The following is a 140215-nucleotide window of genomic DNA, read 5'->3' as shown; positions in this document are numbered from 1 at the left end:
ACCGCCACCACATGTACTGAAAAACCCAGAAGTGCCACTCACTGCTGCACTATACCAATCCAGATAATAATTGAAGAACCTATAGCAGTATCCAGTAGAGTAGTACCAGTAGGCATCACATCGATAAGGAGCAGACAGGGTAACACCTGTGGAGAAAAGTAGATGGGAAGTGCAGTCAGAAAGTGCTGGCATGGAATTACTGTGGTGAAAGAGGAAGAGGGGAGACACCCCGTGGCTCGTAAGCTAAACAAAGGGATGGGATATGAGGAAAGGGAGGAGGGGGTGGGAGACGGATGCTGCGGAAAGGACTAAGAATCCAGCTTTCAGGAGAGCTAGGGAAGTAAATTCAGGGTATTTCCGGAACAAAGAGTTGTTCTGGGTTCAGTGTTTGTGCCCAAAGGTATCTTTTTGGAATAGTTCCTTCATAGATAAGACGGACATATGGGGGACCTCTACATTTGATTCGTCAACAAGGCAGGGCTTGTTTATTTATAAAAGGTCTATGCTGCCTCTCCACAGACCTGTTTGAGGAGGTTCTCAAAGTAAAAGCAATGCAATAAAAACACAAAAATAACAATGTAATAATTATCAATATTTTTAAAAGCTGTTTTTAAAAAGCCAGGGGTGTTAAAACAGCATAAAGCATTTAGTAGGCTACTGTCTGCAAATCTTCTTGTGAGTAGAAGGAAATGTGGGACGCATTTTCCTAGGAAGGTTGTTCTGTCCAGGCCTCTTTGCGAAGAGGGGCTTCAGATTTTGGGGGCCTTCAGAAACTCACCTTTTGGGACAGGCCCAGCAATCAGGAAGACAAAGAAGGCCAGAGTGAAGGAGGAGAAAAGGCCCATCGTCTTCCTCTGCCCTGAAGAAAACAAGAGAGTAAATTTGAGTCGTTCGGGGACGCGAGACAAAGATGCTGAGCTCCTGGACTGACCATACCAGCAATTCTCTCATTCATAAGAAGAGCAGGTTCAGTTTTTCTCTTGGATGATTTTTCTATGATTAGAGAAACTGCCAGATCTTCCATTTTGCATATCTGGTATAGACAACAAGTCCTATTTACTTACTTATATCCTGCTTTATGATCATGAGGTCTTAAAAGCTGCTTGCTGTAGTTCTGAATGGAAACAGTAGCTATTTCTTCCCCTCCTACCCATTCCCAATATGGTGGTGGTGATGGTGGGCAAGGAAAGTGCTGTCAAGTCGCATACAACTTACGGAGAGTCTTCGGGGTTTTCAAGACCAGAGACTAACAGTATGTAGCAGCCTTGGACTTTCTGGGTAGTCACCCATACAAAGGCTAACCAGGGGGTGACCCTGCTTAGCTTCCAAGATCTGATGAGGTCGGGCTTGCATGGACCATTCAGGTCAGGGCGTTCCCAATGCATTAGTCACTATTTGAGAGCTCAGAATGGCAGCTGTTCAGTTGTTGCGTACGACAGCCCTTTCCCCAAAACGAAGAGATTTTTAATGGGGCAAGCCAGGAGCTGCTCTGCCTCAGATGTTCTTCTGTTGCTGGTTTCAGAACGGCAGAGGCTTTATGCCGTCCCAGCAGAGGGACCTGGCAGTCTTACCCAACGAGTATATACCCAGCAAATATATATATATTTATAAAACACAGATAGCATACAATAAAAGGCCCTTGTCTCATTGCCTATTAGAAATATAGTCAATATGTAATGCCTCATCATAGACATTCTTCAAGATAGTAAAGAGTCCAGTAGCACCTTTAAGACTAACCAACTTTATTGTAGTATAAGCTTTCGAGAACCACATCTCTCTTCATCAGATGCATCGTCAGCTTTCGAGAACCACAGCTCTCTTCGTCAGATGCATCATTAGAAGGGACCATGAAGGGACCAGAAGAGACACCAACTCTCCCACTTTCTTTGCAGGAGAAGAATTGTGTCCTCTTCTATGGAGTTTTTCCCTTTGTTCAACCCTCCATTGATGTTGAACTGTCCCTCACCTCTGTATTTGTTACCCTGATCTTTTCTTCTGGGTCTGCTGGCCTTAATTATATCTAAGACCACCATGGTATCCACCAGACCAAAGGGATGCCTCCTGGGACAGGGGGACCGTACATCTGTGCAAGGCCATGGCAAGAAACTCGGATTCTATGGAAGCCGCTGCTGTAAAGTCCCCGTCTAAGTTGAGTTGTGCAGGTACTCACCTTTCTGTCTGTCCTGCTGGGTGGCTGATGGAATGTGATGGCAGGTCACACTCCTGCACCTGTCCAAAGGCCAGTGGAGGGGTAGCATTTATAGACAAGGCCATGGAGTGTTTTTGTGGGTGTGTTTAGTCAAGGCCTCTCCACTGATGTTGTTCAAAAACAAACTTGTTTGGGCCCAGTAATGAGGAGGCATTTTGCTTGTACACAGATGACTGAAAGAATTTTACTTGAGACAAACACATGAAATATTTGTGGAGGCACAGAGAAGGTTAGCTTGGCCTTGAAGTTTGCAGTGGCGAAAGAGGTCGTCACACGGAGGGAGGCAGTAGAAATGGATGAGAACGCAGCCTGGTGCTGGAAAACGATGGGATGGCATGGGGTGGGGTGGTCGACAAGACAAGGTTGGTCAGGGACCAACCTACTTCCATTCAGCTTTATAACTTGCCTTTCCTGAAGGTTTGGGTTGGGTAACAAGTGTTTAAAAACAGCTACAGCAACCCAATATTCTACCCAAATTAGTTACGAGAGAACAAAAACCCCTACCTCCACAGCCACTTCTCTTAGCGCCAAGTACCAGTGCAGATAGAAGGATCTTACAGTGCTCCAAAGATGCACATAGCATAGAGCTGGAACAAGGGAGCTCGGACTCTTGGAAGCTTACACCCTGCAAAATCTAGTTGGTCTCTCAGGTGCCACTGGACTCAAATCCTCCTGTTCTATTGCAGACCAACATGAGTGCCAACCCAAAACATATCATAGAGTTGGAAGGGACCTTACAGGCCATCTTAGTCCTGGATAGTTATGAGGATAGACTAGGGGACGAAAGATGGATGTATCAGCCCTAACTTCCTGGGAGAAACGGTGGAATAAAAATGTTACAGATAAGGCGAACAACAACAAAAATCTGACTGGCAGCTCCTCTCCGAGACAGAGGGCATGTCAGTCCCTGAGAGTTAGGTCCCTCAAGCTCTCCACACAGGTGTTCCAGTTGAAGCAACTTTATTGAGATCCATGCAGTTCAGGATGTTCACACAAAGGTAGCAATTGGCCAAAGTGACAATTCAAACAAAGGCATTACTAATTATAGGGAACCTTCCCGCCCTTTGGGTCCATTGACATTCTGATGCGAAACCCCAAAGCAGTTACACGGGAACTGATTAGTTTAGACTACATGAAGTACAAAGTGAAAATATCCCAGTCTCTGGGAAAGGATACAACATTCACTGCTAGCAGCTCTCGGATGACAGTATACAAAACATAACTTTGGCAAACAGTTATGATCAGCACTAAATGCACAACACAGTGATGACAGGTATGCTGGCACACATGACAGGGCATTTCCAGTCCGGCCATGCTGGGGGGGGGGGTCTCTGATTAAACTTGGGGCTTTCTGAGGCTTGCATCTGGGAGGCCCCAGGTTAAAGCTCCACACGAGCATGGTAGCTCACTGCATGACCTCAGGCCATTCACTCTCTCAGTCTTACCTACCACACAGGGTTGTTGAAAAAATAGAACGGAGGAGAGGTGCTTGAGATTGTAAGCTACTTTGGTACAAATTGGGGAGAAAAGTGGGGTATAAGCATCAAAAATAAATAAATCTGCCGCTGGGTCTTCCTCAATGCTCCATTTGTCAGTTGTGCACCCTCCATGTAGCCTTAACCCAGCTGGATCACTCCAAGGCAGTGCTGGTCCAAAGCCCACCTCATGTCAAACACACTGGAGTAGGAGAGAGGGACACGCACAAAAAGACTTTGTTTGAATCAGACCATTGGCCTGTCTCCTCTGTCAGCTGCTCACCAGGGTCTCAGGCAAAGGAAAGTCACGTCACTCACGGCCTGAACCGTTTCAGTCAGAGGTGAAGATGGGGCTTTCTCCATGCCCAGCAGATGCTCCAGAACTGGGTCAGTGGTGGGGCTTGGCCCTGCCTGAAAGACCCACACTCTGCTTTAGGAGCCCTTCACCTTCATTCTGGCAGCAGCGAGGCTAAGAATGAGGGGAGGCACTCTGCACACGTTCAAAAACCCTTTGCTTTGATTCCTCTGATTCCACAGGGAAATTGGAAGCAGACTGACCTGGGACCTGCATATCCGTCTCTCTCTGTATGTTCCCCGGAGGGCATTATGCTCTGCAGGCCAACATCTGCAGGTGGGCCCTGGCCCCAAGGACATTCGCTTGGCCTCAAGCAGGGCCAGAGCCTTTTGGGCTCTGGCTCAGGCCTGGTGGAACGGTCTCCCAGCTGAGTCCCGGGCCCTGCGGGACTTATTACAGTTCCACCGGGCCTGTAAAATGAAGATGTTCCGCCAGGGCTCTGAGAGTGGTTGAGGAGCTGGCAAACTATCCTGCCGGTCCCTGGCCTGCTTTGCTTTGTACTGCTTTATGCTTTTAACCATTACTGTATTTTAAATTGTGTTTTTTATGGTTTTATGATGTGATCCGCCCTGAGCCCGCTTGCAGGGAGGGCGGGATATAAATACAACAAAATAAATAAATAAAGGAGAACCACTGTGCTGAGTCAGTGGTAAGCAGCTTTGTTTTGAAAGAGCTCTGCATCCCTTTCTCTTAAGAGAAACTGTTTCCCTCATTAAGGCAAAGAGCAACAAGTGCGTATCTGTAGTACTTGCACACTTCATGAATTATGACAACAGGAGATGGGTGTGCGACAAAGGAGTTTCACCTGAACTCTGGGGTAGCCTTCCAAAGTCCTGGGAACTGCGTCAGGAAAAGCAGACCCTATTGTCTGCCGAAGACTCGAACTAGCTGACCAAACTGTTTACCTGATTCCAAGAGAGCCATTGTTCTCTCTAATAGCTGGTAGAATTAGTTGAGGGCTTGAGAGCTTTCCTGGCACAAGAAAGCACAAACAGTGAAGCGTGCCATGAATAAGTTGAATCAGGACAGAATTTTCTTGGAAAGATGTTTCTAAACTTTTGGACGGCGTACTGGATTAGCTAAAGATGCTAAAGAAGAGGCGCGTGTCAAGGGTGTCCGGGTTCTGAGCCCCAGCCCCCAGACTTGACAAGAGGGAACAGCAGGGGACAAAAGGGTGGCAGCAACTCCACCCCCCAAGCCGGCAACCAGGGCCAGAACCTACCTACTCCATGGGGAAGGGGCAAAAGGCCAGGACCTCAGAGGGGTGGAGGGGGCAAGGAGAGACCAGCCAGCCCCACCTTCCAGGGGGAAGAGAGGGGGCTAAGCAGGCTGGAGGGAAAGGGCCACAGCAGGGGGAAGGTGGGTCCAGCAGCAGCCCAAGCAGAGCCCTTACCTGGCAGGGAGAGGACGCCGCTGCTGCAGCCCAGAGCCACACCATGGCTAGAAGACAGCAGCCTGGCTCAGGAGTTGCTAGAAGCCAAGCCTCTCCAGGGGGGGCTGCCACAGGCATTCTGGGGGAAGAGATGGGTAACCACGCCCAGCATTGCTGAGCAGGCAGCGCAGGAGCTGGCTAAGGCAGCTCCTCGTGAGCAGGGCCAGGCAAGCTCAGTAGCTCAGAGGCTGGCTGGGGCAGCTCCTCGTGAGCAAGGCCAGGCAAGCCCAATAGCACAGAGGCTGGCTGGGGCAGCTCCTCGTGAGCAAGGCCAAGGAGCCCTCAGCTGGGGATGGCTCGCACTCAACCCCACCCTGCCAGCAAGGCAAAAGAGCCCAGGAGGGATTAGTGGTTGGAGGGAAACACCTGGAGGAATGCACAGCTGGGCCCAGTCAGGAGAGGGAACAAGCCTGGAAGGAGGGCGGGGTGGAGAAAGGAAACCCTATAAAGGGTGGCTGGGAAGAGCTCTGGGGTGGTGGGTGTGAGTGAGGAGTGATGATGTGGAGTGAGAGCAGTAAGATGCAAGGGTGGAGGCTTGGAGGAGAGTCCTGGAAGGAGGAGATGAAGGAGGACGCAGAGGGTAAGCAGGCCAGGTTGAGCAGGCCAGCGAGTGGACTGAGAGGGAGTCTGGGTGAGGTATACCGCCCCTCCTTCCACAGAGCAGGGTTCTGCAGAATCCCTGGCCCCCCTGTGACGTCAGGAGCAGACTGCCCAGTGCCACGCCCAGCGGCAGCGGCAGCAAGCCCTGACAAAGGGGCCCTGCTCCAGCAGTCCCCGGAGCCGCAGGTGTACCCCATGCTCAATCTTGGCAGGAGGGCGGGCCTGGAGTGTGGCTAGCTGCCTGTCTGGCATGTTCACATCCTGCATGGGAGCTGGCATGTGAGGGAGGCCACCTCCACCCAAGCCTGCCTCACCCCAGCCTGGTCCAGGCCCGGGAGAGGTGGTCATGGGTGAGGAAGGTTTGCCAACCTCCAGGTGTGGCCTGGAGATCTCCCAAAATTATAACTGATCTCCAGCAGACTGAGACCTGTTCCCCTGGAGAAAATGGCTGCTTTGGAGGGTGGACTGCATGACATTATACCCTAATGAGGTTCCTCCTCCTCCCAAACCCTTCCCTTCCCAGAATCCATCCCTAAATCTCCAGGAATTTCCCAATACAGAGCTGACATATTTATTTATTTATTTATTCAATTTATATACCGCCCATCCCAGGGGCTCTGGGCGGTGTGGAGCCCGGGGTGGAGCCCGGGGTGAGGCATGTGGAGCCCGGGGTGAGGTGACCATTGTCTCTGCCGCAGGGGCCCTGCTGAGCTCATGCCTGAATGTGATACTAACTAAGAGCCAAGCTACAAGTGACGAATTACACTGGCAAGTGAACAGACTCACGTGTATTCCTCCCTGGTCACTTGCCATTCACTTGCTCTCCACCTGATCACATATTACATTGTTGATTGAAATATCTTTGAAATTGACTATGTTGACTCACACTGTGTAATCCACCTTGAGTCTTAGTGAGAAAAGCAGTCTCTAAATAAATAAATAATAGTAATAATTTTTAACAGCTGTAAACAAAGTTATGACTGATTCAATGTCTGAAGAAGCTGCCGATTGTTTTAAATATTGTTGGAGAATTATCTTAGAATGTGGTGCTGTATTATTGTGTAACATCTTCTTACTACATAACTGAGTAAGCATGTTCCAGACGACTCACCCTGATTCCACTCCGAAGGCACGCTCTCGGATGCCCCTAGTGGGGATAAGAGGTGAGTCCTTGGAACCAGCTTGCTCAGGAAACCAGTGCAGCAGCTTGCCACACTGCCTGCTCCCCTTCCGCCCCCTCCAGGTGTGTGATTCAGCCTGTAGGGGCCAAACCCAGTGGCTGGCAGGCAGGAGCACGTCCTGCTGCCAGTTCCCTTCTCCAACCCCCGCCACCTTCCCTGCACCTCCGGCCGCTCAGCGAGCCCCACTGCTGTCTCCCCTCTCCCACCCCCGCTGCCTTTCCCTGAACCTCCAGCCACCCAGCACACCATGCTACTGTCTCCCCTCTCTCACACCCGCTGCGCTTCCCACTGCCTTCCAACCCCCATCATGCTCCCCCACTGTGTTCAAGGTGAACTAGGCTGCCCTGCCCTTTCTAGAGCCTGTTGTATTGTCTCTCCACAATGGGCTTTGTTACTAGTAATTAATAAACTGAATTACATTGTGCTAAAATTGGGTGACTCTGGACATGCCAAACTTAACATGGCAAAGCTGCATGGCTCTGAACACATCTCCAACATACTTCTTCAACACACATTTGATACGTTTCTGTATATAATCACTTTCAAGGCATAAGATACCAGAGCGCAAGTGTTTAAAAAAAATAATAACTTTCAAGCTTATCAGGATTAACTTCCAGGTGACAATTTCCTGGATGGATTTCCGTTCCTGTAAACTCAAACCAATTCATAAATCTTTCTCCTATTGAGAAAAAGAATGGGAGAGAAAGAAGAGATTGGCTGTAGGTGTAAACTGTGGCCCTTCTGTTACTCATCTTACTCCAATGATAAGCTTGGAGGCAAAATAGTAAAGCGTCCAGTAGCACCTTTAAGATTAACCAACTTTATTGTAGCATAAGCTTTCGAGAACCACAGCTCTCTTCGTCAGATGCACGGAGGGTATGAAGAAACTGGCCAGAGATATACTGGACTCTTTACTATTTTGCGACTATAGACTAACACGACTAACTCCTTTGTATCTATGACCTTGGAGGCAAAGGCTCACATCCTGATCATGTTACCTACCGAATAGTCGGGGCTGAAGCCCCAGCAGAGAATATTGTCCCGGGTGGACAGCTGGGCTGAAATGGCAGAGGCTGAACCAGTGGGAACTTAATCCTGAAAGGACAGAGGGGGTGCTGCTTGGGCAGGAGGGGGTCTCGAAGGATGCTGTGCTCCCCACCTCTGCTGGGGTCCAGCTGATACTCACTGACTTGGTCAAGAGGGCAAGGGGCTATAGAGGACCCAGCATTATTACCGGAGAAGCAAGTGAATGCAGCTGCAAAACCCACAATTATTCCAGCTTCATTTAGCCCAGAAGATGGCTCCCTACCTTGATTCTGCCAATCCGGCCACATGGATCCACGATATTCTTACCTCAAGACCAGGCTACTGCAATGCACCCTACATGGGTCTGCCCTTGAAGTCACCTTGAAAACTCCAATTGGTCCAGAACCCTGCAGCCCGGTTATTACCAGGAGCTAGGCAGAGCCCTTCTCAGCCTTGGACCCACATACATACGAGACTGCCTCTCTCCCTGTGCTCTGCCCCAACAGCTTCACTTATCAAAGTAAAGCCTTCCAAGGGTGCCCCGCTGCAAATGGGTAAGATTAGAAGCATCTCTGTTGTGGCTCCTACCTTAAGGAATAGCCTGCAGACCGAATGTGCAACACAGGATCATGCAGTATAATGGGACGGTATAATGGGACAGTTGGGGAGGGAGCTTCTTTAAGGGCACAGGACTGTAGCCTATTGTGATGTTTGCTGTATTGTCATCTGGCTGTTACTGTTCTGTCTTGGGTCTTTGTAAGGCAGTCTTGGCATCATTTATGGCACGTCGTGCATCCCTTAGCCAGTTTTCTCTTGCATTGTTTCCTAATTTCTGTCCTGTTGCATTATTACTGGATGTCTTTGCTGTCCGGTTGAATTGTTTTCTGTATTGTGTATGTAGTCTTCAGGAAGCAATCCAAAGAATTATTTCCCGAGAGTAAGCCTCACTGAACAGAACTCTGTAGGATTCTGAGTAGACCTGCTTGGGATCGCTCTCTCAGTCACTTAGTGGAACATTGTTGGTGAAGGTATATCATAATGAGACCATGGTGCACACGCACATGTGCACACGGATCTTTTGTGTGTGTGTGTGTGTGCTCTTAAGCAAAATAATCCATCATGGTATGAACCAGAGGATATGTGAAATTTCCTTTTCCTCACGCTAGGAAAGGAAGACTTGTAAAGGAGTTACAAGACACTTTTCTCTAACTCTGAACAGGATTTACATTCTGTTAAAGGTACAGAACCTTTTATCTGATCAAAAGATTATACCCTATCCAATCAAAGATCAGAAATCAGCTCCTGCCGATGTTAAAGATGTCAGGCAGCATATTAAAATAATCTGGAATTAGTAAGGATTTTCAGAGTCCAGAAATGGGGACGTATAGACTCTACACATTAAATAGCCATCCCATTTCTGGCCAGTACACCCTTGTGTCAGAGATACGTTGAGTTATCAAACAGGCGCAGCAGTTACATAAAAACGTAAGGGGCATCCTGCCGTTCTGACTGACGCTTTGTAGGTGGCTCTGCCTCTTGTGGCAGCCATTTTGTGGTTGCAGCCACCAACCTGTGTCAGAATTCCAAAGGTGCCGGCGGGCTCAAAAAGGCTGGGGGTCCCCAAGTTATGGAAAGCTGGAGACGAGCTCCTCTGCTACGAGTGCAATGAGATGTTAGGCAGGAGGAGATGTCACACCACACTAGGAAAAGCTATGTGCCAGAGAAGAGAAGTCAAAGGTATTCTGGAGGCCAAAGAAGGCAGCCGAATCCAAGGAAGGAGGAAGCGGGGTCATGTGATCTTGGCGAATGGGGTTAAAGTTAGACCACCAAGAAGAACTGAGCTGAATTTCGTCCAAAATGTTGGCCACAGAACCCTTAAATTGTGCTATAATTCCAGATGGTCCCATTTGCCTTGGATTATAGATCAAATGCAGCAATGAATGGATATCATGGCTGAGTTGTAATAAAGCCATGAGAACTTCATCATTGACGTAAATGGGAACAGTACTAACTTCTGAAGGTTCGGCAGCCATTAGAGTTCCCGGGTCCCTATACCCTCCCAGCGGGAAGGGATCCGGGACATACCTGATTTAGTCTCCTTGTGACATGCAAAGCACGCACGTGCTTCCAGAGAGTCATGATGACATCACTTCTGGGAAGGGACAGGAAGTGACATCATCTCACTAACTACAGACGTGCTCCTGCACTTTGCATGAGGCTAATTCTGGCCCATTTGGGGCCAAAATTGGCCCCGCGGAAGCACGGGAGCATACCTGCAGCTGGCATGATGATGTCGCTTCAGGAAGTGATGAGGTCATGCCCCGTTGGGAGCATATCTGGTGCGCTGTTTCCTGAGTTGCCTGCCACTGGCAGGCAATCACGGGGGAATCTCTACCTCCCACCATTCGCCAGCAAACCCCTGGGAGACTGCCCACCACTGGTGGGCAGCTGGTAAGCTTAATAGCCATAGTTCAATAATTAGGCTTGTTTCATTAAAACACTCCTTTTAATTAATACCAAGTAACAAAAAGTACTAAATACCCTTTTGTAATTTGTTTTGGGGAAAAGAAATGGGTTAAAAGTAGGGCAAAACACATTTACTTTTTGTTTTAAGAGATCAATTGCAAAATAAAAATAAAAATTAGTAACTGTTTGGTAGAAATAACATCTGATAGGCCCTGATAGACCTGAAGAATTATTAGGGTTGCCAGTCCCCCGCTGGGGGAGGGGGATCCCCTGTTCCCACCGTCCACCCCCCACCCCCACTTATGTGGCCAGCAGGGGAGGCACGGGCCTCCCAGGCATGCTCCTGGATGGCTCCCAGGCAGCACGGCATGCTCCCACAGGCCAGAAACGGCCCAGATTGGGCCCAAATCAGCCTGGATCAGGCCAAATCAGACCTGATCCATTGCCGTTTTATGCCTGATTTGTCCCAATTCAGGCCTGAAACGGCCTGGATTGGGCTGCTGCCAGGCAGCGGAGTGCTCCCCCGCATGGCAGTGGCCCATTCCAGGGCAATTCAGGCCTGAATTGGGACAAATTTGGCTGAATTTGGGCCCAAATAGGGTCCCCCATAGAACGCGGGAGTGATCCTGGGGCAGCCATGGCCTGCACTATAATAATCATTATAATAACATTGATTTATATACCGCCCTTCAGGACAAATTAACACCCACGCAGAGCGGTTTACAAAGTATGCCATTCTTACCACAACAAGAATCACCCTGTGAGGTGGGTGGGGCTGAGAGAGCTCTGAGAGAGCTGTGACTGACCCAAGGTCATCCAGCTGGCTTCAAGTAGCGGAGTGGGAAATCAAACCCAGCTCTCCAGATTAGAGTCCCGCACTCTCAACCACTGCACCAAACTTCCTGGAAGGAGACAGCCAGAAGGTAGGTGCTGGGGCCCCACCTCCCATCAGGAGTACAGGGGGACCTGGCAACCCTAAGAACGATCCTTGCACTTCTTTGGCTCTCTCTGGCTTCCTCTGGAGATGAGTGTTCCTGAGATGGGCAGGACGTATGTCTTTCTGTTGTCTTGGGAGACGAGGTTCATTGCATATACATGAGCTATGGCCTGTGGTCTTGAGCAGCTTCCAAGTGATAAGGATCATAGCAGAAAAACCCCTTTGCTAGAGCTCCCCTATGCCTTCAGCCAGTTGGAGGTGGATTCCTTTCCCTGCAGCCCCAACACCTTCCAGAGGGCCCCCTTCACCTCCTTGTTGCGGAGGCTGTAGATGAGGGGGTTCAGCATGGGGGTGATGATGCAATACAGCGTGGAGATCAGGGTGTCGATTTCCAAGGAGTAGCCTGCGCTGGGGCGGTTGTAGTTCACGTTTGCCATCCCAAAATAAACAGTGACAACAATCATGTGAGAAGCACAGGTGGAGAAGGCCTTGCGCCGGCCCGTGTTGGAGCGAATTCGCAAGATGGCGGCCAGGATGTAGACGTACGACAGGAGGATGAACAAGAAAGGGCTCAAGCCCATGAAGATGCTGGCCAGGTGGAGAGTCATCTCGTTGATGTAGGTGTCGCTGCAGGCAATTTTCAGGAGCGGTGGGACATCACAGAATATGTGGTCAATCTGGTTGGCCCCACAGAATGACAGATTAGTGGCCAGGGTGGTATGAAGTGTTGAGTCCAGGAAGCCCCAGAGCCATGAAAAAATGGCCAGAGGGACACGGACCTGATGGCTCATAAGATTACCGTAGTGCAGTGGTTGGCAAATGGCGGCATAGCGGTCATAGGCCATGACGGCCAGCAAGGCACACTCCGATCCTGCAAACGTCATCAGGAAGAACATCTGTGCCATGCACTGGTTGTACGAAATGGTTGGCTTCTGGCGAAGGAAATTGGTCAGGATCTTGGGGACGGTGACGGATGAGTAGCAGACATCCAGGCAGGACAAGTGGCTGAGGAAAAAGTACATGGGGCTGTGCAGGCGGGAATCCAGTTGGATCAGGGTGACTATTGTGGTGTTCCCAATTAGGGTAACCAAGTAGATTGTGAGGAACACGAGGAAGAGATACATCTGGCCGTTGGGAACACCTGAGAACCCCAGGAAGACAAACTCTGCCACCCGTGTCTGATTCTGGACATTCATGGGTCCTACAGAGTTTATCTAAGTACAGGAGAAAAAAAGGAAAATACAAGAGTTAAAACATTGAGACGTGTTGTTTCTTATGAGGATCAAGCACCGCCTCTGATACTTGATGCTCTCCCTTGCTTGACTGCACAAAGAGACACTAAGGAAATTTCATGCCCCAACCAGTCTTCCCCCTGGATCTTTGGTATGTTGGGTTGATTTATGAACAGCCTCTGACAGGTCCCCCTTTCTGGGGATGTTTCTTGATGTGGAGAAAGCTTTTGACAATCTTAACTGGCAATTTATGTTTAAACAATTAGGAGAGATGCAATGTGGAGAAAATTTTTTTAGAATAATCCAAAAAATCTATGATAAACAAAAAACCAGAATCTTAGTTAATGGCCAATTAACAGAATGAATAAAAATCGAAAAAGGAACGAGACAAGGCTGTCCACTATCACCTCTTCTGTTCATACTAACATTGGAAACACTTATGGATAAGATACGAAATTCAGATGAAATTAGAGGAGTTAGAATCAAGAAGCAAGAATATAAGGTACAAGCATTTGCAGACGATCTAGTCTTCATTTTAGAAGAACCTTTAACATCAATCCAGGAGCTCCTGCAAGAAATTAAGGAATGTGGTGCCTTGGCAGGCCTAAAAATAAACACTCAAAAGACAAAGCTCATTACAAAAAACATGCAGAAACAACAGAGGGAAGAACTAACCCAAAAATCACAGCTTTTAATTGAAAAGAGGATAAAATCTGGATGACTGATAGATGTAGTTCTCCGTATGACGATAATTATATGACATTAATAAAAGCAATTTAAAAAGATCTGGAAAGATGGAAAGACCTGCAGATATCATTGCTGGGAAGAACTGCGGTGATAAAAATGAATGTTCTACCAAAAGTTCTATTCTTGTTCCAAAGCATACCAGTAGGGGTACCCCAAGCTTTTTTCAAGGAACTTAACCAGGCCGTACAGTCTTTTACTTGGCAGAATAAAAGACCACGAATTAAACTGAAAGCGTTACAAGACACAAAGGAAAAAGCAGGTTTTGCCCTACCGGATTGGGGGTTATACTATAAGGCCTGTGCGTTGACTTGGTTGAGAGAATGGATTACCCTGGAAAACGAAAGACTTTTAAATCTGGAAGGACATGACTTATTGATGGGCTGGCATGCATTTCTCTGGTATAAAAAATGGGAATACCATAAATACTTCAAAAATCATTGGATAAGGAAGGCATTAGTGATGGTTTGGGAAAGAATAAGACTCGTCTTTTATGAGAAAATCCCTTTGTGGACCACCCCAATCGAAGCATTTACACAACCTAATGAAAAAAGAGGGGAAAGCCCCTGCCTACAAGGTACTGTTGAAACCAGGTGGTCTATTAAAAAACCCAAAAGAAATGACAGATTTAGACATTGAGTTGGGATGGTGGGGCCAGGCACAATTGGAATCTAGATATAAAAAAGACAAGGTAATGGGCTTCTACGAAAAGGATGAGAATATCAACATGATAATGTGTGGTGCCAACGTTAAAACAATAAAGAAACTATATAGTATGTTTTTAAATGCAAAATTACAGGGGGAGGAAATTAAAGATACCATGATAAAATGGGCAGAGAACGTGGGACACACAATTGACTTAGAGCAACGGTCGCAAATGTGGAAGGGCAATTTAAGGATGACAACAGCAGCCTCTTTGAAAGAAAATATTTACAAAATGTTGTATAGATGGCATCTAACTCCTATTAGGATAGCCAAAATGTCTTTAAATATGTCAAATAAATGTTGGAAATGTGAGAGTAACCCGGGCTCATATTATCATATGTGGTGGACATGTAAAAAAGCAGCAGAGCTCTGGAAGATGGTCCACAAAACGACTCAACAGATACTTAAGATTTCATTGCCTTTGAAACCAGAACTCTTTTTATTAAACCACATGGTGGTTCCAGTTAATAAAAACCAAAAACATTTGATTTGGAATATAATCACAACAGCCAGGATACTATATGCGAATCTTTGGAAAACGACAGTCACCCCAAGGCAAGAAAATCTGATTGAAAGGATTCTTGAGACAGCTGAAACGGATAAATTGTCGAGTGTATTGAAAGAGATGGACAATACAATATATAATGACATTTGGGACCCATTTTATAGCTGGATACAGAGGACATCTGAAGAAACCTAGCTTTTAGTTAGGATGAAGACTTTCATGGACATTATTTAAAATGAATGGAAAAATTTGCAAATAAGTGGCTGATCTGCAGAACACATTGAAGAAATATAATAGATTGTACGGTGCGATGTATTAGCGATATATAATATGAATTTCTTTTTCCCATCCCCTATATTCTGTACCCCTTATCTTTTAGTAAAAAATAAAAAATTATTAAAAAAAAAAAAAAGCTCCTGCCCTGAAATCTGCTGGGTCTTTAAGGTGCTACAGGACTCAAATCTTGCTCTTCTTGAGGCAGTAGTAACATACATCCTCCACCTTCTTGAAAGTGTATCTAACATCAAGCATATAAAGTCACACCCTTATACTTAACACTGAATATAGCTGGAAAGGTGGCCATTCTCTAGTAGGGAATTCCAACCTCAGCCATACGCAGGTACTGAACAGACAGAAAGCCATCCGGGTCGTGCACCAATGCATAGCCGGCGTCTGACAACTCATCTGCGTGAATTATCAGGAGTCAGGACTAGAGGTGGGCACAAACCGAAATACGAACCGAAATTTGTCATGAACAAGGCTGGTTCGTGGTTCGCAAACTGATGGTTTGTCAGAGCCGATTTCTGACGCACTGCCACGAACTTTCCCCAGCACCCTTCACACTCCACCTTCTTATTCAAATAGTTACCCCAGCCTTTCCTTTTGGCTCAAAGCAGCTAGCAAGTAATAATTAAAACATTACAAATGCAAATCCCTTCCCCAAGTACACTATCAAAAAAGGTCTTGGTATAACTTAACATATGACAAATATTTTTTTTTAAAAAAAATTATGGATAATATTTGGGGGGGATGGTAAGATGCAGTATTGCAGCCCAAGCTCTGCTCATGACCTGAGTTCAATCCTGGCGGAAGCCAGGTTCAAGTAGCCGGCTCAAGGATGACTCAGCCTTCCATCCTTCCTAGGTTGGTAAAATGAGTACCCAGTTTCCTGGGGGTAAAGTGTAGATGACTGGGGAAGGCAATGGCAAACCACCCCATAACAAAAAGTCTGCCAAGAAAATGTCGTGATGCGACGTCCCCCCATGGGTCAGTAACGACTCGGTGCTTGCACAGGGGACTACCTTTACCTTTACCTATTTGGGGGATTATCATTCATTCAGAGCCAACTTCCTTTTGAGTAAATGTGGTAAAACCAAATAAAAAGGAAAACACACACTCACACACACATATACCAAACACCCTCCCCCAGATTCCTGCTCTTCATACCCCCTCCAAAGACCCGTTCTGGCAAACAAATGAGCCTTGCTGAAGATCTCCGGTGTGGGTGATCCCCCTCACCTCTCCAGGAAGCCCATGCCACAGAATGGAGGCCACAATGCACAACTCCTGGGCTGGGGTCAGTGTCCCAGGCCAAGACAACTGGAGGGACAGCCCACAGGTGGCCACTTTTCAAAATGGGGGAGACATGTTCCCATCAGTTACCACTGACAATAATGGAACTGCCACATTCTGAACCAGCTGCAGTTTCTGGGTTGTCTTCAAGGGCAGCCCCATGCAGAGTGTAATCCAGCCTTGAGGTTACAGAAGCATGGACTAGCAAGGCCAGATTGGCCAGGTCTAAGAAAGGAGAGAGATGCCGCTTCAGGGCAAGAAGGATATTCCCTGGGCAGCTCTGCTGAATGAAACTGGTTCCCCGATCCAGAGCGCATTCCCTCAGAGCAATAGATGCCAGAAGCTTATGAATCTGGGAGGACTTTGTCACAGAGAGAAGCCCCCCAGCGAAAAAAACATATGGTGACCTCCACAAGAGGCCCCTGATTCATGGAACTGCACTTGGTAATAAAAGTATCAAACTGATGAAGGAGGGGAAGACTGTCCCCCCCCCCACCCGCCCCCCGGACTGTATAACATCTAAGAGCTCACCACCCGCCCGATTGGGTTTTGGTTGTTGAGGACTGCAATATGAATGTTGCTGAGTTTTATGAGATTGATAAGTTTTATTTATTCTGCTACCTTGTTTTCATATTCTGATGTGATCCACTCTGAGCTCAGTGATCTACAACCCATCCTGGAAAAGGATACCTCTCTCTCTGAAGCCCTGGGTGGAAGACCTCTCCTTGCCTACAGACAGCCCCCCAACCTGAAACGACTTCTCACTTACAACCATGAATCGGCCAGCAGAGTCACCAGCACAGGTACCAGGCCCTGCAACAGACCCAGATGCCAGCTCTGCCCCTATATCTACTCAGGGAATACAATTACAGGACCCAATGGCATCAACTACACTGTCTCTGGCTCTTACAGCTGCTCATCCTCCAATCTGATATACGTCCTCATGTGCCAACAATGCCCCTCTGCTCTGTACATTGGACAAACCGGCCAACCTCTACGCAAAAGAATAAATGGACACAAATCTGACATTAAAAATGGCAACGTCCAGAAACCAGTGGGAGAACATTTCAATCTACCAGGACATTCCATCAAGGACTTAAAGGTCGCTGTAGCTCAACAGAAACCTTTCAAAAACAAAATCCAACCGGAAGCTGCTGAATAGTAATTCATATGTAAATTTGACTCAGGCTGGAATTGAATAGAGACTATGAATGGTTATCTCATTATCAGAAGTAACTGACTTCCTTAACAGAAGCAAACTGATCTCCATATCAGAAGCTACTGTTTGCATCTACTCCTCCCTCCCCTCTCCTCCTCTATATCTGACCAGTTTCTTCTTGCCCTCCATGCATCTGATGAAGAGAGCTGTGGTTCTCGAAAGCTTATGCTACAATAAACTTTGTTAGTCTTAAAGGTGCTACTGGACTCTTTTTGATTTTGCTCTGAGCTTGCTTGCAGGGAGAGCGGAATATAAGTGTAATAATAAATAAATTAAATAAATGAGAAACGGGGGGGGCAGCTTTTCTTGGTTGCAAAAATTTTTGACACCAGGACAAGTTTCTTTCTGCCTTTCTGAAAAATTGGGGAAATGACAAAGCACTTCCTAGATGAAGAATGCTGAAGAAATGAGTTGACAGTATTGAGGACGGGGGAAATGGCACATGGGGGCGGGGAATTGGTTATTTCTTCACAATAGCTCTGTGCTAGAGGCAATCATTTTCTGGCAATCTTATCACTTAACAGCCTTGGAACATTTCAAACCAGCCACTGCAAAAGTACTAAATGCTGTTTGTTCTTAAACAAGAAGGGGGGAAATGTTTCATTCTATATGTTGCCAGATTCCACAGCTAAATCCTGCCAAACAAAATATTCTGCTTGGAAGTCATTCCATACAATTCTTTGGCCCGAGGCTCAGAAAAGACAGAAGGAATTCCTTCTGCACGCAATGCGTGAAATCTGCAGCTGGTGGAATCTGCAGCTGCGTGACATGCTGGGGGCACTGGTATATATGGGAGCAAAAGGAGTATTAAGCAACTTCCTTGAGGATAGATCCTGGGGGAGTGGAAAGGGACCTTTGTTTTCAGGGCAGTGGACTCCTGAAAATGCTACAGAAAACTGTGCAGTGGGTTGTTACTCTTTGACACTCCGCTGGCTATTTGAGGAGGGGGCTGGATACTAGACTTGATGGAACTTTGGGTCTGAACACACAAGCTTCTACTGATGTTCTTAAAGATTACATCAGTGGTGAGGGGCATCTTTGCTGTGAAAAGAAACCTCCAAGTGAGGAGGCCGGATACTTCTGAAGTTCAGATGCTGGGGACAAATACCAGGAAGTCTAAAGGAAACACAATGCTGAACAGAGTGGAAATTGGTTCTTGGCACTTGACAGGGAGATCCTGAGCAGAATAGACAGGGTCCTCTGGTTACAATGCCTCTCTTCCATCCTTCAACTCCCTCCCTGCCCTGTGGCCCCTCCGTTTAGCAAAGGGGCACAAGAGGAGGTCCCGCCTTCCCCAGCCAGTAGCAAGCTCCCCACAAGACCCCCAAGAAGTTCACCTTGACAATCTCTCTGGCCAGCCCCTCCTCAGCCTACCTCATCAGGAACAAGATCCTCCGCTCCCTCCATTCTGAGACAGGTAAGAGTGCCTTCAGTCTGCAGCCAAGGCACTTAAGCTCTGCCAGACCCCGAGGGACTCGCTCTCGTTGCCAGAGTTGATGCAACTGTGGCAAGAAATCCAGCCAAACAAGCGCAGCCCAAAGGATGCGGCAGGGGAGCCCATTAAAAGAAGACGGAAGTTCTCCAGAAGATCCGTCCGTAACCTCAGAGCAGAATCACTCTGGAAGGACCCCCCCCCAGTCCCACCCATGGTTCTCCTCGACCTTGGCTTCCTTTGTTTCCATTGAGCCTGTTGTGTTGGGGGCCTGGAGAATGAGCCATGGGGGGGGGGGTCCAGATTAGAGATGGGCACAAAGAGGAAAAAAAATGAACATGATGTTCGTTGTTCATTCCCATCCACGAACATGGCCCTGTTCACAAACCTGTTCGTGGTTGGCTGTTTGTGGGGGCCAGCAGGCTCTCCTCCAGCCATCATCCAAGTCAAGATCCCTACTGCACCACTCTTAGAAACCTGACCTGAACAGGCACCAGGAAAGGTACCAATAATAAATAATAGCTTGGCCCCAGAGCCTGGCAGCAGCCTTGGAACCTGAAGGGGTAGATCCCTATCCCACCACACACAAAGAAAATTCAAGCTCCAATGCACTCTATCAAAATGCCAACAGCAACTGTCTCTCCACTGTCTGCAAAGCAAGAGCTGGGAGCCCCCCTCTCCCCTGGTCTTTGCTCCCTTGTAACAAATTTGGAGCTCCACACTTGAAAGGAAGACCTGCCTATCAAGCTCAATTGGGCTTAGATTGGGGTTTCCAGGGCAACAGCAGGAGTTCAGACAGAGTTCAGGCAGTCCCTGCCTCCGATTGCCAAGGGAATTGATTGCAGGTGCCAGACTGGCTGGCTTGACGAACAGCAACGAACGAGGCTTGCAACGACCTCCTGTTCATTTAGAATGGGGCCTCACAAACAGCTTGTTCTCGAACAGCAGATTGGGCTGTTTGTGGCTTTTTTTTCGTATTGCTGTTCGTGCCCATCTCTAGTCCAGATATGATATGGGAGAATCTGAGGAGAATCTGTGGTCAACTATCCCTTTTATTTATTTATTTATTTATTTATTTATTTATTTATTTATTTATTTATTTATTTATTTATTTATTTACTTACTTGCTTACTTACTTACTTACTTACTTACTTACTTACTTACTTACTTACTTACTTAAATTTATAGTCTGCCCTCCCCAAACAGGTGGGCTCAGGGTGGATCACAACAACTTAAAACACACCACACAATTTATCAACAGTAACCATTAAAAATATAAATAATGCATATCATTTATTTAAAAACATATGCTACCACTATATAAATACAGCTATAACAATAAAAATAAAAATAGCCATGGAGGAGTACAGTCACTCCACTGTCTACCTATCAGTCACCGTACTCAGTTCAAGGTATTGGTTATTACATGCAAAGCTCTTCACGGCTTTGGTCCGGCATACCTCTGGACTGCCTCCCTCCCTATGTTCCTCCATGGCAATTTTGTTCATCTGAACAGGGTCTCCTGCAGGTGTCAGGCTGCACATGGGCAAAATCAACAGCAGTCCGTATACGGGCTTTCTCTGTAGTGGCCCCTACCCTGTGGACTGACCTGCCTGAGGATGTCAGGAGAGCCCCCACTCTCCTGGCTTTCCACAAACGATGCAAAACCAAACTATTCAAAAAGGTTTTTTACTCAGATGGGAGAGCTGTATTGTAGGGAAGGGGTCTCAAATGCTTTGCTAATGAGTTAGGGACCATAGACTTCACCACTATGTTGCCTTACATATTATCTGCTGCTTTAAAGATGTACTCCTATGTAATACCTGTGCTTTAAATTGTCTAATCTCAATCCTATAAGTAATTACACTCTGTTTCAGTATTTTCTTCTATGTTGTATTGGATTCTTGCTAACACTATGTCTTTTAAAACTTGTATCTCTTTACCCTATGGCATTGTTTATGAAAATGTCCTTGCTACAGATTGTACTAATCTCACACTGTGTAATCCACCTTGAGTCTCAGTGAGAAAGGCGGGCCATAAATGACATAAACAAACAAACAAACAAATGTCACTGTGGGAGGGGGATGCTAACTCTTTCTCCGTTGTGGCTGGATTACTGTCGTGCACTGCTTGTTGGACTGCCTTTGAAAACAGCCCAGAAACCACAACTGGGTCAGAACGCAACAGGCCAGTTTTGGGGGGTGCTACTCAACAGGAATACATCTTACCCATTTTAAAACTTCTTCATCGGCTGCTGGTTTGTTTCCAAATTCAGATCAAACTGCTGGTAATGACATTAAAGCTCTTCACTGTTACCCAAAATGGGGGTCTCTTTGTGAGTTGGGGGACTTAGCATGCAAGGAGACGCAGCAAGAGGGGGAGGGGTAACTGGGATCTTCTCCACCAACTTATACCAGGTCCCTCCCCTCAGACGACTCTGAAAACAACCAAGCGGGTGTTTAAAGAAAGGGCGTTACCTGAGGTTTTCTTCTAGTTAAAAATCTGAAATTGTAAGCTACTTTGAACCACAAAGTTGCCATCACCTTTGGGGAAAAGGTTTCCCAAGCCCATTTCTGCCCACCTGGGAGCTTGGAATTCTGCTATATTTCCCAGCAGTATCCCGTATCCTCTCCTTTCCAGCTATTTCTTCCAAGGCTTCTCTTCCACCTCCTATATCCAATGTCATAGATCCAGAGGAGTTAGCCATGTTAGTCTGTCGTAGCAAAATAGAAAAGAGTCCAGTAGCACCTTTAAGACTGACCAACTTTATTGTAGCATAAGCTTTCGAGAACCACAGCTCTCTTCGTCAGATGCATTGTCAGATGCATCTGACGAAGAGAGCTGTGGTTCTTGAAAGCTTATGCTACAATACAGTTGGTTAGTCTTAAAGGTGCTACTGGACTCTTTTCTATATCCAGTGTGAGACCCAACTACGAACCTCCCTGTATCTCATTTAGTTTCATTTTTTTTTCCTCACAGAGAGAATCCAAATTTCTGGAGACATTTTTATAAAGAAGTAACATCTGGTCGGTACTTTCCAAAGATTTATATTGCTTGTGTGAAAAGGGCCCAATTTTTTATAGCAATGGGATACTTTGGGGTTTGATGCAGCAAAATGTTAGGCTTAATTTTCAAAGATATAATTTTGGACCAGATCCCTTCTGGAAAAGGAGATCAAAGAACTTTAAAAAGTACCCAGAGGGAGTACTGTGTGCTGGCAAGGGCAGTTTACTTACTATTTCTGTCTGAAATATTTATATCCCACTTTTCTCTGAAAATCCGACTCAAGGTGGCAGCTGCTGTTATGCCCAACCCGGGCCTTTGTGCCCAATATGTGGTCTTCACCTGAGTAATCTGGCTGGCCACTGCTGGAAACAGAATCAAAGAACCATAGAGTTGGAAGGGGCCATACAGACCATCTAGTCCAACCCCCTGCCCAGTGCAGGATCAGCCTAAAGCAGAATACTGGACTTGATGAACCCATCTTGACCCGATGCTGCCTACATTTCCAAGAACTGAACAACTGCAATAGAAAGCTCCAGAACTGAGTGCCAGAATTTCTAGCATTTGATCAGACCACGGTGATTGTTTTACTTCTTTTAAAAAACGGGGGGCAGGTCGTTTCATAAAGGTTATACACTTTTGCATTATATGAAGCTTGAATGGTTGATTCCCATACCTAGAATGTCCTAAAGGAGTTTCTTCTGTTTGAATATTTTGTGAGCCAGCCTGGGATATTGCCTTCCCCAGGATGTCATCTGACTTGGCTTATTCACTTGAGTCATCAGCTCCTCTTTCTGAGCAGGCACTTTGGATTGACCTTGGCAGCCCTCCTGTTCCCTCCTCGCAGCACATGGCTGAGGTCGACATTGATTCCATACATGGGCGAGGGGCATGTATGCAAGGGTCTCCATTGGGGATTGAAGAAGCTTAGACTGATCCCTTGCAATGAAGATCCGATATTGTACGCCAGGGGTAGACTGCTTTTTCTTTTTTACTGGTAGCTCTGAGATCCACTCACTGATGTGTTCTGAATCTGTAAGGCAAGAATGTGCACTCCCAGGCAAGGCATGGCTCAGAGGAGCCCAAGTCTGCAGCACTCTTGTATAAAATCACGAGTCCTGCCGAACCCTACCGAAGTCCACCGAACTCCAGCATTCCTTCTGAAAATCCCAGCAGTCAGCAAAAGTTCTACCAGAAACTACCAGTGGTCGCTCACTCTCTATCTTCCGTGTGCTCATGCTGTACTGTGAAAGCATCCAATGCTCTCTTGTGATGGGATGGAAGGGACCTGGCTTGGTGGAGCCACGGGATCCCCACAGTAGGATGTGATGGAGGCTTCCTTTTAAAACACAGATGTGGAAACGGAGAGTCTCTTCGCCTCTTTGCGATTCATTCAACACTAAACCACAGGGCTGTATTGAGAAGACCAACTTCTCTGTTAGTCTAGTTCTCTACAGGTTTATTTATTTATTTATTTATTTATTTGTATTTATTTGCAGTTCACCATTCTCACTGAGACTCAAGGTGGGTTACATAGTGTGAGATTAGTACAGTCAGTGGCAAGGACAAGGGCAGGCATTTCCATACAGTGTCAAGAACATTTCCATAAATGATGCCACAGGGTAAATGAATACAAGTTTACAAAAATATTAGCAAGGATCCAATATGGGGTTGAAGAATTGCTGAAACGGAACATAATCAATTCTAGGACTGACATTAGACAACATGAAGCACAGGTAGGATACAGGAGTACATATTTAAAGCAGCAGATGATATGTAGGGCAACATAATGGTGAAATCTATGGTTTCTAACACATTAGCAAAATATCTGGGATCTCTACCTACAATACCGCCCTCTTAGCTGAGAAAAAGGCCTTTTTGAATAATTCAAGTTTTGCATTGTTTGCGGAAAGCCAGGAGCGTGGGGGCTCTCTCAGGCAGGCTGTTCCATAGGGTAGGGGCCACCACAGAGAAAGCCTGTATACGGTTAACAGCTCTCTGACGGAAGAGAGGTCAGAAATTTATTTATTTCAGGTGTCAAGTGAATGAATACCTTGTACCCCTGTCAAAGATCACTCAATGTTCTCGTTTAAGATTTTTTTTAAAATCAATCTAATCACTTTTAAAACTATGAGCTGTAAAAGAATCAATGATACAAAAAACCACTTGTGCATGACAATGAAATCAGAAATAGAAAATCATACATGTACTCTCTTATCTATCTTAAATTTAAAAGTTAAAATACAAGTTTATAGGATTCTCTCCAAAGTACTTCGAAAAAGATTAAATAGTCTCAGGCAACCCAAGCCTGAAAGAGTAAGGGGTGTTTGGAGTCTGGCTACTTTGTATAGGCCTAATAATGTGAAACTCACGTGATTATATTAAAACCATTTAATTTGTTCCTATAGAAGATGTGATGTCAGGCACTTCTGAGCTTAGAATGAATTTCAGCTCATCCGAGATTTTATTCTGGACATTTCCCCATGCATCCTTAGTTATGTCTCTCAAGGGCGCAACAGTGAGAATGTCCCTGAAACAGTTTGCAAATTTGAAAACTAAAACAAATCCCTAACAGACAAAGGTCTGTGACAGAACCATTGATCTCTGTAGGGTTGAGACTACATGAGTTTGTGGCAGAACTGAGATTTGAATGTTTTGGCTTGCAGGACCTGGGGAGGGCATATTAGCCCCCTGCAGGTCTAGAATTGTCTGACAGACAGAGAATAAAATTGCTAAAAAGCACATGAATGCTCTTTGAGTCTGCAGAAGGGCACAAAAATCACCATGGAGCTTTCTGAGAGCATCGTCCCCGGTTCCTCTACTGTGCCCTAATTAGAAAAGAGCAAGAGTCCAGGAGCACCTATAAGACTAACAACATTTGTGGTAGGGTACGAGGTTTTGTGAGTCACAGTCTGAAGAAGTGAGCTGTGACTCACGAAGTCTCATACCCTACCAGAAATTTTGTGAGTCTTCTAGGTGCTCCTGGACTCTTACTCTTTTCTACTGCTTCAGACAGACTCACACGGCGACCCGTCTTGATCCTGCCCCACAATTAGAATGACACGTGGTTTCCTTGTAGTTAATTTTTCCTTAGAGAAAAATGGCATTTTACTTCTGTTCAGGCTCAGGCCGTCTCCTTCTTATTGTCAAGTTACTGTTTTCTATTTGGCTCTTTTTGTATCTATGTCCATAATACAGGACTTGATACAAGAACATCACAGGAGCCCTGTGGGATCAGACCAGTGAGGGTCCACCTAGTCCAGCATCCATTCTTGCATGGCAGACAACCAGTTGCCGTGGAGGGCCAACGAACAGGGCAGAGTTGCAGAGTTGCCTCCCAGGGTAGCCGCCTCCTAGGACCGGAACCCAGAAGCTGACTGCTTTTACATGAGTCCAGTAGCACCTTTAAGACTAACCAACTTTACTGTAGCAAAAGCTTTCAAGAACCACAGCTCTCTTCGTCAGATGCTGTCGATGCATCTGACGAAGAGAACTGCGGTTCTCAAAAGCTGACAATGCATCTGACGAAGAGAGCTGTGGTTCTCGAAAGCTGATGATGTATCTGACGAAGAGAGATGTGGTTCTTGAAAGCTTATGCTACAGTAAAGTTAGTTAGTCTTAAAGGTGCTACTGGACTGTTTTCGATGTTGCTACTACAGACTAACACGGCTAACTCCTCTGCTTTTATATGGAAGTCCCTTCCTCACCTGGGCTACTGATGCTACTGTGAATCTGTTTCATCCCCCTTTGGAAGCCACCTGTGCCCAGGAGTTTTGGAACAGAGCGGACTTTTTCTGTGGAACTGCATGCATTGAGTGGCTCCAGAGTGTGTCATGCTATGCCCTGAAAATTGTTGTGTGATGGGTGAAAACAGCAGGATTTGAGTCCAGTGGCACCTTGGAGACCAATGAGATTTTCAGGGTGGTGGGTGGGAACAGGCAAGCGTTCCGAGCAGGAGACCACCACGTAAGGCAGGTTTCTGCTCAGCCCTGGCGAGGAAACCCTTCCCACACTTCTGCAGCGATGGATCAGAGATGCAGGGAGCAAAGGAGGGGTAAACGCTGCTCCGTGTGGGGCAGGATGATACCCGTGCCTAAGGGTTTGCAGGCACAGCATTATTCAATTACAGCTTTCTGAATGGATGGCTGCATTTGGTGATGGGAAGTGCCGCTACTCAATCTGAATACCGGGGTGTTTTGGGTTCTGGGCTGAGCGATTTCTAGGACTGCTCAATACTTGTGAAGCAGCCATTATGTATTAGCCTTTGCACTAAAGGAAACCAGTTGCATCACCTTGCTACTTCCGCTCTTTGGCAGCCTTTGAAACAGAGGCCAAAACGTCAGAGATGCCATTTTGATCTTAATTAGCTGCTTACTCTAAATAACACTCAATGGCTGAAGTTCAAGAGGAAAGTTTTCCATCTTCAGGGATCCGCTTGGGATCTGTACCCAATAGCCAGACATCGTCCCCCCAGGAGATCGGCTCACAGGAGAGGGAACCTGTTAATGGGGAAGGGAGAGCATCGCTGGGGACTTCGTTAGCCAGAATGTGTGTGTTTTTTTGTAACACCCAAATGAGAGGCAAAGGGAGTTGTTAAAAGTTTGCCTGCCTCTGGCAGAGCCTGGAGCCACAGCGGTGTTTGTGTTCAGTGGTCCAATACTTCTTCTGATAAAGAATACAGTGAATTTCATCATTGTTCTGTAGTCATGTAAACATGCACGAGGGAACTCTTGCACCCAGCAGGTGTCACATGCTTCCAAGTAGGCTCTGAGCCTCCCCTGCATATCTGGAGCACCTTCACTAAGATGCTCTCCACTTGCAGAGAAAAGTTCTCTTGTAGCTGCCCAGTTCTTAAACCCTAAAAGTTGAGGAAGGGTGAGTGAAACATTGGCTGAGAATGCGGACATGTTCCTCGCCATACAATTGAGCATGGCTTTTGGAGAGCAGGGGAGAAAGTGGGCTACAGCACAGGAAACCAAATGCCAGCTTTGTAGCCATTGAATAAATGAATGAATGAATGAAACCATTTGAAACAAAGTTATGACTGATTCAATGTCTGAAGAAGCTGCCTATTATTTTAAATATCATTCTAGAGTTGTATTAGGATCTGGTGCTATATTACTGCATAACACATAATTAACAAACAGAATTACATCTTGCTAAAATTGGTTGAGCCTGAAAATCGTGGCAAAGCTGCATGGCTATGACCACATCTTCAGTGCACATATTCAACACACATTTGATACGTTTCTGTATATAATCACTTTCAAGGCATAAGATACCAGAGTGCAAGTGTTTTTAAAAAAATAACTTCCAAGCTCATCATGATTAACTTCCAGGTGACAATTTCCCAGATGAATTTCCGTTCCTGTAAACTCAAACCAATTCATAAATCTTTCTCCTATTGAGAAAAAGAATGGGAGAGAAAGAAGAGATTGGCTGTAGGTGTCAACTGTGGCCCTTCTGTTACTCATCTTACTCCAATGATAAGCTTGGAGGCAAAATAGTAAAGCGTCCAGTAGCACCTTTAAGATTAACCAACTTTATTGTAGCATAAGCTTTCGAGAACCACAGCTCTCTTCATCAGATGCACGGAGGGTATGAAGAAACTGGCCAGAGATATACTGGACTCTTTACTATTTTGCGACTATAGACTAACACGACTAACTCCTTTGTATCTATGACCTTGGAGGCAAAGGCTCACATCCTGATCATGTTACCTACCGAATAGTCGGGGCTGAAGCCCCAGCAGAGAATATTGTCCCGGGTGGACAGCTGGGCTGAAATGGCAGAGGCTGAACCAGTGGGAACTTAATCCTGAAAGGACAGAGGGGGTGCTGCTTGGGCAGGAGGGGGTCTCGAAGGACGCTGTGCTCCCCACCTCTGCTGGGGTCCGGCTGATACTCACTGACTTGGTCAAGAGGGCAGGGGGCTATAGAGGACCCAGCATTATTACCGGAGAAGCAAGTGAATGCAGCTCACCGACACCCTTCCTGGTGCCTGCAAAGTATTTCTGGAAAGTAGGAGTGGCCAGGAGGGTCTTTTGCCAATCCATGTTTCTGATTGGCTATTGGAGCTCTGATGTATTGTCGAAGGCTTTCACAGCCGGAGAACAATGGTTGTTGTGGGTTTTCCAGGCTGTATAGCCGTGGTCTTGGCATTGTAGTTCCTGACGTTTCGCCAGCAGCTGTGACCGGCATCTTCAGAGGTGTAGCACCAAAAGACAGAGATCTCTCAGTGTCACACATCCCAGAAAATCCACAACAACCATCACTATTGGAGATCTGATTCGCTGTACAGATACAAAAAGAAAAGGCTTTGCCCAAGGATCTTCACGGTGTGACTGAAGGTAAGCTGTGTATGTGCAAGACAATATTTTTAAACAGTATGTTCAATATGTTCTTTTTAAAAGGCATTGTGTAAAATGGAGTTTCTGCTTGACAGGTTGAAGAGTTACAATTAGAGTTGTACACGACCTCGCTCCCTGACACTTGGTAGGTAGCTCTTGTGGCAGCCATTTTGTGGTTTCTCCCACCAACCTGTGCTAGAATTCCAAAGGTGCCTGCAGGCTTAAAAGGGCTGGGGACCCCCGAGTTATGGAAATTTGGAAACAAGCATGTATGCTATGAGTGCAATGAGTGGTTGTGTTGGGGATTTGGGGACTGAGAGGGCACCATCACTGGCAGGCTACAGCCAAAATGGCGGGAGTAGACTTTACACAATAGTAGGAAAGGCCATGTGCCAGACAAAACAAGTCAAAGGTATTCTGGAGGCCAAAGAAGGCAGCAGATACCAATGAAGGAATAAGTGGGGTCATGTGATTTTGGTGAATGGGGTTAAAGTTAGATCACCAAGAAGAACTGTGTGATGATTTTAAGTGTGTGTGGCTTAAAATGCTTGGTGTGGTACAGATGAAGAGTGTGGGTGAAAGAGTGGGATAAGCGAGGGAGATGATTAGTTGATGACTGAGAGGGTGGGCAGAGTGAAGGCAGTTTTCAGTTACTAAGTAGAGAGAAAAGATTCAGTCTGGGCAAAGCAGGCAACCTGTGTGGAACCTGAGGGGATTCTCGTTCTAGTTCAGTCAGGCATCCTGTGTGGAAGCCTGAGGGGATTCTCGTTCTAGTTCAGTCAGGCATCCTGTGTGGAAGCCTGAGGGGATTCTCGTTCTAGTTCAGTCAGGCATCCTGTGTGGAAGCCTGAGGGGATTCTCGTTCTAGTTCAGTCAGGCATCCTGTGTGGAAGCCTGAGGGGATTCTCGTTCTAGTTCAGTCAGGCATCCTGTGTGGAAGCCTGAGGGGATTCTCGTTCTAGTTCAGTCAGGCAACATGTGTGGAAGCCTGAGGGGATTCTTGTTCTAGTTCAGTCAGGGAACCTGTGTGGAAGCCTGAGGGGATTCTCGTTCTAGTTCAGTCAGGCAACCTGTGTGAAAGCCTGAGGGGATTCTTGTTCTAGTTCCATCAAGCAACCTCTGTGGAAGCCTGAACTGTGTGTTTCTGAGAGAAATATTGAGTCTGGTTTTAGAAGGCAAGCTGTGTGCAGCTTGAGCAAGTCTAAGCATTTCTGAGAGAAATATTCAGTCCAGGCGAGAGAGGCAAGCTGTGTGCAGCCTGAGAGTACCTGTGAATTTCTGAGAGAAATATAGACTCCCTGCCAAAAGAGCTCATTTTGGTGGTCTATCTAAGATTTTTTGGTTTTGCAGTTGCAGCTTTTTTATTGTAATTATTGCATACATTACACTACATTAGGATAAGAGTCCAGTAGCACCTTAGAGACCAACAAGAATTTCAAGGTGTAAACGTTCAAGAGTAGGAGCTCTGGCTCTTAAAAGCTTATGCTCTAGAAAGCTTGTTGATCTTTAATGTGCCACTGGAATGGATTCTAATTCTGCTTTTCTACTGCAGACCAAAATGACTATCCAACTACAATTTGTTTTTGGGGAAAGAAATAGGTTAAAAGTAGGGCAATTCACTTTTACTTTTTGTTTTAAGGGATCAGTTACAAAAAACTAGTAATTGTTTGGTAGAAATAACATCTGAATGATTAGGGTTGCCAGTCTCCCACTGGGGACAGGGGATTCCCCACTCCCACCCTCCACCCCTGCTTATTTGGCCAGTGGGGGAGGCACAGGCCTCACGGGCATGCTCCTTGATGGCAGGGTGTGCTCTCGGGCAGCATGGCACACTCCCGCAGGCCGGAAATGGCCCAGATTGGGCCTAAATCAGCCTCAGGCCTAAATCACTCCCGTCGGGAGTACAGGGGGACCTGACAACCCTAAGAACGGTCCTTGCGCTTCTTTGGCTCTCTCTGGCTTCTTCTGGTAGTTATTGTTCCTGAGATGGGCACGACGTATGTCTTTCTGTTGCCTTGGGAGATGAAGTTCATCGCATATACATGAACCATGGCCTGTGGTCTTGAGTAGAGATGGGCACGAACAGCAATACGAACAAAAAAAAGCCACAAACAGCCCAATCTGCTGTTTGTGAACAAGCTGTTGGTGAGGCCCCATTCTAAACGAACAGGTGGTCGTTGCAAGCCTCGTTCATTGCTGTTCATCAAGCCAGACAGTCTGGCACCTGCAATCAATTCCCCTGGCAACTTAGGCAGGGATTGTCTGAACTCTGTCTGAACTCCTGCTGTTGCCCTGGAAACCCCAATCCAAGCCCAATTGAGCTTGATAGGCAGGTCTTGCTTTCAAGTGTGGAGCTCCAAATTGTTACAAGGGAGCAAAGAGCAAGGGGGAGGGGGGCTCCCAGCTCTGGCTTAGTTTGCAGACAGTGGAGAGGGAGAGAGTTGCTGTTGGCATTTTGATAGAGTGCATTGGAGCTTGAATTTTCTTTGTGTGTGGTGGGATAGGGATCTACCCCTTCAAGTTCCAGGGCTGCTGCCAGGCTCTGGGCCAAGCTGTTATTTATTATTGGTACCTTTCCTGGTGCCTGCTCAGCTCAGGTTTCTGGGAGTGGTGCAGTAGGGATCTTGACTTAGATGATGGCTGGAGGAGAGCCTGCTGGCCCCCACAAACAGCCAACCACGAACATGTTGGTGAACAGGGCCATGTTCGTGGTTGTTTGTGTGTCCCTGTTCATGGATGGCAATGAACAATGAATATCATGTTCATTTTTTTTCTGTTTGTGCCCATCTCTAGTCTTGAGCAGCTTCTTAATAATAATGATCAGAGCAGGAAAACTCCTTTGCTAGAGCTCCCCTATGCCTTCAGCCAGTTGGAGGTGGATTCCTTCCCCTGCAGCCCCAACACCTTCCAGAGGGCCCCCTTCACCTCCTTGTTGCGGAGGCTGTAGATGAGGGGGTTCAGCATGGGTGTCATGATACAATACAGCGTGGAGATCAGGGTGTCGATCTCCAAGGAGTAGCCAGCACTGGGGCGGTTGTAGTTCAAGTTTGCCATCCCAAAATAAACAAATACAACAATCATGTGGGAAGCACAGGTGGAGAAGGCCTTGCGCCGGCCCGTGTTGGAGCGAATTCGCAAGATGGCGGCCAGGATGTAGACGTACGACAGGAGGATGAACAAGAAAGGGCTCAAACCTATGAAGATGCTGGCCAGGTGAAGAGTCATCTCGTTGACATAGGTGTCGGTGCAGGCGATTTTCAGGAGTGGTGGGACATCACAGAATATGTGGTCAATCTGGTTGGCCCCACAGAATGACAGATTGGTGGCCAGAGAGGTGTGAAGGGCTGAGTTCAGGAGGCCCCATAGCCATGAAAAAACAGCCAGAGGGACACGGACTTGACTACTCATGAGATTACTGTAGCGCAGTGGTTGGCAAATGGCGGCATAGCGGTCATAGGCCATGATGGCCAGCAAGGCACACTCCGATCCTGCAAACGTCATCAGGAAGAACATCTGCACCATGCACTGGTTGTACGAAATGGTTGGTTTCTGGCGAAGAAAATTGGTCAGGATCTTGGGGACGGTGACGGATGAGTAGCAGACATCCAGGCAGGACAAGTGGCTGAGGAAAAAGTACATGGGGCTGTGCAGACGGGAATCCAGTTGGATCAGGGTGACTATTGTGGTGTTCTCAATTAGGGTAACCAAGTAGATTGTGAGGAACACCAGGAAGAGATACATCTGGCCTTTAGGGACACCTGAGAATCCCAGGAAGACAAACTCTGCCACCCGTGTCTGATTCTGGATGTTCATGGGTCCTACAGAATTTATCTAAGTACGGGGGGGGGGGGGGCGGAAAGAAAAATACAGGAGTTAAAACATTGAGACGTGTTGTTTCTTATGAGGATCAAGCACCACCTCTGATACTTGACGCTCTCCCTAGCTTGACTGCACAAAGAGACACTAAGGAAATTTGGTGCCCCAAACAGTCTTCCCCCTGGATCTTTGGTAGATTGGGTTGGTTTATGAACAGCCTCTGACGGGTCCCCATTTCTGGGGTTAAAAAGATTCCAGCTCAGATTGGCAAGAGGCCTTTGGCTTGGGGCAGGGGATCACCTGTATGGCGCAGTTCCTTTGCCTGCAACCATCCCTTCTTTTTGCATGCAGCAGCTCTCTTGCATGCTCTGGGTTGGCCAGTGGGGGATTGATCTGATGGCCTTCCCCTGAGGCAATGAGTTAGGGAGGGGGCTATTGGGGCCCTTCCCATTTTCATGTTTGTTCAGCGGAGCTCCTGCCTCATATTCTTCCCCTTCCCTGCACCTGTGTGTCTTGCAGCAGGAGCTTTGACTCTCGAAAGCTCCTACCCTGAAAATCTAGTGAGTCTTTAAGGTGCTACTGAACTCAAATCTTGCTCTTCTTGAGGGAGTAGTAACACATATCCTCCATCTTCTTGAAACTGTATCTAACACCAAGCATATAAAGTCACACCCTTGTACTTTACACTGAATATATCTAGAAAGGTGTCCCTCCCCTAGTACGGGTTCCATTCTCATAGAATGAGAATTCCAACCTCAGCCATATGCAGGCATTGAACAGACAGAAAGCCATCCTGGCTGTGCCCAATGCATAGCCGGCATCTGGCAACTCATCTGCATGAATTATCAGGACTAGAGGTGGGCATGAACCGAAATACGAAGCAAAATTTGTCACAAACAGGGCCAGTTCGTGGTTCGTGAACCGGTGGTTTGTCAGAGCCCAATTTTGACAAACTGCCACGAACTTTAGGCCTGTTCATTTGGTTCATTTTTCGGTTCATCATTCCAGACAGCCTGGCACCAATCAATCAGTTTCCTAGGCAATGGGGGGATGATCTTTCTGCAGACCTTCTGCTGACCCGAAAGTGACGTTTTGCTGACCCAGAAGTGATATTTTCATGAACCAAACAAACCAGTTCACGAACTGGAGCAAGTTCATGGAAGTTCATGGTTTGTGGTTCATGAAACACGACGAACCATGAACCACACGGTTCTTTTTCTCCTGGTTCATGCCCATCTCTAATCAGGACCTTTGAGTATCTTGAGATCTGCTGAAGATGCCTAGTTCACACTATTCATGTATTTAATTACTTACTTCATTTATACCACACCTTTCTCCCCAATGGAGGCCCGAAGTGGCTTATCTCATTCTTCTCTCCTCCATTTTATCCTTGCAAGAACATCCCCTGTTCTTTGGAAGTTTTTAAGGAGAGGCTAGATGGCCATCTGACAGCAATGCTGATTCTGTGCACCTAGGCAGATTATGAGAAAAGGGCAGGAAGGGTTACATCAGGGCTTAGTTCTAATGGACCCTTCTTACATGCCATGGGTAAGGCCGATTGCCATTTTGGGGTCAGGTGGCAATTTTCCCCAGGCAACTTGGCTAGGGGTCCTGATGGTGTTTTGACATCTTCTGGGTATGGAGCAGGGGTTACTGGGTGTGTGTGTGTGGGGGGGAGATAACTGAATTTGTTCAGAGTGTTGTTCAGAGACTGTCCCGCTTGGCAAAAGTGCCCTTAATGTGTGGGTCACACATGGTCATCAACATGTACGACTCTTTCTCTGTGAGAGGCTTTAGCCTGGCAGTGATGCCCTGTTGCAGCCTTTTCACGAGCATGCACACTCCTGGAACCAAATCTGCACGTGGTGCGTCTGCGTCCACAAAGAGGGCCATGTGCACCAGAGGAATGACCAGACCCAGGGTGCTCATGTCAGACAAGACTGCCACAGTGAAGTCTTTGAAAGGCTTCAGGACCGCCACTGTCTGGGAGACGGTGAGCCAATCCTCTTGGCTGAACTCACCCTCCTGCCTCCAAACATCACTCTCTGAGAGGCACACCTCGAGGATGGCCTGCTGCTCCACCAAGCGCTCAAGCATGGTACAAGCAGAGTTCCAGCGAGTGACAACATCAGAGATCAGGTGATGCGCCGGCATGGCTGATCTGGCCTGCTTCTGGTGCAGTTTGTGGGTGGACCTCACACTGCACAAGAAGTGACTTACGAGTCTCTGACATTTCTGCAGGAGATACTGGAGCTCACGAGTTCTGGGGTCCTGGGGTTCCCTGGAGGAGCCCAAACCAAGAGCACCCTTCGCCAGGAGATGATGTTCGTGGGCCGCACAGTAAATATGCTCCCAGCCCACCTGCGCCACCGCTGCCCTCATGTTTGCACCACCGTCTGTCACCATGCATCCCATGGCAATGCTACTCGGTCTTCTAACTCCCTCCTCAAGGTGGCTGTGATGTTCTCCGGCATGTACAGCACATCAAGAACCTTGGCATTGAGCAGAGTCTTACAGTAGCCGGCCTGGCGGTCTCCCATCTGTCCCTTCCTAACACTGGGCATCCCCTCCCCTCCCTGAAGGTCTTCGTGTTGCCACCAGTGAGCGGGAAGGGCAGGGTATAAGTTGAATAAAATAAATAAATAATAAATAATAACCTTATTATTGGAGGTCTGGGATAAATATAGAATAAAACTACACCAAACAGGTAGTCGTTGCAAGCCTCGTTCGTTGCTATTCATCAAGCCAGCCAGTCTGGCACCTGCAATCAATTCCCCTGGCAACTTAGGCAAGGACTGTCTGAACTCTGTCTGACCTCCTGCTGTTGCCCTGGAAACCCCAATCTAAGCCCAATTGAGCTTGATAGGCAGGTCTTCCTTTCAAGTGTGGCGCTCCAAATTTGTTACCACCAGGAAGCAAAAAGCAGGGGGGAGGGGGGCTCCCAGCTCTGGTTTTGCAGACAGTGAGGGAGAGACAGTTGCTGTTGGCATTTTGAGAGAGAGAGAGACAGGGATAGTGCATAGGAGCTTGAATTTTCTTTGTGTGTGGTGGGATAGGGATCTACCCCTTCTGCTGCCAGGCTCTGGGCCAAGCTATTATTTATTACTGACACCTTTCCTGCTGCCTGCTCAGGTCAGGTTTCTGGGAGTGGTGCAGCAGGGATCTTGACCAAACTTGGATGATGGCTGGAGGAGAGCCTGCTGGCCCCATGAACATCCAACCACAAACATGTGCATGAACAGGTCATCCTCGTAAGTGTTCGTGAGTCCCTGTTCATGGATGGCAATGAACAACGAACATCATGTTCGGTTTTTTTCTGTTCGTGCCCATCTCTGGTCCTAAACCCTCACAGACATGCACATCCCCTTTTCGCCAGAGAGTTGCTCCTAAACACATGGACATTAACAGGAGGTACACCGATCAAGACATGTACTCCATCGGTCCTGTTAACAGCTGCCAAAGCAGCCGTTGCCACCTGCTGGGAAAATGTAAATGCTCCAGATCCCTCTCTAAGGCGTAAGAAATTATGGGACAATTACACTATGGCTGCTATCATGGACAACCTCTCACACATGGACCCCCAGGTAACATCAAGAGGCTTTATACCTACCTGGTACGCAATCTTAGACTACCTAATGAAACAACTGGTAAAAAGGTAAAGGTAGTCCCCTGTGCAAGCACCAAGATTACTGACCCATGGGGGGATGTCGCATCACAATGTTTTCTTGGCAGGGTGCTTTGCCACTGTCTTCCCCAGTCATCAACACTTTACCCCCAGGAAACTGGGTACTCATTTTACCGACCTCAGAAGGATGGAAGGCTGAGTCAACCTTGAGCCAGCTATTTGAACCCGGCTTCCGCCAGGATCGAACTCAGGTTGTGAGCAGACCTTGGATTGCAGTACTGCAGCTTACCACTCTGCGCCATGGGGCTCTTAATGGAACAACAAGAAATCCCCCCAAAACTTAAAGATCTAAATCTGTGGGAAAATTGCAAATATACGGTATCTCTATATCATCTCAGAATATGACTAGTATCAAAATCCCCAATACTAGATATACACACCCACATTCACACACTCTTGTAACACAGAACATAATAGCTTAGATACTCAGTATAGTAAGATCTAAACCGTTACTATATGATCGAATGTGAGTTGTAAATATATGCTATCTTTGAATGTATAAAACTGTGATTTGGAAAACACATATCGAATGTAACGTGCTTATAGACACTTATTCTTGTAAAAAGTTATTTGTATTGTTGTAATTTTGAAAACAACAAACCAAATTTGAAAAAAAAAAAGATACAGCAGGATGTGACTGACAAAAACTCATACCTTACCACAAATTTTGATAGTCTTATAGGTGCTGCTGGATTCTTTTCTACTCCTAAATTAGAGAACCCCCCCCCCCCCCGGCACCCTTCACAGTCCACCTTCTTATTCAAATAGTTATCCCAATGTTTCCTTTAGGATCAAAGCAGCTTGCAAATAATGAAAACATTACAAGCACAAAATTTTTCCCCAACTACGTCATCAAAAGAAGGTCTTGATATAAATTCCCATATAAATTACAGTTACGTTCAATACTTTAAAAAAAAAACCTTTTTGTGTATAATATTTGGGGGGATCATTGTACATTCAGGGTCGTCTTTCTTTTGAGTAAAAGTGGTAAAACCAAATAAAAAGTAAGAAAAAGAAATCCCCCAGACACATATTGAATACCCAGCCCAAGATGCCTGCTGTTCATCCCCCCCTCCAAAGCCCCGTCCTGGCAAACAAACAAGCCTCATAGCACCAGCTGAAGATCTCCAGTGTGGAAGATCCCCTCACCTCTCCAGGAAGCCCATGCCACAGAATGGAGGCCACAATGCACAACTCCTGGGCTGGGGTCAGTGCCAGTCAGCAGCCAGGCCCCCCAACTGGGGAGACAGCCAGCAGGCAGCCACTTTTCAAAATGGGGGAGACATGTTCCCATCAGTTACCCCTGACAATAGTGGAACTGCCACATTCTGAACCTGTCTTCAAGGGCAGCCCCATGCAGAGTGTAATCCAGCCTTGAGGTTACAGAAGCGTGGACTAGCATGGCCAGATTGGCCGGATCTATTCTAAGAAAGGAGGGAGGTGTAGCTTCAGGGCAAGAAGGATGTTCCCTGGGCAGCTCTGCTGGATGAAACTGGTTCCCCGATCCAGAGCGCATTCCCTCAGAGCAAGCTAATGAATCTGGGAGGACTTTGTCACAGAGAGAAGCCCCCCAGCGAAAAAAACATATGGTGACCTCCACAAGAGGCCCCTGATTCATGGAACTGCACTTGGTAATAAAAGTATCAAACTGATGAAGGAGGGGAAGACTGCCCCCCCCCCCCGCCCCCCGGACTGTATAACATCTAAGAGCTCCATGGGTTTGGTTGTTGAGGACTGTGCAATATGAATGTTGCTGAGTTTTATGAGATCGATACGTTTTATTTATTCTGCTACCTTGTTTTCATATTCTGATGTGATCCGCTCTGAGCTTGCTTGCAGGGAGAGCGGAATATAAGTGTGATAATAAATAAATTAAATAAATGAGAAAGGGGGGGCAGCTTTTCTTGGTTGCAAAATTTTTTGACACCAGGACAAGTCTCTTTCTGCCTTTGTGAAAAAGCGGGGAGATGGCGAAGCACTTCCTAGATGAAGAATGCTGGAGAAACGAGCTGTCGCTATCACCTGGGGGGGGGGCGGGAATTGGCACACAGCTGAACTTGGGGGAGACATTGGTGGTTCCTTCACAAAAAGCTCTATGCTGGAGGCAATCATTTTCTGGCAGTCTTATCACTAACAGCCTTGGAACTTTTCACACCAGCCTTTACATAAGTACTAAACATTGTTCTTAACAGGAAAGTTTCATTCTATATGTCGCCGGATTCCACAGCTAAATCCTGCCGAACAAAATATTCTGCTTGGAAGTCATTCCATGCAATTCTTTGGCCCGAGGCTCAGAAAAGACAGAAGGAATTTCTTCTGCACGCAATGCATGAAATCTGCAGCTCCTGGAATCTGCAGCTGCGTGACATGCTGGGGGCACTGGTATATATGGGAGGAAAAGGAGTATTAAGCAAATTCCTTGAGGATAGCTCCTGGGGGAGTGGAAAGGGACCTTTGTTTTCAGGGCAGTGGACTCCTGAAAATGCTACAGAAAACTGTGCAGTGGGTTGTTACTCTTTGACACTCCGCTGGCTATTTGAGGAGGGGGCTGGATCCTACACTACTACTACTACTACTAACAACAACAACAACAACATTCAATTTATATACCACCCTTCAGGACAACTTAATGCCCATTAGAGCAGTTTACAAAGTATGCTATTACTATCCCCAAAACAAAACACCCTGTGAGGTGGGTGGGGTTGAGAGAGCTCCAGAGAGCTGCCCAAGGTCACCCAGCTGGCTTCAAGTGGAGGAGCGGGGGATCAAACCCAGTTCTCCAGACTAGAGTCCTGCGCTCCTAACCACTACACCAAACTGGCTCTACACCAAACAAGGCGGACCTTTGGGTCTGAACACACAAGCTTCTACTGATGTTCTTAAAGATTACATCAGTGGTGAGGGGCATCTTTGCTGTGAAAAGAAACCTCCAAGTGACGAGGCCGGATACTTCTGAAGTTCAGGTGCTGGGGACAGACAGCAGGCAGTCTAAAGCCAACAGAAGGTTGGACAGAGTGGAAATTGGTTCTGATCCATTAAGGCATTTGACAGGGAGCTCCTGAGCAGAATAGACAGGGTCCTCTGGTTACAATGCCTCTCTTCCATCCTTCAACTCCCTCCCTGCCCTGTGGCCCCTCCGTTTAGCAAAGGGGCACAAGAGGAGGTCCCGCCTTCCCCAGCCAGTAGCAAGCTCCCCACAAGACCCCCAAGAAGTTCACCTTGACAATCTCTCTGGCCAGCCCCTCCTCAGCCTACCTCATCAGGAACAAGATCCTCCGCTCCCTCCATTCTGAGACAGGTAAGAGTGCCTTCAGTCTGCAGCCAAGGCACTTAAGCTCTGCCAGACCCCGAGGGACTCGCTCTCGTTGCCAGAGTTGATGCAACTGTGGCAAGAAATCCAGCCAAACAAGCGCAGCCCAAAGGATGCGGCAGGGGAGCCCATTAAAAGAAGACGGAAGTTCTCCAGAAGATCCGTCCGTAACCTCAGAGCAGAATCACTCTGGAAGGACCCCCCCCCCAGTCCCACCCATGGTTCTCCTCGACCTTGGCTTCGACCATGGAGGAGTCATGGCGCTGTGGGAGGGGGCTGCTAACCCTTTCTCCTAACAGCCCCCAATCCTCAGAATTGCCATTGGCCCTGCTGGGGAAAACATTGGATTCCATAGCTTCGAACGCATGAAGAGCCAGTTTGGTGTAGTGGTTAAGATCAGTGGGTCTCTAATCTGGAGAGCCAGGTTTGATTCCCCACTCCTCCACTTGCAGCCAGCTGGGTGACCTTGGGTCAGTCACAGCTCTCTCAGAGCTCTCTCAGCCCCACCTACCTCATAGGGTGATTGTCACGAGGATAAAAATAACACACTTTCTAAACCGCTCTGCATGGATGTTAAGTTGTCCTGAAGGGCAGTATATAAATCAAATATTATTATTACACTGAGTCAATTCTTTGGCTCAGGAACATCAGCACTTAGGGTTGTCAACTCCAGGTTGGGAAATTCCTGGAGATTTGGAGGGTAGAGCCTAGAAAGGGCAGGGTTAGGGAAGAGGAGGGACCTCAATGAGGTATAATGCTGTAGAGCCCACCTTCCAAAACAGCCCTTTTCCCCAGGGGGACTGTTCTCAGTATTCTGGATATCAGTTGTAATTCCAGGAGATCGCCAGGCCTCACCTGGAGGTTGACAACCCTATTAGCATCATCTGCTCAGACTAGCAGAGGCTGTGCATGGTATTCGGTTGTGGTTTCTCACATGATCTTTTTAAGGGTGGGCTGCATATTTGGAGGAAGGGAAAGGGCTAAGCTCAACTGACCTGGCCATGCTAATCCAAGCCTTTGTGGCTGGATTACTGCAATGCACTGCTCATTGGACTGCCCTTGAAGACAACCCAGAAACCACAACTGGGTCCGAACGCAGCAGCCCAGTTTTTGTTGGGGGCTAGTCAACATAAAGACATTTTAAAACTGATTCATCAGATGCTGGTTTGTTTCCAAATTCAGATCAAACTCCTGGTAATGACATTAAAGCCTTTCACTGTTACCCTAAATGGGGGTCTCCTTGTGAATTGGGGGAATTAGCATGCAAGGAGTGGCAGCAAGAGGGGGAGGGGTAACTGGGATCTTCTCCACTAATGTATACCAGGTCCCTCTGAGGACTCTCGAAATGACCAAGCGGGTGTTTAAAGAATGATTTTCATTAAAGGGATATCAAAAAGAGCTTTGTATGTAATAGCTAATTGACCTGAGCATGGTAACTGATAGGTAGCCAATGGAGTGACTGAAGAATGGGGGTGATGTTCATGCTGCTGCTCCTGCTCACTCCTGATAACAGTCAAGCTGCAGAGTTTTGCACCAATTGGAGTCTCCTAGTTAACTTAGGTACCCTTACCTTTAGTGAACTTAGGTGGGAGACCTATGTGTAGTGCATTACAGTAGTCAAGTTTTGATGTTATCATAGCATGGATCCAGGTGGCCAGGTCGGCCGTGTCGAGATAAGAAGCCCTCTTCCAGGCATGGCAGGACATCCTAATTATAGAGCAAAATGTAATCTGGGGTAAAACTGATGTCTTGCTCCGAAAGACAATAGCTTGATGGCTGTCTCCGAGATGAGACAAAGAGCTGGCAAGGTTTGGTAAAGCCTTCCTAAGTGAAACTAAAGTTATCAGTGATGACTGAGGACCTGCAGTGGCTGGATAGGTGAGGCTATCAGAGCCCTGAATGGCCCAAATGAGAGAATGGGTAAGGAAAAGATGGGCTCCCAGGGGGGCACTTTCAGATGTTTTTAGGAGGCACTACAAAGTCCTTTTATTCAATATGGTTTTTAATTGCACGCAAGCTACCGCTGTTTTCAAGGGAAGGGGGATACCTGGGGTATCCCCCAGGTATTCTATTTCCCAGGCTTTCTCCTCCACTTCTAGTATCCTCTCCTTTCTTTCCAGCTATTCCTTCCAAGGTTCTCGTCTGCCTCCTGTATCCTTTGTGAGACCCAACCACAAACCTCCCTGTATCTCATCTAGTTTGAATTTTTCCCTCACAGCGAGAATCCAAATTTCTGCAGACATTTTTTAAAAGAAGTAACATTTGGTCAGTAGATCAAGAGGGGTAGCCATGTTAGTCTGAAGTAGTAGAACTACTGCAACTCGCTCTACGCAGGGCTTCCCTTGGGCTTGATCCGGAGGCTACAGCTGGTTCAAAATGCAGCTGCGCGCGTGATTGCAAGAGTCCCGATGGGGGAACATATGACACCTATATTACGCCAGCTGCATTGGCTACCAGTTGAGTACCGGGTCTGGTTCAAGGTTTTGGTGCTGACCTATAAAGCCCTATGCGGACTGGGTCCAGCATATCTGCAGGACCGCCTCTCCCTATATATACCCCAGAGGACACTTCGTTCTACACACAAAAAACGTTTGGTGGTCCCCGGTCCTAGGGAGGCTCGCCTGGCCTTGACCAGAGCCGGGGCCTTTTCGGTCCTGGCACCGGCCTGGTGGAACTCTGTCTGATGAAACCAGGGTCCGGCAGGATTTATTATCCTTCCGCTGGGCCTGTAAGACAGAGATGTTCTACCAGGCATATGAGGGAGGCTTATAGGTCAGGGGTGGTCCCCGCCAGCCATACTTGACTTGACTTGAAAAGATCTCTGTCTACCACCCTATATGTACTATAGATATGGATATATGGGCCATGTCTGAAATGAAGTAACTTTTCCATAGCCATCTGAGAGCGGGACCACAAGTGACGCCTGACACAGGTTGGACACTTGCCAGCTTCCCTCAAGTTTTGATGGGAAATGTAGGCAGCTTGGCGGAATGTTGGACAAGTGACAGTTGGAAAGTCCATTGGACAGAGAGAGAGAGAGAGCCAAGCTGCAGGACCGGGATGCCTACATTTCCCATCAAAACTTGAGGGAAGCTGACAAGTGTCCAATCTGTGTCAGGTGAAGTTTTTATTGTATGTAGTGTTTTAAATTTTATTGTAACTTTTTATCTGCTTTTATGTGTTTTTATGTAAATTAAAATGTTGTGTTCTGCCCTGAGCCCGCTCGGCGGGGACGGCGGACTAAAAATCTAATATAATAAATAAATAAATAAAAATAATAGAAAAGAGCAAGAGTCCAGTAGCACCTAAAAGACTAACAAAATTTGTGGTACGGTATGAGCTTTCATGTGTCACAAAATCTCATACCATACTGTGAATTTTGTTCATCTTATAGGTCAGGGGTGGCCAAACTGCTGCTCGGGATCCGCACGTGGCTCTTGTAGACATATGGTGCAGCTCCTGGAGGTGTCTTAGTATCACTGTGGCTGTACAGTTTATTTTAGTTTAGTTTATTTCCCTCCCTTCCCTTCTTTCCTTCTTTCTTTCCATGTCTTTCCCTCCCTCCCTTTTCTTCTTCCTTCCTTTCTTTCCAAGTCTTTCATATTTTTCATATAATATAGGTGCTACTGGAGTCTTGCTCTTTTCATTTGGTCAGTACTTTCCAAAAATGTATATTGCTTGTGTGAAAAGAACCCAATTATCTTACAGCAGTGGGATACTTTGGGGTTCGATGCAGCAAAATGTTAGGCTTAATTTTCAAAGATACAGTTTTGGACCAGATCAAAAAGGAGATCAAAGTACTTTAAAAAGTACCCAGAGGGAGTACTCGGTGCACAAGGGCAGCTTACTTATTATTTCTGTCTGAAATATTTATATCCCACTTTCCCCCCTGAAAATCCGACTCAAGGTGGCAGCTGCCATAATGGGTTCCTCAGGCCCAGCAGCTGAACCCATCTTGGCCTGAGCAACTGCAATAGAAAGCTCAGAAATGAGGGCCAAGCTAGAAGTGAGTGACGCAAGAGAACAGGGAGGAATACATGTGAGTCTGTTCACTTGCCATTCAAGTGTAATTCGTCACTTCTAGTGTGTCAGAATTTCTACCACATGATCAGACTACAGTAATTGATTTGCTTCTTTTTTAAAAAAAAAAAGGAGAGGAGAGGGCGGTTGTTTTGCACAGGTTATATACTCTTGCATTTTGCCCGTTTTTGATGGACACAGTTGCTTAAATGAGGCTTGAATGGCTGATTCCCATACCTGGAATGTCCCAAAGGAGTTTCTTCTGATTGAATATTTTGTGAGCCAGCCTGGGATATTGCCTTCCCCAGGACGTCATCTGACTTGGCTCATTCACTTGAGTCATCAGCTCCTCTTTCTGAGCAGGCACTTTGGATTGGCCCTGGCAGCCCTCCTGTTCCCTCCTTGCAGCACGCGGCTGAGGTCTACATAGATTCCATACTGGGGGGGGGGCATGTACGCAAGGGTCTCCATTGGGGATTGAAGAAGCTTAGACTGATTCCCTTGCAATGAAGATCCGATATTGTACTCCAGGGGTAAACTGCTTTTTCTTTTTTACTGGTAGCTCTGAGATCCACTCACTGATGTGTTCTGAATCTGTAAGGCAAGAAAATGACTGTCATGTCAGTCAAGGCATGACTCATATAAGTCAAAGTATGACCCAGAGGATCCCGAGTCTGCAGCACTCTCGTATAAAATCACGAGTCCTGCCGAACCCTTCCAAAGTCCACCGGACTCCAGCATTCTTTCCAAAAATCCCAGCAGCCAGCAAAACTTCAGTGTTCTACCAGAAACTACCAGTGGTCACTCACTTTCTACCTTCAGTGTGCTCATGCCGTACTGTGAAAGCATCAAATGCTCTCTTGTGGTGGGATGGAAGGCAGAGCCAAGGAATCCCCACAGTAGGATGTAATGAAGGCTCCCTTTTAAAACACAGATGTGGAAACTGAGAGTCTCTTTGCAATGCATTAACCAGCCAGTTTGGTTTAGTGCTTAAGAGCAGCAAGACTCTAATCTGGAGAGGCAGGTTTGATTCCCCACTCCTCTGCTTGAAGCCAGCTGGGTGGCCTTAGCTCAGTCACAGCTCTCTCAGAGCTCTCTCAGAGCTCTCTCAGCCTCACCCACCTCACAGTGTGATTGTTGTGGGGATAATAATAACACATAAAAGAACATGAAAGACACTGCAGACTTGGACAACCTGAAAAATCAGCAGTGGCTGAACATAGCCTAACTCAAACAGGGCACAGTATCTTATTCCAGGACACCAAAATACTGGACAACACTTCCAACTACTTTGTCAGACTGCACAGAGAAGCCATTGAAATTCACAAGCATAAGCAAAACTTCAACAGGAAAGAAGAAACCTTAAGAATGAACAGAGCATGGTTTCCAGTTCTGAAAAACACCAGGCTAACAAAACACTCTACACCCGACAATAGCCCTGCAGAGAAGATTAGCACATCAAGCACCAATCGATATGCAAAAGAACCTCCTCAGGATACAGTGAAGCCTCCCGCCATTAGCATTCCACACCCTGGGAAACTCTTACAGGATGACTCAGCTCAACCCCACCCCTCCTGAGTAGATACAAATGACCTGCCAACATCTTTTCCACACTGTGACACTGAGAGATCTCTGTCTTTTGGTGCTACACCTCTGAAGATGCCAGCCACAGCTGCTGGCGAAACATCAGGAACTACAATGCCAAGACCGTGCCAATACAGCCCGGAAAACCCACAACAACCATCAATAATAACACACTTTGTAAACTGCTCTGAGTGTGCCATTAAGTTGTCCTGAAGGATGGTATATACATCGATGATGATGATGATGATGATGCCCTCAATACAGGGCTGTATTGAGAAGACCAGCCTCTCTGTTAGTCTAGTTCTCTACAGGTTAACAGCTCTCTGACTGAAGACAGGACAGAAGTTTATTTATTTCGGGTGTCAAGGGAATACTTTGTACCCCTGCCAAAGATCTCTCAATGCTCTCTTTTAAGATTTTTATTCAAAAACAATCTAATCACTTTTGGAATTATCCGATATAAAATAATCACAATGATACAAAAACTTGAACATGCCAATGAAACCAGAAATAGAAACTCATACATGTCATCTCTTATCTTTCTTAAATTTAAAAGCCAAAACACAATTTTATAGGATTCTCACCAAAATCGAGAAAGTTTAGAATAAGGAGTGTTTGGGGTGTGGCTAAATTGTATAGGCCTAATTTTATGAAACTCATGTGATTATATTAAAACCATTTAATTTGTTCCTGTGGAAGATGTGATGTCAAGCGCTTCTGACTTTCAGGGTGGTGGGTGGGAACAGGCAAGCGTTCCAAGCAGGAGAGCACCACGTAAGGCAGGTTTCTGCTCAGCCCTGGCGAGGAAACCCTTCCCACACTTCTGCAGCGATGGATCAGAGATGCAGGGAGCAAAGGAGGGGTAAACGCTGCTCCGTGTGGGGCAGGATGATACCCGTGCCTAAGGGTTTGCAGGCACAGCATTATTCAATTACGGCTTTCTGAATGGATGGCTGCATTTGGTGGTGGGAAGTGCCGCTACTCAATCTGAATACCGGGGTGTGTTGGGTTCAGGGCTGAGCAATTTCTAGGACTGCTCAATACTTGTGAAGCAGCCATTATGTATTAGCCTTTGCACTAAAGGAAACCAGTTGCATCACCTTGCTACTTCCGCTCTTTGGCAGCCTTTGAAACAGAGGCCAAAACGTCAGAGATGCCATTTTGATCTTAATTAGCTGCTTACTCTAACACGCAATGGCTGAAGTTCAAGAGGAAAGTTTTCCATCTTCAGGGATCCGCTTGGGATCTGTACCCAATAGCCAGAAATCATGTCCCCCCCCAGGAGATCGGTTCACAGGAGAGGGAACCTGTTAATGGGGAAGGGAGAGCATCGCTGGGGACTTCGTTAGCCAGAATGTGTGTTTTTTTTTGTAACACCCAAATGAGAGGCAAAGGGAGTCGTTAAAAGTTTGCCTGCCTCTGGCAGAGGCTGGAGCCACAGCAGTGTTTGCATTCAGTGGTCCAAAACTTCTTCTGATAAAGAATACAGTGAATTTCATCATTCTTGTTCTGTAGTCGTGTAAAACAAGGGAAACTGAGAAAGGGCCATTGGGAAGGCCAGCAACCTCCACCCGTCTTTTACCTCCAGTTCTTGGTGCAAGAAACCATGCCTAGATCTTCAGCGGGGAACTGATTGCCTCAACCATATCCCACTGAAAACTGCACAACAATTTGAAAATTGTAAACTCGTTTGGGACTTGTGTCCCACTACGATTTGGTAGGGGATTTTCAGGGGTGCAGCCAGAGCCAGTCTCTGAGGCCATCAGTTTGCTTTCAAAGCGTGCATTTCTGTCTGAAGTGGACGCCATCACCATAAGACCATTAAATACAGAGACTAAAATTGCCAAACTGCACCACTGGTCTGGGGGTCGTATTTACGAGCAGAATGTTGGACTAACTAACAAAGAATCCTCAGCACCTTGAGAAAACAGCCTTTCCAAGGAGTTCAACCCTCTCACGGTCAAGTGGAGGTGGGTAAACAAATGGTTGTCTGAATCCAGACAGTAGGGTGGTGGTGCAGGTCAGTAATTTGGAAGGCAGGATGGTCTCTGCTCTGGACCAGGTACACTGATCTGTAGCTGACGGGTTCCTTGGGATACTGGTCTCCTACTACTGGGAAAACAGGAGAGCAGGGTTGTAAGTAGGGAACACAAGAAGCTGCCTTTTACTAAATCAGACCGTTGGTCCATCGAGGTCAGTCTTGTCTACTCAGACTGGCGGTGGCTCTCCAGGGTCTCAGGCAGAGGTCTTTCCCGTCTGCCTGGTCCTTTTAGCTAGAGAGATCCCAGGATTTTCAACCTGGGAGGTCCTGCATGCAAATCTCATGCCCTGTAACTGAGCCTGGCTCCTCCCTAGTGCAGCTGCTTTCTACAGGGGCAGACCGTTGGTCCATCAGGGTCAGTACTGTCTACTCAGACGGTATCCTGGTCTCAGCTGATGCGGCCACACCAATCCATACCATGGCAACTACAAGACTAGACTGCTGTACTGCTCTCTACCTGGGGCTGCCTAAGACAACACGAAATGCAGCACCCCACTTCTTGTTGAGAGCTTCACTGGCTGCCAGTATGCTTTTCAGGGTGATTTGGGTGGTTACTTCCCAAACCCTTCATGAGAGCCAGTTTGGTGTAGTGGTTAAAAGTGGTGGGATTCTAATCTGGCGAGCCAGGTTTGATTCCCCACTCCTTTGCATGAAGCCAGCTGGGTGACCTTGGGCCAGTCACAGCTCTCTCAGAGCTCTCTCAGCCCCACCCACCTCACAGGGTGACTGTCATGAGGATAAGGACTGTTGTGTCTGAGTGGGTGTTAAGTTGTCCTGAAGTGTGGTATATAAATCAAATGTTGTTGTTGTTGCCTGAGTTTTACATACTTGCAGGACAGTCTTTCCTGGTATGGTGCCTTGAGGCAGTGCTGCCCTTCTGATCAGCGTCTCTTTATCACCCCCCCCCCCAGTAGACCACTTGGGATAACTCGGAGCCATTCCTGGGCCTCTGCAGCCCCCCAACATGGACTGGTCTTCCTGGGCTTTGCCAAGTCCGAAGAGCGAGTTGTTCAGGACGGATGATCCCACCCGAGGAATGCAAATGGCTGCGGGAGGTTGACATGATGCTGCTGAGCCCATTTATTTCCTAGGGACCAGTTTACTGCTGGCAAGCAGATTTATGGGGTGGGTGATGTGGTTTTAAGTGGAACGTGGAGTGCAATTTTTTTGTTAACATTGTAAGCCACTGCGACTCCACGTCATGCAAAGGAAAGCAACTAAAACAAAAATGCTGGAAGACCATGAATAAATAAACGTGGCCTTTCTTTTAGGACCTTAAAGACAGACAATTACTTGCACCCAAGCGTTTATGGGCCAGCGTGCACTTGGAGAGGTCAGTCCTAGTCCAGGTATCTCCACATACGAAACCCAAAGAAATGCAGTAAGGCATCCCACCCATTACTTCCCTCTGTGTCCTACATGGGGTGTGCTTTTGTTGACTTTCGCACTGTAGGTGGCCCAGAGCAAGCAATGATTGTGGGTCCAGCGGCAAGTGGCAAGTGGCACCTTTTCACATTGGGCCACAGAACAAAGACCTGCCAGAGGGGCTCATGAAAGGAGCAGGAGTCCCCTCTCCTGGGGTGGAAGGAACGATCACAGAGGACCAGAGGCTTCTGGCAACCTTTATTGGCAAGCAAAGAAGGGCAGGAAAGGGAAGCCCCGTGACGTTCAGGCAGAGCTGAAGGGATCGGCATGCCTGAGGTGGAGACCAAGGCGGCCCCTGGTGAAGAGACGGTGCAGGTGGGGAAAGGTCTCTGTCCAGAAGGTGCAGGAGGGAACTCTTGCAGGTGTCACTTGCTTCCAAGTAGGCGCTGAGTTTCCCCTGCATACCCAGAGCGCCTGGACTAAGATGCTCTCCACTTGCAGAGAAAAGTTCTCCCGTAGCTGCAGGTGGCATCGTCCCAGTTCTTAAACCCTAAAAGGCAAACAAGGGTGAGTGAAACATCGGCTGAGAATGCGGACATGTCCCTCGCCACACAATTCAGCATGGCTTGAGGAAAGCAGGGGGAAGAGTGGGCTACAACACAGGAAACCGAATGCCAGCTTCGCAGCCAACCATGACCGGTGGGCAGCCCCACGCTCCTCAGAGGGATTCCTCCAGCGGCTCGGCCCTCCACAGCACCAGGGGTTGAGCTGTTTGCTCCACCCCCTCCTTTTCCTGCCTCCCCAAGAAGAAAGCAAGGCCCTCCCTTCATCCTGCCCCCATCACTGTAGAAATCCAGTCTCTGTTCCTCATGCCATAGGAGAGAATGTCCTTCCTGACCTGATCCAGGGGTGAGGACAACGCAGTTCTGCCGCCCGCCAATATTGTTGGGGGTTCCACCGAGCCAGTTGGTGTACGAGAACTGGGATCCATCCGTCCACCGCCAGCCACGGTACTGAGGGGCAGAGAAAGGGCATGTCAGTCAGTAGGGAGAGGGTGAGAGGCTATGTGTATTAGTTCTGGCTATTTTAAAAAGTGTAAGAATGGAAATATCTTCAAAGTGGTAAACCTAGCATTGTTAGATTGCATCCCACCTACAGCTTCTGTGCAGAAGGATATCTGTGCATGAATGCATGGCTTCCCAGTCTCCTCCTACGTACTACAGTCTGAGAGCCAAGCTACAGGTGACGCCTGACACAGGGTTGGGCACTTGTCAGCTTCCCTCAAGTTTTGATGGGAAATGTAGGCGTCCTGGTCTTGCAGCTTGGTTCTCCATTTAATTGACATTTACAGAGCGGCAGTCAATGGGAGGGAGAACATGCGGTCGGGAGGGGAGTGCAGGCGTCAGGCTGTTTCCCGGAGCCCCCCCTTCCCCTCGCGGTGTGTGTGTGTGGGGGGGGGGGTCTGTAAACTTCAATTAAGTGGAGAGCCAGGCTGTAACACCTACATTTCCCATCAAAACCTGAGGGAAGCTGACAAGTGTCCAACCTGTGTCAGGCGTCACTTGTAGCTTGGCTCTCAGAGGAAAGCTACCAAGTGACGCCTGAGACGAGGTGGAGACCAGTCACATCCCCAAAAGTTTTGATGGGAAGTGTAGGCGTCTTTTCTGACTACCGCAGTTCAGCTCCTTCCCAGCCACTGGGGGATGGAGCTTACCAAAGTAATTCACATAGTTTTTTAAAATATATATTTATTTAGTTTTTCAAATATAACAGTAACAAACAAAACATTAACAGTAAAACTTGGTTTCCAACAATTCACATAGTTAACAACAGCAGCGCTGGAGGGAGAGTGCCTGCATAGAGATGGCTAGTAGTCACAAAATATGCTTCTTCCAAGCAAAGGCCTGCTTCTGCCGGCCCAAGGGAGCCCCTGGCAGTTGCCGCCACTCCAAGCCCTTTCCACCGTCGTCGGCTGGCAAAGCTGCTGGAAGCTGGGACAGCTGGGAGCACTCCCGCAAGTGGCAGCACAGGAAGCCGTGCACCTACTTCGCCTCTCCCTGCAACTCTGCTGTTGTTAAATATGTGAGTTCCTTTAGTAAACTCCATCCCCCAGTGGCTGGGAAGGAGCTGAACTACAGTAGCCAGAAAAGACGCCTGCATTTCTCCCCCCAAACTTTCAAGGACCTGACTTGTGTCCATCTCATGTCACACATCACTTGTAGCTTGGCTCTGAGATGCCACCTCTCCAAGAGCACCCCTACCCGGGGAGCTGAGAGGAGATCTGTAGCACAAATGCCTGGATCGATCCTTGACAGCCGGTCCCAGGACAGGATCTCGAGGAGCAAGTGCCAGGGAAAGTCTGAGGCCCTGGAGCTGAATTCAGGGGGCTAAGGGCTGGGCTGAGTGCAAGGCCCTTTCCTCTTTGTTCCAGTTTGATCAACTTTTCAGTTCACTCAAAGGCGAGTACTGGTGCGGGACATCCCTCCTGGCAAACGCCTTGAAGGTTCCTCTACTAGCTAAGCAGGATTCTCTGGGGAAGAAAAGAGGGGTCGAGGGGCCGCCTTCTGGCTCTTGAGCAATGCACTCGAGAGGGCACAATAGACGTGGCAGGCTGGTTCTCAGTTCCCTAGAGGATCCTTTGAGGCATAACCCTGTACCACTCGTGCCACACGGCTGCACGGACTGTGGGAAATACCAGCTGCACTGCTCACAAAGGCAAGCAGCTATCCTAAGGGCTGGCTTGGAGGTGTCAGGTTCAGAATGCTTTCATGTATATCCTTGCCTAACCGACTCCATGTTTAATCCTTTCAGTGTTTAAGTGCTTTCTTCACAGGTGCCAAGGTTCCCAGGCAGCTATCTCACAGAGAAGGATTGTTTTGGCTACTGCTGTTCCACCAAGAACCGGCCTTGAAGAACTTTCGCTTTCCTAGCTTCAAAGGGGTTGTTTTGAGAACTATGGGGGGAGGTTGGGCCTGCTGGGCTCTGTTACTTTGTACCTCCTGCTTTGTCTGTCATTGGTAACAATGCATATGTACCATCCTGAATATTGTATTCAGGCCAGTGGACTATAATGAACTAATTCTTCAGTAAAAACCTTTTGGAAACAATGGACTGTTGTCTGATTGCAGAAGGTAGTCTGGAGTAAGGACATTATCTAGCCACAGCTCTGACATTTTGTTACCAATTATCTTTTCCAATGCCTAAGCCGGATCAAACGGACTCCAAAGCTGTCCCGCTCAGGGATCCTTTGTTTGACCCGTATGTCTCCCCTGGCTCCCAAGGATTGGAACCTCAAGGACCTGTACCAAAGGGAAACAGCTCCTCTGTTACTACGCTCTACACTCTCGCTCCCAGCAGTGCAGATACCCGGCCCAGAGCTACAGCCGAACCACTGTTTTCCGTACCCACTCCAGCGCAGTGGGGCGCGAGACCAAGGGAGACAAGGGAACGGAGGGCCAGTACGATGTTCACGCAAACACAGGTAGATAGTCGGCGCAGTTTGGAGTCGATACCCGAGCATGCCAGCAGCCAACCGTGGCTCTACTGGAACAGGACGACCGAACAAACGGAGTGGGAGACGTCCTGCCGTGGCGCCCTAAGATGGGATTATTCGGAGGTCACCCCGTGGTCGGGGCAACAAGAAGTAAGTGAGCACCAGTGGGTGCAGCTTCAAAGCAGAACGATTGCGATTGACTCTGGTATATAAGCAATCACTGGATTGGCGAAAGGGATCTTAGCTGCAAGGTCTCAAGAAGAACAAGAAGTAGAAGTACCCTTGCCTTGGCAACAGACGAAAGCCACGAGACCACATGCCGAAAATGTGCTGACCTCGCAGGCTACTGGGTATACAGAACAGGAGGAGGAAAATCCAGATAGAGTGCAAGTCCTGGAGACCAGACTAGCAAGCATGGAAGAAAGCTTAGCCCACGCAGTCCACCTGCTGTCTGTACTCGTGGTGGGGGATGGTGGATGTGAACCGCCAGCTGGTCTACCAGACATCAGCCAAAGTTTGTCAAATCTGCAAAATCTTTTGCCCCGTCCGGAGGGCCCAATCCAACCGTGGCCGCAACAGCCACCGGAAACGGGGGATTCTGACTCTGTAACTGGGGAAAGACCTTGTCCTGAAGACCCGTGTCCAGAAGAACCCCGTCCTGAACAGCCGATTATACCAGATGACAACGGAGCTGGCGGAGGAGGTGGAGAACCGTGTCCAGAAGACCCCCCTCCCGAATAGCCAATCATTCCTGCTGACAGTGGAACCGGAGGAGGGGGTGGGGAACCAGGACCACCACTGAGGCCCACTTCCCCTATAGTGCCTCCACCCATGACCCAAGTGGATCAGCCACCAAGCCTCCCGAGAGGTGATACACCACGAGTCATCCCTGGGACAAGCAGAATTGGAAGAGGTACTACTCCCAGGCCACACCAAACGCCGGGGCCGCGGGGGGCCATGGTGCCTCTCCAACCTATCTCTCCTCACCCATCCCCGTTCCAACCGGCACCCCAAGGGCCGATTCCCGCTCCTCTTTTACCAGCGCCCAGATTACCGACGCCTCGAGGCCCACCGCCGGTGCAGCCAGCACCCTTACGGCCAGCGCCGCTACAACCCATACCTGGAGGGCCTCCCCAGCCAGTCCCGGGATGGCCTCCCCCACAACAACCTCAACCTTATCCCCAGCAACCTCCGCCGCAGCTACCGCCAACACCGCGACAGCCTCCTTTACAACTCGCCCCGCTCGATGTCTACCCGATGCCAGCACCAGCTCCCAGGCAAGAACTTCCCATGGGTTGGGTTAAGCTGGAAGCTACGTTTGATGGAGATCCTTCCAAAATGGGATTTTTCCTTGTCCAAGCAGTACAGTTTTTCAATCAATGGGGACATTTGGAAGTGAAGCCAGTCAAATCGAACACCTGGGATCGAGACTTCAAGGCAAAGTGGCTGACTGGTATGTAGGACTTTATGATATTGGTGCCCCTGAGTTGAATACACTTCAAGGGCTAGTGGACGCGCTCCGAGCCCAATATGAAGATCCCCTAGAAGAAACTAGGGCCCGGACTGAATTGCAGTCTATTAGGCAAGGCAGCATGTCGGCTAGAGACTATGTTACAAAATTCCGACAGCTCGCTGCCAAATGCCCAAGGTGTGAGGAATCCACCAAAATCATTTTATTCAAACAGGGATTAAATCCTAAATTGTTGGATAGAGCTCTCATGCAAGATAACCCTCCTACGCTGTTAGGATGGATCCAGTTAACTTGCGAAGTAGAAAATCGCATGCTAGAAGTTCGTTTAGTGGAACAACATCAACAGCCCGCGGGCCAAAGGCGCTCCTCAGTTCTCGTTCGAGGAGGCCGAGGGGCTGGATACGCTACTCGCGGAGCGAGAGAAGCTAGATGGCAACAAGGTTTGTGCTTGCAGTGTGGCCAAAGTGGTCACTTTGCAGTGCAATGTCCGTACCCGCCTGTGCAAAGACCTCCGCTCCAACTAAGATGTCCAGCTCCCGCAACCTACTCGGCGCCACCGTGCCCAACACCGGTTCCCAGGTCAGCGAGGGGCAGAGGAGCTCCTCGGAAGAACCTCCCCGAGAGAGGGTTAGAGCTGGAGGAAGTTATGGAATATGATTCAACAGCTCTAACCGGGGAGGAGAATCCTGAGAGTCCCACTTCGGGAAACGAAATGGATCTGTTGTAAAAGGACCCAAACGGCAGATCGAACCTCAGTCCGTTCCTGCTTTGAACAGACCTCCCGGGTCCATACTTTTCATACCTGTAATATTAGTAAATCCAGATAGGAAAATGCACATCCGCGTGCAAGCACTGATAGATTCGGGCTGCTCAAGAGACATTATCGCTCCAGCCTTGGTGAATGGATTAGTGCTTCCTGTACAAGAATTGGAAACGCCCATCATTTTTGAGCAAATGGACGGCACTAATATGAACCCAGTCACTACTGAAACCACTCCGGTCGTAACCGGCATGGGGCATCATTGGGAAGTAAGATCGTTCGTCATTAGTGCCACTGCCAAATACCCCTTGATCCTGGGAAGCCGGTGATTGTGCGACCACAACCCCTATATAAACTGGACAGAAGGAAGCATCACATTCAGCCATAATGCCTGCAAAAGTCACCGTTGGGATAAAAATTGGGGTAACGATCCTACCCACAAAGAATCAGCTCTCCTAACTCAGGAAGAAATTAATCAAATACCCAAACAATATGGAGCCTACCTCCAAGCCTTCACAGAGGAAGAGGCCAATACTCTACCTCCACATAGGAGGACAGACTGTGCTGTAGAAATTTTACCGGGCGCCTCACTGCCTAAGGGCCGCCTGTATCCCATGAGCCCCAACGAAAGAGAAGAACTCCGCAAATTCATTGACACTAATCTCCAAAGAGGATTTATACGACCTGCGAACAGCCCACACGCTGCGCCAGTGCTCTTCGTCAAAAAGAAGGATGGGGGCTTAAGACTGTGCACTGATTTTCGGGGACTTAACGCTGTGTCATCCAGCAACGCATACCCCATCCCGCTCATCAGAGACCTTCTCAACGTCGTGGCTCAAGGTAAGATCTTTACGAAATTAGACTTAAAAGATGCCTACTTCCACGTTCGTATCAAAGCAGGGGATGAATGGAAAACCGTGTTTAATACGCCCCTCGGCCAGTTTGAATATTTAGTTATGCCGTTCGGCTTAGCTGGGGCCCCATCGGTTTTCATGTCCATGATCAATGAAGTATTACATGAATTTTTGTACAAAGGAGTGGTGGTTTACCTAGATGATGTCTTAATATATTCAGAATCTGAGGAGGAACACGTGGACCTTGTAAAAAGGGTTCTGACCACACTAATGTGTAACAAACTGCCCATCAAACTATCAAAATGTGAATTTCACCAAACAGAACTCACTTATTTGGGCTACTGCATCTCCAAAGATGGTTTAAAAATGGATCCGGGCAAAGTACAAGCAATCCAAAGTTGGCAAACTCCTGCTACTCGCAAGGAACTACAATCCTTTTTAGGTTTCGCCAACTTCTATAGGGAATTCATTGCCAACTTTGCTCAACTTACACTCCCCCTAACCGAACTGTTAAAAACTAAAGACAAGGGGGACAATGCCAAAAAGCCCAGTGCCAAATTGCCCTGGACACGAGAATGCCAAGAGGCATTCGATCTCCTCAAAATGCAGTTTGTTTCCGAACCCGCCCTCCAACACCCCGATGAAAATCGCCCCTTTGTAGTGCAAGTCGATGCCAGCAACACCGCGATTGGGGGCGTACTTTTGCAAAAAGGGGAGGATGGAAAACTCAAGCCCTGTGCCTTCCTATCCCGGAAGTTTTCTGAAGCGGAGAGAAATTGGAACGTGTGGGAAAAGGAGGCTTTTGCTGTAAAGGCAGCCCTCACTACCTGGAGGCATTGGTTAGAGGGAGCCCGTCACCCATTCGAGGTTTGGACGGACCATAAGAATTTGGAAGCCCTCCGCAGCCCTCGGAGGCTAAATGCTAAACAGCTGCACTGGGCAGAATACTTTTCCAAATTCAATTTCACTTTAAACTTCTTGCCAGGCAAAACGAACTTTCTTGCTGATGCCCTATCACGCATGCCCCAACACAAAAGCAAAAGGGAGGAGACTATAGACACCGTCTTTTCCCCTACGCAATTAGGGGGTGTGGTAACAACGCGCAGTCGCACTGCTCATCCCCCTCAACCCGATCAGGGATGGAGGTTAAAGCTGAAAGCTGAAGTGGAAAAGGAGGGGGGAAAGGTGCCCAAAGACAAACTGCAACAATCGAAACAAGGAGAATGGCTTTGGGGGGACCGCTTTTATGTTCCCGACAGTTTAAGAAAAGAAGTCTTGCAGCGCTGTCACGATGCCCCTACAGCAGGACACTATGGTTACTTAAAAACACTTCATTTAGTACAACGCCAATTTTGGTGGCCAGGCATGCGTAAGGACATTTCCCAATATGTAGCATCCTGTCCCATTTGCCTCAGTGCCAAATCATGCAAGGGCAAACCTCCCGGATTATTACAACCGCTAGAAACACCAAGCAGACCATGGGAAGTAATATCCATGGACTTTATCACTGATTTACCCCCCTCCAAAGGTCACAACTGTATTCTGGTCGTAGTGGATTTATTCTCCAAGCAAGCACACTTTATACCTTGCACCACTATACCTTCAGCTAGAAAACTGGCGGATATTTTTCTGAAACACATTGTAAAATTACATTCTTTTCCGTCTAAGGTGATCTCGGATCGCGGCAGACAATTCATTGCCAACTTCTGGCGGGAGCTTTTACAAATGCTAGATATTGAACAAGGTCTAAGTTCAAGTCATCATCCGCAAACCGACGGGCAGTTGGAAAAAACTAATCAAATCCTAGAACAGTTTCTTCGCTGCTATATCAATTTCCAACAAGATAATTGGGTCGATTTACTCCCCCTGGCAGAATTCTCTTACAATAACAGCGTGCACGCCTCAACAGGAGAAACTCCATTCAAAGTCGTTTATGGCTTCCACTTCAATCCCTTCCCGTTCAAAGCGCTCCCCCCTCCTACTGCAACTTCCAGAGACGTAACGGAATGGTGGGGGGAAGCTGCTCACCAATGGACTCAAATTAAAAAACATCTCGACAAAGCCAAAGAGGATTACAAACGATACGCCGACCGCCACCGTGCGGCTGATTGGGATTTACAACCCGGCGACCTTGTTTATCTTTCCACGAAAAATCTGAAAGTGACTCAAACCAGCCGTAAGCTTGCGTTAAAATTTCTTGGACCCTTTCCTATTCGTAAAGTAATCAACAAAGTGACTGTTGCTTTGGATTTACCAAAAAATTTGCGCCACGTACACGATACTTTTCATGTTAGTCTGTTAAAAAAAGCTCCTCCTGCAGACCAGTGGCACACCCGTGCCCCTCCCATTCCAACATTGATTGATGATCAAACTCATTACGAAGTACAACAAATTTTGGACTCTAAATTAAAAAGAAATCAGCTATTTTATCTCATCAGGTGGAAAGACTTTGACTCTGGGTTTGATGAGTGGGTGAATTCTGTACATGTTCATGCTCCTAGATTAGTTAATGCGTTCCATTCTCGCTACCCCCATAAGCCTGGGGGGGGCATCTTAGAGGGGGCAGAATGTCAGGTTCAGAATGCTTTCATGTATATCCTTGCCTAACCGACTCCATGTTTAATCCTTTCAGTGTTTAAGTGCTTTCTTCACAGGTGCCAAGGTTCCCAGGCAGCTATATCACAGAGAAGGATTGTTTTGGCTACTGCTGTTCCACCAAGAACCGGCCTTGAAGAACTTTCGCTTTCCTGGTTTCAAAGGGGTTGTTTTGAGAACTGTGGGGGGAGGTTGGGCCTGCTGAGATCTGTTACTTTGTACCTCCTGCTTTGCCTGTCATTGGTAACAATGCATATGTACCATCCTGAATATTGTATTCAGGCCAGTGGATTATAATGAACTAATTCTTCAGTAAAAACCTTTTGGAAACAATGGACTGTTGTCTGATTGCAGAAGGTAGTCTGGAGTAAGGACATTATCTAGCCTCAGCTCTGACAGGAGGAAGGCCTGAGGCTGGGAGTAAGTTCTGGAGAACGAGCAGCAAGTTCTCACCATGTCTGAGTTCTGGCTCCGGCGCAGGCCAATCCACACCTCACTCCTGGCCCGGTTTGCCTGAGACACGTAACCACCAACCTCCCTCATCTGAGTGTCGCTCGTGATGGAGGCCAGGTGACCGCCGTTCCTGTTCTGACATACGGCCTGTTGGAGAGAAACACCTGCTCAGAAGGGTCTTCCTTCATGAAGTTGCCAACCACCTCTAGGGAAATTCCTGGATACTTTGAGAATGGACTTTGGGGATGGTGGGGTCTGGGGAGGGAAAGGACCTCAGCAATGTGTAAAGCCAGATAGCCCCCCCTCCAAAGCAGCCATTTTCTCCAGGGGAGCTGAACTCTGTGGTGTGGAGATCAGTTGTAATTTCATGAGGTCTCCAGCCACCACCTGGAAGCTGGCAACCCTAACAGTCACTAAGTTGTGCGTTCCAGAGATACCACAGGAGGATGTGGAGAAACTGAGCCCAGGCCAACGAACCTGGAACAGACAATGGAGTTACACACTGTGCATACAACTGCCAGTTACCTTCTGAATGGCCAGTTTGGTGTAGGGGTTAAGAGCGGCAGGACTCTAATCTGGAGAGCCAGGTTGGATTCCCCACTTCTCTGCTTGAAGCCAGCTGGATGATCCTGGGTCAGTCACAGCTCTCTCAGAGCTCTCTCAGCCCCACCCACCTCACAGGGTGATTGTCATGAGGATAGAATCACAGAATCATCGGGTTGGAAGGGACCTCCAGGTTCATCTAGTCCAACCCACTGCACAGTGCAGGAAATTCACAACTACCTCCCCTTCCCCTACACACCCCCAGTGACCCTTGCTCCATGCCCAGAAGATAGCAAAACACTGCCAGGATCCCTAGCCAAACCGGGCTGGGGAAAATCGCTACCTGACCCCAAAGTAGTGATTGGCATTACCCTGAGCAAGTAAGAAGGGGGGATAATAATAACACATTTTGTAAAACGCTCTGAGTGGGCACTAAGTTGTCCTGAAGGGCGGTACATAAACTGAATGTTGTTGTTGTTGTTTCGTGCAGGCATGGCAGATGGCCTTTAGGGTGGGATGAATCCTGAACTCACCCACCAGTTCTCCCTCTGAGCAGACTTGCACCACATCGCGATTTGGGGCAGGGCACAAACGTTCACATCCAGTGTACTTGGGCACCTCGCCCTTCCCTAGCAGTGGCCTTGACAACAAGACCAGCTGGTGCCCACAGCGTCTCCATAGGAGTGGAAGGAAAGGAGACGTTCACACAGGCAGAACTGCGGCAGCTGCTGGATCCAAAAACAGCATGAAGAGCAGATGCTGCTTCATGGCGCTGCAGAAATGCTCCAGGTTGTTTTGCATTCAGGGCTACTGGACCCATCCGGGAGGGTAATTGGCCTCCTTCCCGCCCTCTGATCACTCACCACTGACTGCTTTGGCCTCTGGCCATTGCTGTAACTCACCTCGGCATCCTCAAAGAGCATCAGATGCTCATAGAACTCGTAGCAAAACCACCCCCGGCCATCATTGAAGGAGTAAGCGCCTGCGGGACAGCGAGACTTGGGCTCTGTTTGGGCTTGTGAAACTACAAGAAAGGAGAGAGCAACGATGCAGAAAGGAAGCATTGCCTGGCCAAGGGGCTCCTCTTCCGTGAACGCTACGAGATGATTGCTGTCTGCCTGGCCTCACATTCCTGCTGTCCAGAAATGGCGGGTCTTCTGAGAACATTCTTGGCATGAACGGTAACCTGCGGGGTCTGGAAGACACAGCTGAGAGGAAGCAAGCAAGGTACTGCCCACCCTCTGGCCCCTTCTGTGTAAAACAATGCCTGCGGCTGAAGCCACCATCACAGATGGGATCTCCAGCTCCTACTCATCTTCCTGTTGCATCAGGAGCTTTTGGAAGCAGCATTTCCACCCAAACCAGCCTTGGAAAAGCCATTTCCCTGGTGTGTGCTCAGCTCACCTGGCCACCATGTACTCTCCCCATTGTCCGGGTGACTGGAGGGCGAGAATGAGAGCAAACCCAGAATCCCCCTGAAGTTGCATATTGCGGTGGGAAGAAGGCAAGACCGGCAGGCTTTTAGCATCATTTCTCACCGAGAAACCCCGCATAGCTGAGATTCGTGAAAGGTAATATGGAAATGAATGTTTTTAGTCTTTAAGGTGCCCCGGGCTTTTATTTTATTTGGCAACAATAGACTAATATGGCTACCCCTTGGCAAGCCTTCCAAAGAGCCTAAAGAGAATTTCCAAATAACAACAACTTCAGATGAAGGGAGCTTTGGCTCTGGATTGCCAGTTCTGGGTTGGGAAATATCTGAAGATTTGGGGGGTAGAGACTGGGGAGGGTGAGGTCTGGGGAAGGAAAGAGAGGGCCTTCCCGGGGAATAATGCCATAGAGTCCACGCTCCAAAGTAGCCACTTTCTCGTGGGGAACTGAACTCTGTCATCTGGAGATCGTTTGGAATTCTGGGAGATCCCCAGGCCACACCTGGTGGTTGGCAACCCAACAGATGACATTCAATCATGTTAAGTGTGTTATGTGCCGTCAAGTCACCTCCACCCTATGGCGACCCTATGAATGAAAGACCTCCAAAATGTCCTATCATTGACAGACTTGCTCAGATCTGGCAAACTGGAGGACGGGGCTTCTTTTATTGAGTCAAACCAACTTGGTTTAGGTCTTCTTCTTTTCTTACTGCCTTCCACTTTTCCTAGCATTATTGACTTTTCCAGAGAATCTTGGCTTCTCGTGATGTGACCAAAGTATGATAGCCTCAGTTTTGTCATTTTAGCTCCAAGGGAGAATGTAGACTTGATGTTAACTAGTACCCACTTATTTGTTCAGTATCTGATATTTTTAACCTGCCTTTCCTCCAAGAAGTTCAGAGCAGGGTGCCTGGTTCTACTACCTTCCACATTTTACCCTCACATCAGTCCTGTGAGGTAGGTTAGGCTAAGTATGTGTGACTGGCCCAGGGTCACCCAGCAAGCGTCCATGGCAGAGCAGGAATTCGAACCTGGGTCTTCCCGAACACTTTTAACATTATACCACATTGCTAGTTATGGCATTTCACGCTTGAAGCCTGTCCAAATAATTTTAAAAAATCAAAAGATGCCAATAAGTCCAAAAGATCCAATTTTTAGCATTTGAGTTAAAATTCAGAACGTGACTATAGATTTTGTTTTTAAAATTCTCCTTCAAAAATTTGAATGGTGAAATTAGAAAATGTGCCAAACTTAAGCGTACTAGCAAAGATTGGTTCCAACTTTCTCCTGGCTTTTCTTCTCTGGGTTCATTGCTGAAACGCTGTGGCCGCCTCTTCCCTTACTGGTGACCCATCCTCCTGCCAAGAGGCTCCCTCTGCCCAGGGTAGGGTTGCCAGCCTCCAGGTAGTGGCTGGAGATCTCCCGGAATGACAACTGGTCTCCAGGCCACAGAGATCAGTTCACCTGGAGAAAATGGCCACTTTGGGGGGTGGACTGTATGGAATTATGCCATGCCAAGGTCCTTTCCCTCCCCAAACCCCGCTTTCTCCAGGTTTCACCCTTCAGATCTCCAGGAATTTCCCAACTTGGAGCTGGCAACCCTAGCCCAGGGAATCCCACATGCCTCTGGCTAAACATGTCATTTCACCCCCACTGCCGCAATTGTGGCACCTACCTCTGCCCCCCTCTCCCCGCTTCCCATTCTGCATGTGTTTCACCACCTTCTGCTCAGACCGGAGGCACCTTTGTGTGTATGGATGAAGCTATTTATCTTGTGCAAATGGACAAACAGGCTTATGCTGCCGTCACACGGCCTGGGATTGCACTGTGAGATCTCGCACATTCTTTTTAAAAAGGGTTTCCAGAGAGCAGAGCCCTTTTTCTCTGTTTAATTATTATGCTCATAGCATCCCCATGTGTCCAAAGTGTGGACTTCAGGCCCTGACATTGTCTGTTGGTGCAACTCTGCCACAAAGGCACCATTTATAAATCATTAACTACAGACTGAGAGCCAAGCTACAAGTGACACCTGACACAAGTTGGACACTTGTCAGTTGCCCTCAAGTGTTGATTGGAAATGGAGGCATCCTGGTCTTGCAGCTTGGTTTTCCATTTAATTGAAGTTTACAGAGCGGCAGTCTATGAGAGGGAGAACATGCAGTTGGGAGGGGAGTGCAGGCGTCGGGCTCTCACCAGGCGCCCTCCTTCCCCTCCACTGAGTGTGTGTGTGGGTGGGGGGGTCCTCTAAACATCAACTAAATGGAGAGCCGAGCTGTAAGACTAGAACGCCTACATTTCCCATCAAAACTTGAGGGAAGCTGACAAGTGTCCAACTCATAACAATGCAAAAAAGGCTGCCCCCACGTAATTTGCAAATTAAAGGAAAGGAAACTCCACGGGGGTTATAGTCAGTACTATATACAGTACAGCATGTAAACTCTCAAAAAATAATTTAATCACTGTTAAACTTTTACAAATAACCAAAGTTACAACGTTCAATGTATATTTACACAGTTTCACTATCACAGTATTCAGAACAACATTCAAAGTATCCAGAATGAACCTGCAAAGTAAATTAACCCGTGTCCCAGTGACGTATCTTCTTGAAAGTCACACAAGAACCAATGTCCTCTTTGTAGTCAGTTGAAATGGGATGTCACAATGAAATGACTGCGGGGATAAATTATTCCTCCAAACTTGTTCCAACGCAAGTTACTTGTCCTAAACGGAAAAAAAAAAGAGACACGCCCAATCTGGGGCCGGCTGAAGCTCAGATTTCATCAATGCCTCATCAGGAGCGTCAGTCTCCGTGGTGTTCTATTCTTACAACATGCGTTTAAACATCTGTAAACACAAATACCTTTATGTAGCCAAACCTTCTACTCACATTCCATGACTTCAGTATGAAAATAAACGTACTCACTCATGCGTGCACCTCTTAGTGTTCCCAATCGCAGTGAATCTGAGAGCCAAACTAAAAGTGACGTCTTACACAGGTTGGACACTAGTCGGCTTCCCTCAAGTTTTGATGGGAAATGTAGGCATCCTGGTCTTGCAGCTGTAATGGAGAGCCAAGCTGTAAAACCAGGGCGCCTACATTTCCCATCAAAACTTGAGGGAAGCCGACTAGTGTCCAACCTGTATAAGACGTCACTTGTAGTTTGGCTCTTACACTTCCCACTGGTAACGTACGGCGGCCGTATCTTCTCAGGCGTGTCCTTGAGGCTAGTAGTTTTCCTAAAACCACACAGTGGTCGTTGTTCACAGCCCCTAATATCCTGAACCACAGTCCAGTGTCGATCCACTATCTTCTTAATGGGGTTGGCAAGTGGTGTATAGTCTAACGCCCACTTGATGCTGCCCACAGTGTCCCGGGTTTTACTCTGGAACAACCCTGTCCGATCTACTTTCTTGACACGCTGGAACACAGCATCAAGGGTTCTTTGGGGATAATTCCTATTAAGGAAATGACGATACAAGGTCTTTCCATCCCTTAAGAAGTCCTGGAGGTTAGAGGAATTCCTTTTAATACGCAGTAGCTGCCCATATGGGATGTTCTCTTTCAGATGTCTAGGATGAAAGGAATGGAAATGCAGATACGAATTGTGGTCCGTGGGTTTCGTGAACGTTCTCACCTTAACCTTATTGGAGGGGTCCCTATACGTGACCACATCCAGAAAGTCAATGTGTCCTTTAGCAAATCGCCAGGTGTACTGAACCTTAGGGTCCCTATCGTTTAACCACTTACAAAATGGTTCTACCTGATCCTCTCCACAAAATAAGAAATAAAGGTCGTCAATGTACCTCCTGTAAAAGGTGATACATCTCAGTGTTAGAACCTCTGGCCATCCTCTTGGATGTGATTTTGCAACCATCAGTTCGGAAAATTGACGCTTTATTATGTGACACCAAGGATTTCATCAGGCAGGTAGAGGGTTTTCCTTTAGAACAGGATGTTGTTTTTTTAACAATGGATGTGAATTCACTATATATAATTATTCCACATGAGGCAGTGAGAGAGGTGGTAGAGGATTCTCTCAGGGATAATATGGACAGTTGCCCCCTATCCACACCGCTTCTATTACAGATGTTGGATTTAGTATTAGAGAAAAATTATTTTAAATTTCAGGAACAATTCTATTTCCAAAGGAGCGGTGTGGCTATGGGTTGTTCAGCTGCACCGTCCATTGCTAATCTTTTCATGGCATGGTGGGAAAAGACCTTTATTATGAGCGAGACAAACCCTTTTAGGAAATGTATCACTGCATTGAGTGTGATCATGAGAGCAACTCTCTTCGGGTTGCCGTTTTGGAAGTAGTACAAAGGGACCAGGTAGCTCTTTTACGCAGGGAGGCTTTTTGGATCATTCGCTTGCACACTGTGAAACCTCAGGGGTTAAACAATGAGCTGGTGTTGAATTGCTTTCTTTAGTTTTTGTTTAGCAGCAGGAAGCGGCGGTTACTTTAAAGCTTAGGGTATGAGCTAAGTGGGTGGTCTTTAAGAGCATTGGGTTGGATTCACACTGGGCGCGCCTGAGAAGATACGGCCGCCGTACGTTACCAGTGGGAAGTTTAAGATTCACTGCGATTGGGAATACTAAGAGGTGCACGCATGAATGTTTAAACGCATGTTGTAAGAATAGAACACCACGGAGACTGACGCTCCTGATGAGGCATTGATGAAATCTGAGCTTCAGCTGGCCCCAGATTGGGCGTGTCTCTTTCTTTTTTCCGTTTAGGACAAGTAGCTTGCGTTGGAACAAGTTTGGAGGAATAATTTATCCCCGCAGTCATTTCATTGTGGCATCCCATTTCAACTGACTACAAAGAGGACATTGGTTCTTGTGTGACTTTCAAGAAGATACGTCACTGGGACACGGGTTAATTTACTTTGCAGGTTCATTCTGGATACTTTGAATGTTGTTCTGAATACTGTGATAGTGAAACTGTGTAAATATACATTGAACGTTGTAACTTCGGTTATTTGTAAAAGTTTAACAGTGATTAAATTATTTTTTGAGAGTTTACATGCTGTACTGTATAAAGTGTCCAACTCATGTCAGGCGTCACTTGTAGCTTGGCTCTATCTGGAGTCAGGAATCTCAGGGCGGTGCGTTGTGCACAATCAGCCCAGGAACACCCTCCGGCCACCCAACGCTAAAGGAGATGCTGGCATGCCTTACCTTCTGCCCAGGAGCTGGAAAGGAGGCTGCCGAGAAGGCAAAAGAGCAGGCTGGCAAAGCGGGTCATCTTGACTGTACCCTATGGAGAGACAAGGGGGGAGGGTGAAGAGGGTCTTTGGAGTCCCCCTGGCCCAGCTGCCTCTCTACTGCTTTCCTCTACTGGAGGGGGCATTCATCTCTGCAGCCTGGCTTCCTTGCTGCCCACCCCTGCCTTTACACGTGAGCATACTCTTCTTTACCACTGCAGCTGCCCCTTGCTTTGCATTTGGGGGCGGGGGGAGAGGGGTGAGGATTTTTCTCTCTGAATACTAGATAGGCAAGAGCCCCACCTGGCCACAGCCACTTTTTGAAAACACTTGGTTGGCACTGAATAAGGTGTTGGAGGGCACGGCGGCACTCATGGGAACCACGCTTAGAGCCTTTGCTGTACACCAGTAAGCAGATCCTCCAAGCACAGGGTTCTGCTGAGGAAGATAAACAATCTTCAGGAAATGGTGTGTGTAGTTAATAGTGTCCTTTTAAAGCAGTGATCGTCACTCAGGGGCCACCTGTGCCTGTGTTGCCATCTATGGCGTTCCGCACTGTGCCACCTGCCCCATGTTCCAGGAAAGTGTGCAACACCATTGCTTGGTGGTTGGCAGGGAGGGACTGGACAGTGCCTCCCTGAGCCATGACTTGATCTTCTCTTACAAGCCTGTCCTTCTCCGTGGCCTCTGCATTTTTATCCCTGCAACCAGCTGCTGCCAGGCTGCGAGGAGAGTAAAACCAGCCCTGCTGCCAAGGCAGTCACGCAGGAAAGGAGCAAGCGGGCCAACGGTGGGGTGGGGGTGGTTTTACTCCCTAGCGTGGAGCCTCCCTTCAGAACACGCGTGGCCCGACCTGAGCAGGTTTCTGGAGGGGAGTGCCGGAGTGCCCTTTACTGCCACCTCTCTGCCACCTCTCTGCCTCTTGCAGCTGCTGGCCAGATCCACGGGAACGGGCTCTGCAGGGGACAGTCAGGTGCTTCCCCCATCCTTCCCCCTGCAGGGCCTTCTGCACTAGCAGTGTGGCTCTTTGGACTGATGGCGACTGCAAATGTGACTCTTTGCAAGCGATGGAGCGAGTGCTCTTTTGATTCTCAAAACCCAGCGAAAAGAAAGAAATGCAAGAAATGGTCTTACCTAGGAATGGCAGCCTGTTCCAAGGGTGACGTCCTCTGTGCAGTCCATGGGGGAGTTTTATGCTTATAGAAGTGGGAGTGTTGCGGAATATTAACACCTGTGGGGGAAGCATTTCTTTCAAAACACATGTGGAAAACAGCAATATCTTGTTTGTTCAAAAGGAAGTGATTAACCACTAAACCACAGGTGTGTGTTGAGAAACTGTTCTCTTCATTAGCCTTGTACAGGGTAACAGAAGAGTGGACAGAGCTTGATTTATTCCATGTGTCAAGTGAAAACCTTGCACCTCAGCCAAAAATCGCTCAATGCTGTCTTTCAAGACTTGTATTTAAAATCTAATCCAAGAAAACTGGATTTGATTGGCAGAAAGAACATTAACAATAGTGAAGACTTGAAGTTGAAACGATTACGTCTGAATATCAGGAAGACAAAAGTAATGGCCGCTGACGAGAGAAACGCACGAGAAATACCATCCACCAAGAAACGAGATGCCTCCTGCTGTAGGCAATTGTTTCAATGCTCTCCAGCACAGGAGGTAACTGGCATGGCCCTGGGGGCGCTGCTTCCTCCTTCCCTTTGCCCTCTGATTTCAATGGGCTTAGAACTACTTAAGATTTCACTGTAAGAAGGCTCATATGAACCATCATGGGTCATGTCACATCTAAGTTTCTATTCATGTTTTACTTTTCATTGCTAGAAACCAGCTTGATTCATAGATCTAACCCGTAGCACCTCAGTCCCACAAGAGTCCTGAAAAGAATTCTAGAGTGCCGTGAGCTACTCGAAGGGTGAGAAGCAAGGGATCCAGAGGAGTTAGCCGTGTTAGTCTGTAGTTGCAAAATAGTAAAGAGACCAGTAGCACCTTTAAGCCTAACCCACTTTATTGTAGCATCAGCTTTCGAGAACCACAGCTCTCTGCATCAGATGCATCATCAGCCTTCGAGAACCACAGCTCTTTTCGTCAGATGCATCTGATGCAGAAATGTTCTCGAAAGTTGTTGGTGCATCTGATGAAGAGAACTGTGGCTCTGATCTGATAAGAAATGTTCTCGAAAGTTGTTGATGCATCTGACGAAGAGAGCTGTGGCTCTTGAAAGCTAAAAGCAAAGGATGGGAATGAACTTTTTGCCATGGAAGGAGAAGGATAAAGTGGGAGGGGCACACCATATTGCCCCTGTATGGGAGCTACCTAACAGATCTGGAATCTAGTTCAAGATAGATTAGAGCAGACCCCACCCCCACAGCCAGGCATAATCCCCCATCCCTAGAGTTTTTTTTTTTCTGGGGAAAGAGGTGGTGGAACTCTCAAGAGGGAAATCAGGAGGAAACACATGGGATTCTTTGAAATAATATTATTTCCACACACTATTGCTGAGTATTTTCAAGAGGTGCCGGTCAGGAACTCCATTCCACCATGTTCCAGCTGAAAAAAAGCCCTGCCCCTCCCATGTAGTGTGACCTGCCTGCCACATGTTTGCATTTTCAGGGAGTAAAAATCAGGCAGCTTATCCTTGAGGACCTACAGTACACAGCTGGTGTGCTTCATTCAGTTCACTGTGTTGGAAGTTGTGTAGGTCTCGGTTCGATGGATCCTGGTCTGTCCCATCTACGTGGCTGTTTTGACCCCACACCAAGATTGCACCCATTTTCATTTCCACACTTGCTTGTGTTACAGAAAGTAGAGCCACCATTCTCCAAAGAATGCTCCAGCTGCACGTGCTGTTCTTGCCAGTGCAATTTCGGGCTGGCCCCTAGCCCAGTATTTTATCTTTTTCATACCCCTTTCCAAAAAATCTTGGCCTCATTGTCAGACTATGGAATCCCAGTTATCTAGAGTTCGTCTCCCCCCTTCTGCAAGAAGCACAGTTTCTTGATTCCAAAAGGTTTATTGAAAGACAATGCTCAGGATACAAGTGACCATATTCCAAGGACTAGGAAAGCCTTGGCTGAACGAAAGCTTTGTTGAGAATGACACACAAAATGAAAGTAACAACACTTCAAACACCCATTCCCAGCCTCTCCCCTTAGTCCTGTCTAGAAGGCCTGGGAAGGTGAGGTCGTCAAGGTCGGCCAGAACAGGTTGATAAGAGAATTCTTCGCTCCCATGGATATAGGCAGCCTGGGAAGCACCTGGGCCTGGAGGGAGAGAACTAAACAGCTACAGATTATAACATGAGAACATGGCGTAGCTATGGCTCGAGAACTGACACTCTGACACTCATTTTAAGTGAACCCATCAGGATGATGCTGCACACACACATTCTGGCAGGCCACATTAATGCAGGCTAACAGCCACCCACTGCTTCTGGGTGCACAGCTGCACTGGTTACCAGTGGAGTACCGAATCAGGTTCAAGGTTTTGGTATTAACCTATAAAGCCCTGTGCGGACTGGGACCGGCATATCTGTGGGATCGCCTCTCCCCATATGAACCCCAGAGGACTCTTTGCTCCAATGGTAAACATCTGTTGAAGGTCCCTGACCCTAGGGAGGCCCGCCTGGCATCGACTAGGGACAGGGCCTTTTCGGTCCTGGCCCCAGCCTGGTGGAACACTCCGTCGAATGAGACCAGGGCCCGGCAGGACTTGCTATCTTTCTGCCGGGGCTGTAAGACGGAGCTGTTCCGCCAGGCGTATGGTTGATGCTAGGCAGAGCCCCCCACCTAATCTGGTTGAGTATGGGCTGTGCCCTCCCCACTGGTGGCATCCCCATCTGTTGAATACTTCCAAATGCTCTGGTGCTGACTAAAGGGTTGTGCCCTGGGCCTATGTATAGTATATTTTACCGTGCCACTGTGTGATGTTTTTAATTTATGGTTTTAAATGGTATCTGATGTCATTTTAACTTTGCGTGCAAATTGTGATCCGCCCTGAGCCTGCTGGCGTGGGGAGGGTGGAATACAAATCTAATCAATTAAATTAAATTCTCCACCTGTGCACAGTCTCTACGGGCCCAACAAAGGAGGATGGCTGAGTCCTGTAGGTGGATACAGATATCCTAGGGGAGCAGTTCTAGACTTAAAAGCAGCCATAGGTGGGGGAAGTGTGTGAAGATTGCAGCTGTGCAGCTGGAGAAGGCTAACCTTTGTGATAGATTACACACACACGTACCTATTTTTCTGCAGGGGAAGCAGACAGCCGTCAGTCCAAGCCACATAGGTGCAAATTGCTCAGGGGAAGGATTTACATGGGAAAAAGTGAACAGGGTGGGAAGAGTCAGCCCCCTCCCCACCCATTGCCATGGGGCAAATCTAAATCACTGCCCCGGCAGCTGCCTTAAAGCCCCAGTAATCGGCTGTGGGTCCATTTGGAGATTTCCCACTGTCACAAAATGGATTCAATGCTGTGTTCATCCAAATACATGAACTGAAAGTGTAAACGGGGTGCCTGGGGGTGGGGGAAAGGCATGTAGGGACAGCTGACCGAGAATGTCCAGCAGAAGGGACCGACTCACTGCCCAGTTCCTCTGCTTCTATAGGGCAGCCAAGCCCTGTCCCCCAATCCTATCCCAGACTACCTGGAGCCGGACAGTCTGCTGCTCCAGCCCAGGGCCAGGTCAAGGTATTTTGTTGTCACAAGCAAGGTATGCCCGTTCCCTCTGGGAAGGGTTGTCAACAATCTGGAGAAACAATCACAGAATCCCACAGAGTTGGAAGGGGCCATACAGACCTTCTAGTCCAACCCCCTGCCCAATGCAGGAGGAGCCTAAAGCAGCCCTGACAATGTTCTGCCCTGTAACAGAGGCTTAAAGGCATGCCATTTACCAGGAAATGTTATTTACCTCTATGCCATGAAAAGCTTCCGCTGCCCTTTAGCACACACTAAATCTCTGTTAAAGGAGCAAGACATCCCCCCCGCCCAGCAACCCTACCTCCTGGGCCCACACCACCACCAGGCTGGCTGCAAGCAACGTCACAGGGGGCTGGGCTGGGCTTGGACCTAGACAGCAGCAGATCAGGGGTCTCGGAGGGGCAGCCAGTCACCTGACAGTCCACTGGCAGCCAGCTGAGCCCTTGCACAGAGCCCATGTGGAAGGTTTGGCCTGCTCCGGACCCTGGGCCTGCTGCCACTCCCATGCGGTTAGGACCCACCAAGAGCAGAAAAAGGCCCCCATTCCGTTCACCATCTAGAGTCCCAAGTAAAACCTGACCATATATAGGTACTTGGCGAGCAGCCTGGCATAAGGAATAATTGGGGGTGGGGGCCAAGCCGTTGCCATCATCAAGGAACCACACTCCAGGCAGCCCACCTACTGCAACAGACCCACCAACTGAGCAAGGGGGTGCATTCTTGTTTTGATACAAACTGAGAGCCAGTTTTGTGTAGTGGTTAAGAGCGGCAGGAGTCTAATCTGGAGAGACGGGTTTGATTCTCCACTCCACTGTCTGAAGCCAGCTGGGTGACCCTGGGTCACTCACAGCTCTCTCAGAGCTCTCTCAGCCCCACCCACCTCACAGGGTGTTTTGTTGTGAGGATAATAATAACACACTTTGTAAACTGCTCTGAGTGGGAATTACATTGTCCTGAATAGTGATATATAAATTGAATGTTGTTGTTAAATTACAGCTTTCTGAATGGATGGTTGTATTTGGTGGTGGGAAGTGCCATTACTCAATCGGAATACCGGGGTGTTTTGGGTTCTGGGCTGAGCGATTTCCAGGACTGCTCAATACTTGTGAAGCAGCCATTGTGTATTAGCCTTTGCACTAAGGGAAACCAGTTGCATCACCTTGCTACTTCCGCTCTTTGGCAGCCTTTGAAACAGAGGCCAAAACGTCAGAGATGCCATTTTGAGCCTTAATTAACTGCATACTCTAAATAACGCTAAGTGGCTGAGGTTTAAGAGGAAAGTTTTCTACCTTCAGGGCTCCACTTGGTATCTGTATCAATAGCCAGAAATCATACCCTCTGGAGATCAGCTCACAGGAGAGGGAGCCTGCTAATGAGGAAGAAAATTGAGAGGTAAAGAGACTCATTAAAAGTTTGCCTGCCTCTGGCAGAGCCTGGAGCCACGGCCGTGTTTGTGTTCAGTGGTCCAAAACTTCTTCTGATAAAGAATACAGTGAATTTCATCATTCTTGTTCTGTAGTCATGTAAAACAAGGGAAGTTGAGAAAGGGCCATTGGGAAGGCCAGCAACCTCCACCCGTCTTTTAGCTTCAGTTCCCACAAAGAAGAATTGATGCCCAGAGCTTCAGGGGCGAACTGATCACCTCCACCATATCCCACTGAAAACTGCACATTATTTAAAAACTGTAAACCCATTTGGGACTTCTCTGCCACTATGATTTGGATGGGGATTTATAATGGTTCAGCCAGATCCAGCTCTGAGGAGTTAAAGAGAATGGCCGTTTCCGTAATGAAAGCTGAGCAGCACAGAGGGGAAACCCCCACGGAAACCAAACAAAACATCAATCAGTTAATAAACTTTGCAAGTTCTTAAAGTGCCAGTGCAATATGCAGTGCAAACTTTTAACATGAAAAGTATCAAATTCATTCAAATTACATTCATGTACAGTAGCATAAACATTCAGATAAACTCTACAGTAGTAGTTGTAAACATTCAGATAAACATTCAGATAAACGCGCGTTAAAGAACAGGCAGCAGCCAGACTCCAGGTTGACTAATTAGCAATCTTTATTGTGAATAAGAATAATGGATGGGATATAAATCACGCTCCTGATGAAGTGGGCACGAAATCTGTGATTTGCAGTCGGCCCCAGATTGAGCGTGGAGGATAAAGGTCTTAGCTTCTTATATATCCCTGTTGGAAGAATATGGAATAAAGGACAGCAAGAACATCGTCATTAGGAGGGGTTTACCTCTGTAGTCTGTGCATACTTCTGGACACTTTCTGTCTATGCTGCTATAATTACTACTGTAGAGTTTATCTGAATGTTTATGCTACTGTACATGAATGTAATTTGAATGAATTTGATACTTTTCATGTTAAAAGTTTGCACTGCATATTGCACTGGCACTTTAAGAACTTGCAAAGTTTATTAACTGATTGATGTTTTGTTTGGTTTCCGTGGGGGTTTCCCCTCTGTGCTGCTCAGATCCAGCTCTGAAGCTGTAGGTTTGCATTTGAAGCACGCATTTCTACGTGAAGTGGACTCCACTACCACCACCATTAAATACTCACTAAAATTGCCAAGCTGCACCACTGATCTGGGGATCGCATTTAAGAGCAGAGTGTACGAATAACTAACAAAGAGTCCTCAGCACCATGAGAAAGCTCTTTTCAAGGAGTTCAACCCTGTCACGGTCAAATGGAGGTGGGTGAACAAGAGGCTGTCTAAATCCAGACAAGAGGGGGGTGGTACAGGTCAGTAATTTGGAGGGCAGGATGGTCTCTGCTCTGGACCAAGTACACTGATCTGTAGCTGACGGGTTCCCTTCGATACTGGAAAACAGGTGAGCACCATTGCAAGAAAGGAACACAAGAAACTGCCTTTTACTGCAAGAGAAGAGCGAGTTGTTCAGGACGGATGATCCCACCCGAGGAATGCAAATGGCTGCTGGAGGTTGACGTGATGATGCTGAGCCCATTTATTTCCTAGGGACCAGTTTACTGCTGGCAAGCAGATTTATGGGGTGGGTGATGTGGTTTTAAGTGGAACGTGGAGTGCAATTTTTTTGTTAACATTGTAAGCCACTGCGACTCCACGTCATGCAAAGGAAAGCAACTAAAACAAAAATGCTGGAAGTCCATGAATAAATAAACGTGGCCTTTCTTTTAGGACCTTAAAGACAGACAATTACTTGCACCCAAGCGTTTATGGGCCAGCGTGCACTTGGAGAGGTCAGTCCTAGTCCAGGTATCTCCACATACGAAACCCAAAGAAATGCAGTAAGGCATCCCACCCATTACTTCCCTCTGTGTCCTACATGGGGTGTGCTTTTGTTGACTTTCGCACTGTAGGTGGCCCAGAGCAAGCAATGATTGTGGCTCTAGCGGCAAGTGGCAAGTGGCACCTTTTCACATTGGGCCACAGAACAAAGACCTGCCAGAGGGGCTCATGAAAGGAGCAGGAGTCCCCTCTCCTGGGGTGGAAGGAACGATCACAGAGGACCAGAGGCTTCTGGCAACCTTTATTAGCAAGCAAAGAAGGGCAGGAAAGGGAAGCCCCGTGACGTTCAGGCAGAGCTGAAGGGATCGGCATGCCTGAGGTGGAGACCAAGGCGGCCCCTGGTGAAGAGACGGTGCAGGTGGGGAAAGGTCTCTGTCCAGAAGGTGCAGGAGGGAACTCTTGCAGGTGTCACTTGCTTCCAAGTAGGCGCTGAGCTTCCCCTGCATACCCGGAGCGCCTGGACTAAGATGCTCTCCACTTGCAGAGAAAAGTTCTCCCGTAGTTGCAGGTGGCATCGTCCCAGTTCTTAAACCCTAAAAGGCAAACAAGGGTGAGTGAAACATCGGCTGAGAATGCGGACATGTCCCTCGCCACACAATTCAGCATGGCTTGAGGAAAGCAGGGGGAAGAGTGGGCTACAACACAGGAAACCGAATGCCAGCTTCGCAGCCAACCTTGACCGGTGGGCAGCCCCACGCTCCTCAGAGGGATTCCTCCAGCGGCTCGGCCCTCCACAGCACCAGGGGTTGAGCTGTTTGCTCCACCCCCTCCTTTTCCTGCCTCCCCAGGAAGAAAGCAAGGCCCTCCCTTCATCCTGCCCCCATCAAGGTAGAAATCCAGTCTCTGTTCCTCATGCCATAGGAGAGAATGTCCTTCCTGACCTGATCCAGGGGTGAGGACAACGCAGTTCTGCCGCCCGCCAATATTGTTGGGAGTTCCACCGAGCCAGTTGGTGTACGAGAACGGGGATCCATCCGTCCACCGCCAGCTACGGTACTGAGGGGCAGAGAAAGGGCATGTCAGTCAGTAGGGACTTCCCCACACTTAGCACTCCCAACTGGTGCTACTGCTTACATGAGTTTAGAGCAGGCCAATGTGCTTGCACACATCTATTACTCATCTCCCTAATTCAATTGCTTTTCTAACATTAGAGGCCATGTGTGTTAGTTGTGGCTACTTTGAAGAGTGTAAAACTGGAAAAGATTTCAAGGTGGCAAACCTAGCATCGTTGGGTTGCATCCCGCCTAAAGCTTCTGTGAGGAAGGATATCCGTGCCTGAACGCGTGGCTTCCCAGTCTCCTCCTGCGGATGGGAAATCTCCAGGTGACGCAGGAGGAGGAGATAGAGACGGAGGGGAACTGGCAAAAAACTCTCCCCTCTCCCAGATGCACAGACTTCTTTAGACAAATTCCAACCCATTGCCATAAATTCATCAATATATGATCTAAGGTTTTTTTCTTTAAAGCATGTATAAAATTTGCATTTCAAAAGTAAATCTATATTAAAAATTCAAAACACTGAACTCAGCTTCTGAAATTCTGCCACATTTTCATTTCTTGGTGCAGAATTTCACCTTGGGTCTTTCCCCAGGCATTGCCCAGGATGTCCAGTTCAGCTGCTCCGGAGTGGGACAGCCGCCACCTCTCCAAGAGGCCTCCCTGGGAGCTGACAGAGGATCTGTAGAACTAACGCCTGGATCGATCCTTCACAGCCGGTCCCAGGACAGGATCTCGAGGAGCGAGTGCCAGGCAAAGCCTGGGGCCCTGGAGCCGAATTCAGGGGGCTGAGGGCTGGGCCCTTTCCTCTTTGTTCCAGTTTGATCAACTTCTCAGTTCACTCAAAGGCGAGTACCGGTGCGGGACGTCCCTCCTGGCAAACGCCTTGAAGGTTCCCCTACTGGCTAAGCAGGATTCTCTGGGGAAGAAAAGAGGGGTCGGGGAGGGGCCACCTTCTGGCTCTTGAGCAATGCACTCGAGAGGGTGCGATAGACGTGGCAGGCTGGTTCCCAGCTCCCTAGAGGATCCTTTGGGGCATAACCCTGTACCACTCGTGCCACACGGCTGCACGGACTGTGGGAAATACCAGCTGCGCTGCTCACAAAGGCAAGCATAAGAACATAAGAACATAAGCAAAGCCATGTTGGATCAGGCCAGTGGCCCATCCAGTCCAACATTCTGTCACACACAGTGGCTAGAAATCCAGTGCCATCTAAAGGACTGTCAGTGAGGCCAGGACACCAGAAGCCCTCCCACTGCCTTCCTTCCAGCACCAAGACAACAGAGCACCACCTCCCCACAAAGAGAATACCATCTATCTCCTGTGGCTAATAGCCACTGATGGACCTCTGCTATCCTAAGGCCTGGCTTGGAGGAAGGCCTGAGGCTGGGAGTAAGTTCTGGAGAACGAGCAGCAAGTTCTCACCATGTCTGAGTTCTGGCTCCGGCGCAGGCCAATCCACGCCTCACTCCTGGCCCGGTTCGCCCGAGACACGTAACCACCAACCTCCCTCATCTGAGTGTCGCTCGTGATGGAGGCCAGGTGACCGCCGTTCCTGTTCTGACATATGGCCTGTTGGAGACAAACACCTGCTCAGAAGGGTCCTCCTTCATGGGGTTGCCAACCCCCTCTAGGAAAATTCCTGGATACTTTGAGAATGGACTTTGGGGATGGTGGGGTCTGGGGAGGGAAAGGACCTCAGCAATGTGTAAAGCCAGATAGCCCCCCCTCCAAAGCAGCCATTTTCTCCAGGGGAGCTGAACTCTGTGGTGTGGAGATCAGTTGTAATTTCATGAGGTCTCCAGCCACCACCTGGAAGCTGGCAACCCTAACAGTCACTAAGTTGTGCGTTCCAGAGATACCACAGGAGGATGTGGAGAAACTGAGCCCAGGCCAACGAACCTGGAACAGACAATGGAGTTACACACTGTGCATACAACTGCCAGTTACCTTCTGAATGGCCAGTTTGGTGTAGGGGTTAAGAGCGGCAGGACTCTAATCTGGAGAGCCAGGTTGGATTCCCCACTTCTCTGCTTGAAGCCAGCTGGATGATCCTGGGTCAGTCACAGCTCTCTCAGAGCTCTCTCAGCCCCACCCACCTCACAGGGTGATTGTCGTGAGGATAGAATCACAGAATCAACGGGTTGGAAGGGACCTCCAGGGTCATCTAGTCCAACCCACTGCACAGTGCAGGAAATTCACAACTACCTCCCCTTCCCCTACACACCCCCAGTGACCCTTGCTCCATGCCCAGAAGATAGCAAAACACTGCCAGGATCCCTAGCCAAACCGGGCTGGGGAAAATCGCTACCTGACCCCAAAGTAGTGATTGGCATTACCCTGAGCAAGTAAGAAGGGGGGATAATAACAACACATTTTGTAAAACGCTCTGAGTGGGCACTAAGTTGTCCTGAAGGGCGATACATAAACTGAATGTTGTTGTTGTTGTTTCGTGCAGGCATGGCAGATGGCCTTTAGGGTGGGATGAATCCTGAACTCACCCACCAGTTCTCCCTCTGAGCAGACTTGCACCACATCGCGATTTGAGGCAGGGCACAAACGTTCACATCTGGTGTACTTGGGCACCTCGCCCTTCCCTAACAGCGGCCTTGACAACAAGACCAGCCGGTGCCCACAGCGTCTCCATAGGAGTGGAAGGAAAGGCGACGTTCACACAGGCAGAACTGCGGCAGCTGCTGGATTTAGCTGTCAGAGTCTGTCTAACCTGAGTAACGCCATGTTTAATCCTGCAGTGTTTAGTCTTCTTTCCCTCTAGGCCCCACCACCTGCAAGGAGCTGATTCCATGGGAAAGGATGCTGTCTTATCTGTCGTCTCGACCTTGGCCAGCTCCGCGTTCCTGTGAGAAGTTTTGCTGTGTGAACTCAGGGGTGTGTGGAGGCTGGGCTCAGGGAGTGTGAGATGTAACAACTTTCGTTCTGTGAGTCATTCCTAACAACGCTTTGCTCGGCCAGGATCTCTAATCCTGGAACATGTACATCTGGGCTTGAATGCTGTCTTTCACAATAAACCTTTTGAAATCAAAAGACCTTGTCGAATTGCAGTAAGGGGTGAGGCAGACTACCAGGCCTGGAATGCCATAGTCTGACACTAGCCAGGAGGGTGGATGGCCCCTTCCCCGCCCTCTGATCTCTCGATGGCCTCGGCCTCTGGCCATTGCTGTAACTCACCTCGGCATCCTCAAACGGCAACAGATATTCATGGAACTCATAGCAAAACTTCTCCTGGCCATCAGTGAAGGAGTAAGTGCCTGCAGGACAGCGAGATGTTTGGGCTTGTGGAAAAACAAGAAAGGAGAGAGCAATGAATCATGGAATCAGAGGATTGGAAGGCACCTCTTGGGTCATCTAGTCCAACCCCCTGCAAAATGCAAGAAATTCCCAAATACCCCCCCCCCCACACACACACACACATACACGCAGACCCAGTGGCCCTTACTCCATGCCCAGAAGATGACAAAACACTGTCAGCATCCCTAGCCGAACTGGCCTGGGGGAAATTGGCCTTACCCTGGGCATGTAAGAAGGGGCCACAAGAACTAAGCACACATGTAACCCCTCCTGCCCTCCCCCTCATGATCTGCCCAGGCTCACAGAGCCAGCATTGCTGTGAGATGGTCATCATGAGGCAGAAAGGAAGCATTGCCTGGCCAAGGGGCTCCCCTTCCGCGAACGCTACGCGATGATTGCTGTCTGCCTGGCCTTACTTTCCTGCTGTCCAGAAATGGCGGGTCTTTTGAGAACATTCTTGGCATGAACGGTAACCTGTGGGGTCTGGAAGACACAGCTGAGAGGAAGCAAGCAAAGTACTGCCCACCCTCTGGCCCCTTCTGTGTAAAACAATGCCTGCGGCTGAAGCCACCATCACAGATGGGATCTCCAGCTCTACTCGTCTTCCTGTTGCATCAGGAGGTTTGGTAGGCAGCATTTCATAGAATCATAGAGTTGGAAGGGGCCATAGAGACCATCTAGTCCAACCCCCTGCCCAGTGCAGGATCAGCATAAAGCATCTCTGACAAGTATTCATCCAGCCTCTTCTTGAAAACTGCCAGGGAGGGGCAGCTCACCACCTCCCTAGGCAGCTGATTCCACTTTTGAACTACTCTGACCGTGAAAAAGTTTTTCCTAATATCCAGCCGGTACCTTTGTGCATGTAGTTTTAGCCCATTGCTTCGCGTCCTACCCGCTGCTGCCAACTGGAACAGCTCCTTGCCCTCCTCCAAATGACAGCCTTTCAAATATTGAAAGAGAGCAATCATGTCCCCCCTCAACCTCCTCTTCTCCAAACTAAACATTCCCAAGGCCCTCAGCCTTTCCTCATAGGGCTCAGTCTCCAGACCCCTGATCATTCTCGTCGCTCTCCTCTGCACCCTCTCGATTTTGTCCACATCCTTTTTGAAGTGAGACCTCCAGAACTGCACACAGTACTCCTGGTGCGGCCTGACCAAGGCAGTATAGAGAGGGGCTATGACCTCCTGCGATTTCGATGCTATGGCCCCTTTGATAAAACCCAGGATTGAATTAGGCTTTTTTGCCACTGCATCACACTGACTGCTCATATTCAGTTTACAGTCCACTCTTACCCCAAGATCCCTTTCACATATACTACTGCCCAGAAGCGTATCCCCCATCCAGTATTTGTGCTTCCCATTTTTGTGGCCCAGATGTAATACTGTGCACTTGTCTTTGTTGAATTGCATCCTATTCACAGCTGCCCACTTCTCCAGAGTATTCAAGTCTTGTTGAATTTTAATTCTATCTTCTTGGGTGTTTGCTACTCCTCCCAATTTGGTATCATCAGCAAATTTAATGAGCAGCCCTTCCACTCCTTCATCCAGATAATTGATAAAAATATTGAAAAGTACTGGGCCCAAAACCGAGCCCTGCGGCACCCCACTGGACACCTCCCTCCAATCTGATGAAACGCTGTTGACCACCACTCTTTGAGTGCAGTCCTCCAACCAGTTCCCTATCCACCAAACTGTCCTATAGTCTACTCCACAGTCTTCCAGTTTGCCCATCAGAATGTCATGGGGGACCTTATCAAAAGCTTTACTGAAATCCAGATAAATCACGTCAACAGAGTTCCCCCGATCCAGCAAGCTGGTCACTCGATCAAAGAAGGAAACCAGGTTGGTCTGGCAGGATCTGTTAGGAACAAAACCATGCTAACTTCCCCGGATCACTGAGCGGTCCTTCAGATGCTTACAGACTGATCCCTTTAAAATCTGTTCTAATATCTTCCCAGCCACAGAAGTCAGACTGACCGGCCTGTAGTTTCCTGGGTCATCCTTCCTCCCTTTCTTAAACCACCCAAACCAGCCTTGGAAAAGCAATTTCCCTGGTGTGTGCTCAGCTCACCTGGCCACCATGTACTCTCCCCATTGTCCGGGTGACTGGAGGGTGAGAATGACAGAAAACCCAGAATCCCCCTGAAGTTGCATATTGCGGTGGGAAGTAGGCAAGACCGGCAGGCTTTTAGCATCATTTCTCACCGAGAAACCCCGTATAGCTGAGATTCGTGAAAGGTAATATGGAAATGAATGTTTTTAGTCTCTATTTATTTTATTTTACTAAATTTATATTCCGCTCTTCCTGCAAGCAGACTCACGGTGGATCCCAAAATAAATAAATAAAAAAAACCATGGTAGAATAGATTAAAACATCAATCAATAAAATCCGTTTAAAACAGTCACACACATCTTGTGCAATCCATCAGGCATTAAGCAGCTCTGTGGGGCAGGGTGGGCAGCTATCAGGTGCCCCTGGACTCTAATTTTATTTGGTAACAATAGACTAACATGGCTACCTCTCAGCAAGCTTTCCAAAGAGCCTAGAGAGAATTTCCCAATTACAACTTCAGGTGAAGGGATCTTTCTCTCTGGAAAGCTCACACGCTGGAAATACTTGACTAGGATTATCAGCTCTGGGATAGGAAATTTGTTGTTGAAGATTTGGAGGTTGGGGGGTTGGGAAGAGCCCCATGGCACAGAGTGGTCAGCGGCAGTACTGCAGCCCAAGCTCTGCTCACAACCTGAGTTTGATCCTGGCAGAAGCTGGGTTCAGGTAACCAGCTCAAGGTTGACTCAGCCTTCCATCCTTCCGAGGTCAGTAAAACGAGTACTCAGTTTCCTGGGGGTAAAAGTGTAGATGACTGGGGAAGGCAATGGCAAACCACCCCCTAACAAAAGTCTGCCAAGTAAATGTCGTGATGCGACATCCCCCCATGGGTCAGTAATGGCTCGGTGCTTGCACAGGGGACTAACTTTACCTACCTTTACCTTGGGGGTGGAGGCTGGGGAGGGCTGGGTTTGGGGAGGGGAGGGACTTCAGTGGGGCATAATGCCATTGATCCCATTCTCCAAAGTTGCCACTTTCTCCAGGGGAACTGAACTCTGTCATCTGGAGAGTGATTGGAATTCTGGGAGCTCTCCAGGCCCCACCTGGAGTTTGGCAACCCCACAAAAGACATTCAACCATGTTCAGTATCTGATATTTTTAACCTGCCTTCCCTCCAAGAAGTTCAGAGCAGGGTGCCTGGTTCTACTACCTTCCACATTTTACCCTCACATCAGTCCTGTGAGGTAGGTTAGGCTAAGTATGTGTGACTGGCCCAGGGTCACCCAGCAAGTGTCCATGGCAGAGCAGGAATTCGAACCTGGGTCTTCCCGAACACTTTTAACATTATACCACATTGCTAGTTACGGCATTTCACGCGTGAAGCCTGTCCAAATAATTTTAAAAAATCAAAAGATGCCAATAAGTCCAAAAGATCCAATTTTTAGCATTTTGGTTAAAATTCAGAACGTGACTATGAATTTTGTTTTGAAAATTCTCCTTCAAAAATTTGAATGGTGAAATTAGAAAATGCGCCAAACGTAAGCATGCTAGCAAAGATTGGTTCCAACTTTCTCCTGGCTTTTCTTCTCTGGGTTTGTTGCTGAAACGCTGTGGCCACCTCTTCCCTTACTGGTGACCCATCCTCCTGCCAAGAGGCTCCCTTTGCCCAGGGTAGGGTTGCCAGCCTCCAGGTAGTGGCTGGAGATCTCCCGGAATGACAACTGGTCTCCAGGCCACAGAGATCAGTTCACCTGGAGAAAATGGCCACTTTGGGGGGTGGACTCTATGGAATTATGCCATGCCAAGGTCCTTTCCCTCCCCAAACCCCGCTTTCTCCAGGTTTCTCCCCCCAGATCTCCAGGAATTTCCCAACTTGGAGCTGGCAACCCTAGCCCAGGGAATCCCGCATGCCTCTGGCTAAACATGTCATTTCACCCCCACTGCTGCAATTGTGGCGCGTACCTCTGCCCCCCTCTCCCCGCTTCCCATTCTGCATGTGTTTCACCACCGTCCGCTCAGACCGGAGGCACCTTCGTGTGTATGGATGAAGCTATTTATCTTGTGCAAATGGACAAACAGGCTTATGCTGCCGTCACACGGCCTGGGATTGCACTGTGAGATCACACACATTCTTTTTAAAAAGGGTTTCCAGAGAGCAGAGCCCTTTTTCTCTGTTTAATTATTATGCTCATAGCACCCCCATGTGTCCAAAGTGTGGACTTCAGGCCCTGACATTGTCTGTTGGTGCAACTCTGCCACAAAGGCACCATTTATAACTCATTAACTGCAGACTTATGGGAGTCAGGAATCTCAGGGAGGTGCATTGTGCACAATCAGCCCAGGAACACCCTCCGGCCACCCAACGCTAAAGGAGATGCCGGCATGCCTTACCTTCTACCCAGGAGCTGGAAAGGAGGCTGCCGAGAAGGCAAAAGAGCAGGCTGGCAAAGCGGGTCATCTTGACTGTACCCTATGGAGAGACAAGGGGGGAGGGTGAAGAGGGTCTTTGGAGTCCCCCTGGCCCAGCTGCCTCTCTACTGCTTTCCTCTACTGGAGGAGGCATTCATCTCTGCAGCCTGGCTTCCTCGCTGCCCACCCCTGCCTTTGCACGTGAGCATACTCTTCTTTACCACTGCAGCTGCCCCCCCCTTTTTTTTATTATAACAATTTTATTGGATGGGTTGACATACAATTCATTCATATCTTACAGATACATTTCCCCTTTTATCCCTAGATGCATCCCAACCCCTCCCTCTCCCCCCTTTTCTTTGCAGACTCCCGACAGCACTACGGTCCCATATTTTCTTATCATTTGTTCTATATTACTTTTCATTTGTCCCTACTAACTAGAGGTAAAATCCTAACTTACCATTGCTTAATACAATTCTGTAACTATTAATAAACTATCAAAAAAGCCATCAAAACATATTTCTTTTGCTCATATACATTTCTTCAGACCATTCATTTATAATTCCCATTTTTTTATATATAGATACATTTAGCTTAATATTTTCCCAAATAGCACTATAGATTAAAATTAACAATTTAACCTTTCTCTTTATCCATTTGCATGGTTAACTTTACATTACATTTCCCAATTTTTCCATTTGTCTTATTTTGCTAATTTCTTCATTTAACTCACGACATTTCATTTGCATCCTACCAATAAACAAGCAAACAAAAAAAACTTTTAGCAATTTAACCTTCCTCTTAATTCCTTCTACCATTTTATATATAAATTTATTTGGTATCAGTTACCTAGTTAACTATACATTACATTTCCCTTATTCAATTTATCCTAATTTACTAATTTCTTCAATTAACTTTTAATCTTGAAAACAACATACATCTCAATTCTAAGAAATGAAAAATAAACTCTTCAGACTTTAAACTGTGGCCTCAGTCTTTTAAGTAACTCCCACTTGTTGCTTGATTCTTGTCTTCATATTACTTTTCTCGGCTTTCTTCACTTGAATTCTTCTATCACTTGATGGCTTCTTCCATTTGAAGTAACTGGGGATGGCTCTCTCTTTCAGGCTTGTTGCTAATCCTTGCACTTGATTCTTTAAAAATCCTGATGCATCTTCATTCAATTCTTCTTGCAAATACTGCTCCGCTTCTCCTCATCTCTCGCGTTTTTGTTGTTTACATCCTGCTGTTTCGTACTCAATTTCTGCCACCTGCTCCTCTCCTTGAGTTGTCTGCCTAGTTGCTTGCTCTTCATCACTCAATTCCACAACTATTTTAACTATATCCTTGATGCTTTTAATTAGACTTTCGTTCGTTTCCCGAATAAGTTGTATCAACGCTTTGTGACTCTCTACAACTTTTTCTCCCAGCGATTTTATAGCTGATCGCATAGCAGCCTGCCGTTTCTTCTCCCCTCTCTTCAAATTTGCACTAGATTTCTCCCCCCACCCCGACATCTTCTTTATTTTTTACTTTAAATGTTCGTATTATTTTAATCTCACCAGATATCGGGCAGAGAGTCTCTGTGGCAACTTTAAAGTAGTTCAAAGTAATGAATATCCCCTTCCTCTTGCCTTCTCGCTGCTATATCTCGCGTTGTTTCTTCAGGGTCCTCTTTGCTGCTTTGCTTCCTTCTTCCTGTTTTCCAAATCAAGCCTCTCTAGGCAGTCCCGCTCGCAATTCTTCTTGCATTCCGTTCTCTCGCGATGTTTACTCAGCCGTTCCTCCACCTCCTCCCCTTTTCTCACAGCCGGCTATCTTGCTCCAAACCGCAAGTATGCATAAACAAAAGTTATTTTCTCTTCTTTTACGCTTTATAATCTTTCAAATTTCAAATCTTCCTTCAAGATATCTTGCTCCTGTCTTATTTTATCATCTCAGTCCACAATTTTCATTTTTAGTAGAAATTTTCCTTCTCTTTTTAAACCCGAAAGCCAGATAAAGATCTTTTACCTCGATTTGTTCCGTTTGGGTCTTTCGTGCTGCCTCCTTCGTTACCCATTAGCCAAATCTGGTTCTGAAGCTTGGGTCCTGGCGGGCTTATGCCGAACAGCGACTCAGAGAGTGCTGCAGAGATGTTAGCTCATCCTTCTTCGAGAGTACCTCAAAGCAGTGTGGGGGATCCATCGTCCTGGACCCTCCCCCCCGCTGAGATCTCGCTCTCTCTGGAACTTGTAGCGTTCTGGCTCCTCTCCTACCTGGAGAGGAGTGGCAGCCGGTGATCGGAGCACCTGGCCTGCCCGAAACAGTCACTCTTGACGGTCCAGCTCCCTGGACCGCTTCAGCCCGCCATTAGCCAAACCGGAAGTCTCACCACTGCAGCTGCCCTTTGTTTTGCATTTGGGGGGGGGGGGGTGAGGATTTTTTCTTTCTACGTACTAGATAAGTTATTATTGTTTGTCCCTAAAGCAAATATCTGGGAATATGACAATGCACAAACATATGTGTGTGACCAGTATTTTTTGCAACAACTGTTGGTTTAGAAAGATACTTGAACCCTTGGAGGTGTTTGAATGTATCACTGGGAGGACTCTTTTCTAAGCCTGTTGCCTCCCATCTCCTGGAAGTCTGGCTTCTGGACACTGGGAGCACGGCACACCCAATATTTTGTCAAGATTTTAAGCTAATGACAATAAAAGGCACACACTTCCCTGCCTGGCTCTCTCTTTGAGAGCGGATGGGGCTTTACGGCAAGGGGGGGGGGCTTTTATGGCCAAGGCCACCGTTTCCTTTGAGCCCCAATGACTTCGCTGAAGGAATTTCTAGTATCCGAAGAAGGGAGCTTTGACTCTCAAAAGCTTACACCCTGAAAATCTTGTTGGTCTCCAAGGTGCCCCTGGATTCCAATCCTGCTCAATCTAGGGTTGGCAGGTCCAGGCTAGGAAATTCGTGGAGATTTGGGGGATGGAGCATGGAGAGGGTGGAGTTTGGGGAGGGGAGGGGACTCAGAATGGTATAATACCATAAAATCCACCCTCCAAAGCAGTTATTTTCTCCAGGTGAACTGATCGCTGTCACCTGGAGATCAGTTGTAATTCCAGGAGATCTCCAGCCACCACCTGGAGGCTGGCAACCCTAGCTCGATCCTCCCCCCGTGCCGGGCTGATGCAGCAGCTCATTGGTTCTTCTCCCATCACAAAATGCTCTGGGAGGTGCAATCCATCTTGTGGGGCTGGACGGTTCCTAGGCAAGCTGCTTCAGGCTGATGCGGTGCCCTCCAGCCTTGGAGTGGCTGGGGGGGGGGCAGAGAATCTCCCCTCCCCACCCCACCTGAAGAAGGAAGAGGCTCTCTCTGCCAGTTCGGTGTACTGGTTAAGACCGGCAGGATGCCACAGGAGGACATGGAGAAACTGAGTCCAGGGTAAGGAACCTGGAACGGCAAATGGAAGCTACACTCTGTGCATACAACTGCCATTCACCTTCTGAATGGCCAGTTTGGTGTCATGGTTAAGAGTGGCAGGGCTCTAATCCGGAGAGCCAGGTTGGATTCCCCACTCCCAGACTGCATCCCAGCAGACTGGCCAGGAGACAGCATTTGCTGATCCAGCTGGGTGAAGGCAACAGTCTACCTTCTCTCCTTTGGATGCATGGAAAGGAAGGAGGACCCCACCCCACCCCACCCCTGTGTGCCTGCCCCGTGCCAGATCAGGTACAAGGAGGGGGCATGAAGGAAGGTGGATTTTAAGCACATCCCATCTTTCCAGTGTCTTACAGCACATGTGGGGTTATTAGACAGCCCAAATAAGATTGAGCACCTGAGGGCAGAAACCACCTTTTTTCCTTCCTACGCACAGTGTCATGTGCATGGATAATGCTATACACCCCAACCTTCTGGAGCCTGCAGGCACCTTTGGGATTCTGACACGGGGTGGTGGGTGCAACCCCAACATGGCTGCCACAGGAGGTGGTGCCAACCACAATGTGGCTGCTTTGGGAGGCGCATGGCCAAATACACACACACAGGAAAAAGTCCAAGCGAAAGGGAGAAAGGGGGCAATTTTAAAAACACACTGGAAAAGAAGAGTGTGAGAGAGAGTCAAATCAATACTGTGGAGGCAGCTGCGGACAAAGCAACATTATTTTAATCTGCACAGATTTCCAGTGGCATCTTAGAAGTCATGCTTGGCAAGAGCCAACCTGGCCATGCCCACTTTCTGAAAACTCTTGGCAGGCACCGGATAAGGCATCAGCGGGCCTTATCCGGTGCCTTATCAGGGGCCACCTGTGGCTCTTTGCCTTGCCAACTATGGTGCTCTGCCATACGGCACCTGCCCCACACTCCAGGAAAGCGTGCAAGGCCCTTGCCCAGTGTTGGCAGGTTTCTCCGGCCGTCGCTGAAGGAACTGGACAGCCATGGGCCTCATGACGACGGGTGGGAGTGAAGGGCTGGTCTTCTCTGACAAGGGCTGCCCTTCTCTGCAGCCGCTGTGCTTCTATCCCAGCACCCAGAGGAGAGTAAAACCAGCACCGCCAGGAAAGGAGCAAGCGGGCCAACGGTGGGGTGGGGGTGGTTTTACTCCCTAGCGTGGAGCCTCCCTTCAGAACACGCGTGGCCCGACCTGAGCAGGTTTCTGGAGGGGAGTGCCAGAGTGCCCTTTACTGCCACCTCTCTGCCACCTCTCTGCCTCTTGCAGCTTCTGGCCAGATCCACGGGAACGGGCTCTGCAGGGGACAGTCAGGTGCTTCCCCCATCCTTCCCCCTGCAGGGCCTTCTGCACTAGCAGTGTGGCTCTTTCGACTGATGGCGACTGCAAATGTGACTTTTTGCAAGCAATGGAGCGAGTGCTCTTTTGATTCTCAAAACCCAGCGAAAAGAGAGCAATGGTCTTACCTAGGAATGGCAGCCTGTTCCAAGGGTAGCGTCTTCTGTGCAGCCCACCGGGGTTTTTATGCTTACAGAACTGGGAGTGTTGCGGAATATTAACACACATGCACATTGGTGGGTGAAGCAATTCTCTCAAAACATGTGGAAACTGGGATTTTGTTTGTTTGTTCAAAAGGAACTGATTAACCACTAAACCACAGGTCTGTGTTGAGAAACTGTTCTCTTCATTAGCCTCGTACAGGGTAACTGGAGAGTGGACAGAGCTTGATTTATTCCATGTGTCAAGTGAAAACCTTGTCTCTCAGCCAAAAATCACTCAATGCTATCTTTTAAGACTTGTATTTTAAATCAATCTAATCACCCTTGAAGTTATTAAATATAATTTTTTATTTATTACAAAACATTTGTGTACGTCAATGAAATTAGAAATAGAAAAACATACATGTCGTCTCTTACCCTATCTTAAATGTAAAAGATGAAAGAGAATTTCTAAGATTCTCACCAGCTCTTTTAGAAAGACGGGATAGTCTCGCGCTACCCACAGATTCAGGGGTGCTTGGGGTGTGGCAACCTTATACTTTCCTTGCAAATTTGGCTACCTTATGTAGGCCCAGTTATGTGAATCTGACATGACTGCATTAAAACCATTCAATTCATTCCCTCTGACGGTTTGAGGTAAGAGCCTCTAAGTTGAAAGCGAATTCCCCATAGAAATAATTGTTTCAGAACTGTGATCTGTTTGTTCCATTCCTCACAAGACTTAGTTTTGGGCATAAGGCCACTCGTTCATGGTTCTCTTTCTCAAGGATGGAACGGCGAGCTGTGCTGACCCAGCAAGAAACAAACATGGTTGCTGAAAATGTGAGACCCGCTGTTCCTTAATCTATACCATTAACAGGCAGAGTCTGTGACAAGAGGGGACTAAAACAGTAGCTGTGAATTTAGGTAGCTGTGAATTTTTTGCATCGTGCAGGAGGTTGGACTGGATGACCCTTGGGGGTTCCGTCCGGCTCTATGTTTCTATGATCCACCTCCCCCCATGGGAACAGCACTTATTAGGAACAGGCAAGCAAGAGAAGTATGGAAGAACCGAGAGGAGGTTAATGCAAGCAGGTGGGATCCAGGAGGGAGGGGCTTGGCAGTCCCCGGGAAACGCATGAGGAAGAGGGTCCGGCAGCCCCACCTGGGCCTTCCGAGATGCTCCTTAGTCACACCGATCACCCTCTGTGCACTGTTGTTTGATCCCTCCTTTTGTCTTAAGCAACACTAATCTCTTTCTTTCTAGCCTGGAGTGTCCTGGTTCACCACGTGCTCTCTTTTATACGAGAGCAAGATTAGAGTTCAGTGGCCCCTTAAAGACCAACACGACGTCCAGGGCAGAAGCTTTCGAGAGTCAAAACTCCCTTTGTCAGATTTGAAACTTGACTCTCAAAAGCTGATACTGTAGAAATCATGTCGGTCTTGCTTCTCCGCTTGCAGCCAGCTGGGTGACCCTGGGCCAATCACAGCTCTTTTAGAGCTCTCTCAGCCCCACCCACCTCACAGGGGGATTATTGTGGGGATAATAATAGCAGCATACTTTGTAAATTACTCTGAGCAGGGGCTTACTTGTCCTGAACGGCAGTACATAAATTGAATATTATTATTACTAGAATTAAAGCCCATTGTGCAAATAAATACAACGGACTCTAGAAAGCTGGGGCTGGGGAGGGCTGGCATGGGGGGGGGTCTGGGGAGGGCTGGCAGGTGGAGGGGCAAGAGGGGTCTGGGGAGAGCTGAGAGGCAGGAGGGGTCTGGGGAGGATTGGCAGGTAGGGGGCCAAGAGGAGTCTGGGGAGGGCAGCAGGTGTTTTGCTTCCGCCCCGTCGCCCCATCCCTGCTGAGAGTGGCATGGCTCTGGCAGGGCTCTGAGGGCGATGGGCGCTTCGCCTCTGCCCCCACCCCGTCCCCGCCGAGAGTGGCATGCTGCGCCTCCAGCGGGGCTCCCAGGGTGGCAGCTGCATCGTTCACACCCCGTCGCCCCGGCTCTGTCGAGAGCAGCGCACCACGGCTGCAGCAGGACTTCCAGGGCTTCGGTCACGCCCCGTCGGCCAGGCTCCACCTGAAGGTGCATCGCTCTTCCTGCGCCGCCCTCCTCCTCCAGCTGGGCTAGGTAGCTTGGTGGCAGGAGGCCGGGCAGACTCGCCTGACCCTCCACTGCTGGAGGCGGTGTTCCATGGCACCCTTTTATTCTCATGCGCCCACGCAGGCGCACCAGGGTAAAAGTGCATCATCTGAAAGACGTTAAGGGAATTATATAGTAGGATATTGCAGACCAACATAGCTACCTATCTGAATTTCGACTTTATACACGACCCTTTGATTCAACTGTTTTCTCTTAACAATCATGGAATATGCTGACGGGTCCTCTGCCTGGTTAAAAATAGGAAACTGGCCAGGGCACCTCAGCAGCTCAGGGACTGTGCACCACAGAACCAATTTGGGTTCAGGAAGTTTAAAAGGCTCTCAGAGGGTGGCATCGAGAACACTTCGAGCTCTGAAAGGGGCCAGCTGGCGAAGACACAGATTTCCCACCTGGTTCCTCCTGGGCAGAGCCTATTGTTAGAAGACCTTCTGGAAACAAGAGATAAGAGCTTTGTGGTCAGGCTTGCCAAGGGACCTCTGAAGGTCTCTTGCTCCATGAAGGGAAACGGCTTACGCAAGTAATGGTTAGAATAAAAGGAGCTTCTTGACGCAATATGCAAAGACAGTTAGGAGGAAGGTGAAACACGAGTGGTTAGGAAATGTCAGGTCTTGCTTAAGCCCCTTCTTCACAGATGTGCAAGAAAGCGTTCATCTGGAACTGCTACAGCCACCCTACGTGCAGAAGAGCCAGTCACAGGAAGATGGCGCATGATGGAAACGGGGGCGTTCATGATCCTCCATTCCACACTGGGGCTACCTCACCAAAATTCCTTTTTTGACAAAGGACAACCAGCTTGGGCCAGATTCTCGTTTTGCCATGGAAATGGAGAGCCATTAAAATGGCAGCACCATACTATAGTAAGTCTCTGATTGGTAGAAATAGTTTCTGACATCAGAGATGGAGCTTTGCTTGAGATTGGTTAGATACACTAATGAATCTCACCAAGGGTGCTGGCTTAGGTCAGACTCCATTGCCCATAAATCAATACCTGGGAGCTGTGGACTTTTCTTAGGTCCCAGCTTTGGAACTTCGGGAGACCTCAAGACCAGTGGGCCAGGGATTCAAGACCCCTCCATTCTCTTGATACTGAAGGAACTCTGTACATGCTCTGAGGAATCTGCTACAACCTAGATAAAGTGTACTTAGCTGAGTTAGACCAACATTGTTGCTTTTATTTGGGAGGCTGTGCACTGTGTGTCAGTGTGCTCTTCCCTGGGTTTTGTATCATGTTCCCTTTCCAACCCTTTGGAATCCACCTACCATTCCCCCCTTTTTTCTATAATAAACCACTTTTCTATAAAGACATTTATCGGCTTTCTTAGTACATTTTCTCTGGGATATTTCTCTGTCTCTTCCCTACAGGCCACACCACCAAATCACAACATGGTTTGCTAGAAGGTATTTTCCAGGGTTTCCTCCCTGTTACTTAGTTATTTTGCTAGCACTGAGCTGGGAGGGCCCTTTCTCAGGGGGTCGGTCTAGATGTTCTCAGGAGTCCCCTGGGTGGTGGCAACCAAGTACCAGGCTGCTTTCCAGGGAAACCTTGGTCTAAGGGAATTCCAAGCAGGGAGAAGTCCCCCCCCCCTTCCTAACTGTAACAATTTGACTGGCAGCCGTGTGGGATTCCCCCCGTTGCTTTTGGTGGAGAAATCACGTTTTTCTTTGTTGGTTTTTTGTTGAGAAATCCTCAGTAAGAAACGGAAAGCTGATTTTGAAAGTTTTGGGGGGAAGCACAGCACACTACCATGCGCCACACACACGTTTTTCTTTTTTGTTTTGTGGTTTTAGTTACGAAACAGGAAATGTTGGCAGGTCAGGACTTGGAGTTCTCTTCATTTCAAGGGGAAGATCCAAATCTGGCAGCTGTCGCTGTGCTGAATGAATCAGCAGTGATCAAAACTGAGAGTGTGCAGCTCACTTCCAGTTGGAAGGAGAGACAGGAAAAGGACCTCGGGGAGCCGAGACAGCAGGGAGAAAAGATCCTGAGCGGACAAACAGGAGAAGAGCCTTTGCAGGTGTTGAGAGAGGAAAAAGCACAGGAGACCCCCAAACATGGGAGCAAGCCCATGGATATAGGATATGCTATTTCCCCAGGTATACAAAGGGCCGTGATAAAGAGGCCTTCTTTACCCCCTCTGAACACACCTGTCTGGACTTTAAGGAAGGGTGCGTGAGGTGCACGCACTCTCAGGTTACAGGAGGTATCTGAGGGGTGGCCGCTGATCACTAGGCTGTTTTCCAGGGAATGCCTGCTCTAAGGGGGATTCCCAACAAGGGAAGTCACCTTTCCCCTCCTTCCTAACCATAACATGGTGCAACTGCCCTTTTGACATCCTTCCTGGAAACCACAAAAACTGTTCCCCCTTATATTTAGCCTCCCTTGCCAAGGGAGGCTAAGAGCCCCCCAGGACCAGAGAAGTGCAGGAGAGAGACCATCTGCCAAGAAAAGAGGCGCCTCCCTCCACAAGCAATTGTTTCTATGGTCTCTGGCACGGGAGGGAACTGGCATAGCCCTGGGGGCGGGGCGGGGGCCCCCTGCTTCCTCCGTGCTCTCTGTCCTTGCCCTCTGCCACTGAAGTGGAACGACCAAGTCGCTCACTGAGCAAACCCACTCCGGACGAAGCCCACTGAAAGCAATGTTCATCTCTTACACCACAAACACGAGTGGAACAAGACCAAGAGAAGCACTCAACTGGCTGCCCTAAAACACACGAATTTGGGGCTAGACTGATAACGGCCTTGCGCAGCTGGACTCCCCCCAGGTTCTGAAATCCTAATTCCAGCTCTCGTGTCTTCCTCCCAAGCGACCTGCCGTGGCCAAGATGTAAGTGAAAAGGGCGCATCTAAGGATTCCCCGCTCAGTGACACGCCCCCCCTCCTTTCCACCCCACACAGAAGGCAGCAGCTCTGGACTTGTCAGCAGACCCAGTCCTCACCACGGTTTCTGGATCAAAATATCCATTAAAGAGAAGTTAGGAAATCTCACACAATGGGTGTAGGTCACCCAAGGCCAATCCCATTTTCGTTTGTACAAACACGGGCATTGCTTCAGAGGCCCAGAGGACCCTTGCACAGCTTTACTCAGCACGGGTGGGAGATTCACTCACACGGGAGTCAGTTCAGGTATGAAAGGTCCACGCCAGACGTAACAGTTCTGAAAATGATCCCGGTCTCTGGTTAACAAATCTGATGAAAAAAGGCGGAACAAATTACAGAGAAACTCTCTGATCACGGTTTTCCACAGGCCGGAGCCATGGCTTTCAGACAACGGTCAGTCCCAGTGCCCCCCCTTTCTGAAATTCTGATCACGCTGATGCTGCCCTGCACTGGACGCACTGCTGGGACGGTGGGTCCCTGGGAGGACTGCACACAGAAGGCGTGCAGCCTCATCTGGCACGGGCAGAGGAGTGGAAAGGCATCATGAAACTGATCTCTGTACTTCTTTTGCATTCCCAAATATGTGTGTTTTGACCCAACCAGCAATAAGCAATAAACTGTTTTCAGTGGCAGTCTTCTGTGCCTGGCAGGTGACCTAAATCTATAGGAGCAAATTTCTTGCTGAGGCTCATTTGCTGGAGGGAAGAGGATGCTGGCTCCGTGCAGGCCTCTTGGCGTGAGTCCTGTCCTCCTCAGATGCCTTTAACTCCTCGCCGTCTGCCTGTCCATCTCTGGGCACATGGTGAGTCACCGCCTTGACATCGTAGCTAACTGGCCCACCACGCAGGTGCGGTTCCTCATGCTGGTACCAGTGCTCCTCACAGAAATCTGGAAAGAAGGCCGCAATCTCCCTCCTGGCTGATGCCACGGAATCTATGGAAGCAGAGAGGAGGAAAATGTGAGCAGATGCAGGCCCCACGCAATGACCTTTGCCTTGGCATTACGAGGAAGAACATCTCCTCCTCCCCGCACACACACAGGGTCACGCTTAGTAATAACTGCACGTCACAAGATACCTGAAATTACAGCTCATCCCACTTACAGGCAGGCTGCACCCTTTCCAGCAAGAAAAGGAAGAATCTGGTAGCCAGCTTGCAATGGAGTGTTCGGAGAACCCCAAGTTCATTCTGCTGGTTCAGAACCAAGAGACAAAACAGGCTTCCAGGCCTTACAAAGCCTGAAAAGGCCTGGTTAGTAGCTGGTGCAATCTCTGAAGATTGAGTGTGGCTAAATGGGGCTGGGGGGGCACAACAGGGAGGGGGCTTCAATACTCCACACAGTTTCTCTTCTTCTCTAGGCTTACCCAGGCACTCTTTCATACTTCCTCCCTCTCCTGCCTCTCAATTCACTAAAAACCTTCATCTGGCAAAAGTAAAAGCAGCAAAATAAGCTGAGGGAGGGGGGAGACAGAGACATTATCTGGCAGCAGAGCACAGCCTCTGCAAGCACCAAGACTGAGTTTCACTCTCTGCATCTCAGCAGCCCAGCTGAGAAAGGGCTTACCTGCCGGAGACAGCAGAGACAGAGCTGCCGCCTGTCAGAAAGGTAGTCCCGGGCTCGAAGGACTGGCCATTGACTTCACAAATGGATAGCCCCTTCCCTCAGCTGGCTTTCCTGTGTCCCTGACACCCTCAAACTGTACCGAGCAGCCTCCTCTGAACAGAATGGGCCAGGTAAGACACACACTAGTTTCAAGGTCCAGACAGCATAGCATGCCGCACAAAACAGCAGCTGGCCTACCTCCCTTGTTTTCTCAGGCTGGTTCCTACAGGACAGAACTGCGCGAAACCTTTCTCTCGTCTGTAGTTGCTTCTTAGCTTAACTGGCTACCTCTGTGCTGCAGGGCACACACTTAACAGGGCTTACACTGTGCAAGTCACTTTGCGAGCATTTTTCACTGAAAGCTACACTTACAAAATAAAAATCAGTTTTTCTCACATCGAGGCCTGCCTCTTCCAGACTCACCTGAGCCATGCACCGAATTCCGGGTGTCAGTGAGGCCATAGGCCCCGCGGATGGAGTCCGGGTCCGTGTGCTGAGCACGGAACACTTTCGTGGGGCCCATCAGAGACCTCCAGAATGAGATGGCTTCCTCGTGGGCCAGGATGTAGGCCCGCATGGGGCCGCTGGAAGGGAGAGGAAGAAAAAAAGACTCCCTTTTCAAACGTGTAACAGGCAAAGCATCCCCTACTGACCATTTTCTTCACCAAAAGCCCCTTCCCAGAGGAGGCCAGAAACTACAACATGCATGGCTCTGTTTTTGTGGCATCTGGTGCTGACATTTTAGGTAATTTCTTGCGATATTTCCCTGGAGACAAAAATCTACGGTGCAGAGAATTTTCATTATTGCATGGTGTGCGTGTGCCTTTCCCCATGTACTGCCCACCCACCCGCCTGCATCTGAGATCTGACGAGATCAGGCTAGCCAGGTCACGGCAAGCCCATGCTATCCGCCCTCACCCCCACGCTACACACAAAGTGGGGCTAAGGCTGAGAAAGCATCTCGCGTAATAGTCTCGGGTGAGAGCTGAACTGGGCACTTTCTGGCTCACAGCTTTCTGCAAGCCACTACACTAAGGCAGCAAATGGGATGTCGCTGCTAGATGCATACTCCTTGGAACGGTTAAAATAAAATGGAACGGACTAAAGAAGTTGCTGTGGGGCACCAGCTATCTTCAGGGTGGGAGTTATCTCGCGGGGATCCACGGGACCAAAAATATTATCAAACTTTACGTTAAGAGTTGGCTATCAACTGTACGCGGATGACGCCCAGCTCTGTATTCCTCTATCGAAGTCCCCTGGTGATGCAGCAGAAGTTTTAAACTGCTGCCTGACAACTGTGGTCAGCTGGTTGAAAGCAAACAAACTGAAACTGAACCCAGACCAGATGGAGGAGATGCTGGCTGGGAAGGCAGAGATCCTGAAAGACACCGTGTCCCAACTTTCTGTGCAGTTCAGCTGACGCTTGCAGACTTGGTTAAGAGCCTGGGGATTATACCAGATCCAGCACTGCTGCGAGAGGAGCGACTTACGGCAGCTGCCAAAAAGGGCTTCTACAAATTCAGCCTAGCCCAGAAGACGGCCCCCTGCCATGACACGGCTGACGTATCCACCTGGATCCACAGCATGGTAACATCAGCACTGGACCACTGCAAAGCACTCTGCATAGGTCTCTCCTTAAAGTTAACTTGGAGGCTCCAGCTGGTGGAGATCACTGCAGCTCGATTATTAACAAGAGCTAGGCAGAGCATGCACATTACTTGCCCTGGACACCATCAGTTATGAGGCTCGATTCAAGGTTTCGGCAACCACATACAAAATCCTTTCATGGCCTTGGTCCCTCATATCTACAACTGCGCCTCTCTCCCTATGTTCTGCCATGACAGCTTCGCTCACAGGAACGGGGCTTTCTGCAGGTGCCATTGTGCAAAATGAAGAGCTGCCCGTACACGTGGCATTCTCTGTGGTGGCCCCCACCTTATGGAACGGCCTGCCTGAAGAGGTCAGGAAAGGTCCCACTCTCCTGGCTTTCCACAAAGTGTGCAAAACTGAATTATTCAGGAGGGCTTTCATATGCAGGTGACAGGGCCATGCTGGATGAACATGTTTCAAAGAGATGCTTTCAAAGAGCCAGTTTGGTGCAGTGGTTAAGAGCGGCAGGACTCTAATCTGGAGAGCCGGGTTTGATTTCCCCACTCCTCCTCCGCTTGAAGCCATCTGGGTGACCTTGGGCCAGTCACAGCTCCCTGGAGCTCTCTCAGTCCCACCCACCTTTCAGGGTGTTTGTTATGGGGATAACAATAGCATACTTTGTAAACTACTCTGACTGGGTGTTAAGTCATCCTGAAGGGCGGCATATAAATCTAATGTTGTTGTTATTGTTGTTATTTGATAAAGGAATAAGGACTGTAGGCTATATTACTGTGCACTGGCTCTTAGTGTTGTTGCCTATGTCATAAGAAATTGCTCACGTCTGTTTCCGCTCTGTATCCGCTCTGTATCGCTTTCCAGTTTCTGCAATCCTCACCCATATGCCTTATTTACTGAATGTCCCGGCTGCTGACTGTATTGAATTACACTCTCAGAGAGAAAAAACAGACTATAAATAAGTAAAGTAAATAAAAAACAAAATAAATATGTTATTGTTCCTTTCAGTGGAGAATTATCAGACATACCTGGCCATAAACTCCACCAACCTCTGGTAGAAAAAGCGCCCTGGAACAAGGAAAAGAGCAAGGAAGTCAACCTCGCATGTTTATCTCCTCACTGTAATGGATACGAATTCTCCTCGTGGCGCATAGTACCTTTTCGTTCTCGCCACGTGTATCCTCCGGCCACTCCAGGAATTAAATCAGGCAAAGAACAAGGCCAAACACAAGAAGGGGCACCACGCAAGCAGAATGGATGGAGACCACCACGCCTGTTACGTGGATTCATCATTCCCACGCTGAAAACCCAGTGTTTCCTGGTTGAGCACCTGCGTGCCATTGTATGTGATGACAAGGCAAGAGTGCAGCTGTTGCAAACAGACAACCAGGAGGAACCCGCAATTCTCCACTGATGCAGTTGTCCACACAGACTGATCAGGGACTGCCCCAGGGTTGGAGTGTTGGACCAGGACCAAAGAGAGTCGGGCACAAATCCTGGCTTGCCCTGAAAATTACTGGGGGACCTTGGGCCAGTCACATACTTTCTCGGCCTAACCTACCTCACAGGGTTGTTGTGAGGATGAAATGGGGGGGGAAATCACGCATGCTGCCTTCATTCCTTGGAGGAAGGATGGGAGGGATAAAAATGGACGACATAAATCATGAAACATACAAGCAGACCTTAAGGATCAGAAGAACAGAAGCCACTTCCTGGATCCCTAAAATCAGAGCTGGCCACTGTCCGCTGACCTCAGCTGCCTCCCTGGCTCAGAATTTAAGAGGGCTTCGTTTGGAGCCTGACCTGAGTGCTCCCGGTAGAACCGCCGGCTGTCCTGCCTGGTCCACATCAGATCCTTACTGCGGATGATCAAGAACCCGTTGCTCAGGATGGTCTCATGCACAGCCTAGAGTGAGAGGAAGAGAAGGCATAAACCCTTCAAGCCAGAGGAAGTGCAAGCGAGGAGGAGGAGGGCGCCCCAGGCACGGGGACCGCACATCAGTCTGCCACTCCCAACTGCACACAGGTCTTACCGTGGGGAGAAATGTATAAGCCATCAACCAGTATCAGCTGAGAGGGGCTTTGCCCCTTCCGAGTGCAGCTCACAAGGAAGGGCGTGCATCCCAGCACCAAAGAGGATGCTTCAGGGGGACCCTCGCAGCAGCCCTTCTGCTCCTCACCTCAAGGACGAGGGGGTGAGCCACAGCGTCCGGCTTGACAATGGCCAGGGTGAGCTGCAGCACCCGCTGAGGGGCCCGCAAAACAGCCTTCATCCTCCTCTTCAGCTCTTTCTGCCCCGGGTGGCTGCAATGGGAACTGTGCCAGCCAAGCTGGGCCTCGCGTCCAAAAACACTGCCTGCAAAAAGCACCAGGCAGGTCAAACTGGGCTGAGGGAAAGGCACAGCAGAACCAAGCGGGGACCTTCAGCAGGCAGCAGCAGGAGGGGAAGGAGACAGACCCGTGTTGCCTCAGCCCAGTGCTGCTGGTCCTCCTCACGTCAGCAGCAGCAGCAGCAGCTCCCGAAAGGCATTCTCATCAGCTGTGCCTTCACAACAGTCCTTCAGAGACGGATGACAAGCCACTCTCACTGCTATCCTACGCAGAGGCGGCTCCCGTCTAAATCAATTGATTTCTGCCACCCCAGTCCTCTTACATTGTTGATTCGATGTCTCACCCGGTTGATTGTCTTGGCATACTCTATGTACTCTGCCTTAACTCTCAGTGAGAAAGGCAGTCTATAAATAACATATATAAGATTGCATTTTATCATTCTTGTTTCATGGGTGGGTGTGGGGGGGGGTACAGACAGCTGATCCTGGAGATGGTGTCACAGTTAAGATGTTAGACCAGGAGCTAGCTGCTGTAGCATAGTGGTTAAGTGGTTGGGTTGTGACTCAGCACTCTCCTGGTTTGAATCCCACTACTGCCATGAACTCTGCACGTGGCCTTGGGCAAGCCCCTCCTCTCAGCCCCAGCTGGATTGTGGGGATAATAAAAACACGGACTTTGGTCACCGCTCTTGGTGGGGCACTAAGCTGTCTAGAAGTGCAGTATGTAAGCAGAGTGTTGTTGTTATTCGGGCCCAATAGCCCCTTTAAGACCAACTCGATTTCCAGGTTAGGAGCTCTAGAGAGTCAAAGCTCCCTTCATCAATATGAGTAGTGGAAGGGAGTTTTGACTCCCTGGAAATTTAGCTGGCCTCTAAGGTGCTACTGGACCCAAATCTTGCTCTTCCACTTCAGACCAACACAGCTACCTACCCGAAACGGTTGTTGTTAAGACTTGCTTGCAGGATGACCCTGAGCCAGTCTCCTCGCCCCCAACCTACCTCTCAGGGTTGTTGTGAGAATAGCAAGGAAGGGGGTAGAACCATGGAGCCTGCTTGCTCCCCACAGAAGAGGGCTCTTCCCCAAATGGAAGAGGGGCTGCAATCCAGCTGGGAAGACTGGAAAGGGCTTCTTGTTCCACACCCTCTCTTTGGACTGCCACTGGGCCGCCCCTTGACTGCTGCTCTGCTTCAGACTGGGCAAGGCAAGGCAAGGCGGGGATGGGGGGGGGGTAGGCGCCAGGCTGCCAAAGCTTCAGCAAGCATCCATGCTGTCAAGCACTCAGGCTCCTCCTCATGGGGGCTGCAATCCTAAGAACAGCTTCCTGAGAGTAAGCCCCAAGGCCCATCGCCACCTTGGGGTCAGGAAGCAATTTCCCCCAGGCCAGTTTGGCCAGGGATCCTGAGAGTGTTCAGCCATCCTCTGGGCATGGAGTGAGGGTCACTGGGAGGGTGTGGGGGGAGGTACGTATGGTTGCCAGCTCCAGCTTGGGAGATTCCTGGAGGCTTTGGAGGTGGAGCCTGCAGAGGGTGAGGTTTAGGGCGAGGAGGGACCCTCAGCAGGGTCTAATGCCCCAGAGTCCTCCCTCCAAGGCAGCCATTCTCTCCACGGGAACTGATCTCTGCGGCCTGGAGAGGAGCTGCAATGCCAGGCGATCTCCTCCCGCCTGTGTGAATGTGAAGGCCTTGCGCAGGGGGGGTTGGACTAGATGGCCCTGGGGGGACCCTTCCATCCTTGTGGTGCTATGAATGAAACGGCGCTGGCTCCGGACGGAGCGGGCCTGCTTCGCGTGGCCTGCGGTGGGCCCACAGCAACGAAGCGCGGTCGCCACCCACGCCCCCCGCCCCCGGCGAGGGCCTCCATTTTATCGCTGGGGGCGAGGAAGGCGCCCCCCTCCAGCCCCCCGCCCGCTTCACCGCCCCGCAGCGCCTCCGAGTCCTGAGGGGGGACGCCGGGCGCCTACCTGACCGGCCGGCCGGCGGGCGAGGCCTGCTCGGGGCGGGCGGAGGCGGCGCGGCCTAGTCGTGGCGGGGCGGCGCGTCGGTTGCTAGGCAACGGCGGCCTGGCCCAGCGGCGGAGGTAGGCCGCGGGAGGCTCCGCCGGGCAAGGGCCGCAGCCGGGCCGCCCTCCGCGCTCTCTCTCCGCGGCCGAGCGCGCCTTCCTCCGCCCGCAGGCCGGCCGGGCCGCCATGGCGAACGGGAGGCCCGGCGGGGACGCCGGCCTGGAGCTGGACCAGGAGAAGTACGACGCCGCCGAGAACGTCAAGATCATCTGCCTGGGCGACAGCGCCGTCGGCAAGTCCAAGTGCGTGGGATGGGGAGGCCCCCCGAGCGCTGACAGTTAGGCTTGCCAACCTCCAGGGCGTGGCTGGCGCTCTCCCGGGATCCCAGCTGATCTTCGGGTTGCCAGCTCCAAGTTGGGAAACTCCTGGAGATCCGAAGGGTGAAACCTGGAGAAAGTGGGGTTTGGGGAGGGAAAGGACCTTGGCATGGCTCAGTTCCATGGAATCCACTGCCTGAAAGCAGCCATTTTCTCCAGGGGAACTGATCTCTGTGGCCAGGAGACCAGTCGTGATTCCGGGAGATCTCCAGCCACTACCTGGAGGCTGGCAACCCTAGCTGATCTCCAGGTGACGGAGATCATTTGAGAAAATGGCTGCTTTGGACTCTGTGTGGCATTCTGCTGCCCCTCGGAGGTTCCTTCCCTGCCCTCTCCCCCATCCCAGGCTGCACCCCCAAATCTCCAGGAATTTTCTCTCCCGGTGTTGGCAACCCTAGTATATAGACTGGCACTGTTTGACATATTTGTGGCATTTAACAGCTTGATTTGAATCCTGGCACTTGAGAGACCAACCAGACTTTCAGGGTATGAGCTTTCCAGAGGCAGAGCGCCCTTCTTCACGTACCTTTTCGTAAGGATTGGTGCAATAATGCATGTGAGATATATTGAATGTTATGCATATTACAGATAATGAATAATTTTCAGTGAAGATTATTCTTTACTGAAATAATATATGTGAATCTCCGTTCCTAGTTGTAACTGATGAAGGCAGCTCTGACTCTCGAAAGCGCACACCCTGAAAATCTGGTTGGTCTCTAAGGTGCCCCTGGATTCACATCCTGCCGTTCTACTGCAGACCAGCACGGATACCCACCTAACACTATCTTTATGGAATTTAACAGTATAAATGTGGGATGTATTCAAACAAAATGACAAGAATGCCCACTGGAAATAATGGGAGATGCATTCAGGGCATTCTTGTCATTCGTTCCAGTGTGTCCCAGTAATCGCTTTGCTTTCTGCAACCAAACTGAGAAAATGGGCAGGACTAAACGGAGCACTGCTCCCTTTGTGCGGCTTCCTTTGTTAAACATTATCACACAGAAAATGTTAAATTGTTACAGGTGCATTCTCGGCAGGTTACAGGTGCATTCTCGGCAGACCAAACTGGACATGTTTGAACAATAATTTATTTGTTCAATTCATTTATATCCCACCTTTCTCCCCAGTGGGCCCTGAAGCTGTTACCTCATTCTGCTCGCCTCCATTTTTCCACACAGCATCCCTGTGAGGTAGGCTAGGCTGAGAGTGAGTGGTGGCCCAAGGTCACCCAGCAAGCTTCTGAGGCAGAGTGGGGATTTGAACCCGGGTCTCCCAGATCCTAGTCCAACTACTACACCACGTTGTCTGTCTCTTACCGTGCAATCCTAAGAAGAGGTATTCCAGGCAAAGCTTAGGATTGCATTGTTAAATACATGCCTTGATAATATGTTGTATATGTCTATAGCATATATAAGAATTATGATTCTCAAACGCTGCCTAATGTTGTACATAATAATCTTTGTATTTTACATTTTGAGTGAGTGAAACTTTGTCTTAAAAGACATTTCACTCATTCTTATAAAAAAAAAAACATTGCATAGTTTGGCGCTCCCAAATTTCTCAATTTTTCTTTGGAAATTTTTGAAAACAATCAAAAATCCTCAGCAGAAAAGGCGGTTATTTTCCATTTTTTTTCTCCTGGGTTTTTGCATCTGTGGTTTCTGGGCTCCAACGATCTCAAAGGTTGATTAACTGAGCCCAGGACTGCAGTGTTGCTTCTCAGAGCCCCCCTGTGTTTTCTCCTAAACAATATTTTATTACCACTTCAAAGAGCCATTGGCCATTTTTTTTAGACCAATAACACGTTTAACATTAAAAGTTTCCCCTATATGTAATGCAAGAGGAATAGCTAAAATGGCTGATTAGTAATCTAATGAATAACCACCAAACCCCCTTCTTAATGCAACATTAGATATCTGTTCTGGCTGTTTGAACAGTCCTACACTATTGCCCGCAATGGACAGGTGCACTTCAACTCTGGGCCTAACGGGCAACCATATTCCAGTTCAGAAAGGATATCCTCCCACTTTTCCCTGTAGTGCGTGGCTTAGCACGGCCCCTTGTATATATCTGCCCATGGAGAGGCCCTGCTCAGAGACAGTGCCCAGGCCTGGCGTCCCCAGGGCTGTAAACAATGCATCCTGCTCTCTGCCTCGGGTGGTTGTGCTGCTAGGCATACAGTGAAATCCCAAGCAGAGTTACTCCAGTCTCAGGCTTCTAGTGGTCGGTCGGTCGGTCTCCTGTCTTGGGTGAGAAAGCCTTTTCGCCTTTACTGCCTCTGAGATGTTGTGAACAGGGGTCTTTATTTACTGGTCTTTTTTCCCTTCCTGCCTTGCAGATTGATGGAGCGGTTTCTCCTGGACGGCTTGTATCCTTTGAGGTTTTGCAACAGGCATGCTGGCAGAGGGAAAATCATTTACTTTTATTTAAAATTGGATCAAGCCGCTATAGATAGTCTTATGGCTGCCTTATAACCGCAGCTTATAATAAACATCCAGATTGACACGCACATCTTAAACAATACGGATACGTGCCCACACACCCCTTCTTTGAGCAGTGGGGATTTGAAGGGAGAAAGCAGCAAGTGCAGAGAGAGAGAGAACACCTGTATTTCCTGCTTCAGCAAGGGCCGTTAGGGCTCGGCTTAAGAATCCGAAGTTCCATGTAGGGAGCCATGTGGGTCTGCAGGAGAACAGCAGGGTTTGAGCGGAGGGGCACCTTAGAGACCAACAAGACGTTCAAGGTATGAGCTTTCGAGAGTCAGAGCTCCCGTCTTCCGCTACAGGTCAGCTGCGTGTCTCTGTAGGGTTTCTTGGCCACAACTTGGGGTATGGGGGTTTCTTCCCCCTTAGCACCCTCAGCAGTTCTCACCTTTGTAGGCAACCTGTACTGGATTCTTGCTAATACTGTGTCTTTTAAACTTGTATCTATTTACCCCATGGCATTGTTTATGAAATGTCCTTGATACTGTATTGAAATGTCCTTGATGCTGATTGTACTAATCTCATACTGTGTAATTCGCCTCGAGTCTCAGTGAGAAAGGTGGACTATAAATGACATAAATAAAATAAATAAATAAATAAAACTTCTTGACGACTTTCACAGCCAGCCTCAGCAGCTCTCTACCTTTGCCCTGACGCTCTACAAGCACGCAGCCACTGTGGATGGCAAGACGGTCCTTGTGGGTAAGACCTTGCAGGGCATGACAGCCTTGGAAGAGACGGGTGGCCAAGCCAGGAGTTGAGTTCCCACCCTACTTTTGCTTGGTTTTGTAACAGTTTGTATGTATGGAGTCTTTGGCTCACTGTTTCCAAGATGTGTAAAGCCCCGTGGCGCAGAGTGGTAAGCGGCAGTACTGCAGCCCAAGCTCTGCCCACGACCTGAGTTTGATCCTGGTGGAAGCCGGGTTCAAGTAACCGGCTCAAGGTTAGCCTTCCATCCTTCCGAGGTCGGTAAAATGAGTACCCAGTTTCCTGAGGGTAAAGCGTAAGTCACTGGGGAAGGCCATGGCAAACCACCCCATAACAAAAAGTCTGCCAAGAAAACGTCATGGTGCAACATCCCCCCCCCCCATGGGTCAGTAATGGTGCTTGCTTAGGGGATTACCTTTACCTTCCCCCCCCCCCCAAGATGTAGCATATACTTCCAAGAAAGGTGAGGCCTGGGACAGGGCTGTGTTCCTGTGTTCTGACCAACCTCTGGCTTCTGCTTTTCAGATTTCTGGGACACAGCTGGGCAGGAGCGCTTCCACAGCTTGCATCCCTCTTACTACCACAAGGCTCACGCTTGTATCATGGTAAGGGGACGGAGCTGCGCATGAGGTTGTGTCAGGGCTGGCAGCCTGGAAATGGGCCAGCTGGCTCAGGAGGCCTTTGGGGAGGGCTCCAAGTGCCCAGTGAGCAGCTCAGTCTGTGCAGAGCGGCACGCTGCTCAGGAGGCAGCCTGGGGGTGCCCCTAGAATGGCCTCCAGGTCAGCGGACCCTGCTGAGGTGAAACAACAATGCCCCCTTTGGCCAGCTGCAGGGGAGCTGCCTCTGGACAGCGGAGCACAGGCCTGCTGTTCCCTCGGCTTAGCCTTGAGGATGCAGGACCGAGGCCTGCGGGGCCTGCTCCCAGGATGCCTGGTTGGAGGCCTGAAACCAGCCCCACCCCAACCCACCCCTCGCCAGCACCTTATAGGTGAGCTGTTTATAAGGAGCAGGCTAGAGGACCGCTTGCGGATCATCACTGGATGGCATCCAGTGCGCCACGTTACAGTGCAGATTTCATCAGTTCCTTGTTTGGATGCTTAGCAGACCTTGCTCTGAGCTCAGGTCGTCTTGTAGGCCATTCTCTGCACGTGGCATTGTCTGCCGGGGAGCCTGGCATGTTTGCAGAGGTCCATCAGTGGCTACTGGCCCTGCTGACTAAAGCGAACCTCCACATGCAGAGGCAGTCAGTGAGTACCAGGGCCAGGAGGCAGCATCAGGATCTCTGTGCCCTGGTTTTGGCCTTCCAGGTAACTGATTGGGTCAGTTCTAGGGACGGCAGTCCATGGCCGATAGACCCCCAGGCCCCTCACAGCAAGCACTCCAGAGCGTTGGTTGAAAGGATGATTATTTAGAGGTCCATTAAGTTCATGGGTACATCCATAGATGGGAAAGTTGGCAGGAATGATTATACAGGCTAAGGCACTCTTGATATAGGGAGTGCTATTCCCCCCTCCCTTGGAGCAGTTTGCATTTAAGCACGAAAACCTAAGAAGTTGCATGAGAACACAGTAGCTTAGTCTGGATAGAAACGGCAGACGATGACAAAAAACACAAAGGCTTTCTCTCTCCCCTGGGAAATGGTTACATTTCTAGTTCCAGATGCAAGGCCAGCGCCGCCTATTTTCAGGGATGACAGACTGGTTACCTTCCCTGTGAAATCAGCATCAGCACTTCCGTTTTCAGGCAGGCCCAGAATGGCATGACTATGTGGCTACATTACAAAGCACAACTATGTGAGCAAGACATGAAATCATACAGTAGATCAATACAGTGAACAGATCAGATCAGAGCAATACATCGATTAGAGAATACATCAGTGGCATGGGTGTGTGCGCACATGACAGGTTGGCTGCTGTGCGAGACAGGCGGCTGGTCTGATCCTGCAGGGCTCTTCTGATGGTTGTGGGTCCCCGTGTGCCTAGCTGCCTCCCTGTGCGCACTTCTGCCACTGTCACTTCACAGGCAGTGTCAGGGCCGGACCTCTCGGGTGCAGACCAGGACAGGACAGGGACTCATGGAAGCGGAAGTGTCCCCCCTCACTTGTCTTCCTGGTTCCTGCTTCATCAGAGCAGCAGCAGCATGGCCCTGTGTGGTTCCATCCTGTGCCCTCCCCTCTCATTCCCTTGTTCTTTCCCCTGGGAAACAGCTGGCCGGGGCCCTTCTGGGCTGCTTCTCCATGTTCCCCAGCCCCACCAATGCCCAGAGGAGTTCTGCTGTGGCCTTTGTGGGCCAAAGCGCCATCCGCTGGTTCAGCCTTGCGTAGCTGGGATAGACCTCTGCATTTTCTGTCCGTCTGTCTGTCTGTCTTGCAAGGTCTTTGATGTTCAGAGGAAGGTCACTTACAAGAACCTGAGCAACTGGTACAAGGAGTTGCGTGAGTTTCGTCCCGAGATCCCCTGCGTTGTGGTTGCCAACAAGATTGATGGTAGGTTCCCTCGTGTATCTGAGCTCCGTGAGGCTGCCTAGTGGGGTCGAGGGGGAAACGTGGACTTTGGGGAGCAGAGGCAGCCCTTGGCTCGGCTGGGCTTAAAGCTCCAGGATTACAGTTGAAGTTGGAACAGCTGAATGAGTCAGACACTGAGCAGGTCTTTTAGGTTTTAACACGTTTTTCTCCAGAACCAGAGTCTCCTATATAAGAGGGAAGGGGCGTGGCTTTCTGCTTGGCATGCGGAAGGTCCCAGGTTCAATCCTGGCATCTCCAGTTTGAAAAGGATCAGATCAAAGGTGATAGGAAAGACCCCTGCCCGAGAGAGACCCTGGAGAGCTGCTTCCCGTCTGAGTAGACAGTGCTGGCTTGGATGGAGCAAGGGTCTGGCTCAGTGCAGAGCACCTCCTCATGTTCATATTAAACAATAGAATCCATTGGTGGTTGTGGATTTTCCAGGCTGTGTTGCCGTGGTCTTGGCATTGTAGTTCCTGACGTTTCGCCAGCAGCTGTGGCTGGCATCTTCAGAGGTGTAGCACCAAAAGACAAGAGATCTCTCAGTGTCACAGTGTGGAAAAGATGTTGGCAGGTCATTTGTATCTACTCAGGAGGGGTGGGGTTGAGCTGAGTCATCCTGTGAGAGTTTCCCAGGGTGTGGAATGCTAATGGCGGGAGGCGTCACTGTATCCTGAGGAGGTTCTTTCGCATACGGATTGGGGCTTGATATGCTTGAATAGAATCCATTATTTTATTTATTTATTTATTTAATTAATTAAATGTGTATCCCGCTCTCTCTGCAAGCGGGCTTAGAGGTAATAATAATATGAAACAATCCGGCAGTCCTGTTGCATCTGCCACATGATTGCTACAGGGTTTTGCAGCCATACGACAGCTGTGAGTTACCCACGCAATTCAGAAGCACTGCACGTGCCTGATTTGGGTCAGGTTGTGGTGTGGGGAGAGGGGCTCTGGCTCCCTTGCCGCCGCTTTCCAAACCAGAAACAGTCCAGGGGTGTGTTGTTTGCCTTGTCAGAGCTCCCCGTGCACTGAAGGCTTCCTGCAGGGAACTCACAGCTGGTGTCCTGCAGCAAGTCCCCCTGGTGATCAGGCGGCAAATGGAAGGTATCGTTTGGACCCAGTTTGGCCACAGGACAGCACCTCTGCTGGAGGAATGGTTCCACAGAATCCAACCCAGCGGTCGAATGCAGGATATGCATGCAACACTTTCAGAAATCTTTTGGTGGTGCGCAAGGGAGGGCAAGACAGACCTGCATCACCCCTGGGATTGCTGATGGCGCGCTAGTCTTCTAGGCAGGGATGGCGGGAGCAGGCAGGGCTTATCCTGCCTGGGGAAGGCGACTGCTGTTTTCATGTTCCAGTTGCACACACCCTTAAGACGGTGGCCTTTCCCAGCCAGAAACAGTCCCCTTTTTTTCCTCCTACAGCTGACATGAAGATGACTCAGAAGAGCTTCAGCTTTGCACGCAAGCTCAACCTGCCTTTCTATTTTGTGTCTGCTGCAGATGGCACCAATGTGGTGAAGGTGTGGGAAGGCGACTGCCCTGGGGGGAGGCATTCCCTGGGCCCAAGGGGGCGGGGCTTCCTCTGGGCGGGGCAAGAACGAGGTGGGCGGCCTGTCCTGTCTGTGGAACTGACTGCCTTGCTCCTTCTTCCGTAGCTCTTCAGTGACGCCATCAAGCTGGCTGTGGCTTACAAACAGAATGCAGGCGACTTCATGGATGAAGTCCTGGAGGAACTGGAAGTAGGGGAGCCTCCCTGGCACTGCCCTCTTTTGCCCTCCTCGGAAACTGGTCCCATAGTCCTGGTCCGCTTTTCTGCCCCTCCCTCCATCCGGAGCAGCTCCAGGCGGGGGATGCGGTCTCCCCCTTTTTATTCCCGGAACAACCCTGTGGCCACCCAGTGAGCTTCTCGGCTGAACTGGGATTTGACCCCAGTCCCCCCCACCGCCCTGCCAGACTATTTCCCACAGACCACCATGGAAGGATGCACCGAAGCTGCTCTCGACCAGGGCCGATTCCAGATGACTAACCTTAAGGCGTTTCATGCCGACCTCTTCTGGATCGCGACGGGGAAAATGCGAAATATCGCGTTTCCTCGCGCGAGTTTTGCGCGACGACGCGCAAAACTCGCGCGAGGAAACGCGATATTTCGCATTTTCCCCGTCGCGATCCGGAAGAGGGCGGCATGAAACACCTTAACATTAGTCATCTGGAATCGGCCCAGCAGCGGCTCCTGCTGCTGCTGGAGAGCGCCTCCCTTCGCTCCGCTCCGCTCCCCTGGCTGCTCCCTGCGTCCCCTTGCAACCGCCGCTTGCTTCTGCGTGTCCGAGGAAGCCATCCAAGCCTTCTCTCTCTGGCAGCGTAGCTTCATATTATACTCCCTCCTCCTGGAAGCAGTTGCAGAGACGAAACAATCAGGAAGCTCTGGGAGCGCCAGGGTCATTGTTTCCTCTAGCCATGAAAAGCCAAGTGCAGCAGGTCTTGCCAGAGAGAGACGGTGGCTGCCGTCTAGGGGCAGAGATGAGGCAAGGGATCTCAGACTGGGGGAGCCACCTAATGATGGGCAGGACTGGAGGGTGTGTGTCCTATTGAACATTTCACACCCAGGCATTGGGGGGGGGGATGCGCAGGGGGGCTGAGGCAGGACTGGCTTGGGATGGAATGGGGCGTTGGTGCCGGAGGTTAAATCTTTGCTCCCCATCTTTCTCCTCTCATTTTCTCTGCAGAATGTGGAGCTGGAGAAGAAAGGGGGAGATTTGTCCGACAAAGAAGAGGATGGCCCAGAAGAAAAGCCCCCATCGACCTGAACCCTGGAAGTGCGGGGGCTGCCTCCACTGCCTCCCGTAGCTAGTGCAAGCGGATCCTTGAGAGGGCCCTGCACTAAGGGGCCTGGCTGCCGTCCCCTCCACTCCCGGGAAGGAGGTGGCTCGGCTGAAACCTGTTCTGCTGCTCCACGTGCTCGTGGTGTGGGTGGCTGAAAAGACCCCTGGAGAAGCCAGCCACCCACCCACCCTTCAAAGTGATGGGCATGTCATTTGGCGGGGCATGGGTTGGTGGATGCACCCAGCCCGTCTGGGCACAACCAATTGTAGATAGCATCCAGTTTAAGAAATAAACACCAAAGGACTTGTGGCAAAGCGTTGACCGTTTCCTTGTTCGATCCTGAGACCTCAGGGGCGCTCGTGTGTTGCATAAGAGGGTGTGCTTAACGTGCGCCAGTCGGATGCTCAGGAAGTCTGCAAGCAGGGATGACTGTGCAGCAGCCCTTACACAGTGTTCATCCCTGGAGTCTGCTTGCCAGAGGTAGTTCTCGGGGCAAATAGTCACCATACATGACCCTTTGAAAGCCACTTCAACTAGTGGACCTCTTTTTCGGCACTGCGCCCCCAAAGCCATCACATCGGTTCTTCTCTCTTCCATGCCATCCCATCCAAAGCCAATTCTGCCCCAGCTGTTCTGCACATCACCCCCAATGCCAGTTCCTTTTCCCCACCTGCCCGTCACCTGGTTCTGAATTCTTTTCCATTTGCAACATAGTTTGATTCCGCACACGTTGGATAATGCACTTCCAATCCTCTTTATAGATCATTTGGAACGGATTTTTTCGTGTGCGGAACAAAACATCTACCGCAAACAATTGATAAAGTGCATTGAAAGTGCATTATCCAGCGTGTGCGGAATCAGCCATGTTGTCATTTGGGCCTTGTTTGGAGAGGGCCAGCAGATTTCCTATGCACTGCTTCTCCCCCCAAGATGTGACAGTCGCACGTTGACCCCACTAGTGACAGCACAGTCAGATCTAGTGTGGGAAGGGAACTGACAGGCCCCGCTCAGGATCCAAAGCTCGGGCAATCCGGGCAGAGAGCTGTCCAGCCGCTGCTTGGAAGAAATCCAGAGAGGGTGCCCCCCCCCCTCACACACACTGTACACCTGGGTCACCAGTTCCATTAACCTCAAGAAGACACTGCAAGGGCTTCCTTGGGGAATGGAGCTGCTGGAGCCGCCGCCTCCCTCCCGTCTGAAAATGTGTCCAGCATCCTCCTCGGTTGCAGGCGTGCATTAAATGATACCTGTGGCACAAGCTGAGCTGACCCATCTCGCAGTCCCAAGTGCTCTCGGGAACTCACCTTTAAAAAGCTTGGTGGTTTGGCATGACTCGGAATGCTCCACGTGTCCTAGAGCTGGAGGAAGGGGCAAAAGGGGACCCTGCACACACACGCACACACAGCTTTTCCACTAGGGAAAATGGCACAGGAGGGAAGGAGAGCCCCCCTCCCCCCTCACAGTATCCCACACCAAGCAACCAAGTGAGGTGAGTCCCTGAGAATGAGACAGGTCAGAGGTCCCTCAGTGTGCTTGTGTCACAAAAGCACCCTTAGAGGAGGAGGACTTGTGCTCGGGAATCCTGCCGTTGGCCCTGGCAGTGCCATTTCCCAAAGCCATCCAGGCTGGTCTGGAGCAGGTTGGTACCGTGGCAGGGGAGAAGAACTTGGCAGGTGAGCATCCGGTTCCAGAGGCTAAAGATGTCAAGTCTAGCTGAGAGCACTGGGTTTACAAAGCCCTTCCTGGCCACTAACTCTTCAACTGAGCTAGCTGCTTTGTCTCACATGGAGGTTTTCTGCCGTGCTGGGGGATTATAATAATTTAGAGAGCCGTTTCCAGCACAAGAAGGTTCGTCGTTCTTTTTGCATGTATTTTTGCCATCTTCTGGGCATGGAGCAGGGGGGTCACTGGGTTTGTGGGGGGGAAGGGGAGGTCGTTGTGAATTTCTTGCATTGTGCAGGGGGTTGGACTAGATGACCCTGGAGGTACCTTCCAACCCTATGACTCTATGATTTTCACTCAGCAATCCTGCAAAGCAGGATAGGATAGAATGGAGGTTGAAGGGTGGTGACTTCCCCCAATGAGCTATGGGGCCAAGCAGGGGCATGAAACTCAACTCTGGTGATTACAAGACAGTTTATTACAAAAATGTACAGAAAATCCAAGTTTAGAACCAATACCCATTTACTGTAAAAAAAAAACCCTCTGCAGTTTGCTGTTCGATATACACGCACACTCCATATATTTCACATTGGGGCATCTGATGGAGTTACCTTATAGATGACCATTTATGGTGCGTCATTTTTGATTTACCCGTATCAAAATTACTTGAGGGCAGCCCACCAAGCCAAATATATCAGCGAAATTTCGTTTCGGAATTCAAGAGACAAATTTGGGGATTTCGGTGAGTTTTCAGCCATGCCGTTCCTCCATCTGTGCTGGTGGCAGAGCAAGCAAATGATGGGGTGACGTAGCAGTGAAGGACATAAGCCATGAAACTGGCAGTGCTCAGCCATTTGGCTGGCCATGCTCCATTAAGTCACGAATGCACTGGTGGCCTTGGGTTAGCCACTCTGCCTTGGGCCTCAGTCTCCCATCAACTGTATGGGAATCATAATGCTGGCCTTCCTAGCAGGGTTCTTGTGTAGAAAGAAAAAACGTATGTCCTGATCATGACGTTTTCTTCCTTTTGTTTGCATGCATGCATTGTGTCTCACGATGAGTGCATGTCTTATGTGCCATACTCAAGAAGCATGCAGCCCGTCAGAGAAGCAGATGTGTGGAAAAGGTGACAGGGCAAAGGCAACAGGATGGGGTGTGGCCGTGAGTAAAAACAGGGCTCCTAAGGACAGGATGTGAAGCATTGTGTAACAAACATACATTTATTTCCATCTTCACCTATAAAAGCTGCCACAGGAGCTGCTTCACACCACTAAGTCCTATCGATGCCCACAGGGCATCTTTCTGCCAGAGGCATGTCCGAGTGTTCCTTCTGTTTGCAAGGGCTGTCTGCGTTCACAGACAGATTGATGGCTAACGGGTGCTCTAAGCCCAGGAGAGAAGACGCATTGGCCTCTGTTGTGAGTTTCACCTCAGTCACCTTTGGCAACGCCGGGCCCTTGCCCTTCCTTCCGGCATGCAGCAACCTTTGAAGCAGCTTAAAGAAGGAAGTCACTGTGTTTTTGGTAGCCGGAGGAACCTGCTGCTTGCCTTGGTTTTGGGGCACGGGCAGTAGCTCGTGTCTGCCTTCGAGCTTTTGTGAGCACATATTAGTTAGCAGACACATGGGCTTGGGTGTGGGCGTGTGTTTTGGTGGGGGTGTGAGCTTGCGTTCACCTATGGGCTTGAGTTCAGAAATATTTGGGGGGGTGGGCTCGGGACCCCCCTCATGTTGTGATGGGGGCTCTGGTGGGCAAACAGGCACTGCTTGGTAGTCAGTTGTGGTCAGAGGCGTGGACTGATCTTCTGCACAAGCTGAGGCTGTTGTTGAGGAATTGGCTTGAAGCTGACCTGACTCAGTCTGAGTAGGGGCTTCAGGTGGGACGGTGCTTCCCTCTATCTCGGCCTCAGTAGAGACTTCGGGTGCAGAAACGGTGCTTCCCTCCACCTCACCCTGGATGGAGACTTCAGGTATTGGAACAGTGCTTCCCTCCGCCACAGCCAGAGTGGGGACTTTAGGTGTAATGACATTGGTTCCCTCTGCCTCAGCTTGCATGAACACTTCAGGTTTGAGGATGAGGCTTCCCTCCACCTTAGCCAGGATGGATACCACAGGAGTGGGGATGATGCTTCCCTCAGCCTGGCTGGCGATTTCGGGTGTGGGAACGGTGCTTCCCTCTGCCTCGGCCTGGGAGGATACCTCAGGTGTGGGGATGATGCTTCCCTCAGCCTGGCTGGTGATTTCAGGTGTGGGAACGGTGCTTCCCTCTGCCTCGGCCTGAGAGGATACCTCAGGTGTGGGGATGATGCTTCCCTCAGCCTGGCTGGCGATTTCAGGTGTGGGAACGGTGCTTCCCTCTGCCTCGGCCTGGGAGGATACCTCAGGTGTGGGGATGATGCTTCCCTCAGCCTGGCTGGCGATTTCAGGTGTGGGAACGGTGCTTCCCTCTGCCTTGGCCTGAGAGGATACCTCAGGTGTGGGGATGATGCTTCCCTCAGCCTGGCTGGCGATTTCAGGTGTGGGAACGGTGCTTCCCTCTGCCTCGGCCTGAGAGGATACCTCAGGTGTGGGGATGATGCTTCCCTCAGCCTGGCTGGCGATTTCAGGTGTGGGAACGGTGCTTCCCTCTGCCTTGGCCTGGTAGGATACCTCAGCTGTGGGGACAATGCTTCCCTCAGCCTGGCTGGCGATTTCAGGGGTGAGGATGGTGCTTCCCTCTGCCTCAGCCTGGGTAGATACCTCAGCTGTGGGGACAATGCTTCCCTCAGCTTGGCTGGAGACTTCAGGTGTGGGGACAGTGCTTCCCTCCACCTCAGCCTGGCTGGAGACTTCGGGTGTGGGGACAATGCTTCCTGCCGCCTCGGCCTGGGTGGATACCTCAAGTGTGGGGACAATGCTTCCCTCAGCTTGGCTGGAGACTTCAGTTGTGGGGATGATACTTCCTTCAGCCTGGCTGGAGACTTCAGGTGTAGGGACGGCGCTTCCCTCTGCCTCGGCCTGGCTGGAGACTTCAGGTGTGGGGATGATGCTTCCCTCAGCCTGGCTGGAGACTTCAGGTGTGGGGACGACGCTTCCCTCCACCTTAGCCTGGGTGGAGACTTCAGGTGTGAGGACGATGCTTCCTTCTGTCTCAGCCTGGGTAGAGACTTCAGTTGTGGTAACGGTGCTTCCCTCCACTTCAGCCTGAGTGGAGACTTCAGTTGTGGGCATGGTGCTTCCCTCTGCCTCTGCCTGGGTGGAGACTTCAGGTGTGGGGATGATGCTTCCCTCAACCTGGCTGGAGACTTCAGTTGTGGGAACGGTGCTTCCCTCCGCTTCAGCCTGAGTGGAGACTTCAGTTGTGGGCATGGTGCTTCCCTCTGCCTCGGCCTGGGTGGACACTTCAGGTGTGGGGACGATGCTTCCCTCAACCTTGGCCTGGGTGGAGACTTCAGGTGTGAGGACAATGCTTCCCTCTGTCTCAGCCTGGGTGGAGACTTCAGTCGTGGGAACGGTGCTTCCCTCCACTTCAGCCTGAGTGGAGACTTCAGTTGTGGGCATGGTGCTTCCCTCTGCCTCGGCCTGGGTGGAGACTTCAGTTGTGGGCATGGTGCTTCCCTCTGCCTCGGCCTGGGTGGAGACTTCAGTTGTGGGCATGGTGCTTCCCTCTGCCTCAGCCTGAGTGGAGACTTCAGTTGTGGAGACGGTGCTTCCCTCTGCCTCAGCCTGAGTGGAGACTTCAGTTGTGGGGACGGTGCTTCCCTCTGCCTCAGCCTGGGTGGGGACTTCAGGTTCAGTGGTTATGCTTCCCTCTGTCTCAGCCTGTATTGGTCTTTGTGGCATGGGACTGGTTGTGGTGGTAATCTTTGTGTGAAATTGTTTCCAGGAAATGGGATGAGGCGTTGTCTGTGTTGTCGCATACTGAATATTTAAACCTTGTTTAGGCCTAGGTCTCAGCGGAGGCTGTGGCAGGGGCCCAACCCACTGTTTTATCCAATCATAGAAGTATTGTGTGGAGGTGTAGACGCCAGGCTTCTGTGGTTTGGCACAACCACGACCCCAGCTGGTGAGTCCAATAACCCAGAATGGCTGTGAGTCTTTTTCCTTGCACATTAGCGGCCCACCACTGTCTCCCTGCAGAAAGAAGACAGACAGAGAGAAGAAAGTGTGGGTCCTCATTGTGGTGTCTCACTGGAGGAGAGGCATGGGTGTGGGGCTGGTGCTCCCTGGGTGAATAGGAGACATGGTACAACCTGTCAGCTACTAATCTCTGGCAGGGAAGGTGGGGTTGGGAGTGGCTTTCAGGGACTGGCATTCCTGGGATTTGCTGCTAGATGCCTGTCCCAGAACAAGCCCAGCTGGTTTGTCAGCATGTGGCAAGTGAGGCCAGGAATGGCAAGCAAGACCATCCCCTTGGGGCACACTTTCAGCAAAGGAGGCATTCCCAAGGGATGTGGGGTCTTGCCATGCCCTCCACCTCCCCTCCAGGGGAGGGGAGGTGGTTTGGGGAAGAGTTCTGCAGCCTGACTGATCTCTTGGGGCACTTTTGCCTGTCATGGGAAATGAATGAACTGGGACCTCTTGCATGCCATGGAATCCTGGCCCCATAGCTCAAAGAAAGCTGAGAAATGGATAAAGCACACAGCTCTGGAATCACTGGGCCCTGATAACTACATCTGTCTTAAGTGTCACCAGACCTTGGACTAACCAGAGGGCTCTAGAGCACATGGTTGCTGCTTATCAGGACTCCAGGGGGTAGAAACAGGGTTTCCATTCAAGCCAGCTGAGTTTTTAAGGTCGAGCCCCTTGAAGAAGGTCAAGCTTTGATGAATCCATTACATTTTCATCCCATCCTCTAGGAAGCTCAGACATCCTCTGCCCCTCTCTTTTATCCTCACAATAATACTATGAGGTGGGCTAGGCTGAGAGAAAGAGTGACAAGCCCAAGGTCCCCCGGTGGAATTCATGGCAAGCGTTGGCACGTGTGGGTCTCCCTGGGTTCCTAGTCTGGCCGCTGCCACGCTGGCTCTTTCCACCTGCCGGAGGATGCACGTCCTGCTTTTGCTTTCACAGTTTTGGTTTTAGGTTTCTTGGTGGATCAAATAATTAGTCTCTTAATGATCTTTCTGACCCATTATTGCTTATTAGAATGTTTCAAAATAGGGGGGGGGGGAATAAAAGGTGGGGGAAAGTAGCCAATTTGAAGTTTTAGAATGTTTGCAATTATGGATACTATTAATTTTAGAAATAAGAGTTTTGAACGTGGCAAGTTCATAACATTTTTTTTTTTGCCAGAAATACTGCCAGTATTTATCTTTTTAAAGGGAGGTCACAAATCAAACTTGGGGGTGGTGTTAGAATGTTGTGATCAAGTTTCACAAATTCAGCCAGATGCTGAATTTGCTTAGGAATTTTTCAACTGGGCCGCCATAGGTTGGAGGCAACTTGACGGCACATAACACACACAGACACACCCATTACTGAACCCAGGTTAGAGCATAGGAATGAGCCTTCGGCTTCCAGAGATAAGCTATGGCGAGTGCTCCCCTGGCCCACCTTTACCTGGCAGGTGTCAATGCCTCCTTCCTTGTATCCTGCACACAGGTTGTGCTTTTGGATGGCCCCATTGTACCAGCTGCTGCTGTTACAAGTCTCCACAGAAAAGCGGTTTACCCTTGACTCCTGCAGGACATCTGATGGATTCGTAGCTGTTGGGAGTAGAAGGCAACTCCTGAGTGTGTGGTGTGGCATCCCCTTTCTACCACATGCCCCCCCCCGACCTGGCTTTGGTCAGACTTCAACCACAGCCATCTCCCTGCTGAAGAAGGCAGTGGGTGTCCCATTACAGGGTCAATAAGGGGCGTCCCCACGAGGAGTGCTGAACCGGGGTGACGATACGGACTCTGTGACCCATTCTGAGAAGGATATGCCTACTGCTTGATTTGAAAAGGCACAGGGTCGGACTAGACATGCAGGTTTTAAAAGAGTTGGGTCTGGGTTCCTCCTTCCCAACTCAGGTACCCCACAGTCCCGCAGCAGCTGTGGGGAATGGCTGTTAAAAAATAAAGGAGAGGCCAAAAGGTCTCAGAATGTCACCAAGCAAGGAGGAAGGAGCAGGGGTATTTTCCTGTTTTTACTGCTCCACGTGCGCAAAACACTCCATGCGGAGCAGCCGAAACAGCTGTTTTGGAAACCAACTTGAGGGGAAAGGCAGGCATCCTTCCTCCCCCCAAGATATTGTTCTGAGGTCATTTGGGCTCGCCTTTATTTTTTAAGAGCCATTCTCTACAGCTACTGTGTGACTGCGGGAACCTGAGTTTCTTTCAAAATCTGCATGTCTAGTTTGACCCTGAAGTTGGGACTGGGAGTGGCCCCCAAAGGAAGCTGAGCCACCACACTTGGGGATGTGCCGCTCTTACCAGTGTCTGACATTTTGGCTCCACTCTTTGGCTTCTCAGACCCCTAGACAGATTTGTGAGAAGAGGAACTGAAAGGTCCCCGTGTGGGCCTTAAGGGAATCCCATAAGTGCTTTCCTTCTATCTTGGGATCGGTAGAGTTTGGCTAGGGCGCTAAACAGGCAAACTGTGCCACAGAATGACTCCTTTCCTTCCCCAAGTCTACATTCTGGCTTCAGCCTCAGGAAGTCCTGAGGAAGTGGCTGGCCTATCTTGGGAAGGGGCTGGTTTGGTTCTCACAGTACTCTTTGGTGACGCCCCAGCCGCTGATGTAGCAGTCGGTCAAGTCGGACACGCTCACAGAACTGTCGGGCACGCAGGCCGCTTGGATGTATTTGCTGCACTTGATGGGCAGGTCCAGCTCCAAGAGTGCGATGTCATTGATCGCTGGGCCTGGCTGGTACTCCTCGTGCAGCACTACTTGTTTGACAAAGCGCACGTGGACCTCCGAGCTGAGCGCCGAAAGATTGGAGGCTCCGACCACAGCTCGCCAGTGGAGGAGATTCCTGAGGGAGAAGAGGAGGGGCAGAACATGGGTCACTTGTGCAAGTGGAAAAAGTGCCAGTCAGCCTACAGGCTCAGGGTAGTCCTGAAGAAGGGGATCTCTCACACCTTTAAAAGGGCACCACAGCAGTTGGCAGTTCCAGTAACTAAAGCCTGGAGGAGGGGAGTGTGGAGGGGCACAAAGACTGTGTCTTCTGGGAGCCCCTCTCACCCTCCTTCCCCTGTTTTTGGAAGGGGCTGTGAAAGCTTCAGCAACTGTGGTGTAACAACTGTGTGGCCCATGTGTGTGTTGAAGGGGCTTTTCCGTACATACCAGACTCATGGTCACCGGTTTCAGTTGTAGCTGAAATGATACAAAACCCTTATTTTGGAAAAGTGGTGCAGGTTTCTTACTTGCCAAGAGGCGTTTTGAGGTTATCGTTGCCAGTTCCAGTTTAGGAAATTACTGGCGATTTGAGGGCAGTGCATGGAGAGGGCAGAGTTTGGATAGGGGGTACAATGCCAAAGAGTCTACCCTCCAAAGTTGCTGTTTCCTGCCACGGGAATTGGTCTCTATAGTCTGGAGATCAGCTGGAATTCCAGGACTCCAGGCCCCGCTTGTGATAAGCCGCAAACTGAGCCGTTCTTTTGTGAGTTGCCCGTAAAGTAAGATCTCGCCTGTGGCACTGCTGTGTTCCTTTTCCAAGGATGCAAAGCTAGTGGGGAGGTACAAGGAAGACTCAAGCGGGCCGATTGTACTCCGTGTGGTAAAGAGTTACAAAGGAGTCACTGAATGGGAGTCTAATCAATACTGCATTTCAATAAGATCTTTGCAGCCTCTGAGGCACCTTAATGAGACTGTGTTTTTAGTTATTTGCTGCTGCTAATTGTGAGAGCTAGATTTTGCCTTTTTCACTGAGTTTTTATTCTCTTCTTCCTGAACCTTTACTATATCAAAACAAACCTTTTAAAGGTCTGCTTGTGTAATCTTTGGCTATCTTTTCATTTCAGTTGAAGAACTTTGCCTGTATAAATTAGCTATGAGGCTTTACTCCTTTTTTGCCTCGGGATAAATACTTCAATGATATAAATCAGATGACTCAGAGAAATCTTAACATGTCAGTGCCAGTGGTGCATAATATAAAACAAATATTGCAGTAGCAATTTGCATCATTTGAGCAAACATGTAGTGGTTAAGAGCGGCAGGACTCTAATCTGGAGAGCCGGGTTTGATTCCCCACTCCTCCACTCGAAGCCAGCTGGGGGACCTTGGGCCAGTCACAGCTCTCTCAGAGCTCTCTCAGCCCCACCCACCTCACAGGGTGTTTTGTTGTGGGGATAATAATAAAAAAAACAAATCCAAGAGGGGGTGGTCCCAAGCAGAATGAGACAAGGCGATGAACAGGACCACGTGAAGCAATGCAGTGATAAATAAGGTTTTAATGTTCTCTTCTTCAAAACTCAAATATAAGGCACGACAGTAAAACAAGATCAACCAGAGAGTTGTAAGAATTTCCAAACTCCCGGCAGGAGGTGGCAACGGGTTTGCCAGCGTGAAAATTAAATCCCGTTTCGCACAATGTGCTTCCTCACAAGCCACGTGTAAATCAATTGTGATCTACTATCACTACTTTTCTCTTTGAAACTTTTAATCCCGAATAGTTCATTTCCTGGGGATAATAACAGCATACTTTGTAAACCACTCTGAGTGGGCGTTAATTTGCCTTCAATGGCAGTATATAAATCAAATGTTGTTGTTATTCATGACTTGATAACACAAAGAACAAGTTCAAAATTAGACTAGACAATTTAGAAAGAGTTCTATCATCATCTATCATGCCATGTAAATTAGTTATGCTTTGTTTCAGAAAGATTGCACCTCTTTCCACAACTTTATGCTTGTTTTTCAAATTTTTATGCTACCATACCCTATTGAACTTCTTTTACTGCAGATCCTAACTGTTCTTCACTATTGTATTTTGCTCAGTGAATGTCCTAGCTGTTGTATTTTCACTTGCACTGTGTAATCCGCCTCGGATCTCAGTGAAAAAGGCAGACTATAAATAATAATATCAGATATAAACAAGGGTCCCATTCCCCCTGGGGGAAACCCCACCCGCCACTAGTCTTGTCTGCCACCACTCAGAGATCTCTATATCAGATAGAAGAGGTAAAAATCTCATTAGCTCAACTTTCTAAATATTGGGCAAGATAGAAGACGAGCATAATTATTGATAGAATATAAACTATCTTCTTAAATTTGCTTTGAGTTTTCTTTCCTGAGGAGTAAATTATGTGAAGACCAACATTTGTTTTATGGATTTGTATTACAACAGATAATTCATATGGAAAATGTGTTTTAATGAATGATTTAAGTAGTCCTATAAAAGAAAAGCTATATCAAACCACTATAGAAACCAAAGATAGATATTCTGACATTTTAGGAAACACATATCAAAAAGCAAAGTTTAAATTTGTTTCTCCCTCTGCTATTGTCTTCTGCCCGCAGGTGAAGGCTTCTCTGTTTCATTTGGCACACCCCCAGTAAATTCTTATTGGCCCTCTTCCCTGGTTGTGTGTCTGTTTTTCCTGTATGTTTTTACCTTATTGTTAAATTTTATATATAAATTTTAAACAGTGATCAAATGTTTTCAGTATTTTAACACTTTGAAGTTTGCTGCCTTGGGAACCCTGTGTGGGTGGAAAGATAGCATATAAATGTTTTAAATAAATAAACAATATTCCTACAGTTAAATTTCAAATTAAGCGGACAAGGTAGCACAACCATGAGGGAGAAGTGGTCACGGACCTGACTAGGCTGGTATGCCAGCGTATACTGGTGATATATTAGTGCTGAAGTAGTGCACTGTGGTGACCAGCCTCCAGCATGGCCCCACCATGACCCTCTGCCACAGGGCCACTGCTGTGCCTGCCTGCGTCACCACCATTCGAAGGGCATTCACAGGGATGGGAGGGGGCTAGGCTGCTCCCTAAACTGCCCGAGCAGTGCAGTGCACACTGCGTGGTCAGTGCTGAGACGCTATGCTTCCAAAACCCATGACATAGTCCACAGGGACCCATGGGGTAGAGAGGAAGAACTTCCACGGTCAGGTATAAGGCTCTGCCAGTTGAATCTCAATAACTTCACTGCAAGAGTCCAAGACTGAACGAGTTAAAGATTTATTGATGATCCCCAGTTCAGCATCCCAAAACGTTCTTTGTTAGGAATAAAGTTTGGTTCTCAATACCCAGCATTAGAGATGGGCACGAACCAGAAAAAAAACTAACCATGTGGTTCGTGGTTCGTCGCATTTCACAAGCCACGAACTTTCACGAACCTGGCCCAGTTCATGAATCGGTTCATTTGGTTTGTGAAAATGTCAGATCCAGGTCAGCAAATTGTCACTTCCGGGCCAGCAGAAGGTCTGCAGGAAGTCCATCCTCTGTTGCTTAGGAAACTGAATGATCGGCACCAGGCTGTCTGCAGCGACAAACCAAAAAAATGAACCAAACGAACCAGCCTAATGTTCGTGGCGGTTCATCAGAAATGGGCTCTGATGAACCGCCAGTTCGCGAACCACGAACCAGCCCAGTTCGTGCCGAACTTTGGTTCATATTTCGCTTCGTGCCCATCTCTACCCAGCATATATAGACATTTAAGCACAGCCCCGTCACCCCCATCTATCTACAGTGAATGGGAAAGAATCTAGCTACAGTGGATATCTATAGGAATGCAAGCTAGGAGAATGTTTTTATGAAGTCAAGATTATGTATCTATGGCAATGGCTCTTTTCTTGCTAAAAGTTCAACATAGTCAGATAACATAGTCTCTGCCGTGTCAGCTAACAGGATCCTCTGCACACAAGATTTTACACAGCATGTCAACGAATATCAAGCCCCAGCATAATAGTTAACATTAAGTCCCTAAAGTAGACCATGAAGCTTGTAAAGTACAGCTGATGCCAGGTGCCATGACCCTGACATTGGGCAACGTGCAGGCCCAGAGGGCCACAGGAGGCCAGCGAGCAGCACGGCATGTCCCCGACAGCACCCCCTGCTCTTGAAGCAGTTGCCAATTCCAGCCTATGGCAGACAGTTTAAACCATAGCCCGAGCTTGGCACACCTAGATGCTAAGTCGCGTGGCATGCAGCAACACCCACACAACCCAGGGAGAGGTAATGCTGCATAGGGGGTGCTTGGTATCGACAAACAACCAAAGGTAAGAGTCCAATAGCACCTATAGGACTAACAAAATGTGTGGTTATGAGCTTTCATGAGTCACAGCTCACTTCTTCAGATACAGCTACCCCAAATTGTTGTCTTATAAGTGCGACTGGCCTCTTGCTCTTTTCTACTGCTACAGACAGACTAACATGTCTGCCCATCTTGATCTATAACCAAAGGCAAGGTAGAGATGCAGAGGGTCGATAGGCCTATATAGTACTGTTTTTGAGTTCCCAGTCCCCCAGTGGGAGCGAGGAATCCCCCGCTCCCATCCTCTGCCCCCTACAGACTTTTACTCGACTGGCGGTGGCAGGGGTGGAGGGGGAGGTACATGGAATGCGTCCGGGAGCTCTGGTAAGCATTTCTTGCACTCCAGAGCCTTCATTGTCATGCCAGGAATGACAATGACCACAAAGGCTCCAGAGTGCACACAAAGTGCACAAATGCACACCCCCAGGACACCCCCGGTCCTCTGGTTTGGACCCTGGCGGACTTGGCAGCCCTACACTCTTTCCCCCTGGGAGGAAGCCCCATGCAGCAAAACAGGGCACCCTCCAAGCATGTTTTCTGGCGCTACTGACCAGGAGCAGTTGAGGCAGCAGGCCATGTGCAGGGACATAGACAGTGGGCAGCAATGATGACAGCCACCAGCCCAGAAGGCAAGGATCCCTCCTACCTAGTGGCCAGGGTTGTCAACTCCAGGCTGGGAAATTCCTGGAGATTTGGAGAGGGCAGTTTGGGGAGGGGAAGGAGCTCAGTGGGTTATAATGCCACCGAGTTCTCTCTCCAACACTGCCATTTTCTCCTGAGGAACCCATCTCTGTCATCTGGAGATCAGCTGTAATTCCAAGAGATCTCCAGGCCCCAGCAGGAGATTGGCAATAACCCTTGTGCCCATGTTTGCAGAGGCAAGTCCGGTGGCTGCCAGAGATAGGGCCCTTCTGTGGCAGTAGCTCAAGTCTGGATCTCTGCCCCCTCCTCTTTTTTTTTTTTTTTTGCCATATAAAGAGATATTTATTTTTTTTTACTCTTTTTTCCGCCTTTTTATGTTTTTTTTTAAACCAAACAAACAAAAACAATGTACAGAAGTAAAATAGAACAACAACAAAGTCTTAGTGAACTATATACAATAAATGTCATGCCAATATAGTTAAAACAAAGACAACTAGCATTTTTTTTCAATTATTTGATAGTCGTTGCTGCCCCCTCCTCTGGCAGTTTGCTTGGCACCCAACTTATTCAATTTATATATATATATATATATATATATATATATATATATATATATATATATATATATATATATATATATATATATATATATTGGCAATAAGCCTTGTATATATATTGCCTTGTATATATATATATATGTATATGTATATGTATATATATTGCCTTGTATATATATATATTGGCAATAAGCCTTGTATATATATATATACAAGGCTTATATATATATAAGCCTTGTATATATATTGGCAATAAGCCTTGTATATATATATATATTTGTTTCTTTAAAAATCCACACCCCCATCCTCAGCCCAGAGAAGCTCTTGTGGCAGCTTAGAGCAGAATAAATACAAAGAGATAATAACTGTTAAGAGCCCACTCAAAAGCTACAACACAGCCATTCTGAAAACCATTAAGACCTCGAGGACAGCCTCGACATGCCGTAGACAAACGAAGCAGCCAAGACTGAACACAAACAAAGCACTCAAGCGAGAAATCGTTCAGAAGATTACAATATCATCAACTGGCTTACCCGCTACGCAAAAATCTTTGTGGAGAGAGGTGGGTTAAAAGAATCACAAATACATTCTTGAAAAAGCATCAGGTCTTGTGCCAGGCTAATAACCAGTGGGGACAGGAGATGACACGGTACAGTTTGGTGTTTCGGGACTGAATAATTTAGGCGCCAGGCAGAGAAATTTTCATTTACCTGGATACTTGTCGATGGATACCTTACGTCCTGTTTTTGTTTATTCAGCTTGTATGTGTTTTGTTGCTATGTTGATGCTTACTACTTATTGAAAGGATTTTAGTGCTTTGGTCATTTTTGCTTTTATTCTGTGGCTTTTTATTGTTGATTCTGTGCCTGTCTGCTGCTCTGTCTCTAGCTTATTCCTGAAAAGGCCCACAGGTGGGACATGAAGAAGCTATTTGTTCCTTCTTGACGGTTTATTCCTCGCATGGGGGTCTTCTGAGGGCCCTGCCCCTGAACTTGAAGGCTGCCGTTTGCAGTCATTGGACTGATCTATCCTCTGTGAACTTGTCTCTTTCAAAACTCTAGGAGTTTGAGTTGCCAACTACAGTCTGGGAAATTCCTAGAGATTTGGAGGCAGTGCCTGCGGAGGAAGAATTTGGAAAGGGGTTTCACCTGGAACCTATGGTGTGCTATAGAGTCTGCCCTCGGAAGCTACCATTTTCTCCGAGGGAACTGGCCTCTGTCATCTGGAGATCAGTTGTAATTCTGGGAGAGCTCCCAGCGTGGAGGTTGGCAACTATTAAGGGATTTTTAAGAACAGTATTATGCTCACGTACGTTAATTTCTATAAAAGCATGAAATTCTAAGTTGATGCTGCCGGACACAACTCTCAAAACAATTTCTTCTTTATTTTTATTACACTGGACAATACTGTTCTATGACATTATTGTCAGCAGGGGACATTGACCAAAGAAGGGGTGTTTGGGTAACTTGGATAGTGCAGGCTCCAGAAAGAAACTCTGAAACTGTCAGCATCTCTCCTCCCTCTGGTTGATAACAAGAGGAGCCAAACTATTGTCAGTTCTCACTCCTTTGTTTATATGACCTGTTACGTTTCACGACTGACCTGTCTTTCTTCTACATTGATTACGAACCCTCAGAATTCCATTGTTTTCCGTTTGTTTGCCTTTGCAAATTATTTGACTGATGTAAACTATATTGTTTCCCTTACCATGTCCATGGGAAGATATAAATGCGAGGGAGAACTTCGTTGGGCAGAGTGTGCATCAAGCTTATTTTGAGTGTCTCTCTCAATAAATCCAGAGGAGTTGGCCGTGTTAGTCTGTAGTAGCAAAATAGTAAAAGAGTCCAGTAGCACCTTTAAGACTAACCAACTTTATTGTAGCATAAGCTTTCGAGAACCACAGCTCTCTTTGTCAGATGCTTCATCAGGCTCTCTTTGTCAGATGCATCATCAGTTTTCGAGAACCACAGCTCTCTTTGTCAGATGCATCGTCAGCTTATGTGAACTACAGCTCTCTTCATCAGATGCATTGTCAGCTTTCAAGAACCACAGCTTTCTTTGTCAGATGCTTCATCAGGCTCTCTTCATCAGATGCATCATCAGCTTTCAAGAACCACAGCTCTCTTTGTCAGATGCTTCATCAGGCTCTCTTCGTCAGATGCATCACCAGCTTTTGAGAACCACAGCTCTCTTTGTCAGATGCTTCATCAGGCTCTCTTCGTCAGATGCATCATCAGCTTTTGAGAACCACAGCTCTCTTTGTTAGATGCTTCATCAGGCTCTCTTCGTCAGATGCATCACCAGCTTTTGAGAACCACAGCTCTCTTTGTCAGATGCTTCATCAGGCTCTCTTCGTCAGATGCATCACCAGCTTTTGAGAACCACAGCTCTCTTTGTCAGATGCTTCATCAGGCTCTCTTCGTCAGATACATCATCAGTTTTCAAGAACCACAGCTCTCTTTGTCAGATGCATCATCAGCTTTTGTGAACCACAGCTCTCTTTGTCAGAGGCATCATCAGTTTTCAAGAACCACAGCTCTCTTTGTCAAATGCATCATCAGCTTTTGAGAACCACAGCTCTCTTTGTCAGATGCACCGTCAGCTTTTGTGAACTACAGCTCTCTTCGTCAGATGCATCGTCAGCTTTCAAGAACCACAGCTCTCTTCATCGGATACATCTGACAAAGAGAGCCATGGTTCTTGAAAGCTGACGATGCATGTGACAAAGAGAGCTGTGGTTCACGAAAGCTGATGATGCATTTGACGAAGAGAGCTGTGCCTCTCGAAAGCTTATGCTACAATAGAGTTGGTTAGTCTTAAAGGTGCTACTGGACTCTTTACTAGTCTTCTCTCAATAATCTTTTCCTTCTTTAATTACCAATTGTTGTTATACGAGTCATAGTGTTAGCAGGGGACTCCAAAATTGAGACTTAAGCAAATTTTCCCCTAATATGAATTATTGATTGTTCACATTTTGTAATCATGAATTTCCATGCTTTAGTCCTGGGCTGCATGAAATAGATTTTCCTTTGGTCAGCACTGGATACTTAGCCAATTGCTTCAGGGGACCTGGCCTTCTCAAGAGAGAAAGAGAGAAGAATTTCTCCCATCGGTCTCTCCATCCCTTGCATATTTTTTTAAAAAGCTCCATTACAGGTTTAGTCAATTTATTTTTCCCAGATGAAGAGACCTCATCCTAAAGCTAAAAAATGGGTGGGGGTCCTTCATGTGTACGTAGGGCTGGGTGAGGCCCAAACTGGCCTATGCTCTGTCAGAGCCCCTGTAAGGCAGAAGGCCCGTCTTTGACACATCCGTCATCGGCGGCCTTTCGACAAGTTAAGGACCCACAGCTGTCTTATCTGTGCACTGGTTCCTCGGAGGGGAGAGATTCCCTGGTGCCTGTTTCAAGGCATCCCCTGGCAATGTGGTCAGACGGAAAGTAGTTGAGGCGCACGTCTTGGGAGCCACATTCAGCTGCTGGTGTCTCCCCTCACCTTTTGTTTCCGAAGCAATGCGCCGCGGTGAGAACCCACTGGGCAGTGATGAGGGAGCCTCCACAGGAGTGTTTGTGCCCGGTCACTGTGGGCAGCTGCAAGCTGACGACCCAGGGCCAGGCACCTGGCAGGGCGTTGACCCCGCCCACAACACGCATGCTACTGCCATGGCTTGACACGGAGGGGCGTCTTCCACAAACGCTAAAAAGAAAAGAGATAAACGTTTATTGGCTGCCCGTGGTTTGTGCCACACATCCCACCTAGGGGTGGCTCGTCTGTTTGCTGTGCAACATGTCCTGGCTCCTGGCTCCTTACTGGCTCTCCACCCTTAGGCCCTGTTTGGCTGAGGCCTCGCTCTGCAGACCCTCTCTCTGCTCCTCCTGGGTCAGCAGTCCTGCTTCCTTGGTCTCCACTCATCTCTCTCTATCGGCAAGGTCAAATGTGGGTCTGGATCCAGAGGGCCTTGGCAGATTTTCAGCAACTAATACTTGGGCGAAGGCCTCCACTATACTAGTGGTCTCCCCCCAGTAGGATCCCTTGTGTTAGCAGTGCAGATACATCCCAGCAACCCTCTCCAAGGAATATGGTGCTTTGTGGTTCCTCGTTCTCCCTGGAGCCTCTTCCCCCACTCTACAGGCATCCAAGGGATGCCTCCGTGCACCAGGTGTGCTGCTCTGGACAACGGGGGCCCTCCTTGGCCGTTTGGCTCCAGGCTCTTGCTATCACTTACTCGCAGCTATTAACAATGGCATAGCCGGGCCGGCAAACGGTCAGGACCAGAATTAGGAGGAGCAGCCATCTCATCCTCCTCGTGGTTCCAGATGCTGCTTCCACATTCTTTCAGCGCTCATGACATCACAAAATGCAAGTATCTGTGTCCTGTCCAATCAACGGGTAGGCAGTATGACATCACGCAGAACGCACGGTCTGCTCCACATTCTTTTCTCCTCTGGAAGGTGTGGAGCAGCGTTCACAGAATGGTCTGGGCCAGGCCCCAAGGCGGGGGTGCACCCGGAATAAAGCTGCAGACTTCTTAGGTGGGACTTTTCCTTGCCACCTTTCTTTTTCCGTGTGTCTGCATTTTTGATTTGTGAAACACCTCCCTGCGCCCACTCTGTACGTGAGAAATGTATTTGCCTATGAAACAGGGACTCTTTCTCTTTAACTATCAGAAATTAGGTGGGAAATTAGGTGGGAAGGTTGGATCAGTTGTGTTCAGTTTGGGGCACCACAATTTCAGAAGGATATAGACAAGCTGGAGCGTGTCCAGAGGAGGGCAACAAAGACGATGAGGGGTCTGGAGACCAAGTCCTAGGAGGAAAGGTGGAAGGAACTCAGTGTGTTTAGCCTGGAGAGGAGATGACTGAGAGGTGATAGGATAACCGGTCTTCAAGTATTTGAAAGGCCGTCATATAGAGGATGGCACAGAGTTGTATTCTACTGTCCCAGAAGATTGGACCAGAACCAATGGGTTGAAATTAAATCAAAAGTGTTTTCAGCTAAACATTAGGAAGAACTTCCTAACAGTTAGAGCGGTCCCTCAGTGGAACAGGCTTCCTCGGGAGGTGGTGGGCTCTCCTTCTTTGTGGAGGTTTTTAAGCAGAGGCTAGAGGGCCATCTGACAGCAATGCTGATTCTGTGAACCTGGGCAGATCTTGAGGGGGAGGGCAGGAAGGGCTACTCGGTGCTTAGGTCTCCTGGGCCCTTCTTACATGCTCAGGGTAATGTCGATCGACACTCTGTGGTCAAGAAGCAGTTTTCCTCAGGCCAGTTTGGCTGGGGATCCTGAGGGTGTTTTGCCCTCTTCTGGGCATGGAGCAGGGGTCACTGGGCGTGAGTGTGTGGCGGAGAGGTAGTTGTGAATTTCCTGCGTTGTGCAGGGGGTTGGACTAGATGACCCTGGAGGTCCCTTCCAACCCTATAATGGATTCTATGATTCTAGGGTAAGGGGTACAATTTGAGGCAGAAATGTGTTCTGCCTTTAGCTGCCTCTAAAATTTGGACCATATGGCCCTGTTTATCTGACATTTAAGAACCACCACCACCCCCCGCCTGAGAATTTTCATCCCAATTTGGCAGAAAACAAAAAAAAAGTTACAGCTGGAAATATGGAAAGTGATGAGATCACATTTAATCGCTTTTATTTAAAAAGATTAAAAGGAATTTATGAATCCAAATAAAAGTTCCATGGAAGTGTGAAATAGAAGAACCCTGATGTTGAGCTGAGAGGTAAGATGGTGGAGAGGCAAACACAGAGGGGAGAAGAGGGAGCCAGAAAACAAAGGCTTGATATTGAAGAGTGGGAATGCAGGGTCTGATTTAAACTTGATACTTGCCAAGGCAAAAGTGTTCCTTGGGTTTTTTTTTTCATTAGCACGGCATCTAGTTCAAACTGGGCTGCTGCACTGTGCGAAGCGGCTGCACTTTCAGGGGCAGCAGCCCAGTTTAAACAAGACTCTGCATAAGGACTCTGCTAGCAGACTTGCCCTCATGATATTAAGAAGGCTTATGAATATGGCAATATCATAAACCCCTCTCTGTATGTGTTTTAAACACAGAAATGTTGTTTAAGCCAGGAAGAAAAATGGAAGCAAGATCCCAGTGGGAAGAAAGAAAATTACTAGCATGTGAAGTACTAGGCAAGACCAGCTTTCAGCCCCCACGCCCCAGAGATGCTCAAAGATCCGAAGACAAGAGGGTCTTCCAGGCGTTCCTGAACTGATCTCCTTAACACGCCCTGCCGATCTTTTCCTTATCCATTCTCTCAGGTGGGCTATTCAGGGCTCTGATAGCCTCACCTATCCAGCCATTGCAGGTCCTCAGTCATCACCGATAACTTTAGTTGCACCCCAGAAGGCTTTACCAAACCTTCCCAGAATTATTGTCTCACCTTGGAGACAGCTTCCTTGCTCTTTGTCTCACCTCTGGAGACAGCCATCAAGCTATTATCGTTGGGAGCAAGACATCAGTTTTGCCCCAGGAGGATACGTTTTGCTCTATAATTAGGCTGTCCTGCCGTCACTCAGTGTGTCCTCTTGGGACCTCCCACCCACGCACCCTCGGACTGCATGCTGGAGCGGCTCCCCTTCTGGACTGGAGGTGGTAACTACAGCCTCAAAACCCTGAAACTCTACCCAACCTCCTCTCTGCTTCTCCTGGGAAATTCTGTATGTGTGTGATGTATCTTCTTGTATGATTGCTTTTGATATCCCTTTAATAAAAATCATTCTCCCAACACCCGCTTAGTCATTTTGAGAGCACTCTGTGGGGAAGGACCTGGTATTGGTGGAGATCTCACAGTTACTCCCTCTTGCTGCCTCTCCTTTCACACTAATTCCTCCAACTCACAAGGAGACCTCCTCATTGGGTAACAACTCCATTAACTGTATTTTGTTTTCTAAGTCCTGCATTTCTTTTCTCCAGTTCCCCTTGTTTGTTTGTAATCTGTGGATGTGCCTAGAATAAACTTTTAAAAGTTGGGTCCAAGGCCTTCGTTTTTTAAAGGCTAAACTTCCCCAGTGGCCAGTAGCTTAGCCTACACTGTCTAATGCCTGTAGACACCTTGGGAGTTTGAGAACAGGTAGCGAGCTATGGTTGCCAACCTCCAGGTGGGGCCTGAAGATTTCCTGCAGTTACAACTGCTCTCCAGACTGCAGCCATCAGTGTTCCCTTGGAGAAAATAGCAGCAAGTTCTAAGTGAGGACTGTATAGTATCTGAGCTCCATTCCCTCTCCTGGCAATGCTCTACAAATCAGGAATTTTCCAAACCAAAGTTGACAATTCCATTGGGTACCACCCTAAAGTCAGCTAAAAATGAGGGGGCATTACAAAATGTTGGGAGCCTGGCAGCCAAGTGTTTTCTGATAACGGAGGCAGTGGTTTCTGAATGGGCTCTCTCTGCAGACAAAAAGTTGGTGCCTCCGAAACTCTTCCGAAGCAGCACCTAATCCAGTGTGGTAGAGGAATGGAGAAAACCCGGACTGGTCACTTGGGGGCAGAAAAAAGTGCGTGGCAGAAAACACAGGGAAGGGTGCCATGGTGCCCACAAATGCCATGCTGGGGATCAGTGACAATAGATGGGAAAGGTTGAGGAGGGGAGGCAGTTGGCATGCTGGAGGCTGCTCCGATTCTCTCTCCTGGGCTGGGAAGGGACTCTCTCTGCCACGCACACAGACTCAGGACTTGCCTGCTGTACTCAGTCAGGCAACACAGAGTTAACCCCCAAACGGAGACAGTTCTACCCTGGTGCAGAGGACCCTTTAGCTGCGCCGACACAAGAGTGCAAAAATACATCCCTGCTAGGGGCAGGAGCGGCAAACAACGCAGGAACAGCATCTGCACGTGTCTCTATTCCTGTTCCTTTTGCTACTGCCAACCCTCCCTCCCCCCCTGCTCAACCCCTTTTCTCCATCACACCTGTGCAAAAGCACAGGCAGAAAAACCATTTCCATGGCCTCTTCTTGTCCCCCAAGCCCTCTTTCCCCTCCTTTTCCCTACTGTGCTGTGCTATAGCACTACAATGGGCCCAGCTTGGAAAGGGCTGGGGAGGGGGGTACACAGCAGCAAGCTGAAAGCAGACCTTGGCTCATCCCTCCCCCCCCCATTGTAGCCATGAGTGCAGCAAGCAGGTGGTTGTTTCACCTGCAAGCTGGAGAAATGCAGGCTTGCATTTTGTCTAGATAGAAAGGGGAGGGGGACAGGAGCCGGGTGTCTCATGCCCACACTAGGTGCAGTGTCCTCTGGCTGCTCCCGTTTGCCGTGGGTGCTTCTTGCTGCTTATGCTGCCTGTAGGGGGTTGGTTCCGTCTCCTGTTTCAGCAGGGTGTCGGGGCATCGGTTTAGGGTATGGGAGATCCAGGTTCAAATCCCCAATTTGCCACTTCGACTTGCTGGCTGACCTTGGGCTCGTCACTCTCGCTCTCAGCCTTGCCTACCTCCTAAGGTGGTAGTTAGGAAGTTAAAATGGAGGAGGGGGGAATATTGTGAGCCATGGGGTAGTAAAGCAGAGTATAAATAGCTAAATAATAAAATAATAATAATGGGACCCATAACACATAACACGTTTTTTTAAAAAAAAAAAAACCACAGACCAGAAACATTTAACTCTGATTTTTATTACAAAGCAGTTTACCTTTAGGAGATTATGCTTCAGCATTAACACCGCACCCCCTAATTTGTTTCCTGTTCTGTGCTCCCTTCTTGCTTCGGTGCTGTCTACGCCCCCACAGGTTCAAGTTCAGTAGGCATGGTCCCATTCACGGCCCACATCAGCCATTGCCCAGATTGGAATACGCCAGCAAGCTATAAGGAGGGAACCACTTTATACACCACGCAAGATGCTCTCTCTGGGGAATGGGTGCAGGGACCCCACGGAACGGAGAGGTTGCCCCATAAGAAAAGACGGCTTCTGCGGATTTGAGGACCATCTGTTGGCCTTCCCGCAGGATTTAAACTCAGACTGACTCTTGTGTTGGGTCCTGTCTCTCAGACGCCTCCTGCCACGGTGCCACGTTCAACCCCCTTGTCTGGCACGACTTGCTGCTCTGATCTGGTTGGTCTCCGTGGGTGTTTGGAGTGTGGGAAAGGAGGAGCAGCGGTTCTAAGCAGCAATCAGATCTCATCCTAAACCATTGCTAGGTCCAGTCTGTCTGCACTGAAGTGGGGCTGGGGCTGGGCTGGGTGCTGGGGCTTTCCTTTGGAGCCTGAACTGTTTTAAAGGGCAGCTTTTCTAAAAGCAAACTCACTTGGAAACCAAATCAAGGGACAGATGTAGGAGCTCAGGTGGGGGGCTCGGCTGGCGCCAGTGGTTGTGGTCCTGGGCTGCTGATCTAGATGGCAGCTGCGATCGAGACAGGTCAGGGTCTAGGCCGGGCCCAGCCCTGGTTCTGCCACTGGGATTGTGGCTTGCGCGTTGTCTTCTTCCTCCTGTAAATCATGGTCCCATTTGGGAACCTTTGATACACATAAACGATCGGGGGCCGAGTTGTGTGATCTGGATATACATAGTTTGGCCGAACCCAACTATAAGTTCGCCTGGGGGGGGTCCATCCTGTGGGCTTTGGCAAGGCTGGAGGCATGGTCCATGACGGGGCCCAGTTTAGAATCTGCTGGGTGCTGGGCTTGGCCTGTGGCTGGCCTCCAAGCTGGGACGCCTCCTTGAGTTTTCTCTCGATCCAGGAGAAGAAGGGGCGAGTCGTGACGAAGACTCCGGGGATCCCTGGCTTTTTGCAGCCGCTGCCCCAGCTGTTGAGTCCAACAACCCAGTAGAGTTCAGAATTGTCCTCCTTGCACATGAGGGGGCCCCCACCGTCCCCCTGGAGGAAGAAGAGTGAGGGCAAAAGTGTGAGGAGGAGGCTGAGCTTCTGAGATTCACACACGTGCATGTACAACACTTGATCAGCCATTGCTACAAGCCAAAGGAGAGATGGTCGAGAAGATGAGGCGGGACGCTTTGGGAGGCACACCCTGTCATTCACGGATCTCCCTTTCCAGAGGCAATGCAGAGTGGGAGATCTGTTGCTTTTATTTTCTGCTCCCATTAGGGCGGACAGCGAATGGCTGGAAACTCCAGGAGCTTTTGGGGGTGGGACAAGAGAGGGGCATGGTGGTGTGTAGCACAGCAACATCACTTCCAGTAACATAAATGAAAGTGACATTGTGATGCTCTAGCTATCCCCCCAAACTATGGTTTTACCCCCCTCTCCAAATCTCTGGTTTTACCATAGAGTTTTGGGGGATTGCTAGAGCATCGCAGTGATGCAACAATACTTTCAGCTATGGGACTGGATGCTGTGACATCCCTTTTTCTTTCACAGTTTCTCCTGCTGCTGCAGGCAGTGGGAATGGGAGGCAGGCTCCCTAGCCCCACTCCAAACCCTGGAATGCATTTAATTAATTAATTTATTTCATTTATAGCCCGCTTTTCTCACTGAGACTCAAGGTGGATGACATAGTGCGAGATTAGTAGAGTCAATACCAAGGGCATTTCAATTAAAAATGCTGTAGGGTATGCAAATACAAATTTACAAAGACAGGACATCAGCAAAAGTCCAATACAGAGTTGAGGAAATGCTGAAACAGAGCATAAGCAATTCTAGAACTGACGTTAGACAACGTGGCTCCGCAGGAGAATAAGGAGCTCTGTTGTGATCGCAGGCATTATGAGCCTTGAGAGATCAGTTTCCCCGCTGGGGGGCAGGATGGAAATGCTGAGGGAAATGGAGGGGGGGTCATTTTTGTGCAAGGCAATGATGTCACTTTGGGTGCAACCCGGAAATGACGGCATTGCTTTGGGCGCCACTCTAGCATTCATCCCAAAGCGTAATGTTTGGGGCAAATGCTAAGACATTGTCCCAGCATGATGATGCCACTTCTAAGCCACACTGGAAGTGACATCATTGAGACACTAAAAATGCAAGTCCCCATCAGAGTGGGAGAATCTTCAAAGGAAAACTACCCAGCAAGAGAGCTGAAAGTGAGTTAATTGGCAAATTTTGAATAATGGATTCCCTCCGGATTGATTTGGGACATAGGCTCTTTCTTACATTACAAATGCCAATTTTCTACAGTTTGCATACCTATCAAGATAATTAAACCATGTATTATAGCCAGCTTCCTGACTCTCTAAGTTACCATACCCCTCCTGCCCTCTTCTGGGATTATAAAGACTCCTTTTTTACACTCCTCCAGTCTAATGAACGGAGATCTGACTCTTGAAAACTCACAGAATCACAGTCCTTCTAGTCCCGCCTCCTGCCCAGTGCAGGATGAGCCTAAAGCATCCCTGACCAATATTCGTCCAGCCTCTTCTTGAAAACTGCCAGTGAAGGGGAGCTCACCACCTCCCTAGGCAGCTGATTTCACTTTTGAACTACTCTGACCGTGAAAAAGTTTTTCCTAATATCCAGCCGGTACCTTTGTGCATGTAATTTAAGCCCGTTGCTTCGCGTCCTACCCTCTGCTGCCAACTGGAACAGCTCCTTGCCCTCCTCCAAATGACAGCCGTTCAAATACTTAAAGAGAGCGATCATGTCCCCCCACAACCTCCTCTCCTCCAAACTAAACATTCCCAAGGCCCTCAGCCTTTCCTCGTAGGGCTCAGTCGCCAGACCCCTGATCATCCTCGTCGCTCTCCTCTGCACCCTCTCGAGTTTGGCCACATCCTTTTTGAAGTGAACTCATAGTGGGTCTTGGTGCTACTACTGGACCTGAGTTTTGCGCTTCTACTAGAGACCAACATGGCTACCCACCCAAAACTATCTTCCGGGCAGCAAAACTAGAAGCTCCAGTAAAGAGTCTAGATATTTATCCCAGGGTGTGTGTGTGTGTGTGTGTGTGTGAGAGAGAGAGAAAGAGAGAGAGAGAGAGAGAGAGAGAGAGCGCTCTGAACTAGAGATATACAAAATTGTAGTGCTATCGCTAACATTTGGACCTGGATTATTTGGGAGGGACAAGGTAATCTGGGATTGATTGTTGTGGTACAACAACAGCCAGTGCAGCGGGATGCGGCCTTTCGTTTCTTCAGAACTATCTGTATTTCCAACCTGCAGCCATGGAAGCATCGTAAAAGGTGATTCCTTCCGGCTACTAGGAAACCCCCGTTTCAAGAAGACGTGCACAGGTGGCTGCTTTCAATAGAAACGACCTGTGAAGGGACTTTCTGCTGCCAATTATTTCCTGGAGACGGAGCTGCAGAGGACATTTCAGCACCAGGACATTTTAAAAAAAAAATTCCAGGGATTTTTAACGCCCCGTCTTGTACTCTTTGTCCAAGTTCATGCTGCTAGGCCAGTTTATGAGGACTTTTTCTTCTGCAACGGCCTACTAATTCAGTCAGTATCTTTCACCAATCTGCTTTTTCCCTTTTTCTTTTAGGGATAATGTAATATGAGGGGTTTAGCTGACTGAACTAGCAGAAGCACCCTAGAGCAGGAGAAAAGCCAGTATGCACAGCTGCAGATATGGTGAAGAGTCCAGTGGCACCTTTACTACTAAACAACTGTATTGTAGCATAAATGGATTCTTCACCATTTTGCAGCTACAGACTAACAGGGCTCTGACATCTGCAGATAGACGTAACAGTACCCTCCTCTTATCCATCAGGAGGTCAGCTGCATGTGTCAGGAGGAAGGGGTACTGGGATGGACTACAGCTGGGACAGTCAGCTCTGGCTGCTTTCAGGGTAGGCAGGGAGCAGAACTCGCTTGACATGATCCATCGGCCTCTTCAGCCATCGTGTGTTTTTGCAACTGGACGACCTGAACTCCAAGGAAAACTCGCCCTTAACCAGGTCTGGCCAGGGGAGCGAGCAACCCACCTCCTCCGCCATTGTTCTGTCAGCCTGGAGCCCCCCGCCCACCCTGAAGGCAACCCACCTACCTGGCAGTCTATGCCTCCTTTCCAAGCCACACCACACACGTTGTAGTCTTTGATGCGCTTGTTATACCAGATGGTTCCATTGCAAGCCCAAGGGTTCTGCAGGGATATTTTGACGTCTTGCAGGTGCTTAGGGTTCGCAAAATTCTCTACGAGCAGACGACAGAGAAAAGGGCCGACTTGTACCTTCCTGCAGGCGCTTAATTTCCCCAAAGAGAGGTGATGGGAGCGCACACTGCCTGGAATCGGCCATTGAGTCCAGCAGAAAGCCTGTGGGTGGCTGAGCAACGAGGGGAAATCACTCTACACAATCTCAGAGGCTCTCTGCTGTTCCATGTGTTCAGCAGCTACGCCCAGGCAGCAAAACTGGAGGCTGGGGATGAGCCCTGACGAGCGTTGGCTGGGGGAGTCAGTGATGTTATGATCCCACCATAGCCCCAATGTGGGGTCTGTGGAAGAAGCCCCCCTCCAGCCCTAAATGCTCTGCAGTTGATAAATAAGATATCTGAGATCAGTCCCTTCTTAAACTATGTGCACAGCCAGGAACACAGCCAGGTTTGGCTTCCGGGAGGATCCTGATGTGAGCTCCTATTCCACACCCACATCCCATTCCTGGGCCCAGCTAGGGTGTCCCCGTCCCAGGGGCGGATCTACTATGAAACTAATGAAGCTTAAGTTTCAGGGGCCCCCTAATCCTGGAAGGCCCCTGAAGCAACCTTTTTTTAACGAGTGAATTTTTCAACAAAATTGATGGAGGTTTTTTAAAGAGTTTGTTATTAAAAGAAGGCTACTTTTAGTGCCAGAATCATGAGCCAACGGGTTGAAGGACTTAATATTGACCTTAGAATATGTTCTAACACCCGTTTCATATGGCCTCGAAATGTCCCTGGTATGGGTCAAATTTCTAAATTTTCTCTGGGGCTTACAGCACCCGAACCCCCAGCTGTGTGGGCTCGCTGAGCTCGCCAGAATCTATTCATAGCCTACATTTTGGCAGCGGGATCCTCAAATCCTTGGTTGGTGCACGGCTTAATAATTCTAAGGGACTCGCTCTATGGCCCATTTTCAAGGGCTCCACCCCACCACCCCGTTCGCTGCCATTTGGGCCTCGAGGTCCTTGCAAGGGCAGCAGGGCCCTTTGGACCTTGCCGGATATTGCCCTATTGTTGCTGGTTGAGAAGGGGCCCAGGGGCCTAAAAATATAGGTCCGCCACTATCTTATCCTTCCCTGCTCTCCTTCTCTTTTCTCATGAAGCCTCTGATGAGCAGATATCGCGAGAGGTCGCAGCAGCCAACAGGAGGACAGGTACCCAGTCCTTCTCCGAGACTGCCCTTTGGGGGGGGGGGTTTGGCTCTGACCACGTGGGATCCCCGTGAGTCTCTGGTTTGGGGGGGCATTATGGGGCACTCACGTGAATCCACGTTGCCCCAGCTGCTGAAATAGCAACGGCTATCATCATGAATTTTCAGGTTGCCATCTGGCAAGCAGGCGGGCTGGACGTAGTCGTTGCACTCCACTGGCTGGCTCAGCTCAACCAAGGCAATGTCATTGTTGTAGGTAGTAGGGTTGAATTGTTCATGTTCCACCAGCCTCTTGATGGACCGGACCTGGGCACTGGGGCCCAGCTGGGACAGCTGAATGGCACCAACCAGCACTCTCCAATATGCCACTTTTATGTACCTGGAGGGCAGAATGGGTCCAGAGTGTGAGAGGATGACCTGGTAGGGCCTGGAATGTGTTGGGAAAGCTCTGGGAGGCCAAGAGGAACGGGTGGGGGCAGAGGGGGGGGCTACATTTGGGGCTGGAGCTCTGTGGTTTGTCACAGCAATGGCAGGTGCATATGCCCGCTAGAGCCCTGGAGCAGAGAGAGGGGGGGGCAGTGAGGCTCCACCAAGAAGGGAGCAACCACCAGGGCCAATGCGTCCATGGAGGTGGGCCCAGCAGCTGCCTTGAGCACTGAGGTGCCGAAGGGGGCGCCGGGGGACAGAGGCGTGTGCCGCGGAGCTGGCAGCGGCAGCGCTGGTGGCTGAGCGGAAGGGCTGGGAAGCTGCCCACGTGCCACCCTGGCCGCCTGCTACACCTGGCCTGCAGCTGCTGCGCCTGGCCCAGGAGTGTGTGCTGGCGGCGGCAGCGCGGAGCAGTCTGAGAGGGCAGCCTACCAGCCCTTCCACTCAGTTGCTCCATGCTGCTGCCACCGCTGCCTACACACAGCTGCGGGCCAGCTGCCTACTGCGCCAATGGGGCTAGCTTGCAATGGCATGCTGCATGATGACATCACCCTAGGGATGCCAGACCCCCTGGTGGGGGCAGGGAATCCCTCTCCCCTGCTCCCCACACCCCGCCCCCACTTACCTAAACAGCAGGGGGCGCACCTTCCATGCACACTCCCCCACAGCTCTGCGCGCTCCCATGCATAGCAGCTGCCGGGATCGGGCCCATTTTGCTGTGGATCGGGGCCGCTGCAGAGCACGGGAGCATTCCTACTCTCCGCAGCGCCTGAAAACGAACCCATTTTGGCCAAAATCGGGCTCATTTTGGGCCCATTTTGCCGCAGATCAGGACCGTTTTCAGGCGCTGCGGAGGGTAGGAGCGCTCCTGCCCTACGCAGCACCTCAAAAGGGGCCTGATCTGTGGCAAAACGGGCCCGTCTTTGGGCACTGCAGAACGCAGGAGTGCTCCTGCCTGGTAACCCTATGTCACACACAGTGATGTCATCACACAGTCCAGATGCAGGACAGCAGCAGCCCTGAAGCTGCCCCCGGCCTCAGCCCTGGCGACCCCTGGTGTGAGAGAAGGGCCCAGGGCACGCTGCTGTTGGGGACGAAGCGGGAGGGGGGAGGCCCAGTGCAGCCGAGCCCCCATAGCCCCCGTAGACGTCTAAGGCCAAACTCAGTGGACACTCCCCCTGCGCTTCATACCCAGAGCTCTCCAGTCCAGCTCCCAGGGCAAGAACCAGCGGGTCTAAGCATGCCTGCCTGTGTGTAGTGCAAGCTCCCTCTGTCCCAGGCGTTGGCTGCCCTTGCCCAGCCCTGTTGTCGTGCCTCTGTGTGTGTGTGTGTGTGTGTGTGTGTGTGTGTGTGTGTGTGTGTGTGTGTGTGTGTGTGTGTGTGTGTGTGTGTGTGAGCGGCATGACGTCACACGGCCGTTCTGGCCCGCTGGCCTCCCCCCAGGGATCTGGACTCCTAACACCCCCCCCCCCATGTGATGAAACTGACCTTTTCAGCCCAAAGCAGTGAGCCGCTGTCAGGACCCAGCGCGAGTTGATAAGGGATCCCCCGCACCAGTGCCTGAATCCCCCTCGCTGTGGCAACTGGATGCTGACAAGCCAGGGCCACATTCCTGCCGGAGCATCCATGCGTCCCACAATTCGCAATAAACCTTCATTATCAGCAACCTTCAGACGTTTTCCGCAAGGTCCCCTGGAAACAGACACTAGTTGAGAACTCCCAGCAATCCACGCGTGGCACGCCCAGCCGACATGGGATGTTCCATGTGAACCATTCCAGATAATTACCACCACCACCACCCTGCCGCCCTTCTCAACACTGTGGAGTAATTGCTGGTCTCCAGGAACCGGTGTGCACAATTTCCCCAATTCCAAGAGAAGGGAAGGGAAGCTGGAGATGCACCAGCTGCCTTCAGGGCCACTGTCTGTACAACATGCACTACCCAATGCCTTCTGTTTTCAGCTGTGCCCAGCTACAGACTCTGGAAAGCTCACAAACTGGGCAGGAAGGCAGCTAATTTCCAGCCGCTGGCATTCCAAGGTCTGCCGAGCCTGTTAGTATTATGAGAGAGGGAAGCACGTCTTCCTTTGTTTTCTCTTGGTTAAATAACGAAGCCGCAGAGATGAGCCTGCCTCTGATGCAGCTGGCTGAGTGAGCGAGCAAGCAGAGGAGCTCGTGGAGCCACGGCCGCCAGGGCTGGTAGCTGCCATGTACTGTGGAGAAAGGCGTGAGGTCTGTGGTGGGGAGAGGAGAAGAGGAAGAGACCCCAGGCTGTCTCAGGACGAAGGGAGTGCCTAGTGCCTGGACTGCAATGGACAGGGGCGCTACTCTGAGATCCAGCGACACACAGAAGCTGGCTTGCTTTTGCCCATGAGGTGCCCGGTGGTTCTAGATGCCAGCCAAGCGGTAAGGGCCACCTCCGCTTTCTTCCCCCGGAGGTGGGGGTCACTCACTTGCACGTGTTGTCTTGGGCACAGGCGGGCCAGAATACAAAAAGGGCCCAAATCGGGAAAGGCAGCCATTTCATCCTGCAGGGGGCAGCAGGTGCCACTTTCCACCACCGGTTCCTACGGTTCACGACATCACAAACCACGTGCTTCCAGGCTGGGGCCAATCAGCTCATGGCCAGGAAATGTCAGACAGAACAGCCCCACAGTTCTCCGGTCATGAAAACCAGGGACCCAAGACACAGGGCCACTGGGGCCACGAAGGGTGTTAGCGGGCCCTCCGGACCTGGGTTGGGAAGGGAAACCGGCAAAGAGTTCCACCTTCTTAGTCTAGGCCAGTGGAGCTTCAGCTTCCTACTGCATGGAATTTTCCCCATTGTCCGTTCATCTCTCTTGGAACCCCCACAGTAGAGGATTCCGGGGCTCCGTGTTCCATGCCAAACCAGAGGAGGCCGTGCGAGGGAGATCCACAAACGCATTTCCCTCACATCTTTGACTGGTTCAGATCTGGACACAACACAGGCAGAGGAGGTGTCAATCAATCCTTTCCTCCCCTGCTCTTTCTCTCTCTCTCTCATTCTCTCCCAGAGCTCCTGTTAGTTTTTCTGAAAGAACAGGAAGCTTCGTGCTCTTCATTGAAACTCCAAGTGCGCGTGCAGGTTTCTGCCATCCCAGTTGTCAAGGCAACCTCTGAGCTTCTAGCACTCGGATTAACGTAGCAGACGTAATCCTTAAAAAGTGCGCATGAGGCAGGTCTCTCCGCAATGGGGAATTCACGACTGACATGACACATGTGCGCACCAACAGATCAAACGCTGGCACAGGCCTCTGCTTTCCCCTACTTACTACGCTTTGAAAAGTGTCACATGAATGATTGTGGATTTATTCATTTACTCACACACACACACACACACACGTCATGTGCAACTTTATGCCTCTG

At 49.1% G+C, this 140215-nt stretch overlaps 7 protein-coding genes across 12 annotated transcripts; 1 reads left to right on the top strand and 6 right to left on the bottom strand.

The window, feature by feature from the left end:
* Positions 1–11917: 11917 nt before the first annotated feature.
* On the bottom strand, positions 11918–12877 carry LOC129335740 (olfactory receptor 1086-like). The gene has a single exon (XM_054988533.1). It carries the CDS (start codon positions 12875–12877, stop codon positions 11918–11920), a length of 960 nt encoding a protein of 319 aa, XP_054844508.1.
* Positions 12878–31295: 18418 nt separating this feature from the next.
* LOC129335739 (olfactory receptor 5V1-like) lies at positions 31296–32255 on the bottom strand. The gene has a single exon (XM_054988532.1). It carries the CDS (start codon positions 32253–32255, stop codon positions 31296–31298), a length of 960 nt encoding a protein of 319 aa, XP_054844507.1.
* A 16246-nt stretch (positions 32256–48501) lies between these two features.
* On the bottom strand, positions 48502–66234 carry LOC129336040 (lithostathine-like). Of its 2 annotated transcripts, none has more exons than XM_054988999.1 (6): positions 66205–66234; positions 65045–65123; positions 59335–59456; positions 57890–58036; positions 49162–49276; positions 48502–48813 (listed from the first exon to the last, which is right to left on the bottom strand). In XM_054988999.1, the coding sequence occupies exons 2-6, from the start codon at positions 65109–65111 to the stop codon at positions 48743–48745; spliced, it is 522 nt and encodes a 173-aa protein (XP_054844974.1). In that variant the 5' UTR covers positions 65112–65123; positions 66205–66234; the 3' UTR covers positions 48502–48742. The 2 variants fall into 2 exon arrangements, with proteins under 2 accessions (XP_054844974.1, XP_054844973.1); XM_054988998.1 differs by lacking the exon at positions 66205–66234 and adding an exon at positions 65374–65460.
* Positions 66235–73282: 7048 nt separating this feature from the next.
* Positions 73283–86819, bottom strand: LOC129336103 (lithostathine-like). 3 transcript variants are annotated; one of them, XM_054989104.1, is made up of 6 exons: positions 86711–86819; positions 81802–81880; positions 77242–77345; positions 75478–75624; positions 73938–74052; positions 73283–73589 (listed from the first exon to the last, which is right to left on the bottom strand). In XM_054989104.1, the coding sequence occupies exons 2-6, from the start codon at positions 81866–81868 to the stop codon at positions 73519–73521; spliced, it is 504 nt and encodes a 167-aa protein (XP_054845079.1). In that variant the 5' UTR covers positions 81869–81880; positions 86711–86819; the 3' UTR covers positions 73283–73518. The 3 variants fall into 3 exon arrangements, with proteins under 3 accessions (XP_054845079.1, XP_054845081.1, XP_054845080.1); XM_054989106.1 differs by lacking the exon at positions 86711–86819 and adding an exon at positions 83833–84146; XM_054989105.1 differs by lacking the exon at positions 86711–86819 and adding an exon at positions 83382–83497.
* RABL2B (RAB, member of RAS oncogene family like 2B) lies at positions 83497–108514 on the top strand. Of its 3 annotated transcripts, none has more exons than XM_054989100.1 (8): positions 83497–83654; positions 102020–102049; positions 102787–102866; positions 103398–103477; positions 105246–105357; positions 106803–106900; positions 107036–107119; positions 108104–108514. In XM_054989100.1, the coding sequence occupies exons 2-8, from the start codon at positions 102024–102026 to the stop codon at positions 108182–108184; spliced, it is 561 nt and encodes a 186-aa protein (XP_054845075.1). In that variant the 5' UTR covers positions 83497–83654; positions 102020–102023; the 3' UTR covers positions 108185–108514. The 3 variants fall into 3 exon arrangements, with proteins under 3 accessions (XP_054845075.1, XP_054845074.1, XP_054845076.1); XM_054989099.1 differs by lacking the exon at positions 83497–83654 and adding an exon at positions 99380–99603; XM_054989101.1 differs by lacking the exon at positions 83497–83654 and adding an exon at positions 99510–99593.
* NME6 (NME/NM23 nucleoside diphosphate kinase 6) lies at positions 89340–99339 on the bottom strand. The gene is made up of 6 exons (XM_054989102.1): positions 99263–99339; positions 97153–97328; positions 96776–96878; positions 96001–96040; positions 93791–93951; positions 89340–92698 (listed from the first exon to the last, which is right to left on the bottom strand). The coding sequence occupies exons 2-6, from the start codon at positions 97243–97245 to the stop codon at positions 92454–92456; spliced, it is 642 nt and encodes a 213-aa protein (XP_054845077.1). The 5' UTR covers positions 97246–97328; positions 99263–99339; the 3' UTR covers positions 89340–92453.
* Positions 108515–131580: 23066 nt separating the features above from the next.
* On the bottom strand, positions 131581–138456 carry LOC129335737 (acrosin-like). Its single transcript, XM_054988529.1, has 4 exons — positions 138317–138456; positions 136513–136781; positions 135104–135249; positions 131581–132039 (listed from the first exon to the last, which is right to left on the bottom strand). Exons 1-4 carry the CDS (start codon positions 138454–138456, stop codon positions 131581–131583), a joined length of 1014 nt encoding a protein of 337 aa, XP_054844504.1.
* Positions 138457–140215: the final 1759 nt, after the last annotated feature.

Source organism: Eublepharis macularius, chromosome 9 (genome assembly GCF_028583425.1).
Source record: "Eublepharis macularius isolate TG4126 chromosome 9, MPM_Emac_v1.0, whole genome shotgun sequence".
Taxonomy (NCBI): domain Eukaryota; kingdom Metazoa; phylum Chordata; class Lepidosauria; order Squamata; family Eublepharidae; genus Eublepharis; species Eublepharis macularius.
This window is presented reverse-complemented; position numbering and strand designations above follow the sequence as displayed.

What these genes read in the sequence shown, in the direction of transcription:
- LOC129335740 (XM_054988533.1), bottom strand. Translation starts at nt 12,877, where the DNA reads ATGAATGTCCAGAATCAGACACGGGTGGCAGAGTTTGTCTTCCTGGGG.
- LOC129335739 (XM_054988532.1), bottom strand. Translation starts at nt 32,255, where the DNA reads ATGAACATCCAGAATCAGACACGGGTGGCAGAGTTTGTCTTCCTGGGA.
- LOC129336040 (XM_054988998.1), bottom strand. Translation starts at nt 65,445, where the DNA reads ATGAGTGCCGCCGTGCCCTCCAACACCTTATTCAGTGCCAACCAAGTG. An exon ending in CAAAAAGTGGCTGTGGCCAG is followed by an intron (nt 65,124 to 65,373) that starts GTGGGGCTCTTG and finishes GTCTCTCCATAG; the next exon opens with GGTACAGTCAAGATGACCCG. An exon ending in TGCTCTTTGAGGATGCCGAG is followed by an intron (nt 58,037 to 59,334) that starts GTGAGTTACAGC and finishes TCTCTCCAACAG; the next exon opens with GCCGTATGTCAGAACAGGAA.
- LOC129336103 (XM_054989104.1), bottom strand. Translation starts at nt 81,868, where the DNA reads ATGACCCGCTTTGCCAGCCTGCTCTTTTGCCTTCTCGGCAGCCTCCTT. An exon ending in TTCCAGCTCCTGGGTAGAAG is followed by an intron (nt 77,346 to 81,801) that starts GTAAGGCATGCC and finishes TTTTTCCACAAG; the next exon opens with CCCAAACATCTCGCTGTCCT. An exon ending in GGAGCCAGAACTCAGACATG is followed by an intron (nt 74,053 to 75,477) that starts GTGAGAACTTGC and finishes TCTGCCCCTCAG; the next exon opens with TACCGTAGCTGGCGGTGGAC.
- NME6 (XM_054989102.1), bottom strand. Translation starts at nt 97,245, where the DNA reads ATGAAGGCTGTTTTGCGGGCCCCTCAGCGGGTGCTGCAGCTCACCCTG. An exon ending in CTCACCCCCTCGTCCTTGAG is followed by an intron (nt 96,879 to 97,152) that starts GTGAGGAGCAGA and finishes CTCTCACTCTAG; the next exon opens with GCTGTGCATGAGACCATCCT. An exon ending in TTGGTGGAGTTTATGGCCAG is followed by an intron (nt 93,952 to 96,000) that starts GTATGTCTGATA and finishes TCTCCCTTCCAG; the next exon opens with CGGCCCCATGCGGGCCTACA.
- RABL2B (XM_054989099.1), top strand. Translation starts at nt 99,488, where the DNA reads ATGGCGAACGGGAGGCCCGGCGGGGACGCCGGCCTGGAGCTGGACCAG. An exon ending in AGCGCCGTCGGCAAGTCCAA is followed by an intron (nt 99,604 to 102,019) that starts GTGCGTGGGATG and finishes CCTGCCTTGCAG; the next exon opens with ATTGATGGAGCGGTTTCTCC. An exon ending in CGGTTTCTCCTGGACGGCTT is followed by an intron (nt 102,050 to 102,786) that starts GTATCCTTTGAG and finishes CGACTTTCACAG; the next exon opens with CCAGCCTCAGCAGCTCTCTA.
- LOC129335737 (XM_054988529.1), bottom strand. Translation starts at nt 138,456, where the DNA reads ATGGATGCTCCGGCAGGAATGTGGCCCTGGCTTGTCAGCATCCAGTTG. An exon ending in CTGGGGCAACGTGGATTCAC is followed by an intron (nt 135,250 to 136,512) that starts GTGAGTGCCCCA and finishes GTCTGCTCGTAG; the next exon opens with AGAATTTTGCGAACCCTAAG. An exon ending in AAGGAGGCATAGACTGCCAG is followed by an intron (nt 132,040 to 135,103) that starts GTAGGTGGGTTG and finishes TTCTTCCTCCAG; the next exon opens with GGGGACGGTGGGGGCCCCCT.